Raw genomic sequence first — 121,594 nt, 5'->3', positions numbered from 1 at the left:
AGGACCAGCAATGCTATTAAGCCACTATTGTTTTTTTATATATATTTTAAAATTATTTTTTAAAAAATTTAAATTTTTAAAATTTTTTATTTAAAATTAATATTTTTTATATTTTTAAATATTTTAATGTATTGATATCAAAAATAATTTTTAAAAAATAAAAAAATATATATTATTTTAATATATTTTTAAATAAAAAATATTTTAAAAAACAACCACAACTACTTTTTTATTTTTTTATTTTAAAAGATATGATTTGGTCAAAGAAACTATTTTTCTACGTAAATTGACAAGTATAAGTCATTTTTTATTTATTCCCATAGTATTTATGTTTAGCTAGTATGTTTATTTTTCAAATGTCAACACGGTTTTACTTGTAAATTGATTAGTGTAATTAATTATCGTTTAAATTGCTAATGCTATGATTACTTAGTGTACATGGGTCGGATCCTTCCCTAATTCGGATGCTAATCATTCCCTCGATGCACGTAATCTCATTCCTATCAATGCTAATTATGTTTTCTTTTTTCAAGATAAGACAAAGAAAAAAGAAAAAGAAACGGTAATTCTTGAATCTACCCTTTTTCCAACATTCCTACGATATTCTTTAAATCGTTTTTTACACTAAAAACTAGCTTTGGTTTTCATTTAGACAAAAATATATTTCAATATCTAATTTTACTATTTATTAGCGTGGGGTTATTGTTGTTTGTGATGTGTTTTTAATAGTGTTTTTTATTTGAAATATGAGAAAATTTAAATTTTATTTTATTTATTTATTTTTAATATAATCATTAAAAAACTTCTATTTATATAAAAAAATTTGAAAAATATTCTGAAAAATAAAAACTATAACGAAACCAAATACTCACTTAAAACACATTTAATCTAATTTGAGTCAGGTTTAATTATGATGTTTTTTATTGTTATTAATGGTTAAGATATGTTTGGCGTTGTGGTTAGATCGCCATTTTATTTATAAAAAAAAATCACTTTAAATTAATTATTTTATTTTTATTAATAATGTTTGATAACTTCATCTTAATTATTTTAATGTTAAGGCATGTTTAATAATCATGTTTTTTTATTGTTAGAAATGGTTAAAGCATGTTGGTTGGATCACCACTTCATTTTTTTTTAAAAAATACTTTAAATTAATTATTTTTGTTGTTTTAATATTTTTTTAATATATTAATATTAAAAATAAATTTTAAAAAATAAAAAAAAATATCTTTTAATATTTTGTTTTAGAAAAAACACTTTAAAACAAAATATGTATCTCCTTTCCAAAGATGCAACAGTAAACGATTGCCAAAGAGGGCAAAGAAAACTGCCGGGTTAGGTTTGGAGAGATTACAGTTAGAAGCGCGTGAGCACGGTGTGTAATGAAACAGTGGGCGTAGGTAGGTATGATGACGTATGCTTGCCGTACAAGGGATGCATCTAATCCATCCATCCATCCATCTAATCTTAAACTGTGGAAACATACGTGTATTTGCCCCAAGTACTGTTTGCAACACCAAAAAGGCCTTGTTTTTTATATATATTTTTATTTATTTATTTATTTAAAAAATTAAATACAGTGATTTATTCCATACCCTAATGATGTGCCATGCTCCCCACCCTCTCCTCTTTGCCGTCTCATTGTGTCTTTGGATGGATCGACAAAAGCCATCTCAAAGCTGTGGTTGCCACAGATATGCATGGGACGTTATTGACTTCTTGTGTCCTATTTCAAGATATTATTGAGTTAGTTTATTTCTGTCCTTTAAAAAATTTTAATTTTATTTTATTTTTTTATTAATTTTAAATTAATATATTTTTAGTATTTTTAAATTATTTTTGAAGTATTGATGTAAAAAATAATTTTTTAAAAAATAAAAAAACAACATTGATATATATTTTTGACACAAAAAGTTATTTAAAAAGCAACCACAACCATACTACCAAACAAGCTTAAAGATTAATAGAACGTTTAAAAAGTTCTTATCTGAAATTTATTTAAAAAAGTTTATTTGATTTTTAAAAATATTAAAATAATTATTTTTAATGTTTTTTTATGGTTTTGGTACGTTTACACTGAGAATAAAAAAAATATTTTAATATATTTTTTTAAAAATATCATAAACCACAATACTAAATATACTTTAATTAATGTTATTAAATTGCATCTAGTTTCGTAAGTTAATTTACTAATTTGCATCCATCCGATGACTCAAGTACCTGGGTTTCAAATTACACTAAATAATAATTAATTTAATGTGATTAGATTGATTTAATGATCAACTCATGACCAAGTGAGACCAGGCACAAAGCATGAGGAAAAAAAGGCACCAACTATTCATGAAAAATCATACATGACACCCAAAATAACTTTGTTCAAGCTTTTGCTTATTTATTTCACTGTTTCACTCGTGACTTTTTCGTTAAACGAAATTCTTGCTATGCATCTTTAGGTTTTCTTTTATATATATATATCGACCTAATTAACTCTGGGGTATTAATTTGAATTTTAATTCCTTAAAAAATTTATTCTTTTTTTTTAATGGAAGAGAGTTCAAGAACTCCATATCTTAACTCATAATGGTTTAGCTACAATTCACTAAGATGTCAGATATTTTGCTAGACATTTGTGTTTTTCTAAAATTAATACAACTATAAATGATGTTCTACATGTCAATGTTATTAAACTCAATTTAGGTATTTTTATGAATTTATTGTGAAATCTAGTATGGGTTGAATTCTTAAAAAAAAGGTCACGAGAATGGATTAGTAACAAATTGTGTATATATATATATATATATATATATATATATTTTAATATCAACAATGGAAAATTTGTTGTTTAAAAAACAATAAATTATCTAAAGAATTTGCAACGAATTCTTCTGATGTGATAATATAAATCTTATGTTTATCCATGGTATCTTGGCTTGTTTTCATCACAAGAACTATAATTGTATTTTTTTTTTATTGTATTTTAACTTATTTGCATTAATGAAAGTTTAGCTGAGTTTTAAATTGTATTACAAATTTTATTTTTGTTCCATTTATTATTACTAATAAAGTAGTTTTAGATATTAATGTATGTTGTTTATATAGCTATTTATATATGTTCTACTACTTTCAAAATATCCATAAATAATTAATAATAAAAAAATAATAAACCAAAATAGAAAAAAAAAACATATAAATTAATAAAAAGATCTATATATACTTGTAAAAACAGCTCAAGTAATATAAAAACCCCCCGAAAACCAGTTTGAGTTGCCATTTTTTATTACACACCAGAAGCATTAAAGTGTTAGTCTTGAATTCAAACACACACACACACACACTTGTAAAAAATAATATTTATTTCCAATAACATCCATGCAAGATATAAATGAGATTAATCGTGTCTGAAAAATAATAATCAAGCCAGCGATTTGAATGGTTCCTGAGACCTGCATGCATGCATGCACATGAAGAAGCCTCGAGAGTGAGAAGACAGACCTAGACTCCTGTCCTCCGGCAAAGACACATTAATTTCCAATATTTCAGCAACTAGAGGATCGATGCGTTTGCTCGCATTTATGACATGCAATAATAATCTGGGAAATACGAAGGTCAGAACCTGTTCCAGAAGAGGATGTACTAACCTCCAAATCCAGGAGTTGTAATTTCTTATAATATCTTTCATAAATGCTAAAATCAACATTTGTCTTTATAGAAATAAAACGATACTTAATTTTATCCAGAGATTTTCCCAAATTATTCGCCAATGAATCCCAGTCATCCAGGGGGCTTCCATAAACCAAAGCTTGTGTTTTTGTAAAGAGTCTCGATGAAATTAATCTTATTCTTCGTTTGGTAATATAATTTTAGAAAGGTTTCTTGTTAATTTAGGCTATTAATTAGCATTTTAACGTTCTGGATAAGAATTAGACTTGTTTATTTTTTAGTTTCAAAAGTATTTTTTAAAAAATTAATATGTTTTTAGTGTTTTTAAATAATTTTAATGTGCTGATATCAAAAATAATTTTTAAAAAATAAAAAAAATATCATTAATATATATTTTAATACAAAAAATTATTTAAAAAATAAATATAACCACACTGCCAAATATACATGACCAAACATATAATTAATCATATAATTTAACGATATAAACAAGGTTACATAACAATTAATTACGCCATATAAAGTTGTGCCGGGCAATTCGAAGTCAAGAACATTGTTGCTTGCCCCAGTTGAACCAGCTCAACGGATTGAACAATTTTCAAACATGCCTTAAAAGATGAAAATTGAATTATTATATTTCATACAACACTTACACTTCAATTAGAGCAATATGAACGGTGAATTTTCAGGTAGGAGTGTTTATAAATTAATCACGTGCATGAATCCCAAAGCTAGCTGGCATCAATTAAATATCTGGGGGGTTCTTTCAACATTAATTAATTAAATGAGAAAGCGGTAGAAATTTTTTAAAAAATATATATTAAAATAAATATTTTTTTAGTTTTTAAAATTTATCTTTTAATATCAACATATTAAAACAATTTAAAAATATAAAAATTAATAATGTTAAAACTAAAAAATATTAAAATTTTTAAAAGCATGACTTAACAACACGCGTTTGGGAACATGGCTGAAACTGAATTCCCTCAAATTTTAATTTTTTTTGCTAAAAATTATATTTTTATGTTTTAATATTGTTTTGATATGCTGATCTTAAAAATAATTTTTAAGAATTAAAAATATTATTTTTAAAAAAATATATATATTTTTAACTAGAATAGTTAGCACAATCATAAGCTGTTGGCCGCGTAGCCAGGAGGAACACGGTATTGTTGCTTGTTTGGCTGTTCATGATAGGCTGTTCAGGCTACTTATTGGCAAAGTGGAGCTGGTTTGCTCTACATCTGATGCAGTGATCGAATGGATTGGTCAAATGATTTGTTGCAGACTGCATAGGTTTATGCCTGCTCGAGTCGTCCAAGGTTCAGTTTGCTTTCAAATTTGTAAGCTTTAGTTGTTGAAAACAGGAATAGATTGTTTTTTTTTTTTTGGGCTTGCCATATACTTTGTTAGGGGTGTGAGTTTAAATTAAAATGTAAAAAACGATATATATTATTTTGATATTTTTTTAAAATATAAACGATAATTTTAGTGAAAACATTGTGTTGGTTAAGATAAACAATAAATACACTAATATAAAAAAATGCTTTTAGAAAAAAAAATTCAAAACAATTTTATTTTCAAGATTAATAATAATGTCAAAAAACTTCTATACCTCTATATATATAAAATAGATACAATTATATACATGATAAAATCATACTTAAAACACATTTAAAAAACTTTGATAATAAAACACCTATCTCAGTTGAATTTTCATAAACAAATTATTATTGTCATTATTAGCATTATTATTTTCGAATGTTTTTGAATGTTTAATATGTTTGGTTAAGAATGTTTTTGAAATTGAGGTTATAAAATAATTTAAAAATATTTATATTAATATTGATGGTTTTAAATTTAAATATTGTAGAATTAATTACTTCTATTACATCATGAAATAAATAATATAATTCTATTACGTATAAAATTCATCCGATAAAAATTACAGTTTTCATAATTTTTTGAGCGTGTAATAAAACTAGATAAAATATTATCAGGTATAAAATTAATATTACAATGCAAGTAAATTTAATTCACTCTATACTAGTTTTTCAAGAAAAAAAATATTGTTCCCATCATAGTACGAAAAAATGTAATTCAATTTAAACTAGTTTTTTTATAAAAAAAAAAACTATTAAAAAAATTAACAATAAAAAAAAAAATTCATATAATTGCACTGTTCACATAGTGCAATTATAGTTAGCTGTTAAAAAATAACAGATAAAAAAAAAAAGTTGATGTAATTGCACTGCTGAACAATGCAATTATAGTGCACAATATACCAATCACATGAATAGAAACGAAAAGCATGAATTCACTGCTTTCTGAAAATCAAGTTTCTGCTGCAAATAAATACTGGGACCCGCATTTTTTATCTTTTGACAATTCGCAACCAAACGGTTAATTAGTGCATTTTTTAGAAAACATAAACGCTAACGCGTAGACAAACGGACTCTTAGTCTTGAATTCAAAAACACACACTTGTAAAAAATAATATTTATTTCCAATAACATCCATGCAAGATATAAATGAGATTAATCGTGTCTGAAAAATAGATATAAATGAGATAATTAGTGCATTTTTTAGAAAACATAAACGCTAACGCGTAGATAAACGGACTCTTAGTCTTGAATTCAAAAACACACACTTGTAAAAAATAATATTTATTTCCAATAACATCCATGCAAGATATAAATGAATCATATGCACAATAGTTAAAAAATAAATTATTAATATTTAAATAAAAATTTTATAATAATATTTAAAAATCATATTAAAATTGACCATTAACTGGATCTACTAATTTTTTTGGAGTGTAAATAAAAAAAAAGGGAAGTGAAAAACAAATGGAGGGTAATTGTATGCTTAGTAGTAGGGTGAGCTCCCTTTTCTTTTTCTTTTTTTTATGAATGGAAATGCTCATTTGTATTAAAAAAATAAAGCAATATGAAGCAAGCCTACTAAATTGTACAAATGGTCAAGACTTGGTCTAAAATACGAAGATATAAAGTTCTATATTCAACTTGTATGGATCGATAGTTTATAAATTCATAATTATTATTATTTGATAGCGTTATCATTTAAATAATATGTGCCACTTTTAATTTTTCTTTTGACCCATTAGACGTCTTTCCTTTTAATTAATTAATTAATTAATTAATTATATATATATATATATATATATATATATATATATATATATATATATATATATATATATATATTGGCGTGAAGTAGCTGTCCCTTCCCTTGGCATCCAACGAGGGAGACGTAAGCTTCAAGCATACAAGTATATTTCTAGCGAGATAAATAGAGTGATTGAAAGTATTGTAATGGTAATGGTAATGATTATTTTTAAAAATATTTTTTAATTTTTAAATATATTAAAATATTTTTTTTTATTTTTTAAAAATTATTTCTATGTAAAAATAATTTAAAAAAAATATTAAATTTAAATAAAAAATAAAATAAATTTAAATTTAAATTTTTTTAAAATTAAAAAATAAACAGGGAAGGATTGCCGTACGAAACCCGATCGAGGCCCTAAACTTTCTCCGAGATTTGCTTAGCTAATTGAATGTCATCCCTTTAACCTTGGAGCGTGCTTTCCACGTCACTTAAATTTGCGTAACTAATTATCACCTAATAAAATCCAACACCAGAGACAGCAAACAACATTCCATCCATCTCGCTTACCGGTTTGGTCAAGAATCCATCTAGATGGTTTCCTTTGTGATTACCGGCTATTCCAGTCACTTAACACTGAAGAACAAAGATGTCACGCAATCCCACCTGCTCCGAGCATCTCGATGATGAAATTTAAAAAAATATATTAAAATAATATAATTTTTATATTAATACATTAAAATAATTTAAAAATAAATTAATTAAAAAAAAATAAACTTCTAAAAATTTTCAAAAATAATTTTGCACCACAAAAACAAATGATATTTTACTAAATTATCATATCAACTCGAGTTAAATAATAAATAAAAAATAAAATATATTATTTTAGATAAAAAAAATTAAAAGAATTCCTCGAAAGATACTTGGTTTCATCTAATTTAAGTTAATCCAATTATAAATTGTTAAATTTTAAATTTAACTTGGATTAATATTTAAAATGCTTTTAAAAAATGACAAAAATCAATTTTAAATTAATAAAGTTATTTAATATTTATTAAATTAAATCAAGTTTAATAAGAGTTTGGATTGATTAAGTAAGTTCAGCTGAGGCATATGTGATAGACACAACCCACAATATCAAAATTATTTCTTGTTCGATTACGATAAATATTATTTAACATAATTCAAATTCAATGTAAACCTATCCGTATTTAACAAAATATATAATTTTTCTTTTCGATCTTATTTAAAAAGAATGTTTATACTAAATAATCTATCCAATTTTATTTATTTTTTATTTCGAGAAGCTCAACACACCCTACCAGATACCAGATAGTATATGTTTATCTAAAACTCAATGGCATATTTGATATAAAATCTAACATAAATTGCATGTAAATTTATTTTTTGATTGTTAGAGTTTTTATCCTACTAAATTTTGTTATAAGTTGCATTTTGAAAAATTAAATAAACAAAATTAAAATAATTTTACTTTAATTTAAATTTTATGGTATTGTTTGAAATTGTGATAATAGTTATTTTTTTAAATGCTTTATACTTAAAAATATATTAAAATAATATTTTTTTTATTTTTAAAACCAGCACTGGAAAAATATGAAATTATATTAAAAAATTAAAATTATTTTAAAATTACTTTCTGGATAAAAAAATAATAATCACACTCCAAGTTAACGCAAGGGTAGAGGCTCAGATTTAAATAATAAAAATAAATAAACTGGACCTTTGATTACCTTCGCTCCTGTCAGCACCACTCGCGGGAAAAGGAACTCCTAAGACACGCGTCATCCTATCGTAGCTTGAACCACAAGTCGACCCTAGCCAAGAGCACGCGCCATGGACGTACCGAATGAATAACGTCCATGTGGAACGGCCAGGAGGGTGGGGACAACTGATAATTTTTTTGACTTCCCTGACAGCCGCCGGCTCGGTGGGTGTTTGTGAGCGTGTTAATGTTTAGGTTTTAAAATATTTTTTATTTATAAATATATTAAAATTTTATTTTTTTTATTTTTTTAATATCATGTATTGTAATAATTTAAAAATATTAAACAATTTAAATAAAAATAAAAAATTGAATTTTAACCTATATGTTTGAGGGAGCCGCACTCACATACAGGTTCAGAGAACCTGTTTATTTTTATATTTTAAAAGTAATTTTGCAAAATTTTATTTTTTTATATGTTAATATTAAAAATGAATTTTAAAAAATAAAAAATAAAGCAACGTAATCAAACGTAATCAATGCAAGCTGCTTATGATCCCACACCTTAAACACACATGGGGTCCACAACCAAAGAAAAATTCGTGGGCTTTGTGCATGGGGCCCAGTTTTATAAGAGGTTGGGTCCAGCAGAGATAGAGAGAGAAGAGACTGTCCATTAGGGCCGACGTGCCCTATGGTCCCCTGCCTAGTAGCTTGGCTCTCTTTTGTTAGCAATTTATTTTTTTCTTTTTGAGTAGGGGACCGATGGTTCTGCCGTCGGACAAACGGCAAATAAGCAAAGGCACACTCCATCTAAAAGAGGAGATAGGCTCGAGTAATTTCTTAGGAGATGTTTGGTTGTCTTTTCTTCAAAGTTTTTTGAGGTGATCCATGGACTTGCATGCTTCCTCGTCCATTTGGTATCGATGTGGTCTTTTTTTCTTTTTTTTTTTTAATTATTGAGAAAAAACTGTTTAATTTAATCAAATAGTTTTTACCTTTTGCGTTTCAAATTTTTATTTCATGAAATCTAAAATAACTTATTTTATTATTATTATTTATTTTGCATGTAAGGATTCATCCTGTGATAATTTTAACTAAATATATACCTTTTTAAAATATACTCCTCATAAATTTTGTAATATTTTTTAAAATTATTATCGCAAAAACTATCTCTATTCATTGTATTCTAACACTTGTTTCTCCTAATTAATTAGCAAAAGTGAACTATAGAATTTTTTGGATCATGGTATGTCAAAACTAAATCATTCTTGATTATGTTAATGGATCATTCTCATTGGTATTCAGATTTATTCATTTCAATAAATTTCTTTCTCGAATTTCTCTTTGAATGTGAAATATAGATAGTTATCACTATAGACAAGTCCAAGAAGGTGTTATGAGTTGTTACTAGGATCATGAGAATTGAGGCCGGAGTGATAAAAACCATATTCAATTTTTATTTTTATTCGTTAGCAGTAAATATTTCTGAGCTAATTTGTATATTGATCTAAAATAAGTTATCTTTTAAATATTTTCAAGTGTGCAACTCTCCAATTAATGTAGCGCATTTAAGACAATAAACTATCCATTTATCCTACTCTTTTGAGCTCCAAAAATGGAGGGGAAAAAAATACATCGGCACTAGGCTCACCTCTTGATGTCAATACTAGAGACGAGTAAAAGAGCTGACAAAGAAATTTAATCGAGAAAAATCAAGTAAATATAACTGAAAAAATTAAATTAATTATAATATTTTAAAAAATATTTGGTTTGGTTTTGGTTTTATAAGTCTGAAATTAAAAAACTTCAACCAAACCGAATCAGTTTAGTTAAACTAAACCGAATAAAAAAAACCAAATCAAAATCAAGCTCGTCAAAAAGTCCAAAAAAAAAAATATAGTTTTTAATTTTTAATATAAAATAACCAAGCTGAACAAAACTGAATCAAAACTGGTCTATTGGGTTTTGATTTTAATTATAAAATAATTGAATTGAAACCGGTTGATTGGAACCGATTTCAATTTTATTTTAAACATTTTACCAAAATTTTAATTTAATTGTTTATATAAATAAAAACAAAACCACACCAAAAATAATCATTCATAGTCAATACAGTATTTAACCTGGGATACCATAAAAGGACTTGATTAAGGTGACGACATTAATTAAGGCAACTCTCTCAAACCTCGTTTGTTGGTGTGATTTTGTCATTTAAAAGAACTCACTGTAAAGGTAAAATTGATGGTGATTTTGCTCACTGCCTCGTATCCCTCGAAACTGATTAATTGTGCATGCCCTCGTATTCCCATTCTATCTTCTGGGTTGAAACTGATTAAATTTATTTTTAAAATCATTACATTAAAATAATTTAAAAATAAAAAAATAATTTTAAATAAAAAATATTAAAATTCTAAGGAATTTTAGCTAAAATGCTATCCCAAACACATTTCATCCTGTAAAAAAAGTTTAGGAGAATTAGATGATGAGGAGGACTTTTACGGTGCCATTATAATGGCCAGATCGATGCATCACATATTACATTGTAAAATAATAAATAAATAAATAAAAATCAAGGAAATAATTTTTGTAATGAAAAATAAAATTATCAAAATTATATCAGCTATTCTAAAACAGTGTACAAAAACGTACCTAAATTAAAGAGGGTGCTATAGTAGAGCACAGGAGGTTGAGACACAAGAGCTGGGGGCATGAAATCTGCCCCTATGACTTTTGATGTTTAAAGCTAAATTTCCATATTTTTTTGTTATTTAATGATATTATTTCCAATCGTAATATTTTAATATTTTTCATATATGAAATAGATCAATTTTAATAATTAAAAGAAAGACTAATGAATATCTTTCCAATAAATGAGTGTATAAAAATAGTTTTCTTCAATCATAAGCAAATACATTTCCACCTCGTGAGCTGCCGACTCATGGGTAGAATATATATAATTTTGAAGTGCACGTGGCACGAAACCAGGCTTCAAATTTCTGTCCTCGGAGAATAGTCAGTGCTGGAAGTCAAAAGCTCTCTCCTCAAACTTTTTTTATTTTGTCTATCGCTGTTTATAACCACGCGGGTTAATTTTCAATTCCCTCTTTTTGGTTTTAAAAAAGAAAACCATTCACTTGCCCATGCCGCCAGTTCCAAAACTGGAGGTGACAAACACTCGTCCCTACCACCCAATTTTACCACTTTGCATCATATAACCTTTTTTTTTTTTTTTTTACTGTGGATATTTAGCCCAGTTTATATATTTTTTGACTAATTTTTTGAGATTATAAAATTAATAATCATATAAGCCTTTAATAATCATAAAATTTGTGACACTCAAACTTATGATTTTTAGAAAACAAATCCAGGATTTGACCAGCTAAATTATACTCATGACATCATATAACTTATTAAACCCTCCTTGGTTGATTTAACGCATAACTCGGGAGAAAAACTAGATAGGTTTAATCGATTCTATATTTTTTTAAAAAAGAATAAATAAATGTAATTTTGATTTTTTAATAAAAAATCTATTAAATATTTTAACTGGATTGATTGGATCAAATTGAATTCCTTGTTTTTTTTAAAAATAATATTTTTTTCTTTATTTTTGAGGTTAGTCCAAAACATGTAGATGACATCTTCCAATCAAATTTATCTTTTATTTTTTTTTTAATATAAAGATTCCCAATTCCAGTTTTACATTTTTAGAATAACTTGAAGAATAGAAAATGAGTCTATTAGATATATATTAGATGTGGTTTAGTTTAATAGGTTGTTCTAAAAAATTTAAGAATTTGATTTGGATTGGATTTTTAATTAAATTATATAAAACATTTGATTTTAAATTAATTTAATTAACTCGGTTCAATAAGAATGAAATTAATAAAAAATAATAGTATTTTAATAATAATAATTAATCTAAATTAATATAATAACCAGCGCATAGATCCAATAATCCAATAGTGCATGCCTCTTTCCAAGTCAATCAGGATGTGATAGCTATAATAAAGAGTGTACCCCCACACACACACACTAGAGAGAGAACTTTCCTATCGCTAATCAGGATATCCGAACAGTGCGCGAATGGTTATACAGTTGACACGTGTTCGACTCCTAACCTAAAATACTTAAATAATAAAGTAATAAATGAAAAAAAAAATCCAGTAAGTTTCGTGGGGTATCCGATACGGTGTTGTTCAGCGTGCAATTTGCTGCAGCTGTCACCATCGATCAATCACAGCCACCGATATGATATACATGATCATCTTCCTTTTGGACGGTTGGCAAGGCCCACACGTTTTACACGAGCCGATAACGAGCAACATCCACGGTATCCCAATTTCACACACTTTTGGATGCACTACCTAGTAAATTAAGCTATCTTAATATCAACACCAAATTTTGAAAAGAGAAGATTGATGATTAAAAAGAGAGTAGTTGCATTTAGTAGGTTGATTTCTTGGTTAATATAATAATGTGATAGGGTAATTAGGTAGTTTTAGCATATTTTTTTATAGTTAATATTTTTTTGATGGACTAATTCTCACAGGGTGAAATATAAAATATATTTTGATTATGGGTGGAGAAGAAAAAGTTGTTCGTGTGAGATTTGTTTGTGTCTTGTTTTTTATTTTATTTTATTAATATAGGTATTTAAGTCAGATTACGTTTACCTCGATTAATCTCATGGGTTCTGAAATTAATAACCATGTAAATCTCTAATGGCTCTAAAATTTGTGCGATTCGAACTGGTAATCTTCAAGAAACAAATTTAGAGGCAAACCTGTTGAACTATACCCCTTAAAATTTTGTATTTTATCTTTTTTTTTTTTATTATTAATGTGAGTGTCCTGATCAACCCGCATATACATTATCTAATTCTACAGGCCTTAAAATTAACAACTATATAAATGTCCAGTAATTATTATATTAGCAATAACGTTACTTTGGTTTCTTATCTTTAATTTTTAAGGCGGCAGCTCCATATAGTACAACAAATGCTTGCTTAAGACATTAGGTGATTTAATATTGTTTTCCTGATGCAATTGCAATCATACACAAAAAGATTGGAGCTATTCCACGTGATTGAAAATGGTCTACCCCTTTTTTGCTACAATGAAAAGAAAAGAATAACAAAGTAGCCTCCTCTACGGCAGCTAGTATTAATAAAATAAGTAATAAAAAGAAGAAAAATCAACGAGCAAGAGAAAATCCAAATATAAAACTCAATCATCCGCTATACTCTCATCCTGGCTAGGAAATCCGCACAGGAGTTAGCTTCTCTTAGCGCGTGATGAGGAGTGGCCTCTCACTTCCTAGCTAAAAGTTATCTGATATCAATTAAATAACTGTTCCAATATGATAGTGCTGAGTATTATCATCAAGATGTAAAGTTTTCAAAGAGCAAGATGTAAAGTTTTCAAAGAGTATGAGTTATAAAGGATTTTTTTTGAAAAGCGTGTTTGGCAGTGTGATAGCGGTTGATTTTCAAATAATTTTTGTGCCGAAATATATACCAATGATGTTTTTTTTATTTTTTAAAAATCATTTTTGATATCAGTACATCAAAACGATCTAAAAGTACAAACCGCACTCAATTTTAACAAAAAAAAAATTGAAATTTTTGGGAACGCCGGTTGAACCGCGTTCCCAAATAGCCCCGAAGCCTCGAGTTCAAGCAACTAGCAAACAATGCTTTAGAGCCATAATTAAGTTCTTGAAGCGTGTTAGAGCCATAACCAGAAGCCCGCCATCTAGGGTTTATAATAAGGGTGAGAAAAAAACAAAAAAACCGATTAAATCAAGAAAACAAAAAAAAAATAACTGAAAAAACCAAACGGTAAAAAAACCCGATTAAAATTTTGAAAAAACCGACCAGTTCGGCTTGGTTTTATAAGTCTAAAACCAAACCGAAAGAAACCAGAGTCAAACTGAAAAAAACCAGAGCCAAACCGAAAAACCAAGTCAAGCTGGTTCGAACCGGTTTTTGCCCTAAAAAATCAAACCGAAACCGGTCGGTTTGAATCAGTTTCGGTTTTTTTAAAAAAATAATTTTAATTTGGTTATTTTTTTTTATAAAAATCAAACCGAACTGAAAATAATCACCCCTAATTTCTAAAAGAGTTTTCTTTTACATCTAATTTCACAACATTCATGCTCGAACATTGCCATGTAATTAAAAGAATTTCCTTACACATGGTATTTTTATTCTTTCTAGCGGATTGATGGTCAGATATAAGATGGTTAATTTGAAGCATTTATGCTCGTATACCTCTTTTAATATTAATTATTTATTATATATATATATATGATACTTGTTTTAATTTCAATCTCTAACTATGTTTTAAAGAGATTAACATGGACGATTTTTTAAAATATGATTAAAAAATTTAATCTTCATAAATAAAAACTGATTCAAGTTATTTCAATGGATAAATATAAACAAAAACTTAAAAATATTGCAAACTTGAAAAATATCCTAGGGTAAATTTTTCTATAACACCTATATTGATTAAAAAAAAAATGCATTACTTTAATTTGCAAGTAAATATATATATTTTTTAACTTCAAGAGGTGGAGCTCAACTGATTAGTTTCTACGTTTGCTTTATAAGAATTACTAATTTGAGTCTCATAAAGTTCAAGACCACTGGAGATTTATATAATTATTAATTTTAGAATTTATAGGATTAATCAAACTACACACAAACTGACCTAGACATTTATATTAATAATAATAATAATAAAAAGTAGACATACCTTTTTTCTTCGTTCCATCAACTTAATTTTCAAAACCCTCTATTAGATTATCTACCATGTCACTTTCACAAACTTTGATTAAGATCTTGATCACTTAAAGAAACAATAAAGGAGTTGAATCACAACCCCATGGCCTTATTTTAATGCTAAAAAGATTTGGCTTGCTAGACTGTCCAAGATCATAGACTCCAAACACAAGATCATTCCAAGGTTTCGATAAAGCTTGCGAGGGATAACATTCCCAATAATCGAGGAAGAAAAACCTAATAAAAAAATAGCTAGCTAGGTCGCCTTGTGATGCCCTACATCTATTCTCATCTCATATAGCGTGTTCTTTAAATATTTTTTTGTTTTAAAATATTTTAAAATAATATTACTAAGTTGTTTTCATGAGCGTGTTCTTAGTTTCATAGGGAGTTGTTCTATAATTTTCTTTATTTTTCTTCTTGTTTTGTTCTATCATTTTCTAATTAGATTTAAGACTTTTATTTAATCAAAGTTTTAACTTACCAATCACATATAACATCAACAACAACAACAACAAAAAATGTTAATAAATTTTTAAAATCACAAATTATAGGATGCTGGTTGATTTCCCTGTACACATGTCACATGTTATGAATTATTAAGTTTAATTGGCATGGATATGCTTATTGTATGATTTTTATTTAAGAATAAGCTTAGACGAGTCAAACAAATTATTGATAAAAACATACTCGTAAATCTTTTTCTAATTATTGGATTGCATTGAGGAATGGATTTTATAAGTGTGTTTTTATTTTAGACTTTTATTTAATTCAAGTTTTATCTTACTATTAAAAAAAAAAAAAAAACCTTGGTTTATGTAGACAGCGATTAAAATGCGGCTGGGATTCGAGGTTGTGGAGTGGGGCAGGATTCTTTTTGGAAGAGTGAAGACTTAAGAGAAAAGGTGTAAGGTAGAAGAGAAGGACTGTCAATGAAGAAGACGTGAAGCATTTCTGGATTCCAATTTGATCTGCGTTTGGAGTCCCTAAATGGACATTTCCACTGCTCTTCTGAAAATGAAAGCACCCACTGCAGCAATGGATGTCATTTGCGTTTTTTTACACTTTTGTTTAACATTGCGGTAAATTTTGTTTTTGAGTGCGTTTTGAATGTGTGTTTCATCTTTTAAAAACTAATTTAGTGTTTTTTTAATAGTTTTAATATCCACTTGTCAAAATTTAAAAAATTATTTTAATATATTTTTAAATATTTTTTTTAAAAAACACCCATACTATAATATTCAGTGCCGGATTGTTTGTACAAATAAATAGTGTCATAAAATATTCACAATTGCAGGGTGCAAAATTGGGGTAAAGGTGCATCTTTCTCAAAATCACTTGTTATTGACGAATATTTCGTTTGCCTGTACTTGCTGCGAGCAGGAGTATTTAACAAAATACATTAAGTGTGTTTGGTATAGTATTGTAGTTGTAGTTTTAAAAGAGTTATTTTATAAAAAATAATTTTAGTTGAGGTTGGTTTGAAAAAATATATATTTGGTTAAAACTGTGATTGAAATTAAGATCGAACAAAAAGTAATTTAATGTGTTTGGTTAAAAAAATGTTTTTCGAATTAAGGTTATAAAATAATTAAAAATATATATATATATATATATATATATATATATTAATATTAATGATTTTAAATTTAAATATTGTAGATTTAACTACTGTTATTATATCATGAAATAAATTAATATTGATATCAAATATTTTTTTATTATTCCATTAAACTATGTGCAATGTCATCACATACGAAATCTATCCAACAAGCACTATATTTTTCATGGTTTCTTAAGCGCGCAACAACAAAAACTGAATTTTTTAAATTTATGTAGTGTTATTAAATAATAAAGATTGTGATATCTTTATTATTGGAATTGCGATCAAATTCCACAAATGCTACGTCATCATGCGATATCTTTCTAATTTATGCAATGTTATTAAATAATATTAAACGCTAGTTTTTCAAGTAAAACACAAATTTTTTTAAAAAAATTTACAATTTCATTACCTACAAAAGTCATTCGACAAGAACTACAGTTTCCATGTGCAATAAAATTAGGTAAAATATTATTAAGAATAAAATTGAGATTACAGTACGAGTAAATTTAATTCACTTTAAACTAATTTTAAAAAAAAATTATTCACGATTAGTTGCACAGGTTTTTCAGGGGGGGAAGACTAAACTTTTCTCACTAGTTTTTCACAAAAAAAAAAACTATTCACTTTAGTGAACAGTGCGACAGCGGAGCATAGCTCCACTGTTCCTTAAAAATACCCACGAGAAGCAGCAAATCTCCAATCTTGTGGCTGAGCAACGAAAATACTTTTTTTTGCTTTACCAAACACTGATATGTGTGGCTTGTGGTGAATCTACAACCACATTACCAAACAACTACTAAGAGTTCGAGGATATTTTTATAATACAATTAAATTTGGATAAGAAGATAAATCTTTAAATCCTTTAACTTTGATCTTTATCTAGTACGAGCTTCAAATTAAACCATGTAAGAGTTGATTCAATGTAAATTGATTTATTTAATAGGTTTAAATAAAACTTAGATGACCCTTTTTTATTTTAAAAAACTAATGTTGAATAATAAAATCACGAAAAAAATTATAAGATATTTTCATTGTTTTTTATTTATTAAACGTTGAATAATAAATTTTAAAAAAATTATAAATTTAATTTGAAAGATAAAATTAAATACTACAAAAAACACGACAAAAAAAAAATTAAATGTAAAAAAACTGAATTAAAAAATATTATATAGACAAATTAGAATTTTACTGTATATTAAAATGTGAAATACCCACATAGATCCTTGACCAAAGTTAAATAATTTTTTTGGGTAGCAAAATCATTTTATTATGTATAAACATGGTAAACAAAAAAATAAAACACCTAAATAATTATCAAATGAAAAATTTATTAATCGTGGGGAGCCAGCAAGTTAATTTCATTTCATTCACTGATCAGATATTAATCATGGGGAGCCAAGATTGACCAAACAGAAGATGGCCTTTTCAACCCTTCAAGAAGAATAGACAAACACTAGCAGTCACCAACTTTTTTTTCCCCAAGTTACCTAATTCTTTTTGTTTTTTGTTTTAATTTGATAAAGAAAGGTGTTGATTTTTACATGTTCCGGCATTAATTTAATTTTAAATTACTCTTTTAAAATCTAAAAAACTCTTCTAAATACTGTTTCAAAATTTAAAATTAAAAAATAACAACACAAATCTACCTAGGTTATATTTATCCACGCAATTCAAACATGACATCGCCGTGTAGACAAACAAACACCTAATCACATAAATCTCCTTTTCAATTTAAACTTAAGAGGTAATAATTATAGATTATATTTGTCTAGGCAGTTGAAACACGGCATTAGCATACATACAAACGGATAATTAGTCATCCAAATCATTTTGAAGGCTAGTTTCTTGATTTTAATGGGAATCGATGTCAAAAGAACTCAAGAAATATTTCCAATTCATGGACATGGAAGTGTCTAATTCCGTTACGCGTGACAAATGTTGCAAAAATGCCCCACCAAGGATGTGATTGGCTTATCCATGATATGATGAAGCATACATGTGTAACTTGTTAAAGACTTGTGATTTGTACGAGCTTGATCTATACCTTTCAGAGGAGCCCTTGTCGGGAGAGAAAGATAGTGCAAAATGAAGGAGAAAAATGGTATCAAGTTAGGACAATTATAGAGGGGGGAATTTGGCTAAAAGTGACTCCCAAAAGAAATGCTTAAAAGATGTACTAGCACTAGATAGTGATTCATTAGTGTTTGTTCATCGAGTTTTCTCTCCAATGAACACCTCAACAACAAGATGCTCTTATCCTTGAACATGTGAAAAGATTTGAGACTGAATAATAATAATAATGCATCATGCATTTGAAGGGTTTTCCTTAGCTTTTTGAAAGGATGAGGAATGTGCTAAAGCTTGGATGAGCTTGTTTCATGATGGCGGTGGCATTGAAGATTTTAGTCGCATTGAAGATTCTGTTTGTTTTTGCTTTTCAAATGTATTTTTAAAAAAATTTCAAGGTTTTTTGTTTTTTTTCCAACGTCAGATTTTTTTTTTTGTGTTTTCAGATTGTTTTGATGTGCTGATTTAAAAAATAATTTTAAAATATAAAAACAAAAAATATTATTTTAATGCATTTTTATCAAAGAACTATCTCAACTCAATAGCTTAAATTATTAGATGAAATTCCAAGATACGATATATATTATTTTCTAACACATCGTTTCAAGTGAAAGTTTTTTAGGCTTGAAACTTGTATACTGACCATTCTACTTTGTAATTAATTTTTATCACATAAATGAATGTGAGATTCAAACTCATAATCGATTAACTATCAAGGCTCTGATACTATATTAAAGAATCCATCTCAACTCAATAGTTTAAGTTATTAGATAAGAGGTCTTAATAAATAATTTATATTATTTTTTAATATTTTTAAATAAAAAACACTTTAAAAAACTAGATTCGAAAAATCCGCTCAACAGCTTTTTCGCACTTCATGTTTCCCTCCCCTCAGATTAGGCTTTCTTCATGGACCACAAGAGCACTTCTCAGACACTACTCCTTCATGGACCACAATCCCACTTGACCTCCTTACTCTCACTGTTACAATCATGAGATTTTATTCTACCAATATGCCTTGCTTAGTTAAACTTTTTTCAATTGTTTTGGAGGGTAACCTCAATTTTATCTCCAACTTTTTACTCAATTCTCAATTTCATTCTAAAAAAAAAAATTAAGGAATTATCAATTGGGTCATTATATCCATATTGGGTAAATATTCTCCATTTGATCTGCATATTATACAAAAAAAAAAAAAAAAAAAAATTAAATTCGAAGAAAATTTGCCAAAAAATAGTATTGAACAGACATTATAAGAAAGGACCAATTAAGAAGTGTTTAAAACCCAATTGATAATAATATATTTGATTTTTGAGATGAAAACGAGAATTAAGTGATATTCGAATTAATTTAAAGTATCATATCATTATTTTCAGCAAAAAAAGTAAGGCAAGACTTGAACTCTATAATTCTCATCTCTCTTACTTTGCAAGGGCAGGCAGAACAAGCACGTCTTCCTATTTATGATGTTAATGGGTTCATGCCCATAGTTAGTCACCTTCTTCGTCTTTTTTGCATGTCTCCAAAGTCACAGGGGCCTTGCTCATGGCGCGTGGCCAGTCTCTTAACAATCCCCATCTTTTATACACTGTTACGAGCTTTGAACAACGATCCAAACAGGTAAAGGAACCCTTTGCCCCACCAGCCATTGTAGGTGACATGATAGATGAGGAAAAGGGGATCAAAGGACATATAATTTTGGCTTGGTTTTTGATGATAATATGTTTTCCCAGTCTCTCTCTGTGATGTCATCCCATTTGCTCACCGAGAGAGAGAGAGAGAGAGAAGGAAAAGGGACTGAGCACACAGACAAATACTACAGCTGAGACCACATTTCCTATTACATGATGTTGATTGCACACACACACAATTGCGAGAAAGAAAAGGGTGTCATAAGCATAGTAGAAAGGTTGTTGACAAGTTTTGTGGAAATTGTTTTAGCAATGATAGATAGCACTCGAAGGGATTTTTCCATTTCGAGGGAAAAGTGTAGGAGATGGAGAAACTGAGGACAGATAACTTAGTCTGCTAGGCAGTGAAACCGTATGAACAATGTGATTGTTGGGTGGTGTGCTCGTTATGCAGAAAGATTTATGACTCGTGAGTGAGAAAAATCCTTTCACAAATGTGTGAAATAATACACAGCAATGAAAACACATTGACATTGATCATTGCTTGGGGATTTTTCATGTGTTGATCTCTGACTGTATCAGAACATGACAAGGGAGACATGTTTGATTTAGACACAATGGTTTGGTTGCTGGATATTCAATACTATTTAGAATCTAACATGTGATTTGAAATAGATCAACCTTTTATTTTTTGTTTTGAGGGGGATGTATTATCCACTATACAATAATTAACATATTTGAAAATAATATCAATCCAACGAAATAATCCCGATTAGGTATTAGGCTCGATTCTCGTTTTTAGAACTCGAAACAAACATTAAAGTATTAAAAACCTAATTTTAATGCGGTCAACCATATAGTTGAGCACATTTTCAAATGTATTCTTGCATCTATAGTAATCTTTCATCTTTTAAATATTTCAATTTCCCTGTAAATAATAGTAAATAAAAATCATGGAAATATGTCAACACAACATTAATTTTATATTTTTTGGTTAATTTTCTTAAATTTTGATAAAAGCTTTGCATGACTATCGATTTTCATTCACAGGAAGCTTGTGGACGTTATTTTGACCGAGTAGAAACTGGTGTTGGTGATTTAAAAACCAAATCAAGGATGATTTATCTTTTTGTTTAAATTTATCTTTCTTTTGAGGTGAAATTGTTGATTGTTGCTTCAAGTTAATTCAAGGGTCTTGGTGTAGGGTGGGGCTAGGAGAGTGGTTGAAAATTGTGAGAAGGTCAATTCTAAATTACCAGCTGGTGAGTTTGAAATATGAGCTTTCTTGAAAATGAACATGGAGAAGGCAACACAGAGAATGTGGAAATTGGATGCCAAGGAAACTACAACCCTATAGCATATAGCACTTAACACGGGGAACATTAGGTGAATGAAAACAACTCATCACTCAAGATGTTTCATGAAAATCTTTTGCTTTTCATTTTTTTTTTCCCATCACATTTTGCATCTGTTTCCTTTCTTCTCCCTCCCCTCTCAAAAACATGGCTAGCTAGTAAGACTTGGCAAATCCTGCTCTTTAAATGGGTTGTTCATTGCTTGTTCTTTCTAGAGCTGAGTAAATGGGTTCAATGGATCTCGTGGGAAAGAAAAGGGAAATAAAAAAACTTGGTACTTTGACATTAAAATTGATGATGAAGAACAATCATCCAAGTAATCATATCATCCATTGTCATCTAGCATATGTAATGGCCAACAAGATCACTTCACGAATCTTTAAGTCTCAAATATGTTTTATAAGTTCATGTGGAAACTTTACAAAATCTCATGGTGTGGTAGAGATAGTAGAAGGGTGCCAACTTTCAATCGGCCATCCTTCCGACAACCAATTGATGTAAGATTGAGCTTCCATACTTGAAACCCTTAATTTTTAATCCATGTTGAGCTTCCAATACGAATTTGACAAGAAATCCCATCACCAAAATACACACACACACTCACACTAATGGTGGTAGAAGGGAGGCATTTCGTTACCAAATTGAAAGGTACAAATATTATTTTAACCTATCAACCACAGTAAAAATAGTATCCCAGATGAAAATTACATTCTTAATCTGTTAGTCTAAATCTTATGTTTTCTTAATCGCATTCTTGGGCTTAATCTTGGAGATGGAGGGCATGCCTCCTTGCACATCAACCCTCAAGATCAATGCTCGAAATGAGACCATGGCACCTAGGCCACACCTTCTACAACTAGAGCCACATAATGAAATGATTAGATAGCTCTTTAATTTGAATCGACTATATAACTAGAAATTTGAAAGGTCTTCTCCATTTGTTACATTGAAGGGTCAAATCCAGCAAGCTAGAGTCCACATCCGGTAGCCCCATTTAGGTCTAACCTACTGTTCTCTAAGGTTGTGTTAGTTGATGTTTAAAGGTAGATAGAGACAACCCAGAAATTAATACCAGAGCCCAGGATGTTGGGTTCCTTAACCAAGAAGCTGATTAGCCAACCTCAAACGTCCAAGATTCTTGGTTAAGGATCTTGATCATTTGATTAGCCCAAGATTCTCATAAAATCTTGGGCTAATCCCATTTGATTAGACCAAATAGGCAAATAGCGAGTGCACAATTCTCTTAATCATTTGATTAGCCCGAGATTCTCATAAAACCCCGACCAAAAGGAGTGAATAAAGGCAACCTAAGCTGAAAGGCCCAGTTCAGATGCCTACCTTCGAGTTCGAAAATTCCTGACACGTCAAAAACCCTGATAAGCCCACAGGTTTTAGGGGTTGTTTGGCTAACTTTGGATCGGCTTTTTGTTTTTGTATTTTAAAATTAGTTTTTTCTTTACTTCAAATTAATTTATTTTTCCTTTTATTATATCATTTTAGCATGTTAATATTAAAAATAAATTTTAATAAATAAAAAAATATGTTTTCAATACATTTACAAATAAAAACAATCCGATTGGTTAAAACAAAAGGGGATTGGAGGGTACCATTTTGTAATTGACCAATGGATTTACAAGCACATATAAATCACAAATACAGATTTAGTCAAATTGATTAAGAGAACAACTACAATAGCACAACAAGAATTGAATAGCTCGCGGAACTCAATAAAACTGAGTTCGCAGTGAAGCTGCCATAAAACCTCCGAATTTTACTTGTGTCGAGCAGGCAGCTCTCCGTGGCTGTACAGCCCAACATATAAGTTGATTCATCGTCTTGGATAAGAAAGAAAAATCATGCAGTCCCGATGACTCGGACATGGAATGGGGGGCCGCGACAGAATATTGGCTCCTCAGGTGAATTGGTTTTAGCTCGAGCTCTGAGGAGGTCATTAGCATCTTCTATCAGAGCAGCAGCTATTAGAGTGTACTCCCCAGGTACAAGAAAATACAAGGAGAAGGAATGCTTGGATTCTTGGAGGGGAGGAACCTCTATGGTTATTCCATTCAGAACACCTACCAAAAAAACAAGCACAGTCACTGATCGCATCTGTCATGGTGGTAGCAATATGCAGAACTAGTTCTCTACCTATGGGAGGCCAAGGCACAGATCTTGCTGATTAACAAAATAATCGAGGGAGGCGGCTAGAAATGAAAAGATTGAATATTTTTTGAGCGAAACTTACTGATGCGACATGAATATTTCACTATAGTGAGTAGTGGGTAATAATAATCAAAGAAAGTAAATGCAAAATAACATCCCTCAACACAATAAAGTCTTACCAGACCACAAGACAGTTGCCTTGGTACCCTCGACGCAATTCTCTCCAGCTACGTCCCTGCATGTAATATTAAGACTCATCCTGATCATTTCCTTGGTGTTATTGCGAACCAAAACTTCCATAGGAGTCATGTCATGTGCCAAAACAGAACCTTTGGGCCTAGAGTCACCAGATTCTTGCGAGAGATTGTCTCTAACAAGCCTGAAGCCAAATGTCAAGGGATCTGGTAGCAGTACATCCATAGCAGATGTCTTGAGTGCTGCCTGTATGGCATCCTTGATATTTAATTCTCCAGAGCTGGTCCGGCCTGATTGCCACCGAACCTTTATTCTGGATATCAGGTTATTAATGGAAGCTTTTAGTTCAGCCTTGGCACTCTTTTCTGAGAAGCTTGAATTTCTGCTGCCAGCAGCCCCATCAGGCTTAAAATCCTTCATGAAAAAAGAACCATCAAGGATAGGTAATTTAAAATGTTCCAGTGGTATTAATACCCTAGCAGAGAAATCCCTATCGATTCTTGTTTTTGGATAACCATATTCAGTAGCATCTTGACCAGCAGAAAGCTTGTCCTCTGTGCTATCCAGCTGGACAGAGACACTGATTTCGAACACCAAATCAGTTGGATTAGACAATTCTAGTTCCAGAAATCGCAGTCCCCAACTTCCTCTGAAAGGATCAATCTTCACCAGTCCATCCATCTTTGTTTCAGAACCAATAGCTTCTTTACTAGCACTATTCTCTAGATAAATTGGTTTTGGAAGATTTTCACCAACATGGGCAGGAATTTCCATTGACAGCAAACGAGCCTTTACAAAAGACAAACCTTGCAAAACGCATATGTTCAAGGGAACAACCAGGCGTCTACCAGGAGGCACAGCAGATCCTTCTGGAGGATCTTCACAATCTGTTAATGGCCCTGAAGATCAGAAAGAAAAGGGCAAGCAAAGAAAAAATAATTTATTCGCTTAAATTCTGTCATAACATTCAGAATACTATTTCTAGGGGAACAAGGAGATAAAAATAGCTTTAAACTAACAGCAGAACAAATCTACAAAATAATAAATAACAACGCTCTATTCAGTCAATTCTCAACAATAGACATGTATAAAGTGCAGAAGATTCTAAATGCTGTGAAAGCTGGGGGGGGGGTGTTTGGTTTCAAGAAGTAACTAAAATCTCATTCATATATATATAAAAGATTAACAGCAATTTGAAAAGGGCCGGACTCTTAACTCAAGTGGTACTGACTACAAATGAGCTAAAACTCAGTTAGATAACAATTCTTTTCTGCGTTTAAATAATTTACAAACAGAAGAGGAATAGGCTTGAGACACCTGACCTCACATTTCCTTGAATCCTCCAAAAACAAACTAACAAAGTAAAAGCATATACTTAACCTATTGCAAGCCCGCACTATGGTTTTATGGTAGAATAAATCTTTGAATTGGAGGACTAGCCGGATTATTTCACCCAAAATTATATGGCTAGAGCAAGGAGAAGATAAACAACAAAAAGTTTCTGTCAGCCAATAGCTTTCCCTTTTGGCTTAGAGTCTGGAGAATTAAATATCAAATTTGAAGGGGGGTAAATGTACAGAATGAAAATTACCTGCATAATGAATCAACAGTGACGGGCTACTACTGTCCTTTAACTGCCTTCCCGTGCTTCCAGAAGCATTATCAAGGTCCACTAACCCAAGCTTCCAGGCTTTCAAGGTCACAGGCAGGATCACCTCAGCACCAGGTTTTAAAGGAAGAACGGATTTTAAAGTTTCATATGATATTGAGAGAACAGAATCTTGGTGTTTTCCTGAGAGTGAAATATGTGCCTGTTCAACTGGAACAGTGCCTGCATTAGCCAGACTAATATAGATTTCACGTATCTCGCCTTCATATAAAACTATTGCACCATTACCCCCAACAACATGTGAAACCAGTGAAGGCAGTGGTGGTACAACAGAAATATTTGGGACAGATACATTTTTCAACTTTGGAGAACCACAGCATCTGAAAGGGTCAGAAAGCACAAGTCCTTGCGCTGCACCATGGAGCAGATTATCTACATCCCTGAAGAGGTGTTCAGTAATAACACCAAAACAGTGAACAATGCACCCTGGAATTGTCACTAGCCCCACTGAAGTTGGGATTCCTGATAAGGTGATCACCTTTGATGAATTAGGAGGGAGATCTACACTGATGGGAAAAGGATCAAAATTTCCTGAATGCACTGACAAGTAGATACTATCAACCATTAAATTAAAGCCACATGGGTTTGCCAACTCCACTAAAATCTGGACTGGTTCCCCAACAATCCAAATCAGCTCCTGCTTGCTGCTATCATTTGGTTCCCCTTTGCTGAATGGTGTATAAATAAAAGGCCCTGAAGGAGCAGATCCAACCCACCAATCTTCTATTCCTGGATTGCGTTTTACAATGTCCATTTGAGAGGTATGTAGAGGAAAAGAATACAACCTAGAAGAAATAGACAAATTAATTGGATGATGATTGCCGACTTCAGAAACTGATATGAAAAGAAAATGAGACTCCATAAGCAGCTTTCTTGTTGACAGATTCAGTAAATACAGGACCATCTGCTATAAGTTCTTATACACATATTCTTTGAACACCCAAACAACAATAGACAAAAAATAAATTAAAATGAAAGGACCCACGACACATTTACTACTAAGGTGATAGGTAAAAGATGATAGAAAGCGAGCTAAGATTCCACGGATGAAGCAAAATACCTTACAAAAGGTAAGGCAGGATCACTGCATCGAATCCCAGAAGGCAGCATCTCCGATGAATTAGCAAGTGCACGAGCAAGGCCATTCTGTCCAGCAGGTGTGATTAGAGGGTAATATGATCTTAGAAGCCGAGCAGCAGCGCTCCATGCAGCAAGAGGATCTCCTGCACGAACAGCAGATAGCAGTATCTCCCTCAGCACAACCATTTGAAGCGTGCTCCATTGAGACTCAAATAAAGAAACTACAGACTGGTGATGCATTTTCCCGCTATCAGCTTGACCCGATCCAACCTCCTATCAAAAAGAAGATAATTCATGAAAGGTGAGAATTTTAAAGGACGCAAGTAACACTATAAACTCATTTCTTTCACCCATTGTTTGGTTTACATGACAAGTTTAACCCTCTCCCTTTTCTTTTCTTTTCTTCATCTCTTCTTTCCTCTTTTTTGGCAGGATTTGATCCTGATTCTCTTGAGACAACCAAATGAATTAACTAGCTAAGCATCAGTTGACACTAATCAAGTTACACGAGGACTTTATGTACTTATCATGCGGCCTTTTTCTTTCTGTAAATTGAGAGCTGCATTTTCTAAACATAGATAGATAGATTTGTTCAGGGAAATAATGTAGTTAACCCAGAGGAATCCACAATAGATAACTCCACACTAAAGCCAGCCAACAGTACAAGCATCCCAGCAACCATTACATGCATGGTTTCAAATTTCCACCTGGCTTGTATACTCACATTGATATGAGAATTATTGGAGATGGAAGCTCTGCTCTGAACACGATATGCTTTGGTGGTCATTGCCAAAACTTGCAAAGCACTAATAGCAGCCAATTTGCTGTCTTGTTGCAGATAAAGCTGAGCAACCTGCCTAGTAAAAAAGGCAGCTTTCCTCTGGTAACCAAGAGTACCAAATAAACGAGCTATTTCAACATATAGTATGAGTCTATCAGTAGCATCAATCAAAGATTTTGCACCATCTGCAGCACTAGTCAGCAAATCCACTACATCCTTAGCCAGCTCTCTTCTGCAAAAACAAGGACCGTTACTTTGAAAATTGCTTTCAAGAAACAGAAGCCTTGGCATCTTAATTTAAACAGCTCTCTTCTGTGTGTATCTTCTTACGTGTAAAAAAAAAAAGTTGAGAGAAACATTTACCTGCAAAGATATCTTGCCAATTTCAAATCAGCTTCAAGTTCAAAGCTTAAAGGTGAAACCCTGCATTCAAAATATTAAAATAAATTTTGCACTTAATAAGATTAATTAAAATGTGAAAATAAATCACCTGAAGATCTCTAGGCGGTCTATGCAAGAGCATGACCTCCTAATATATGTAAAAATATAAACCAAGTGCAATTATTAGGGAAACAGGCCTGGAAATTATATTTTACACTGTGATTCATAGAACAAGAGTAGAGAGATTGCAAATATATATAATCTAATGAGAAAATTTGCAATTTCACTTCCAAGCATAAGCATACAAAAAAAAATTTGAATTTTTAAGCACTATTTCACATTGATTCAAGAAAAAGATGTTTAAAAAGATAATCGATCAACAAGAAATTACCTCTGAGCATTCTCTGGTATAAATGACTTCTTGTAATGCAATATCACACTGTTGTACCGATACCTAACTTCATCCTCTAGAGATGGGTCTTTCAGGCCTAGCCGGTCTATCTGATAACAAGTAAAAAAGGGAGGTAAGTCATTGCATAACTGCAGGGTATGCCAAAGATGTAGACATTAACAGGACCCATCATTCAAGAGGAAAAAAACAAAGCCTTAAACCAATCAGCTTTCGCGGAAACTTCACTACAGAACAGGGAACAGCCTAACTACTCATAGACCAACAAAATGATGTGTTTGAAATGAATGTCATTTTATCATTTAATTCAAAAGGCGCACATACCAGTAAGGCACAAACACTACCCTCCAATGCCCCAGCATACCAGAAATAATCTGCAGTCAATCTGGATAATTCCAATGCAGTAGAATAATGAGCATTGGCATCAACAGGAGATCCTGCCAATAAACAATAATCCCCTATAGTCTTTTGTGCACGACCAAGTCTTCTCTTTTTAGCCTTGATCACCTGTAATTTTTACAAAACTCAAAATTATCAACCTACAGGGTACAAAATACTTGGCATCACATTACAAAATAAAAACTTTCAGAATAAAATTTCCAGATTCAAAATCCTTAGGACACCTAAAAATAAACCTCCTCTGAGCTTAAACTAGCTTGAGAATCCAAAGGTGTCTTGAGTATAGTTCCAGCAGATTCCGCTTGAAATACATACTTCTCAAATTCCATCAACAATGAAGCCGCAATCTCTTGCATCATCGTCTGCAAATGCATCTCCTGCGTTTGACGATCTGCTGGCGGAAACAATCTCAAATTCTCTCCCTTTTTACCGCCATCCTCTAACTGTAACAAAACCATGAGAATCAAATCACTGATCAGCCAAATAAGAGAGACAATTGCTTGGCATTTACATCAAAAACCACTTCAGATTCATTGAAATCAAAACCTAGGTTCATTTCGAAAGCAGGTCCGCAAGCAAACTTGAATCCCAATCCCAACTCCCACTCCACTCCAAAAGTTTCATAGATTAGTTTCATTCCTCATTTCTCACGGAATCCTCACCTCCTAGTTTAGCAAACTAAATCACATGTAAATCTAAAACACCTAATATCCACGTAAATCTCTATAATACGTAATCCAACAGAAACAACACATGAAAAGAGAAATTCAAAAAACCATTCCTTAGCATTTAGCTCAATCATAATCATAGTCATTGTCATTGTCATTGTCATAAAATTAAAAAAAAAAAAAAACAATATAATTACAAATCCGATCCGATTCCAATTAAGAAGTAAAAAATTTACTAAAATACAGCGAAGCAACAAACTAACCTGAGAATCACAAGGAAAAAAACCGAAACAGCGAGTAACACGCGCAGAAGCATAACCTTTACAGACGCCATCGAACTCTTCAATAACTGAATCAAGATCAGGCGATAACGGACAATGACAAACACCAATAACAGCCAAGATCTTACGATTTGACTGGAAATCTTCCCATGGACTAGGCGGTGCACCGCCGAGGACGAATTTGAACCGGAGGGAACCGGTTTCCCAAGGTTGATTGGTGAATGGTGATTTTTGTTCTTCAGTGTAGAAGGAGGAGATGGAGGAGAGTGGGATCGTGTGATGGTGGAGGAACATGGAGTAATAGTCGCGTAGGGTTTGGTGAGGGATTTTGCCGATTGGGATGATGGCGATTCGGATCATGGCGGAGGTTTCTACGCTTACGTCTGGTTCCATGATGGGATCAGACGGTGATTGAAGGTGGAGGTGTAGGGAGTTACAGTAGGGAGTGGAGTGTAAGACTGAGTCACTGACAACGTTAGAAACTGGAGAGAGTGGTGGAGTGGTGAAACGTTTCGACTTTCGGTGGTTGTGTTAGAGGGAGGGAGACGAGAGGGTGTGTTTGGCTATAGGGGGGTGGGAATAACTTTGTTGGGAAGAGAGGTGAGTCCTTCTAGTTGTAAAATAGTTTAATTGAGTCCTACTTCTTTTTGGAAGGTTACAAGAGCAAGAACAAACGGTACAAGTCTGTGCATTGAGGTTGTGAAAATATTAGATGAGGGGTCGCGTTGCCCTGTGGGTCCGTGCTATTTTTTCCATATAATATTTAGCTGCTGTAAGTATGTTTTTTTTATAAAAAAAACTTTAATAACCCGGGTTAGCAGCTAAATAAACTAGTTTTATATAAATTAAATAGAAAAAAAAAAAGATGATTGTTGAATCCAGATAAAATGGACCGAAAACCCTCCAAAATGAGCTTAAAAGATACCTTAAGATAGGCTCACTCAGGTTTTGTGGCCCAAGCCTAATGTACAGCAGTGACCCAAATAAAGTGGGCTCAAATACAGTAGCCCAAGCCCAATTCCCTGTAGGGCATGCAGGGTATTCGCCCAAAATGAGCACACATTCAGCCTTGTTGGGCGTGCACCCCGGCATCTCCATGCGCTCAAGAGCACGCCCCAAGCCCAATATGTTTAGGTTCAAGTAACGTGTATGGATCTATTTTTCACCTCCAATAAGCTTGAGTCTAACATTTAAAAAATATATATTTTTAATTTGCAGAAATAAAATTTATTTGTATATATATAAAAAAAAAAAAACATGGATGAGTAGAATAGTATCTTCAAAAATTAAATACAAATATATTTTTTTAAAAAAAAACTTAAATTAAAAAAAGACATGCAAAATGAGTGATCTAAATCATAAGACCAAGATAAACCGATAAAAAGAAATTGAAGATGGTCACAAAAACCATTTTTTTAAAATAATAATTTAGAATGATAAAATAAAATAAAATGAGGCAAAAAAAGACGTTGAACCATACTGACTTTTCAAAACAGTAACAAGGAAGAGAAAATAATTGCACTTCCAAAGATATAGTGAAAGGGCAAGTTTGTCAGCATCAGCATATTCATCCAACCAAGTGACATCCCACACACCATTTAAATGACACAACATCACTCATTTACTAGGGCACAATAAGCACACTCCAACATTGTTTTTGAATAAAAACTCAATTATCCAACATAAAATAACTAAACACTCTTTATGCCCCTAAAAATGATAAAACAATCTCATGTTAAAAGGATAAAGATATCTCTAGACACATGCCTTTTTTTTTTGGTTTTTTTAAGAGCAAATACATATTTCCACTGTACTATAACAGATAAAAAAACAAACAAATCCTTGTTCAAAAGTTCTAATTTTTTTTATATTGAAAGCAAATGAATATTTTGACTGTTTATTTTTTAAAAAAGATGAACATATGTATTTAATAATCAATGAACCATTAAAAAGGGATAAAATTACCCCTAATATGAAGACTTTTAATTTTTAAACTAAAAAAAATAATTTATCATAGCAATAGACAATAATTTATATCTAATGCTATAGTGAAAAGCTCATGCCCTGTATTTTCGTGGTTAATGAGAAAATTCAGAGTATATCCTTCTTGGGAGGCCACTCTTTATTTTTCTAAAGCACACTTCTTGACCCTAATTTACTTTTCGCCCACGTAAAACTTAAAAGCTCATAGTTGTAAAAAAGTGTTTTTCTTACTGTCTGTGTTTAAAAAATATTTAATTTTTTTTATTTATTTTAAATTAATATATTTTTATATGATATGCTATGTTAAAAATAATTTTTTAAAATAAAAAAAAATATTATTTTAATATATTTTCAAATAAAAAATAACATAACTATATTAAAAAATACCTGTAATTTTGATGGCTCCTAATATTTGCACCACTGTAGATAGGTATTACACGAGAAATGACCTAAAAATGGATTTGAATTATCAAAATACTAAATCAACTCGTGTTAACTTGTAAATAATTAAATATCATTTTATTTTTTAAAAAATAATACAGTTGATTTCGAATTTAGTTAAATTTAGAGGGTGTCTGATAACGAGATTGCATCTGCATTTTAAACAAAACGTAGATATAACCCGTCTGATAAAGAAAAAAATTAACTTACTATTCATGGATCCCACACTGTTTTTGCGTTCAAAACATAGGGAAAAGAAAAGTAGACGAATGTTGCTTCCTGCACACTTCATGCTAATTAATTAGCAAGAACAGTGGATCCATCAGGTTCTCCTATTTGCTCAAAAAAGAAACGAAAGACCACTCTTGTAAACATTTTTTATTATGGTTAAAAGGAACATTGTAGCATGCTACATTGTTCCGGTCGGACTGATTCTAGCCGAACCGGTTCCAAGCTCAAAATACATTGAACCAAGTCCGACTCAGTAAAATAAAAAATAAAAATTATGTTTTATTTTTTATTTTTTATTTTTTAATTGTGTTTTATTCAAAAAACCAGTGTTTAACATTATTAACACTATATAAATTAGACAGAGATCGTTTGATGACGTAACATTTGTAGAATTTAATTGCAATCCTAATTTTTTTCCTAATTATATTTTACCTGATGTTATTGCGTGCTTAAGAAACAAAAAAAAAAACTATAGTCCTTGTCCGATGTATTTCATACGTGGTGGAATTGTAGATAATTTAATAAAATAATAAATAAATATTTTATATAAAATATTATTTATTTCATAATGTAATAACAATAGTTAAATCTATATTATTTAAATTAAAAACCATCAATATTAATAATTATTTTTTAAAATTATTTTATAATCTCAATTTCAAAAGCATTATTAATCAAACACATTAAACTACTTTTTGCTCAACTTTAATTTTAACCACAGTTTTTAACCAAAACATATATTTTTTCAAACCAACCTCAACTAAAAATACTTTTTATAAAATAACTTTTTTAAAACCACAACCACAATAACAACTACGATATCAAACACACCCTTACTAAATTACTAAAATCTAATACATTCATCAAGTATTAGTGAATTAATATCTGTTTTATTCCATTTAAATCTTGACAGGTTTGATATTCCAAGTTATAATTTTCTAAAAAGTTAAATCAGATTTAATAATTATACCCTTACACAATAACTTGGCAGAGATTTGAATCTCGTCGGGAAAGAACTTCGAATATAATTAGCATTATTTCTTTCACAAAGCTATATAGGGTGTGTTTGGTATTGTGGTAGCTGTTGTGGTTATGGTTTGAAAAAAGTTGTTTTATAAAAAGTACTTTTAGTTGAGGTTGGTTTGAAAAAATAAGTATTTGGTTAAAACTATGGTTGAAATTGAGGTTAAAGAAAAAGTAGTTTAATGTGTTTGGTTAAAAAAATGCTTTTCAAATTGAGATTATAAAATAATTAAAAAATATATATATTAAAATAAAAATAAAAACTGAATTTTTTTTAACTGGCCGGGCCTAGGAATAACATAATTGGAATTGCAATCAAATTTCACAAATGCTACGTCATCATGCGATATCCTTCTAATTTATGTAGTGTTATTAAATAATATTAAGTACTAGTTTTTCGAGTAAAACACAATTTTTTTTACAAAAAAATCAACAATTTCATTACATACAAAATTCATTCGACAATAACTACAGTTATCATGATTTATCCTGCGTGCAATAAAATTAAGTAAAATATTATCATGAATAAAATTGAGATTATAGTACGAACAAATTTAATTTACCTTAAACTAATTTTTAAAAAAACAAAAAAAAAATATTGTTCACGTTCACGTGAACAATACGAGTGCAATTAATTAACTGTATTAGTTTTTCAAAAAAAAAACTTTGTGCACTGGTTTTAAAAAAAAAACTGTTCATGTGAACAGTGCGCAGTGGAGTATGGCTTCACTGTTCAATGAACAGTGGAGCATTGAACAGTGAAGCTATGCTCCACTGTTGAGATCATCACGAGAAGCAGCATTTTGCTGCTTCTCCAAAACTGTGGTGCAACCTAGGCTCCGTTTGTTTGCAGGAAAGTGGTTTTCTTTTGGAAAGTGAATTCCGGGAAAGTATTTTCCGATGTTTGGTAGTGTTATGGAAAATGAACTGGAAAACACTTTCCAGTGTTTGGTTGTGTTATAGAAAATGAACTGGAAAATAATTTATTAATGAATTAATTTTTTTTTTCAAGTTTATCTAATATATATAAAATATTTAATCACTTACAATAAAAAAAAATCTAAAAAGTATAATGATGAATTTTTTTTATTATATCCTATATTCATACATAGCTTATTTTATAAAATATAACTATATATATATATATATATATATATATATTATAGAGAAATAAGCTTGTGAAATATTTTTGACGTAAAACCTATTAATATATTTTTTTTCAATTTTAAAAGCTTAAAATAAGTTTTTTTTTTTCATATGAAGAAAGCCAAATTAGTTTATGGTAAGAGTTATATATTTGGGTTTTTTTTTTTGTATAAAGAATTTTTTAAAAGATAAATAAATACAAAAATATTTTTATGGATTTTTTGGATAAATATTTTTTTTGTACGGGTAAAGGCAATTATCTCTTTAATATCCCTTTAATATATATCAAATAAACATCAAGATATAAATATAAATATCTAACATCAAACATAGTCATGCATAAATATTAAGTTTCGATGTCATATACATACATATTAGTTCAAATTACAAACATAAACATGCTAGACTGAATTAAACAAGTAAACATACTCGTTAAATAACAAACATAGTCTGAACCCAAATTTTAAATATAGTCAAACCATATTAGCAAGCATGCCTGTAGCAGTATTGGTTCACAAAATTTTGAACCCAAATTTTCCTCAAATTAGCATTTTTTACAATAAATGCTTTTGCCAACATCTCATTTTGGACCAAATGATCAAATGCATCCCCAAGAAAGTATCAAACCACAAATTATCATTAGCAAACTGTTTATTGGTAATCCACCAAACATTTGCAAAATAGATAAGCTAAATGAATTGAATGTTAAGCTTGCCAATTATGGCAACTGTTCTGAAAAGAAATGACTAGCAATGTTCATTGTATATGATAGCCTGCTTTATTGGTAAAAAATATCATCTGCTCTGTGAGAAGCAATCTTCAATAACTGGAAAATGGGGGGACCAAAAGTGTGAAATGATTAAGACACGGCTCTGTGAGAAGCAATCTTCAATAACTGGAAAATAGGGGGACCAAAAGTGTGAAATGATTAAGACCCGGTGGACTGCTTCAAGTATGCAATGAGATCAGCGCGCTCCTGCGGCTTCTTCAATCCAGGGAAAACCATCTTTGTTCCAGGGATGTACTGCATAAACAAATGTCATTTGGGTCAGCAGTGAAGATTAAAAAAAAAACAAGTATAACAGGCACACATGCAAGTGTACATGCACACGAGTTCTTCCACAGTATCTCAGAAAGTAAGATGATTCATACCAAAAGTCTATCTTATCACATTGAAATGAAATGTGAAAATTCGTTTCACGCCAAACACTTAAATTGTGAACCTTGTTAGAATTAATATCATCGATGATGGAGTTGCTTTCCTTGATTGTTAGACCTCTTTCACAGTAAAGCCTGAACATTATTTTCTACTTGCTCAATGTATTGCATGTCCTTCCTAATTACTAGATTTCACATAATGTCCTGTATGTTACTCTTTGGGGACCTGAAGTTGCCAGAAACTTAATAGAAAGTGACTAAGCTCAACTATCATGATGGAAACATCACAAACATCAATATATAAACGGTACATACTTAACCAGTACAAGATGAACTGCAAATGCAACAAAAATATCAAGTCATATGCTCTACAGTTGATTGGTACCTTCTTGGGGTTGAGCAAGTAATCATACAAAGTGTTCTCCTCCCACGTAACAGTCTTGTTCTTATTAGTAGCAGAGTACGAGTACCCAGTAGTTGTTCCTGACTGCCTTCCAAAGAGGCCATTCAGATTGGGTCCTGAAAAATTCCAAAAACCAAAGCAAATTAAAACATTGAACATGATAACAAATCAGAAATTTATTTTTACACAATCTAAGAAGCAATTAATTATCTAACATGTTCGCTCAATAAAATACCAGATCCCAAATCCCACTAATCATCCTAATCTAAAATGTAAATTCCATCCAGACCACTCGATTAAGAAAACAGATTAAACCCATAAATATTCTCTCTTTGCTTACTAAACCCAGCTTCCACCTCTCGCAAAAATCACAGTTTTCTTACCAAAACCTTAAACCCATAATAAATTTTTATTTGCATACTGAAATCCATTTCCAAACCCAGCTTCCAGTTCTAAAAAAAATCTCAATTTTTCTTGCAAAAACCTTAAACCCATCAAGAATGGAGAAAAAACTCCACGGTGATCAGATCTTCTAAACAATACACAACAAGATTAACTGTAATAAAAAGAAAGAGAAGGAGAGAAGGATAAGGGGGTGATAAAATTACCTTGCTTGTGACCGGCACCTTTGTCGACGGTATGACAATTCTTCTTGCTTCTTACAGATCCAGGGATCTGATTTCTTATAGATCAATTCTTCTTGCTTCTGTTGTGGATGTGTTTTTTGTAAAGATGGAAAGTGTTTTCCTTTTGACAAGGAAAGGAAAACACTTTCCTGCGGTACAAGAGAGTTTTTTCCTTTGACCGGAAAAAACTTTCCTTTGACCAACTTTCCGAGTAATTGCCAAACGTTGGAAAATAAGGAAAGTCGATTCCTAGAATCTGGTTTCCTTGAAACAAACAAGGCACTAGTAAATTGATGGGTTCCACCAGTAAAAATCATCTTTTTTTCTGTTACCAAACACTGAAATATATGGTTACGGGTGAACCTCACCCGCAACGACAAAACCAAACACCTACATAGACAGCTGTTTGGAAAAGGTAAGGATACAATAGTGAAAGCATCTTCTCTTTTTTTTTAACGTTCCCCCCCTCCGAATTATTGAAATAGTGATGTACAAAAAGCAAATACAATCTGGATATTTATAATATAAAAAAACATAATGAAATAATTAGCATTATTGAAATAGTTGTCGTTACAACTACGCTGGAAACATAAAAAAGTTGGAGGATCATGCGAGGAAAACAAAGACAAGTTCTCGTTACAGCCCCGTTTAGCGAAACACTTTAAAAAACATCCTCACAGCCCTGCCCCAAGCCACAAACATAACGGCAGACTTCTCTGCATCTTTACGACAACAACAAAATTTCCTGGACGACTCAAGATAGTGAAACTTCAAACTCAACTTGGGTGAGTGCGGAACGTGCCTGAATAGCCCTGCGGCATTTTCTCGATCAAGATAAGGTGACGTCCACAACCACTTACGTATTTGAAAGTATGATTGTTGTTGCTTTTCAAAGTGTTTTTCATTTATAAAAACATGTCAATAATATTTTTTTATTTTTTAAAAATTATTTTTGAGATCAATACATTAAAATAATATGAAAACATTAAAAACATATTAATTTTAAAAAAATTAAATTTTTTAAAAAGCATTTTCTCACTACAATGCCAAACACCCTAGTCTGAGTACTCGCCGTGGTGCTTGTTAGCCATCGTGGGGGGGCGCTTAGCCTGAACCAAGGGGCCATACGGTACACTTAACAAGGGAGCCACTCTACCAGAGCGTGTTATGTTAAGCCCTAAATTCAAGAGTTTTCTTTTATGATTTTTTCATGAAGATTCAGAGATCTTTCTTCTTTCAATCTGGAAGAAGGGATTGACGAGGTGTGCAGCAGGGAAAACGGTGAGCGATGGGGGTTGGTTGGAACCAGCTCGGCTACTTGACTTCTTGTTGTTTCATCAAATGAGTGAAATAAAGAAAATGATGTAAACATGATAAATGGATGGCTTCTCCGCTTCAAATGCTAAAACAGAGGATCATGCTTTGATCCGTTGGCAGATTCATGTATTGAATACTTGAATCTGGGATTCAAGCTTCAATTGGTGACCTAGACAATCTTGTTTGGAGGGGTAAACATGATAAACGGATGGCTTCTCCGCTTCAAATGCTAAAACAGAGGATCATGCTTGATCCGTTGTCAGATTCATTTCTTGAATACTTGAATCCGGGATGCAAGCTTCAATGGGTGACCCAGATAATCTGGTTTGGATGGGTAAACATGATAAATGGATGGCTTCTCCACTTCAAATGCTAAAACAAAGGATCATGCTTTGATCCGCTGGCAGACATTGGCAGACATCATGCTTTGATCCATTGGCAGATTCATGTCTTGAATACTTAAATCCAGGATTCAAGCTTCAATGGGTGACCCAGATAATCTGGTTTGGATGGGTAAACATGATAAATGGATGGCTTCTCCGCTTCAAATGCTAAAACAGAGGATCATGCTTGATCAGTTGGCAGATTCATGTCTTGAATACCTGAATCCGGGATTCAAGCTTCAATGGGTGACCCAGATAATCTGGTTTGGATGGGTAAACATGATAAATGGATGGCTTCTCCGCTTCAAATGCTAAAACAGAGGATCATGCTTTAATCCGTTGGCAGACATCATGCCTTGATCCATTGGCAGATTCATGTCTTTAATACTTGAATCCGGGATTCAAGCTTCAATGGGTGACCTAGATAATCTAGTTTGGATGGGTAAACATGATAAATGGATGGCTTCTCCGCTTCAAATGCTAAAACAGAGGATCATGCTTGATCAGTTGGCAAATTCATGTCTTGAATACTTGAATTCGGGATTCAAGCTTCAATGGGTGACCCAGAATTCTGGTTTGGATGGGTAAACATGATAAATGGATAGCTTCTCCGCTTCAAATGCTAAAACAGAGGATCATGCTTTGATCCGTTGGCAGACATTAGCAGACATCATGCTTTGATCCATTGGCAGATTCATGTCTTTAATACTTGAATCCAAGATTCAAGCTTCAATGGGTGACCCAGATAATCTGGTTTGGATGGGTAAACATGATAAATGGATGGCTTCTCCGCTTCAAATGCTAAAACAAAGGATCATGCTTGATCAGTTGGCAGATTCATGTCTTGAATACTTGAATCCGGGATTCAAGCTTTAATGGGTGACCCAGACAGTCTGGTTTGGATGGGTAAACATGATAAATGAATAGCTTCTCCGCTTCAAATGCTAAAACAGAGGATCATGCTTAATCCATTGACAGATTCATGTCTTGAATACTTGAATCTGGGATTTAAGCTTCAATGGGTGACTCAGATAATCTGATTTGGATGGGTACACATGATAAATGAATGGCTTCTGGGATTTAAGCTTCAATGGGTGACTCAGTAAATGAATGGCTTCTAGGCTTCAAATGCTAAAACAGAGGATCATGCTTGATCCATTGGATCTTAAAGAATCGTTATTGATTAACGAGACTAAAAACCAACCCGAAATACAATTTAAGCTGGTAAACACAAGGATTTAACACACTAAAAAGATTTCATTTTTATTTAAGCTGGCAAACACAAGGATTTAACACACTGAAAAGATTTTCAAGTACAGTATGAACAGGGATTTCAATAAGATATCCCCTAAATACAAAGGCCATCACAGGTCATCTTGACAGACACCGGTTACAAAATTAAACATGATAAAACTAAACCATCATTAACATAAGAGGAGCTAACTGTAACCTTAAATACCCCGAAAGACCTTCGAGATTCTAAATTCTAGCAATTAACTCACACATACTGATAATTAAACTATACACGGAGAAACAGCGAGCGAGCGCACCCAATAAGACTAAGCATTTTAAGGTCAAGCAATTCGATTTCTCCCCTTGAAAAAATATGGGACAATCGAATGCAAAACATCAAAAAAAAAAACCCCATCCACATCATAATCTTCAGTCTTCAAATCCCATCTGCCAAAGCAGCGGCAGCAGCTACATAACCCACCGAAAGAAACCTTGATGAAACTACAAACTAAGGCCTAAAAGTCTCATTAGCTCACTGCTTGCATCAACAGCGACAGGGTTATCTGTCTTCTTCGTGAAAAAGCCAGGCAGAGGAAGAGAACTGGGTGGCGGGGATGTAATAAAAGCCGATCCGGCATAAAAACCATTAACTATGTGCATCGACTCAGTGAGTTGGACCTGAGTCGGAACCAGAACGGCATCAGGACCCAGCATGTCTGTTGAGACGAAACCCAGGTCCTCACTTTTCACAGCCTCTGTGTTATGACTCCCTCTTGGAGTCTCATCCTTCTTTCCGGGCTCGATTAAATCTTCTTTGCCTCGTTTGAGAATCTTGACTTGTCCCATAACAAGGTTGCTGTTGTCGTTCTTGGGTACAGCGGCGCGTGGAGGTGGGGGTGAGTTGGGACTCCGTTTTCGGCGGTTGGGCTGTGCCCGGTTTGGGCGGGGATTGTTGGGGTTAGGGTTCCTCGTGAACCTCGTCCGTTGTGGTTGTGGTTGTGATTGTAAGGGATTTTTCAGGCAATCTTGAGGATTCACAACAAGAACTCCCATGTTATTTTTCAAGAAACAGACCGAGAAGACAAGATTTCTTGGCAACAAAATAAAGGAAAACTTTAGAGATAGAGGAAGGGAGGAAACCCTACGTTGGAGTTGACGTGGGGAAAGAGGAGTGGAGAGGGTTGGTTTTATAAGGGAAGGGGAAAGGAGGATGAGACCGTGGATTTGAGGATGAGGGGGCAGTTTCTTATGCCAGTCTCACTAGGGATACGTGAGATACACGGAGCGGATTTTGTTTTTTTTTTTTTACTAGTGTTATTTGACTTTATATTTCAGTTATGTTTTTAGATTTTTTTTAATTTTTATTTTTAAATAGTTTTGATATGTTTATATAAAAAAATAAAATATTATTTTAAAATTTTTTTACATTTTAAAAAATAATTTCTATTGTATTTTCAATCTAGCACTAAAAAATATTTTATTAAGAGAATTACTAGCGTGTACTTGAAGAAAAATCTTATGCTATTATAGTTTTGATGGAAGAACAAATTAATTTAATAATATCCCTTGTTGTAGAAAAAAAAATTATACTGCCTTGAAAGACATCACACGACATGAAACTAACATCTATCTTTAATTTTTTTTCCTAAATTTATTATTCATTAGTCAGCAGCTACTTTTCATCGTTCATTCTAGTATAGGAAAAGGTCTAATTTTTCCTTAACGTTGCATTTCTTACTTATTATTTTTTAATGCCATCCTCAAGTCACGATAACTTTCTTTTATGCAAGTGATATTTATCATTTTACCCTTAAAACACGGGAGGGCTGTGAGTGAAAAATTGAATTTAGACAAAATTTTAATTTTTTTATTGTTTTGATAAAAAAAATTAAAAATAAAAATAATATATTATTTTAATATATTTTTAAATAAAAATAAAAATAAAGAACATCATCTACCCCCACCGCCTAACAAACCTTTATTTTAACAACGTGATTTAAGGAGCGTGTTGGGGGTAGCTGGGAGAGGGAATACCCGCCAGTGCTTCGGTAGCGAGAGGCTCTGTATCTGACGTGGGTTCGATGCCACCGGTGCCATAACTATCGTCTATCTTAAATTTCAGCCCTTGTGGTTTCTCTTAACTACGATACTGCCACGAACCACTCCAACCGTTTTCTTGCTGTCATGCCATTGCTGGGCCAGAAGTGTTTTAGAGCTTTTTTTGGCATTGTGGCAGGTTATTTTTTAAATAATTTTTTATATTAAAATATATGTTTATGATATTTATTTATTTTTTAAAAATTATTTTTAATATTAATATATTAAAATAATTTGAAATACTAAAAATATATTAATTAAAAAAAAAATCAAATTTTTTTAAAAATACTTTATTATTTATTTAATGTTAAATTATTAACTTGTTATAGCAACAAATCCAAATTCGAAACTATAAAAAAACATCAAGTTCCTCTTCTCTACTGTGAACGGAAAAAAATCCGTCCAACCAAAATTAAAGAAAAAATATTCTCTGTACGGCCGAAATCATTTTCGAATGTAAAGGAAAAGGAAAAGGAAAAGCACGCCAGATGTCAACTTTATGTGTCATGCAAGCATACATAAAGATATGCTCGGTGCGTTTAAAAGTGTGACAATTTATGCTTTTAAATATTTTTTATAGTTTAAATATAATTTAAAATAAAAAAAATATTTTAAAACATGTAAAATTCTTGTGTACACGCAATGTTTTGTAGTCGGATTTGTTTAGAGATTTTTTTTTTGTTTTTATATTTTAAAAAATATTTTAAAAAAAATTTAAATTTTATTTATTTTTTTATTAACTTTAAATTGATATATTTTTAGTGTTTTCTAATTATTTTAATATGCTGATATCAAAAATAATTTTAAAAAAATAAAAAAATATTATTAACATGTATTTTAACACGAAAAATTATTTAAAAAAATCACAACCATACTGTCAAACAAGTTCGATCAGCATAAAATGTTTTTCTTGTGTTAAGAGATTAAAAGATAACTAATATCTTTTTTTTTTTAATGCATGTGAGTAATTTAAGCAATTTTTTTTATTCCAATGAATTCCCAAATATGAAAAAAATCTTTCCCTCCCTCCCTTTATTATTATTTTTTATGTTAATATAGAATATTTATATTAGTTTACGTATACCTCAATTAATTCATACAAACTTTAAAATTAACAACTAAATAATTTAAGTACTTATTAATAGTAACAATTACATAGCTCCAACCTATACTTGAATTTAAAACTAACAAACTAATTGATGCCTACTCCATTATCATACAGATCAAAACTTAAAATTAAATAAAATCAAAGCTATTTACTATTTTCAAAGAAAGAAATTGATCTATTTCTTATCACGAGTTGCTTATCACGAGAACCATGCGAACAATCAAAATTTCGACACGGTTTGGATCTTTGAAACACGCTTTTCACTGGGAAGTTCGTGAGGAAAGTTCCCTGGTCAATGAATCATTCTGCGATGGATTTGAAAAAAAAAAATGGTTATTCAATTAGTTTACATGTGAAAGATTCGACGATTTTTATTAAAATAAGATTTTTAAAAAATATTTACATGTCCAGGGTTTGGATGAGGTTTTCTCAGTCAACAAAACTTATTAAAAATATGATCAGGACAAATCAGATTTAGCCTGTGTTTTTTTAGAGCAATCCAAATGATGAAGATTAGCTAGAATTAATTTTTTAAAAATTAATTTTATATTTTTGAATTATTATAATGTGGTCATGTCAAAAATAAAATTTAAAAAATAAAAATAAAATTATTTTAATATATTTTTAAATAAAAAATAATTGCTATCTACTTTTCAAATATTTTTAATATGTGTTTGAGATGTTATAATTTGAATGGTTGTGATTTAACAAAATAGATTAAAAATATATATATATTATAGTTTTTTTTACAATTAAATTTTTTTAAAAATAGTAAAATCTATGTAAAATTATGGTATATTTTAATAAAATAAATATTTTTAAATCTATAATTAAAACAAAATACGGAACCACCCAGGTAAATGAAGCCTAGACAACTTACCAATGAAGTTAGCGAAGAAGCAGTTAATAAGAGCAGATCACAAAATGCAAATGATCTTGGATACTTTTTGTAATTTGCACACATATCGATGGGCATTTTTGTAACATCGAAGAGCATTGGATCCTCGATGAAGAGAGGACAGCTGGACCCAGGAATTATTATACGTGTTTCTTATTAAATGGAATGACGTAGACGTTGGAAAAGACGCGCGTGACTGATTGAGACAACCGACCTTTGCTTCGGCGGTCCGACTGGACCGCTCTGGGTTATTATAGACATTTGAACCGGCAGAGCTTTTTGTGTGGAGGAAGCGTTTCATTTTTATTTTGATAAAGAGATTTGATGGAGACAAGAGAGCTTCCTGGATGGACAGATGGCACATGTAAAGGATGTGTCGAAGAGGACGAGAAATTATTTTAGTGGTCGTGATTGAGTAGTGTTTTATGAGAAAAAAGTGAAAAAATAGTTTAGATGTAAAAAATATAAAATAAATTTACCTCCTTAACATAAATATAATTTTAGAATAAATTTGTATATTTTAAAAAATAAACATCTCTTTTATCATTGTCATCTTCATCTTTATTCTCTTAAAATAGTAATAACCAAATATTACCATAAATATATACATTTCTTGATAATCTTACATGAATTCTAAAATATTAAGCTTTTCTATTCATGTCAAAAACAATTATCTTTCCAGTCATCTTGTTAACAAAAAAAAGAAGTTTTCATGTATATCTCTTTACATAATACTATTTACTTAATAATATTTTTTATAATTTATATTTTGTATTATTATTTTAAATTTCATCTATCAACATTAAATTTATTAAAAATTTTGTTTTGTATTTTTTTTTTAACTTTTTACGAGACTATCATCGTCTTAATATTTAGATTGCAAGTTTGACATACAAACTCGGTTGATTTGAGAATTTTTTTAATCATTTTTTTTTTATCTTGGTTTCACTATTTAATATTAAATTAATCAATAATTATACTCTGTAATTTGTCTTCTATATTTCATGATCAACCGAGTTAGCTTGAGTCATTTTTATCCTGTTTTTAATCGATTTTTTTCATTTCGCCTCTTACCACTAAATTGATTAAAAGTTAATTTTTATAATTTTTTATAAAAAAAATTTCTGCTAAATTATTATGATTTGATATCTCAACTTATAGGTTGAGCAGTTTAGCCTAGGTTGAACTAAGATATTTTTTTAGATCATTTATTAAATTGATTTTATTTTCAATTTCATTCTTCAACATTTGTTTTATTAATTACTAGACTTTAGATTTTATTTTTTATTTTTTATAGGGTTTTCATAATTTAATAACATGGCATACGAATTGACAGATTAATATCAGTTGACCCGAATCAATCCAGCATGATATTGTCTTGATTTTTATAAAAAAATCTCATCTTCAAAATTTATTTTAAATCAAACTAAATTTTTTCTGATTATTTGAATTATTTTTAAACCCATTAAATTAACATGATTACATTGGTTAAATCCCCATACAAATTATTTTTTTACTAAAACAATATTAACAATAATTAAATATTTTTTTAATTTTAAGAGAAATTATCGAATTTGCAGCGCGTGGCAGTTATATAGTAATTCAACTTCTCTGGGAACGAAAACCAGAACTGTATAATTATTTTTTAAACAGTTCTTTTATAATTATTTTTTTTTACTTGTTTCTCATTGCATACATTGAAAATCATCACAGATGATATTGAAATTTATCGAGAATTGATTGCAAAGATTCCAATCGAGTAAAATTTGAAGTCCTATTCTTCACATTCACGTGTAGTTGGATTATTTTATTTATATCAGGGTTCTTTTTTTAAGTTTAGCATTTTAATGGTATAATAACCCAATTTATAATTTTCTCAACAGCATGATATATTTTTTTAAAATATCTTATCAAAACCAAATCCGTTTCTATATTTTAAATATACATTCACAAGTTAAAGATGTATTTATAAAAAAATTATTTTTCACAGTATTTTTCAGTAACAATAACAATAATACAAACTCACTTTCAGGCTTTTAAAAACACAAACATGACTCTAAAACGTGATGTTTAAGCGGTTAAGATATAAATTTATTATTTAAAAATTATCAATTTAATTTTTACAAATCTCAGAGTTATTGAAGGTTTATATGGTTGTTGATTTCATGGTTCATAAAATTAATCAATATACACACAAGCTGGTCCAAATACCCATATTAATAAAAAAAACACAAACACAACCATTAAAAAAAAAAAACAGAAGTTAAAACAAATATATGCCTCGATATTAATATATTGTTTAATATATACATTAAGTTATGTTTTAATAATGACTTGGATAGGTCCAAGTGTTCGAGGACACTTTGGACTTTCCACTCGTTGTTGATCTCTATGAATCTTTTAGCTTATCGTCTCGTTATTCTTTCCATTTTCGAAGTCAAACATCTCATGCTCCGAATCACAGTAAATATAAAAATAAAATATCGAAACAAAAGGCTGAGAAATTTATTTGAAGAGGAGAGAAATAAAAGAGCAGCATGGTACGAGGTCCAGCCATGGCTTACCATCTTTCCTGGGCCTAATCACAGCTTATCCATTCCATTTCCAAAGAAGCACAGGCTTAGGTCCTGGACTGGGCTCGTCCTTAATTACACTCCGGTCTCACGAGCCCTGGGCCTAGTCTCTGAGCTGGGCTATAATTTATTGCCATGCCAGCCCATGAAGAAACCAGGGAAGAAAAACCCCCCCTCCAATATAAAATATATATTTTGAAACAATTTTTTTTTTTTAAATACCTTTAAATTATGAAAATAAACAGCTCTCTAAAGAATTCGAGGGGAAAAGATTTCCGCATCGGTTTGGTTTTTATTAATTTTAAAAACTAAACCTTTTTTTTTATATTTTTTAATTGAAATTATCCAACAAATTTAAAATTCGAGTGGATTTCTATGGGTAATTCAGTCCATTTGCTCACCGCCGGCAATAGACCCACCTTCATAGTGAATTAAATAATTAAATTAGTATGATGTTTGCCAACCACATGAGATTTTAAAAAAATGAATGATGAAAGTCTTTGAAGCATAATTGCTTTTAGCATTTGGAACGTCGAGAGTTCTATCTTTTCAGGTGCTGCACGTGTAGACATGGCTGTTAACTTTTTTTTTTTTTTTTTTCATTAGTGTAGGTGTTTAGATTAGCTTGAATATATTCTGACTAATCTCACGGGTTCTAAAATTAATGGTTATATAAACTTTAAATAACCATTATATGAGCAATCTTAGGGTTCAAATTTGAAATTATAGAGGAAACAAACCTAGTTTTTATTACTAGACTACTTTTTAAATGATTTCGTTAACTCGTAATTTAATTATCCACATGATTAATATTTTTATTTAATTTAAATTCTCAAATCCCTGAATTGATTTTGGCATTGCCAAAATCTCACTAACCCCGTAATTATTGCCACCTTGATTATATTGTATGAAATAACTTGAATAATCATTCATTCATGTGTGCACTTGAGACCACTTATCTACCCTTTGTTCATGTGTTTTAAAAGATTTTTTTTAAAATAATTTTTAAAATATTTTTAAATTATTTTAATATATTAATATTAAAAATTAATTTTAAAAAATAAAATAAAATAAAATAAATATTTTAAAAAACAACTACTACTCTAGTATGAAACATATCTTAAAATATGCTTGAGAACATGGTATAAACCGCGTTACCTTAAGTTTTAAATTTTGTTTTTTGGTTTAAAATAATTTTTTTATGTTTTTAAATTGTTTTTAAAATATTAATGTTCAAAATAATTTTTTAAAAATATAAAAAATAATTTATTTTAATATATTTTTAAATTAATTTTTTTTTAAAACCGCTACTCTAATTCTAAAGACACTTTTTTTTTTGGTAACCCGGGGTGTCCGGGTCAGCTTGCGCGCACCACAACTAATTCCTGGACTCACTGAACATCCTACAAGCCTAGTGAACATGTAAGGCACTGCGGGAGTGACAGACGTACATAAATAAGACTTGAATCCTAGTATGAAAAAAGAAAACAAGTCCCTCCCATGCATTCTAATGACACTCTTAATCTGTCTATTCATCGCTGCAAAGTACTTTGATTGATGCAGTGATAAATTCATCAACGTGGACAGTTGAGGCTACAAGATTCATCAACGAAACATATTTATTTGACATGTAAGGTATTTCTAAAAGAAGATTCATTTATTAAAATTGACATTTTTTTATTCCATGCATGTTAATTGAAGGATTTTTTTATTTTAGTAAAATGTTAAAGTATACTATAAATTATATATCAATTAAAATTGAATTATTTTTTAGAAGATGGGAGTTGTTGCTTGCATGTTGTATTGTGTGTGCTCTTGTCAAATTAAAATAAGAGAGGCACCGTGGGCGTAGGTGCGTTGCTAATAAATAAGGATTAAAAAGGATCATGTAATCTGTCTTCTTATAAATGTCAATTATCGCATGTAAAAACCCTTGATCCAATACTTTGTTCTTAAAAATTCTTGATTTTTTAAAATTTTTAAATAATATATTTTTAGTATTTTTTTATCATTTTAATATACTAATATTAAAAATAAAAAACTATTATTTTTAAATAAAAAAAAACTATTATGCTCCCGAAAAAACTCTCCATGGTGGTTCTAGCTATCAGTCTTTCTTCGATGATGACACAAATTATGAACCTACTCCGGCATCAGTGTTAGGAGTGTTAGCCCTAACATCTTGGTATAATTTATTTCTTCCCTTTGCATAGGGAAGTTTATTTTCCATCTACATGTTTTGCCAAAAAAGAAAACAAAATATTGATTAAAAGTGATTTTGTTTGTTTTTGTATTTTAAAAAGTGTTTTTGAACAAAATTATTTTTTTTTTTTTTTTTCTTTACTTTAAATTTATTTATTTTTAATATTTTTAGATCATTTTAACGTGTTAATATCAAAAAAAAAAAAAAAAAATAAAAAATATATATTATTTTGATATATTTTTGAGTAAAAAATATTTTAAAAAACACAACCACAACCATACTCCTAAACAAGTAAAGTCACTTTAACCCAAAGAACCGGCTAATAGTTAAAGATTTACCCTTTAATTTTTAAAATTTAAATATCAGAATTGATATTTAAAAGAATTTATTAATAAACGCTTCTAGACACATCATATGAATACATAATATACCCTTTTAATATTATCCGAAAATAAAATTAGTCTTGATTAAAACTTAATCTGATTTATTAATAAAACAAGTTCAATTATATAAAAACTCAAGCTCCAAGAGTTAATTATTATTATTATCAATAACGTATAACCATGCTGAATTAGACAGTATCAGACATAATAATTCAGCTAAATTCGAATCATTTTCAAGATCTAGATGTGGATCCTCAGATTAAAGAACAAGGACCCATGGAAATTAGAATCAATTTTGTTCAAATAAAATATGAAAAACAATTAGAATTAAAATAGAAATGGAACCCTGAAGGAGGACTTATCCGATGGGTATGATCTGTCTCGACTGACTATTTTGAAGCAGACCATTTACCTAACACGTGACAAGTTTTTTTTTTTTTTAAATTACTTCATTGTTGGATAGTCTAATAATTATTGATTTCGTGTTGCTGTAATATAATTATGAAAATGACAAGCTCAGACTACTTTTAGGTCAATGCCGGTTTTTTCTACGATTCCATTCTTGCAGCGGTCGGTGACAGAAAGCTAATGTGGAGATGCTCACAGCACCGTTTTTGAATAATAATTAATACATCGTATCTGGTATTGATGAAAAAGAAAGATGTGAAATGAAAAAGGAGAGGAAAAAAAAAAATTGTTTGAAAATATATTAAAATAATTATTTATTTATTTTTTAAAAAATATTTTTAATATTAATATATATAAAAATAATATTTGATTTGACTGAAATACTTTTAATTTTTTACTAACTTGATCAGTGTTTTTAATAACTGTTTTCATATATAAAGTTAATTATTACCTTTCCTCTTTTAATTAAATTTCCTTGAGTTTTTTTTTATTAACTTAATGAGTACAATAGACTTTGTACTTTCAATTTATTTTCCATGTACATGGTTAATTATTACCTTTTCCGATTTTTACTAACTTACTTTCCCAATTTTTATTTGTTTAATGATTACAATAATGATTTTAATATATATTACCCTGTTGAATTTTTATTAAATTAATGACCATGATAGCGATTTTAGCACCTATTTTAATTTAATTCATTTTCACACATAAAGTTAATTAATTATTACATTTTCTGATTTTTTTTAACTTTCCTTAAAGTTTTATTAACTTAATGACCATAATAGAAGTTTTAATAATTCATTAAATTCCTTCTCCATATATAAATACCTTTTTCCAATTTCTATGAACTTAATGGTCACAGAATTTTTAATATCTATTTCCATTTTGAATTTTTATCAACTCGATAAATCAGACGAGGTGAAATCCAGCCAGGCTCATTTGCTTTTGCCAGGCATGTTGTGTCTATTGGTTCAGAGGAAAGTTGACAGAGGTCAAGTTTTTTTTTTTTTTTTTTTTTTTTAAATTTAATGCAAAATTAATATTAACAATAATATATTTTAAAAATATCCACGTCTTTATTTTTCTATAATAAAAACCCTGCAAAATAACTATGTTTACCAAAATCCCCACAGTTCAAAGGGTGTAGAATATACACGAATTCTTTATTTTTAACTTTTTATGCATTATTTGTACGATGATATGTTTTGAATTATTAGAACTAATAATTGTGATGTCTTTTTGAATTATTAACATTGTTAAAATTATGCTAGTTATTGACATGTCTATTTAGTAATATAATTTGTATTGTTTTAATATTTATTTTTATTTAAGTTTGATTTGATAAAAACTCAATAATTTTTATTGAAATATTTCTAGAATTGTTTTCCTCAAAATTCAAATGAAAAGATTTTGATTGAAAATTTTTTTCTTAACAAATATATATATATATATATATATATATATATTCAATAAGTCTATTTATATCCTGTTTAAAATACCTATATTTTATGTTATTTTAAATAAATACAAGGGTTATTGTAATAAAAAAATAATTTCTAAATTTTTAAAAAATCAAGATTGCCAATTTAATTTGTTTTCACAAGTATCATAAACAATATAATTATATAATTTAGTATTTTATTACTTATAACCTCTCGAAAAAAAAACTCTGCTTGATTAATTTATGTGTTTTTTTCGTCTTCAAAATATCGTTGTTAGGTTTTCTTCCCTTGCTGAAAATGTGTTTGCATCATTTTTCTTACAAATCTATTAGAATTCGAAACGAGGAGACGATAACGTTGGAGTCTTGGAGACGATACCACTTGGAAAGCTAAAAAAATATTACACAAATCTATACAGAAATGCGAGAAAACGAAAGGCCAAACGACTGAAAACGAAATCAAAGCGAGAAGTTATTATAATCGAAGTCTTATGATGATTAATATCGCATTTGCAGATGTTAAAAAATTTATTATTTTTATTAAATTTTTTAATATTTTAAATTATTTTATACGCTAAACTTAAAAATTATTTTTTAAAAAATAAAAAATACTTCAAAAAATCACAAAGACGCTAAGTTATGCCAACAGATTTCAAGTTGACGTTTTCTTCAATTCAAATCAAATCAAATTGGAAAAAATAAAAATTGAACAAGACACCTAATCCAATCAAAGCCTACTTGCTAGGCCATTGCAAAAATATTTCCAATCAAATCCTGTTTCTATTTTTGACAAATTAAAATGGGTGTCCATCATTGAATACGAGATTGATTTTTACAAAAAAAAAAAAAAAAAGAAAAGAAAAGAAAAGAGAGAGAAAAAAAAAAAAAAGAAACTTCAACCGACAAAAATCACCCCTTTCAAGTTGCTATAAGACCATTTCAAGATCTTATAAGGTCTGGTCTAATCCAACAAATTAATTTGATAATATGTTAAATTAAGATTTAATTCAAGTTGGTCCATCATTAAATTATTGATAATCATTTCAATTTATTTTTAAAATTTTTTAAATTAACCTTAGTTAATTCATTTTACATACAATACAAACATTAAATTAAATTGATATAAAATCAGATCTTATAACCATACTATTTAAAAGAATCTAAAATATCAAAATAATAAAAAAGATATTTTAATTTTCATTAGCAAATTCTAATGAGTGTTTGCTTACGTGATATAAAATATTTTTTATTTAAAAATTTAAAAATTAAATTTTTTATTTTTGCATATTAACATCAAAATCATAAAAAATTATTTAAAAAAATCAGCTAAACACAAATTTAAGTATACCCAAACATAATTTCAAATAAAAACAAACGGTGCCGCTGATTCAGGGCAAATGGGTTTTAACACGAGAAACTCCAAAATCTAAAAAACAAAATGGAATTTACCTGTCTTCCATGCTAGGAAGTAACTGGGCTCTTGCAGGCAACAGCTTTTTGCCGTAAACAATTTTGTTATTTACTATTTCCCCCCCACGACTGCCCACATGATTGTGGTGTCGTGGCCCCCACTTAATGACTTGAAAACATAAATAGCTTTTTTCTGCCTCCTTTTTGTGCCCTTTTCTCTCCCTTTCAAACATGGAGTAACAGTTTTAAAAGAAAATAAAAAAAGAATTAAAAAATATTCAGGAAAAGGAAAGGCAAGTTCAAGAACCACGAGAAGATCCAAACCGAAGTTTTAACAATATACACTCCCTTCCCATGTTGTTCCACCACTTGTAACTCCTCTTTGTGTTAGCTTGTCTTTTTTGAACCTAGCGGGCTAAGGAACAGAAGTCCTAAGATATCTCTGTCTTCATGTGTTCTTTGCACTTAGAAACAAACAAACAATGAAGCTTCTTCATCTTGTTCTTGTTCCTCAAACAGTTCCCATTTGGTTTTTTCATTTGTGTCTAGTAGTAGTTCATGCCATACAAGAAGACCCACCTGTCCCTTCACCATCTCCCTCTCCCATTTCTTCTATTTCAACTTCAATGGCTGCCTTCTCTCCAGGTACTTGAAAGGGCCCTTTTTGTTTTTTCAAAAGAAATGATTTTGTGGTGGTTCAAGTTCTTTCAAAGATTCAAACTTTCCGTTTCAAATTTTTAAAAAAGGACTGCAAAATCTAGTGCATTCATGACTTCACACTACACGTAACAAAGAGTTTAGCTCTTTGGCATGATCCCATCTCTCTGCACATTGTTGATAAAGTCTCAAGATTTAGTTTTTATGGTTCTTTCCTTTTTGTAAAAGCTTGATAAGCTAAAAAGTCTGCTTCTTTGTATAATTTGACCAGGGGTTGAATCGGAAATGGGAATCAAAGACCACCACCAGCGTGATGACCTCCACAGGAAAATAATCTTGTTGCTCATTGTTGCTTGTTGCATTCTTGTTATCATCCTTCTTTCTTTGTTTTCTTGTTTCATTTACTATAAGAAGTCCTCACAAAAGAAAAAAGCTACTCGGTGTTCAGGTACTTCGGTTTCTTTTTACCAACACCCCATCTCTAGTTTACCTCAACATTTATGGTTGTTGTTGTGCTTTATGTTAATAATTCTTTGGTTTGTTTTGCTTTGATGTGAAGATGTGGAGAAAGGGCTTTCATTGGCACCATTTTTGGGCAAATTCAGTTCCTTGAAAATGGTTAGTAATAGGGGATCTGTTTCATTAATTGAGTATAAGATACTAGAGAAAGGAACAAACAATTTTGGCGATGATAAATTGTTGGGAAAGGGAGGATTTGGACATGTATATAAGGCTGTAATGGAAGATGACTCAAGTGCTGCAGTCAAGAAACTAGACTGCGCAACTGATGATGCACAGAGAGAATTTGAGGTATCATCAATTTTCTGGTAGAATTGATTGCATCATTTTCTTTTTTTAGCTTTGCTTTTTCTTGATGGCGATTTATTATTCATTGGAATTGCAGAATGAGGTGGATTTGTTAAGCAAATTTCACCATCCAAATATAATTTCTATTGTGGGTTTTAGTGTTCATGAGGAGATGGGGTTCATTATTTATGAGTTAATGCCAAATGGGTGCCTTGAAGATCTACTGCATGGTAAAATATCTGTCTCATTTTTTTACTAGGGTTTACTGTGTCATGGTAGATGAGTTTTGGGATTTTGAAATAGACAAGTGTTAATATATTTCTCTCTTTTTTTTCCTGGATTTTCCTTGATTCTTTAGGACCTTCTCGTGGATCTTCACTAAATTGGCATTTAAGGTTGAAAATTGCTCTTGATACAGCAAGGTGAGATTTTATCTTTTCTGTAGATTTTTAAATTTCTTTTGCTTGTTTGCTTTTGATTCTCTGAGTATTTATTTATTTCAACTTGTTGACTATAGAGGATTAGAATATCTGCATGAATTCTGCAAGCCAGCAGTGATCCATAGAGATCTGAAATCATCGAATATTCTTTTGGACGCCAACTTCAATGCCAAGGTAAAAATGTACAAGATTTTTGAGTTTTTGTTAAATTAATTCAACTTTCAATTATTTCAATATCTCTCTCTCTCTCTCTCTCTCAACTTGTGTTTGAATTCAGCTGTCAGATTTTGGTCTTGCTGTAGCTGATAGCTCTCATAACAAGAAAAAGCTCAAGCTTTCAGGCACTGTGGGTTATGTAGCCCCAGAGTATATGTTAGATGGTATGCTAACTGAACTGGTTATATTTTGACATCAGTAGTTTTGACTCGTTACCTAGACAATGGAGTTGAGTTGAGAAGCCACTTTTTTTTTTTTTATAAGAACTAGTTTAGTGCAGGTGAATTGAGGGAGTAGACTGATGCATTTTGCATGAATTCATGAGCTTAGAAGTAATGAAAAGCATCTCTAAATTATGCATTTCCTATCGAAGAATTTTTTGGTCAAAGTGTAAAATACTACTGTGTGTTTTGGCTTTCGCAATCTATAACACTTGAATATTCCGTGGCCAGCCCTTTATTTCAGAGATGATGTGGCTAAGAGTATCACACACTCAAGGTTCAACAACCAAATAATTCTTTTAAGGATGCCATTAACAGAGTAAATCACATGACAATCAATGAAAAAAATGTCAGCGAAATTCAAATGACTGAAATCACATCGTGTTTGCTTTGCATTTTGCCATTTTCTCTTCCCATATCAACATTTACTTTTTGAAATATTGTAGGTGAATTGACGGATAAGAGTGATGTCTATGCTTTTGGAGTTGTGCTTCTAGAGCTTCTATTAGGAAGAAGGCCTGTAGAAAAACTGACACCAGCTCATTGCCGATCTATAGTAACATGGGTATGTTAGCTCCATATCCAAAAAATTAATGTCTTTTGAGAGGCAATAAATCAAGATTTCGATAACTATATTTAATGCTCTAGCTATTTTAAATGCAGGCCATGCCTCAGCTCACTAACAGAGCTGTGCTTCCAACCATTGTGGATCCTGTGATCAGAGATTCAGTAGATGAGAAGTACTTGTTCCAGGTTTGTGAACCATAAAAACGATAGTTTACTTCTCCAATTGAATTTGTACAGTCTAGAAGTTTGAGGTGAACCCCAAGTTGACTGTTGACCATTGACCAATGCAAACCAATCCTGAAGAAGATTTTTTCCTTAAAATAATAAATCTGGATTGGTTGGTAGTTGTGAGTGCTCACAACAAAAATTTTTTTTGCCTTTGGTGAGGTTTAGTCAGACGTTATATCGATCTATTCTGCCCTAAATGTTATCATCAGCAAGTTAGGAGAGAAAGGGATTGTTGAACTAAGAAACTTGTCGGTGAGTGCATTTGCCTTGAGTTAGGCGATGCTTAGGTGATTTTAGGGTTGATGTGGAGTTGGTATTTGTGAATTTGCTTGAGTTGGCTAAATGGATAACAATGTCTGCAGGTTGCAGCAGTAGCCGTGTTGTGTATTCAACCAGAGCCAAGTTACCGCCCTCTCATAACAGATGTTGTGCACTCTCTCGTCCCATTAGTTCCTCTCGAGCTTGGAGGGACACTAAGAGTTCCACAGCCTACAACTCCCAGAGGTCAACGATAAGGCGCATCAGAGAAACTGTTTTTGGATGGTGCTGCCTCTGCTTAAGTTTTGTTTTAGATGAATCATCGATCCACTGTGCTTTCTAAGTTTCTTATGTGCATATTTTGATGTATCATTAGATAATTCATATCTTTGGTTATTTCGGTCAAGAAAGGTTGATATAGATGGATTTGAAGAGCATCGGGATCTTCACCACATTTGTAAATTGAAGCAAAGTTTATAGAATCAGTAAAATAGCACTCCCAAAATTCATTTCTGCGCATCGATCTCATTGTCAATCTCCTGGCCATGCACATAATCAGTCTTTTTTACAGCAACTTCATAGAATCTGTAAAATAACATTTTCTATATCCTGGAGTTTTATTGATCTTTTGAGTGTCAAGGCCTCAGCAGAGAGCTCTGCTCTGTGTGCTGCAATTCTTTTCTGTCCTTACCTAATAAAGGTGGAAACGATCGCCAAAAGGAGAAAGTCTTGAGAAGAGAAGAAACTGTTACCATGACCAGTGAAAATATAGCTTAGCCCCAGCTGACTCACTCAAAACTCGGTTTGCATGGATTTGTTTCAGTCAAATACCAGTGAACATTATTACAAAATTTCCGTAAAATAATATCAACTCAGTAAAACAGTGGAGTGATAAAATTTTTTGCTTCTTGGTTCTAATGCCCGTTCATCATTTCTTTCAACTGACATTGTGGTATGAGTCAATAATTGCATCAGCAAGGTATTCACATTTGGCCAAAGACAGTCCAGCCAAGGATATTCTTCCATCCTTCGTCATATAAACATGCCACTTGTTGGTCATATTATCGCTCTGATCGGGCAAAAAAGAGAAACACAAAAGATCAGAAGTTAGGGAAACAATGCTGCATGGTACACAGCAGAGAAGTTTAATATTTGAATAGCTTAAGCAATTGCAGCAGTGTGAAGAAGAGAATGGCAGCAAATGTTTTATGATAACCACCGATTTAATGATGACAAATGGAGAAATCTGAGGTTCATAGGGGAGAAATGAGAGAGAACAAATTCACTCGTGAATATAAAATAAGTAGAAATGTAGAAAAACATGAAGATGATGAAAGTTTTTTTAATGATTCTACCAGAAGAAGCACACGATATTCAAGAACTTGATAAAGATTTGAGGAACAATTACCTGAGCTTTGTTCAAGCCAGTGAAGGAAAACATGCCAATCTGCTTCAGTATAAAAGACCAATCTTTCCCACTCTTGTCTTTTGCAGAGAGACTGTCAAATAGCTTCTGTCTCACATTTTTTATCCTCCCAGCCATCATTTCCATCTCTGCCTTCCATTCATTGAAGAGAGCTGGATCCCCAACAACATTAGCAACAATTCTTGCTCCATGAACAGGAGGATTTGAGTACATTGGTCGGGCAATCCTTTTCAGTTGGCTCTTAACCCTGAAAATTAAGGTAAGGAAAAAAACATGATTTAAACAGGTAATTTAATGTGAGAGCTATCAAATTGGTGGTTTAGCAACTTGTTCGCAGGACACCTTTCACAGCACCAGCCTGACCTCAATAACAACAAAATTGACAAAAGGAGACCCGATAATAAGAAGCAAACAGCTTAAATATATGTCCTCACGTAGTAGATTCAACAGACAAGGGCATGGCATCTCATTCATTTTTCTTTGGAAAGAAAAGGAAACCAGCAGTATAAAATAGCATGTATTATGTAGTAAATCGGTTTATCAAACCTTGCTGCTGCGTCAGCTGATGAGCAGACAACATTAATCGCCCCAATTCTTTCGGCATACAAACCCAAATTTTTGCTGTATGACTGAGCAACCAGAAGCTCCATACCACGTGCAGCAAACAACCTCACTGATGATGCATCTGCATCAAGGCTTCCACTAGCAAATCCCTAGTAGTACATTGAAAATTGTAAATTAAATATCATTCCCCAAACAGTATTCTAAATTCTTGAGAATTTTTTACATGATACTACAGCAACAAACTACAATAAATACTCTACAGTTCACAAAGGCACCATCTTTGGTTCAGCAGGAAAAACAATTGATAGTGCAAATGTTATTCAGATCAGATCTAAACCATTGTATACCTGGTAGGCAACATCAAAAAATGGAATATGATTCTTTTCTTGAATGACATCAGCAATTTTCTCCCATTGTTCAGGGGTTGGATCAATACCAGTTGGGTTGTGAGCACAGCCATGTAGCAACACAAATGATCCCTCAGGGGCTGCCTGTGATGAAAAAATAGCATGAGTTAGAGCAATGATTCAGTCTGAAACCGAGGTTATAATGAAAGACCACCTCTCTCTCTCTCTGAATTGTCATACCAAGCACCAATAGTGTAATATTCAATCATGTGCCTGAACACTGACCAACCCTAGAGGGAGGGAGGGAGGGAGGGAGTGTGCGTATGACAGGTAGGATAGTATACTAGTGCAAATTGTAGTGAATAGCACAAAAGAGGAGCTGAAAGATTTAACAGCATGGTGTGTTTAGCTTGGGCATTGATTCTAATGATTCAAAACAATTCGGTGGGAATTTTCGAGTACAGCATTACTACTCTAGACCTAACCTTTATGTCCGATATCATCCCCTCAAAATCCAAGCCAACTGTTTTGGGATCATAGTATCGGTACTCTGACCATGGAACTCTTGCATCATTGAAAATATTCTTGTGATTACCTGCAAAACAAGTTTGTTGGCCATTAAAATTGATATTAATTAGATGAATCGTACAAAAAGCACAAGGAAGTGACATATCAAACCCCAAGTAGGAGACGATATCAGAACTTGTGCTCCGGGAAAATATCGCTCAATGAGAGCTGCAGCTAATCGAAGAGAACCGGTGCCTGAGAGACCTTGAACAGTTGCAACCTGGAAATTTTATACAAATCGATATCTAGTTTATTATCAACGCATTATTATGTGCCAGTAATATCTTTGAGGCAAGGATAAAAAATTAAACTCCTCTCAGAAGAGAAAAAAAGCTTATGTCCTCAACATACTCTTTGTTGCTCTATCACTGGGTTGTCTGCTCCGAATAGTAACTCTGCAGTCACCTTATTGAATGCAGCCAAACCTTCGATTGGGAGATACTACATAAAAATGATCTATGTCAGGTCAGTTGAAGAAAATATGGAGATTAAAAACTCTGGCCACTCTTACAATTGAATATATTAAGATACCTCTTTGTTTTCTCCCCTCTCCAGCATAAGATTCTCAGCCTTGAAAATGAAAATCAATTCCAGATTTGCCATATCATTGCTGCTGCTTATAAGTAAAAAGGTCCAAAGCTAGACTGCCATTAAAGAAATATATACCAAGTAAGACTGATAAAGTGCACTAACCTTCTTAACAACATCAAGCACATAAGGCTGTAACTCTTCAGTTCGGTAGGCCCCAACTCCAAGGTTGAGCTTCTTTACATCTATGTCTGCTCTAAAAGCTTCAGAAACACCAAGGATAGGATCAGGGGGGGCCATAGTAATACCCTCGAAACGAGATACATTCACTGCAACAGTCATAGATATCCGGCCAAATGACTGCAAATCAGAAACAGCAAACCCACATCTCAAAACTAAAACATATCAAGCTCGAATCCACCCAAATATGCATGTTAAGTTCAAATCAAGTCATATCAAAATCTTCAAAAGAAAAGAAGCATGCACTGCTAAAAAAACCCATGATTTCAACAAATATGTGATTAAACAACAAAGCCTCCATCTTTTCCACTTCTAAACTAACATAGCTGCTGCTTCAGCAAAAATCACGAATCCTCCACCAATTACAGAACATAGGATCAAGCAAACAAGAATTCAATAAAAAAACCAAACACCCAACAATACAAGAATTAGCGTTCCTACCTTTTTCTTGATAGAGGGATTGCCTTTCTCCTTGTTAAACAATGTACTCACACTACCACTTCCAAGCCTCGTCTTTCCCTGTCCAAAACCACAATTAAAATTCCTGATCCACACCATAAAAATCCGTTTGGCTGCCAAGAAAATAACAAAATACAAACTTTTGAATTTTAACGTCTACTTTCATAGTCTATTTTATTTGATTTGCCACATTTTCCCTATAACCAAACAGAAAACTAAGAAAACTGATGTCCCAGCAGAGAAAAACAGTAGAAAGTGGCGATTAAAGTGGGAAATATAGCTACCTTGAGAGTTTCTTGCACAGAAAGTGAAGCTGAAGGAGTAGCAGAAGCTAAAGAAATCATTGTTGAAGCCATCTGAATAACAAAAATCACACTGCTCAATGGTGAGATTTCTAAGGAATGATTTTGATAAAATCAAACAGCCACTTGTGCGATGTCCAAGTATTTAAGTGATTGGATATGACAGAACTGTAAATGGCGCTTAAAATATAGATGGGTTTACTAAACAAAATGAAACCTTGAAAAACCGTTGGCTTATAGATACCGGAGCTGTTCTGTGGTAATGTTCGTAATCAAGTAGTAGTATTGTGTCGAAGATTTGAGTGCATGCTTTGATATGTAATGATGGCGTACATTTAAGGGTAAATTAATCCAAGGATATATATAAACTCCGACTGAGTATACCGACTCTAAGATCCAATCAATTCAAGATCTCAATTAATTAATTCGGGTTAAAATAAATAAAACTGACATGATCTAATTAGATCAAAACTCGGATCGATTAAACTTAAAAACAGAGTTAATTTTGTTATAAATAATTTATTATTAAAATAATATCATTTTAATATTTTTGATCCTCATTTCAGTTAGAGAATATTTAAAAATATAATAACAAGTATGATATAAGTTATTTTTTAAAAAAATTTATTTAAAAATATATTAAAATAATAATTATTTTTATTTTTTAAAAATTATTTTTGATATGACCATATCAAAATATATAAAAAATAATTTTAAATAAAAACATTTAAATTTTATCCCCACTGTTTGGAATACAATACAAAACAAGGGTTTAGTTTTCACATCTCAATTAAATTTTAGAGATAATATCCATATATCCGAACGTAATATTCGACCGACCAATGGTCAAGGATTTGAGTGCATGCTCTGATATATTAACTTAGGCCCTCCAATATATTCATTTTTTTTTGTCAAAGCAACATCATTTAATTAAGTTTTTTTTGTTCTCGACCTATAAGTTTTTCATCCTAATCAAGTCCTTTCAATTTAATTATTTAAAAAAACATTTTTTTGGGATCCACCTGTGATCGAGCACTTTATCCATATAGAATCCCCAGTAGAGTTTTAAATCTACGGTGGAAGCAGGTGTTGGACATCCACCAGTGCTGAAATATGATCATTTTATTTGGTCTTAATGTTAGGCCAAAAGAAAATAATCTCTTATTTTTAATGTGTTTAATAGTATAGTAATGATTACTTTTTAAATCATTTTTTATGTTAAAATATATATTAATGATATTTTTTTATTTTTTAAAAATTATTTTTGATATCAGTACATTAAAACGATTTAAAAAATACAAATCATATTAAATTTTAATAAATAAATTTTTTTTTTTTAAATTTTTAAAACATGATTTCAACCACATTTCAAAACGCTATTTCATGAAAACGCTATTTCATGAAAGATTATTTTCTTGTGACCTAACATTAAGACCAAATAAAATGATAAAAATAGGAGAAACGAACTTAAACGCGACCCTACCACAGGAGAGATACGGTAGCAATTATAGATTGTTGAAAAAAAGTTGTGGTTAATCTTTCTGCCCTCGTGACTGGTGGGGAGCTCGTTTACTTCAGAAAGCCATTTGTCAGCAGATTAGTGGCTGGGGTTTACTAAATGGACCTTATTAGGCCCATGGGCCCACTCAATTAATGTTTGGACACTGACGAATGTACTACCCTCTGGTCTCTTTCCACATGTTCAGCGGCTTCAGTTAATCTTACAGTACACCAACGAACCGGCTAGCCGATCATACTTACTTCAATAAACATATAAGAGGGGCAATTGCGGTTCAAGTTATTGTTTTTTAAAATACATATTAAAATAATATTTTTTATTTTTAAAAAATTATTTTTATTTTTAAAAAATTATTTTTATCATTAATACATCTAAAAATACAAAAAAATATATAGTAATTTAAAACAAAAATATAAAAAAAATTCTAATTTTTTTTTAAAATACTTTTAAAACACAAAAACAAACATAAATATATAACGTCTTATCCGTAATGTCAGGCTAGTAAAATAAATGGCAAGAACACACCATCACATAAACGAAGAACATAAAACGACAGGAATCCTGGGTTTAATCCTGAGCAAAACCCATTCCTTAACAAGACTCGGCACTATATGGAGATGAATCTTGCCATCTAAAAATAGAGTAAGATGAAAAAAGAACCCTCAATTTGGAGATGGGCAAAATGATCATTAACAAGACTCAGCACTATGTGCAATCCCTCAAATACAATGAGAAGATTTTAAATTCATGATCATGAAAAAAAGAAGCTATATCATACTTGAATTATCTTCAAGACTCCATTATTAAGGGGATTGCGTTTATAGAAGATTGATCACTTACTATGATCGGAATCAGAAAATTGTAAAAGAGATTTTGTTTAAAAATCAAATGAAATGAAAAGACCATGATTTTAGAAATGAAAATCAAGCTGGAAGTAAGACATGAAAACATTTTATGAAAGAAATCAAGCTGAAAAAATCAACAAAAGATTCTATTTTAAGCATGTAAACATTGAATAAAAACATAAAATTAATTTCAAATCGATCTAATAAAACAGCTATTAATTAGACTAACTACTGCATCCAACCAATTAAACAAAGCCAAGCCACTCAAACTAGCTTCTACCATAGTTGGTACGCAGAAGAAAACTACTATAACTTAGATAATAAATCTTAGAAAACAGCAATGACAAAGCACCCTAATGATAACCAGATCATAAAAAACAGCAAATCAAACACAATCAAAATGCATACCAGAAACTTGCGGGTTTCATCAAATTGAGAATTAATCAAAAGTCAAAACTTCAAACATAGCAAGATTTCTCAAGTGGGACTCTCATGAGTTCCTTACAAAGCAATATCAACTACAATTCTCTCCTCAATGACTTCTCCAACTAATTAAAACCCAAAAAACTCTAATAAAAATCCAATATTCCAAGTACCCAAAACACCTCAGAATCCAAGCTTAGTCCTTCTCCAGTGCCTGCGCTTGGCGTTGTACCTAAAGAAAACACAAAAAACCCCACATTCAATAACTTCAAAACCTTCTTACTTTGTTTCATTTCCTTTTCTTTTCTTCAAAACAAACAGCCAAAGAAAAAAAAAAGCACCTGATAGTGTTGTCTGTTCTCATGCGAATCCAATGAGGGATAGGCCGGTTTTGCCTCATCTTCTTTGCTAGCTTCTTCTTGATCCTAAATGTCTTGTGTGACGGCTACACAAATAGAAACATCACATGTCAATAATCAACAAAAGAGTTTCGATTCAATCAAGACAGGAAGAGGGTTACCATTTTTGCTTGCTTCTGATCTGCTTCTGCTGCTGCTTGGTCTTGTCAGCGAAAACACTGACAGGAGAAACCCTAGAACTTAGAAGTCTTGATATTAGGGTTTTTTATACATGGATTTATTGACGGTTGTGGGTTACCCAGTGGTGAAGGATAGACATTTTTTAAGCGTTTGGGCCTTGGATGTTTAAGTGGGTGCCAAAAGTCTGATAATTGGGCCGAGCCCATTCATTGTTTAGAAAAATGGCATAGGCAATATATATATATGAAAACAACACTGAACACACTTTGTTTCATAGCAATTTTGATAAAAAATGAAAAAGAAAAGAAAATTTTCGGAGAATTAATAATATTCGGTTCCAATTAAAGCTCTAATTATATTTTTGGTATTTTTCATTAATTTATTTTTTAAAAATAAGAAAAAACCATCTCAAATTTTGAATTGGAAAATAACATCAAAGATATAAATATCCAAGTAAAACAATATAAACACATAAATTTAAACATACAATTTAATTAGCAACCATATTAAAAGAAAAAAATAGAAAAATAAATAAAAAATTTAACAAATTGGATGAAATATAATGCTATCAGTTTTTAGTTTTATACTCAACGTTATAACCAAAAAAATAAAAAAAAAATTAAAATCAAACTAGAAACCTAAAAAATCTACTCAAATTCGGTTTGAAAAAATCAAATTAAAAAAAAAAAAACAAAATGAAATAAAATTGAAATCTTAGATGTTATTGAAACTTTTAAAAGACAAAGCACCAAAGAAAAGGAATAACATTTTTTTGTCTATAAAATGAAAAAGGTAAGAACAATGGTTGTTTTTCTAAGCTTTGTGCCAAACAGAGACACCTGTTCTTTTAAAAAAGAACTTTGATATTTTATTTTTTAAAAAAGTTTAACAAGCAACACATCACCTGTTTTGATAAATCATATATCATTTATTAGAGTATTTTTGATCATCTTTGCAAATTAAAAATTTAGGGTCTAATTTTTTTTTTAAAAAAAACTTATTTTAGACTTGTTTTCACCTTAGAACACATAAAAAACATTATATAAACCTCAATAAAAACATTTTTAACCCTAAATCAATTTATAAATCTAAATTAAACGTAATCAAAATAAAATTCATGGGTCCCATTTATTATTTTAACATGTTTAAAGGAAAAAACAACATTTATTGAACTAACTTCTTAACACCAAATTTGTTATTTTAATGTTTGAACTATGATTGGTTAAATGTTCACTGTTTTCTTTTATTATTTTCAGCAACTTTCTCTCTCCCACCACATCAATATGTAGGGATTGAAACGTGATAAAAACAAAACTTTGGACTAAAACACAAAAATCCTAAACAATAAGAGCTAAATGTATACTTTGAAACTTAGGGATGGAATTGAAGTTTTCAAAGCCTTGTGATAAAACAACTCTATTTTTTTTTTTTAAAAAAAAATTTCCATCCTTTTTCAATCTTCCGTTCAACAATAACCTAAAATACTATTTTGTGATATAGATCTTTAGTTTAGCGTCATGTAATATTCTATGATATGTAGGATTGGCAGGAGCAGGAGCATGGTTCTTTAGTTTAATGTTAAAATATTCTGTGACATGCGGGGTAAGCAGGAGCATGCAAATTAAAATAGATCCCAACACATAAACCAGCATATCTTACCAGGATTAAATTCAAAAAATAAAGTTTAGTAACTAAAACACAAACAAAAAATAAATTCAAGGATCAAATAAATTTCATCAGAACTCTTTTTTTCCCAGATACAATCGTGTTTAGACAGTTTTTTTGATGAAAAAAAAAAAAAATCTTTTCATATAAAAAACACATTATTATAAAAAATAATTTGACCCAGTATACTTTCCATATAAATTAAGTAAAAAATTGCCTATGAGCATTCACCAAACTTTTTTTTATATAAAATTTTAAACTTGGATAAATACTATTTATTGATTGAGATAGAAACCTACATTATAGCTGCAACATTTTGGTGTATTTGACATTGTATTTTGGAAATGTTTTTTAAAAAAATTAAAAAAAAATTTCATTTTAAATTAATATTTTTTTATATTTTTATATTATGCTAATATCAAAAATAAAAAAATATTATTTTAATATATTTTAAAAATAAAAAATATTTTAAAAAACAATCACCATCAATACAACGAGCATGAATTTTAACAAAAGATAAACTCCCATCACAGAATATTTTTTCCCATAAAAACACATAATTCGGACAAGCCAACCATAATTTATCTCATGATTCGTATTGATTTTTCTGTTTTGAACTGAAACTAAATCGTAGCATTGCCTACACAGGCATGCTTAAATGCTCATCTTCTCTTCCTGTCCTTCATCGTCATCATCAAATCACTAGATAATTTTATCTTGTACAAAGAGAAATTCAGACCGAGTCTTCTGATCAGCGAACAAACGGAACGAGGAAGTACTCAGCATAGAATAACTGTAATAACATAGGAATAACCAATGAATCGGTTAAACATGTTTCATGTAATTAAGATAGAAATTCTATATGATTTGACTTGCCTTCCAGATGAACATGTAGAAGGAAGTTATGGAATCTTTGCTGGTGAGATCGACCGATCGTGCTCGAAGCCACAGAACGAAAGCTAGAGTACAATGGCCTAATATCTGAATCAAAACCAGTTTTAGCAAGCAAAAAAGATTGTAGAAGACTAGATAAACAGGAATGTTTGCTTGCAGGGATCATATTATATGATACATACTGTGATGAACTTGCTTGGTAGGATTGTAGACGAAGCTCCTACAACCACAGCAGCTCCATATGCTATTAGCAGCATGTTAACACAGAGCCAGAAGACCTGGAAAGATGAGCAAAATATGTGAGAACTTATCCTTCTACTCCATCTTGCAGGAAGCAAACAAAGCATAGAAATGTTACAATATTAAGTGATTATTAGTTTGCTTACTCTTTCTTGCCCTAAGCTGACACTGAAGGATTGAATGCCATAATCTCGGTCGCCATCAACGTCAGGTATATCCTATTGAGATGCTAGAAAGACATTAATTAGGAATCATCATGATTATAGGTTCATTTCTTGAACATCTTTAGGCATCTACAGTAGCCACATGGCCTCAATTATGGCTGAGCCGGCTCAATTCAGGCTGCAAATCGGATTTAACTTTGATGTTTACGTACTTTGGTACTGTTGTATTTAAAATAAAGTACTAATTAATTGCCTTACAAGGTCCATTATGGCTGTGGATTTACCTTGAATAGGGCAATGACAGCAGAAAAGAAGCACATGAAAGCAGTTGCAAACACCAATGATCTCGTCACAACTGTTGTTTTGCCAAGAACAAATTTCTGCAAAGTACGATCGATTTGGTCGAGTCAATCAGGGAAACAAGAAGAAATCCTGAGTGATAGACTTGTCATACAAAACAATAGACTTTCAAATCTTGATCATAGACTGAGGTATCCGTGGCTCAGTGATCTACAAGCTCAAGAATTTCTGTTTACCTGCATGTGTACATAGAAAGCGAGTTGAACGACAATAGCCCTCACGATCATGATGCAAGTTGCAGCAAGAAATGCTTGCTTCTTCCATCTGAGAAAAGGAAGCTACAAAGAAACAGAGATTTTCAGCATGTCATGCTATAATCCTTCCAAGTCTTCCAGATCATCTAGATAGTAGCAGAAGATTACAAAACTGTTGATATGTAAGGTGCGTAAGGAACTTACTTCTATAGAATACACACTCCCGAGCACACAACTTATGAGTAGGGCAGAAAGTAGTAGTGGGGATTGAAACATGATTCCCATCGCAAAACTCTGATAAATGAAATCAAACAATCAACATAGGAGGCAAATTAATCAGCAGACTGACATGCAAATCCTTCATTCTTCTCTGCTGCTGTGTCTTAACAAGTAATCCTACTTACTGCCAACAAAGATGCCGAAACAATTGCGATACCAGTTCCCATTGAGAAATCGCCAGAAGCAAGTGGGAGATAAGGTTTGTTTACCTGAGAACATAAAAGCAGTAAGAAATGAAGCCAAGAACACAGCATTGGCAGGCAGCGAGGGAAACGTTAATTGAAACAACTGTACCTCATCAAGAAGAAACCCATGCCGTAACCAAAATTAATTCATATACCATGCATTTAGTAGAAGATAAATTGCTGCAGAGATCATACAAACCGATAATTTAAGCCATGTGAATACATACCTTGTCTATTTCAACATCAAATAATTGATTCAACCCCACCACGTAAATGTTCATCAACACCGATGGCACCAATGCCTGGGTTGTCAAAAGAATTCTTTAGTAATGGAGCTAAAATCCCATCAGAGGCAATTATTGGTCTTCTTGTCCGAAACTTACCTTCAGCAACCCCATAAAAAATGTGGGAGACAGTTCAGATATTGTTTCTACTGGTAGAAGAGAAACTGATGTTATCCCTATAAGCTGCAACAAAAAAAGGAAGAGAAAAAAGAAAAGAAAAGAGAAAACTTAAATTAGCCCAGGTTTACCGACTTCTTTCTATCAGAAACATTGATTTTATGTCAAGAAAGTGTAAAAACATGAGACTCACAGTGCCAATCACAGTATGAGGACGAGAAAACTGATAGAACGAATGTAACAGGTGGAATACAGTGTCCTTAAAACTCGAGGAAACATTGTCGTTCTCAGGGTTTGTCGAAATTCTATCCTGTAAAGTGACAAGAACACTGTGCTCTCTGTATCCTATGCAAGTTCTGCCAGGCACAGTTTTTGTGCTGGCTGAAGATGACAATCTTGAGGGAAAAACAATGGTTTTCTTGCATTGGCTTCTCTTCGGTGCACAATGTGCTTGGTTCACCGGCACTGTAACTGGGGTGACACTACCTGAAAATCTTTGATGAAAGACTGTTGAAAATATTGAATTGAAATAATTTCTTAACAGTTGAAGCAAGATCATTGGGATTTAGGAAGATTACAAGTGATTCTAACTGGAAACTTCAACTTGTTGAAAACAAAGGAACAAATCCATATCTCCTTTTCTTTCTTGATTTTTTACATGGGCAACACTAACCTCGACGTCAAACGAATTAAAAGGACTTATTTACTAGTTTTTACAAGTGAATTCCACATAGATTCAACTATATATACTGTGTCCATTGAATTTTTTTTCCAAACTCGTAAATTTATATTATGTGCACATATAATTTTGGTTTTTTTTTAAAACATTATATGATTCGATTGATAAGAACATTGAAAAAATATTTTTTAAAACAATGTCTCTAATAAATCTAAACAAATATACTCAGTAAGCAGGATCATATGGTATTTCTCAACGAGTAACTTTGCAAAGAAAAACCTCTATAAGAGTACCTTCGGTTACCACTTCTCTGTGCTTCCAAAAACGTTACATTTCTCACCAACCCATCTGCCAAAGGCCAAGAAAGTTCTTACACAGTCGAAACATTTGATCAGAAATTCATGAAGAAATTTGACACATACCTTGATGATGATGATGATGATGATGATTTGCTGTGGCACCAAAGCATGAAAATGCACACAAACTCACCATTGCACGCTCTATCTTTTTTTCCCTGTCAAATGAACACGAAAATCAAGTGACCTAGTTGACAGGCCACTCACTATATATACTGCGACGTTTTGCAAAAGCCTCCGTTGAATTCTTGAATTCTGCTTCGGCCAATCAAGCCCTGTATTTATGACTGTTGTGCTGTGTAGACGACAAACAACAGTAGAAAAAATTAGCTTTGATATTAAAGGAAATTTAGGGGGACATTAACATCCATTTCCTTTTTTCTCTCATCGTTTCCTTTTTCTGATTTATCAAACAAATTTACAGTCCAATTTATTCATGCAGTAAAGACAAGTTCATGCATGTCACTTGGCCGTACGAATTAGATGCGTGTTGTGTCTATCTGCATGATACTTCCATGTGTCCTAGGATCGTGTCTGGTTAGTGTTATGGTTAGAACAGAAATGTAATTAATTAAAAAGATAATGATGAGAAGATAAAAATAATATATTTTTAAATATTTTTCGAGTGAGTTTCTACCGTTTCAGAGCAAGGAAAAAGGAGTTACGAGTACTCTGTATCCTCTCTGTTTCCATCTTGTACAATTAGTAGTATTATCATCTCATAGGAACATGAACAGCATTTTCATGTTTTTCTATTTTTTTTTAAAAAAAAACATTAGCATGTTTCTTCACAATTTTAATACAACCTTGTAGTAAAAATATTTCAATAATGTTTTTGATGATGTTAATAGATGGAATGACTAGAGGGTATGTGTTTGTTTAAAAATATATTAAAATAATATATTTTTATTTTTAAAATTTATTTTTGATATTCATATAAAAGATTCAAAAATATATATAACAAATTAATTTAAAATAATTTCTTTTTTAATTTACTAAAACTCCAATTCAAGCACAGCACAAACAGGGCCTTTCCGTGCTTTCTGCATCCATCACCCATAACCCTAAGGATGCTATGTGAAACTGGAAGGGGGAGTGGGGGACGGTGGTGGTTGCCCAACGAATCTTGAGATGGGCCCAAACAGGGCCTTATTAATGGATCTTACTGACCAAATCCAGAGCCCAAACTAAGCTTGAGATGGGCCAGTCACAAAATGTTAAAACATGCTACAGGCTCCCTGAGCTTGTCTGGCCCAACATAGAATTACTATTTTCTGTTGAGCCCAATTTCTATCTTTTATACCACAGCCCACTTTATGTCTCTTCCTAAAAATGTGCACTAAAAAACCCCAAAAACAATTTTCTTTTATCCAAGCATTTCCTTATTGGGTCGAGAAGTGGGCTATGTCTGAGGCCTTCGAACACTATAATTGGTCCAGTAACTTTTGAATTGGGCCGTGCCTATTTTTAAATAGATCAGACTCGGGGGCTATGATATTCAGATTTTCCCACCTTACCAGCAATCCCAAGCATGATACTGCGAGGGGGTTTAATGGCTGTTAAAATTAGGGCAAGGAGATTCCAACCTTAAGCTCGAGTTATAAGTTAACTTTAATAAAAATATATATTTTAATTTTTTTAAGTTAAAATAATACTATTTTAAGATTTTTTTTTTCAATAGCGATTTAGAACGAGTCAATCAATCTGGTCATGGCAACCTGCCAAGCGTCATTGGACCAAATTTAATAATAATATGTGATTTATAACATGCTTTAAGTTGTTTTTATTATCTTTAAATTGGACATGGCAATGAAAAATCATTTTCTTCGTGGAATCTTTCATCTGGAAACTTCGTCCGAGAAATCATGAATTTCATGGAAGTTGCGAACTCACTGGCATATCCCAAATACAAGAAAAAAAAAAAAAGAATAATGTATCCATTAAATAAATATATATTAACAAGTCACGCCATGGAATGTGAAGAATTGATTTTGAAAGCATTATCTACCTCGTCAGACGACGCGGATTTGAAAGAAAAATAACATTAATTTCTACTGAAAAAACTTTCTTCGCACATGGCCTGAAAATGACTCTTGCAATTGTCTGCCTGATAGCTTTGCAGCACTTATAAATTTAATAAAGGTTAATTAATGTTTAAGCTTACCAGGCATGTGTGCGACTAATTCCCTATGCCATTAATGGATCATTACATCATTGATTTAACAAGGCATTATAATTTTCAATAAACCATACTTGAAGTCGCGTAAAGCAAGGATAAAGACTATGGTTCCCATTCCTAAGATTATAGATTTATAGCGTGTTTGGAACGCGGCGCAAACCGTGTTCTTTTAAAATTTTAATTTTTTATTTAAAATTAATATTTTTTTATATTTTTAGATCGTTTTGATGTGTTAATGCTAAAAATTATTTTTAAAAATAAAAAAAATGTTATTGTGATATATTTCTAAATAAAAAATATTATGAATCGTAACTGCTACTATATTTCCAAACACATTCTTAGATGTAGAGAAATCTAGAACTTTTTTTATATATATTTTTATAAAATTTGTATAATAGTTTGGATAATAAAAAAAACATATCAACTATTTATATAAAAATTATAAAAACCGACCCGTATAAGAAACATAAACTAAATTAAAAACAAATAATTAAAATAAAAATACATAGAAAAATAAATTTCAGGAGATCCAACGATGCAGTAATCAAATAAATAATATCTTATAGAAAAATAGCATTAGAAATCTCATGGTAAAATTTAAGCTTGGTTTAATAATTATCGCATCTTCCATTATCACTATTTTAAATTAAGTTATCTGTTTAGACATCATTTAAACCCTTTTTTATTTACCAATTTAATCCATAAAATCCCAAAGATAATTGTTTCACATCACAAAACAAACACATCATATAAAATCTTCATACAAATACGTACGATCTAGCAGCTAATCTTAATTTTCATGATCAATCAATCAATCATTTCATATTCTAATTTTAGTAAGATTTGTTTATATAAATTAATTAATTTTGGAAATCTCTTCTTCCTGTGAATCCTACCGGGTAATATTCTCTTCCTCTTGTTATTTATTATTTATTATTATTATTAATTCAGGATGCTTCAAGCCAATCTAAAACGCGAGACAGAGCAGTGATCATGCACAATTATTTTTTTTGTTTTTAATTAATATGGGTGTCCAGGCCAGCTTGCGTGTACCACGACTAATCCCACGACCCACTAAACATCCTGCAAGCCCAGTAAGCAGGTAAGACACCGCGGGGGTGACAGACATATCACACAAGAATGACCCAATAGAAACAGGAAGGAAACAAACTCTCCAACTCCCATCCTACTGGAACTCGAACTGAAGTTCGAAGGAAGGATAGTTGCCCAAACAATCACTGAGCCAACAACATGTTGGTGATCATGTACAATTATTGGAAATGGAGGTGGACGCATCCTCTTCATGGCATGCTAATGATGAGCTTGTGGTGGTGTTGGCTGCCATTGCCAGCTAAATTCAAAGGAACAGGCTGTGCAAATCCCATGAACTGCGCGGGAAACACCATTTCTATCACATCCCTTGAATCAACATCACTCCCTTTCTTGTTTAGCCACAAAAACGCGTCAAGACTAACAATAAAATCTTGTTTGGGTGGTTGATTAACTTCTTTTCCTTGACTAATTCCCTCAAGAACTTGGAAAATGAAAGGGAATAACAGGATGATAGATGTCCCACTCGTTTATCTGCAACTAAATTTGTTTTTTCTGTAAGTTTTGCGTGTTTTTAAGATTAAAAATTAATCCCGGGTCCAAGGTGGATCTTTGAACAGAACTAAACCCATAATTAGTGCATCATCTCCAAAGATTGTGTTTGGGATCTTAGGTTGGTGGTGTTCTTCTTTTTTATTGCTCCAAGTCTTTTTCTACCACAATTCTTCAAATAATTTTTAGTGGCTAATAAAGTTGTGGATCATTTGTATTTAAAGTATTGTTAAATATTAAAAAAATATAATAAATTTTTCCTTCGAACATATTAATTAAAACCATAAAAAAAACACATAAAACCCACCAATTTCATGATTTTTTTTTTAAATAATTTTTTTTAAAAAAAATTAACACAATATATACCCAACAAGCACTACATTTTAACGATATGCTGAGATTTATAAGTTGGTCCCACTTTAAAATCATGATCTAACAACTCATGAGAAATCTTGCAGTTTTTTCTTATGAGCATGCAAGAACATAATATTTTTCTTTGAGCATAATATTTTTCTCGTGAATATATCGATTTGGTGTGGATATATATAGCATACTTAATTAAGGCTTGACGTATAAATGTCGAGCCAAGAAAACCTTCATTAACATAAAATTATTTTTAATTGAATTGTTATTTTTATTTGATATCTTGCTTTACGTGAAGAATAACAATGGGAATTAATTTGGCAATTATATATATATATATATATATATATATATATATATATATATTGCTGAAAGCTACGGCCAGCAATATTGGATTAGTGGTGTTATAATACATGTTACATGAAAATGAATAAAATAAAACAAGACAAAATATATCACATCATATGTAAAATCTTAGTTGAGAAGAAGCATAGAAAACAAGATGAAGCAGATGCTTTGTGATCATGGTTTGATGATAATTAAGGAGAAAACCCATTTATCCTTTTATATATATATATATATATATATATGAACACCATGTCCTTATCCCAAACACAATTCTCAGAAGTTCCCTTGTCTGTTCGATGAATTGTGTGTAAGTACGCATGTGATCTTCCACAGAAGGCAAGAAAAAATAGGCAGCAATGACATCGACGGGACCTGTAATGGCCAAGAAAACCATGGGAGGTTTTAAACACAAAAAATGGGGATTCATATTTAGGTCTCAGCTGCTGCCATCATCAGCCATGCTGTGCTCTGGGTCCCATAACCCTAACGCGTTAATTTTGTGGGGTCTGACATCTTAGCTCATATCTTTCTTGTTCCTGACCTCTGTTTGATGCAAGTCTTTGATTTAGCTGTAACCCAAGATTGATTGAGACAACTTCTAATCTTTAAGTCTAATCCCATCCCATCCCTGCATCCTGCATGCTTCTGGTTTTTCGACGACCTTTTTTAATGTTAAAAAAAACTCGAAAAAGGTCTAACGGTAATTATTATAATTGTTGATTAACCTAAGATTAGTGTGTGAAAAAAGGTGCTAATTGTACAAGCGGATGTCAAAGTTTTTGCCCTTAGAACACGTTTTAGAGTTTACTGTCTCGTTCTCTCCATTTCAATATCTATCCACAACTTAGCATAGTGTGAAATAATTTTTTAACTTCAAGATTTCCATGTCTTGTCTTTGTTAATATTTGCTGCGCCACCGTTTGAATTAAAATGATTCTTTTTCACATGACATCTTGGAGTTATAAGTTTAAATTTTATTATTTTTATTTTAATTAAAAAAAATTAAACAACATGTATAAATTTAAAATTTAAAATTTTTTTATTTAAAAAGGTGTAATGAAAGCAATATAAAAACTATTAATGTAACTTCATTTAATAACTCAAATGTTTGAGTTAAAACAGTTTTTTTGACAGTTTCAAAACATAAAAGATAAAAAAAAATAAAAAATATATGACATGTTTTTTATTTTAAAAATATAAAAATTTACTTTAAAATTATTGTACGGATATATTTATCTTATATTTTTGTCTTTATCTTTTTTTATTAAATACATTTCTTTATCTTTTATATTAATTTGTTTTTTCTTTGTCTTGATAATACACGCTAATCAAACACAACCTAAAAATCATTTTAAAAAATCCATGTCAACTTTATGAATAGTAACCTCACTAAATATTGTTTTTAAAGATAGTTTTTAAGAATAATTTAGTTTCTTGGTATTGATGAAATTAAAATACTGTTAACCGTGGGAAAATCTATGTATTAGATCATCTATAACCGGGCATTCGACAGTAGCAAGAGCAGCGAAAACTCCACCTGATCTATACGCTAGGGCAAAAGTCTTCTGCAATAAATTATTTGCATACAAGAGATCCTGGTCCCATGTCGCCCAGACACCACAACCCTGAAGTTATGAACACCTAGTTACCACTGCAAGGTGCCACACCACTCTGCCATGAAAGTCAGGAGAAATTAAATAAGTTCAACGATGAAGATATGAATGCTTGCTTGTAATACCATGGCAAGTACCGCGCTCATGGAAACAGCTCCTGACACAGAAGCAAACAGTCAAGAATGGCGACTGCAGACAGAGATTGGGACTGCTTCTATATTATAATGAACACAGAGCATAACTAAATATAATATAACGCAAGGGTGTTTCGAACAGTTTTAAACACTGCTGAAGCACTCACAGACCACATTGTGGACCATTTTGTTTTGTTTTTTCACTTTCTTCTCTTAATTTGTTCTTTCGATGGTGTTCTTCAGCTGCAAAATTAGCACCTGTTTGCATTAATTTTGTCCCAAATCCATGTACACTGTTTGTCTTCTGTGCCCTCTGTGGCACATGCTAATGTTCCCGGATAACAAATACCGCCGGTTGAAACTTGGAAGGGCTGTGTCCTCCACCGCAGAACAATCACCCTACACACTTATAGCTTACTGATTTAGTTTAGAATCCTTCTCTCTTTTGTGTGAAAAGTATTTTATTTAATCTTTTTAGCTTCTCTGAGTGCATGTTGATTCGATTATATAGTGAATAAGATTTGATCAAATGATTTGGGTTTTTAGGGCAATCATTATGGTCTAAGAATCTTTAATAGTTGTGTCTCAACTTAGGATTGACCCAATTATGTCTGTACCAAATTCTTGCCTGAACCCTCTTAACCTGTGGACCGTTTACTGTGTGTGTGAAAAAGATCTGTGCATCTTACTACAACACAGTAATAAACTCCCATTTTCTGGTGATCAAGAGATGGGTAAATTTGTGGTCCCAAAATCCGTAGTGGTGAGCAGATTAATCTAATTTTCCACAATATCTGTAAAAACCAACTAAATAGATGCTTTTCAAACGTGTTGAATAATTTCTTCTGGATTTTTTCTTAAAAACATTTGATTGTAGTTCCATTTTGGGTTTTAAGAACCAACCATAATAACGAACTTAAAAAAAAAAAAACAAACCACATCCAGCCAAGAAAAACCCCATTGTAATTATGAATTAGAGTTTCATTAAATCAAAACCCATTAACTCAAATATAAGACCGAACCAATTGGTTTGGTTTTTTTATTCGGTTCAATTGAGATTTTTATTCAAACCAGACCATTTAAACCGGTATTCAACCTCGTTTTATATATATGTGTGAACTCTAGGTTAAAAAAAGTTTTAATTTTCATGGTCACGGAGCAAGAGGAGAGATCTGGTGGAGTCATCATCTGTGCTAGGCTAACATAACACTCACATGCATGAAGTGACAAAGCATATCGACAAAGACTATGACCTTGGATTTTCTGGAAGGGAGAGGAGATCGCCATGGCAACAGTTGAATATTCTGATTTTTTTTTTGTTCTTTTTCTCACGAAACAAAAGTTGTAGTGCTAACCAGTCATGTGAATTGAATTTGGACGTCAGTTTGAAACATCAGTTCACCAAAATATATATTCAATTATCCTTCATCACTTGTTGCAACCAGCAAAGATAAAGAAAAAGAATAGAAAGACCTAAACCCACAAATGTGGACCCACTTCCCTAAATTGGTTGCCAGACCAGCTTTCCCTATATCTTTCAGGCAAACCCACCTACAAAAACCCCTCTCCCCCACCCTTTCCTTGGCATCACAATCTTGCTTTCCAACGCCCCTCTTTCTCTCAGGCATTTTCACAAACACTTTCTTAAAGAAACGTTTTCTTTTTAACTAATATGGCCAGACCGCAACAGCGATATCGAGGGGTTCGACAAAGGCATTGGGGATCATGGGTGTCTGAGATTCGCCACCCTCTATTGTAAGAACACAACAACAACGTGACCCATTAACGTTTCGGATAATACACTCTTGAGTTCTAACGAAACGTTTCGCTTCTTTTATTTTATTTTGTGCAGGAAGACTAGAATTTGGCTAGGCACATTTGAAACTGCAGAGGATGCAGCAAGAGCCTATGATGAAGCTGCAAGGCTTATGTGTGGACCAAGGGCAAGGACCAACTTCCCTTATAACCCAAATGCATCGCAGTCAGCTTCGTCGAAACTTCTTTCAGCAACTTTGACAGCAAAGTTGCATAGGTGCTATATGGCCTCATTGCAAGTGACTAAACAAGCATCACTTCAAGAACAAAAACAACAGCAACAAAAGGCACCAACTTCACTTGTCAACACCCCCGCCAATAGCATTGTCATTAAGAGTGAGGAACTTGATGCTTTGCTGCCAGATAAAAGTCCATTGCAAGTTCAAGAGGCAGAGGCAAACTGGGTGTACAAGAAAGTTCAAGTTGACAACAACCAGCAGTTCATCAAGCCTCTTGAAGATCACCACATTGAGCAAATGATTGAAGAATTGCTTGATTATGGGTCTATTGAGTTATGTTCTGGGGTGGCAACTCAGTAACCTGCAAGCCCAAGGGGCCACGCCACAAACACCCTGATTAATCTAGTCGTCCTCTGCCAAAGAATGGCATTGACTAGCTAATTTTAACCAATTTTTATAGCTTCTTCAAGTGTTTAGTCTTTTACACCCTCTAAGCTCCTTAGAAGTGTCCCCCTAGGGACTCCATTTGATGATGCTTAATTAGTAGTAGTGTACAGTAGATCATGCCATAATGTTTGATGCTGTCGTATGCATTATGTCTTCGGTGGAAGATTTGTAGGAATCTTGCTGCTGCTTCTTGAAGGATTCCAAATCTTCATTTATAATGCAAATGGAACAATTTTAGAAACAAGGACTCCTCTCTCTGATCTTCCAGGCTTCTTGCATTCAATTGCTATGTCACTTTTATTGGGGTTCGAATAAAAAGCAGCCTCTGAAACTTGGAAGCACAATATGACATTTCGGCATATGTATGCTGTATTCAATTTGCAGTATTTTCAAAGAACCTGGAAATTCGTACCGTTACCGTTCAGTTAGAAAGAATAGCGATCTTGTGAAAGGTCGCCCACATGGTCAGTTTTCACTTGCTTATTTAGTGTGACATTTTGTTGGGAATATCCATTACATTAGTAGAAAATTATTCATGTGGACCAAAATCTATCAGTCTGATTCGATGTTTGGTGCAGTAAACCCTAATCTTACTAATTATTAGGGCAATAGATCCGAATAATGTGTTTGGTTTGGTCTAATTTGTCGGGATTCCAAGAGGATAAACTACACTAGCTGGGGTTAATAATACAAGTTGCTCACCAGAATGGCAGCACAAACCTGACCTCAATGATACTGTAGGTATCCTGAATGGGTGGCTAAATTTGTCAAAATGAACACTGTAGTGTTGAAAGGAACTTGTTTGGAAAAGAGGATCTCGAAAAGAAACAATTTTTTTTTAGTGGAAAAGGAGGGCCTGCAGGGCACTTTCCTTGAAAGTTAAGGTGAAAGAACTAGATGTGAGAGGCATTGCATGTTGTGCAACTTTTGAGTTACAAAACTGTGTTGTACTATTAGTCACTTGGTAAAAATGCATAAATTATTTCATCTTGCAAGATTTTATTCAACAGAACAAAACTGAAGTCACTGGTAGAGTCTCTGCAAAGCAAGGTAACGAAGCAATTTAGTTTACAATGAAGGTTGAAACACAGAGACTGAGTTTCTTTACTGTCAGAAAGATGTGAGACCAACTTTCAATGGAGGTTGAAAAAATTGAAATCTTTTTGAATTGTGAGGTTTAAAGGCTCTTTTGCTCAGGCTTATAAGACAGGATTCCAGTTGGGATTGCTGCATCATCTCCTGAAGAAAATTGTGACACTGAATGTGATTGAGTGGGTGTTTTAATTATTTTGTTCAGGCCCATCTTTCTCTCCTTTTCTATATCATGCCACACACAAAAACAAAATCTACAAAAGTGGTACAAAATATTTGTAGAGCCATATCTTTCACTCATGCCATGCTTGCTAGTGTTCTAAAATGAGGTTTCAGTTCCCTGAATTAAGAGGTTAATTAACATTGGATGGTAAACAAATGGGGTGATTAGAAACATTTGATTAACCATGTGTGCTTGCTCAATTTCTTTCTATAATGGAGTGATTATTGATGTAACCACTCCTTTTGCCTGTCTTTGCCATTTCCAATTTAACCTCCAGTTATAGTGGTTTTCCTCATAAAGGAATGCTTTTTACAGCACTTAAGTTGAGAGCGATATGAGATTTACCAGCACTTGACTTGAAAGTGATATGAAGATTTTCATTTCTGGGCATGGATCTCTTTTAGATGAAAAAAAAAGTGGCTAGGTGAAACACATGCCTAACAATGGTTAGCTTTTTTTGGCCACCCTAACTATTTCTGCAGAGCAATGGTTAGCTTTTTTTTGCAACTGGAGCTTCATAAATGGCCTTTTAGGGATTATCCCATTTTTCCAACTTCAAAGAAATGGTTAATCCATTCGTCTAATATGAAAACATATTTTTTTAATTAAAAAGTACTAATTTTTAAAAAGTAGCTATACCACATTACCAAATATCCGAAGAAACATGTAGTTTTTCTAATCAAAGTTGATTAATAATTTATATTATTATTGTTATCTCTTCAAGAGTACAGATTCTTGCATCAATATAGAAGTTTAGTTTGATTCTCTCTTTAAGTAGTGTGTGTGTTTAACTTGTAATTGAACAGTTAGGATCATAAATTCTACTACATCCAGATTATAAAATATATCTGCTTTTGGGTGCTGGTGTCCGGTCTTTGTCATTGAAAACTTCATGATTGTTTACCTGTTTGGAAATTGATTTTGCTCCCCGCAACCATAAAAAATTAAAGTTGTTTAGTCTCATTATTTTGTTTTCTAACTTTTGATTCAGCAAAGGTGATTAAATCATGGCATGTTAGTGAGTTTACCATCATTAAAAGTTTGAACTTTGTGACCTTAAAGGGACACTTGATATTTCACCTGACCAACCATTTTCCTTTTTGTCAAGAAACAAAAATGCAAGATAACCAAACACAAGAACAAGAGTGGCCAATTAGATCTTAACAGACAGTGGATTTTAAAGGAAATTTCATTAAAGCTTTCAAATTTACTAGTGAGATAAGTGAATTGATCTTTGATTGATAATGAATCTGGCATGTTTTAGCTCTTTATATATAAAATAATTATCATTGTTTCTGGTGATATGTCATTCAGACCATGCATGCTCTTCAAGACAAGAACCTTTGACTAAAAAAGCTTGGTAAATGACTCACTAATAATTGACAGAAAATTACCAGATTTAGTTCCATGATGTTTACTCTTGAACGCTCATCTTTTGCCACAAATATTTTTTTTTCCAGGTTTTCTGTTGTGCATCAAATGAAAGCAGCGCGGCTGTCCATGAAAACTAGAAACCCTAGATTTTGGTGACATTATCTGTAAATTTCTGCATACTTCACAGCCAAGTTAGTGGTTTTAAGATGCATAATCTAAAGGTGCTGGCCAAATCAGTGGTCAAGTGATCACAGGGTAAAACGAGGGCTCAAGGGTCATATCAGGTCAAACAATTACTGTAACCTCAAGAAACTCAAAGATTTTTTTGGAAGAAAATGTGGATCTGAGTTTGCCAACTCTAGGTGGTGAAGCATTATCATTCAATCTAAGCACGAACATTATCACATCCTTTGTAAAGGGGTCATATATTGCTTGAATTGCAGAGACCTCAGTGAAAAAGAGGGAGATAAACTTATGGGACATGGGAGTCAAAGGTGGGATCTTTCTGATCATAAAAGTAGTCAAAACCAATCATGGTGTATACAAACAGAATCTCATGTGGAAATGCTGGAGAACAGACAATGATATGGCCTTAATTCTTCTTTTTTTTTTCCCACAAAACCAAAGGGTACTACTATATACCTATATGTTGCTCTCTTGTCTTTGCAACTAGGTGTTTTTATCATTTCTTTTAGATGCCTTGGATCAAGCGAGTCATGCGAAACTCCAAAAGGCAAAAAACTTTGTTTGTGAGTGAAAGAAAAGAAAAAGTTTGGTGACCTACTCCCTGAAAAGCCAAAATACTTTCAATTACACAGCTCTTTAATTAGTTGAGTGGATGCGTGTAGAAAAGACCTCAACAGGACTATTTCTATCACATTAGGTTCATGGCACTGCTACATGGCATGTCTCATACTTCCAAATTCTCCTCCTCCCCCATCCCTCCACAGGGATCAACATGTGCATGTTAACATCCACATGGTCCTAAAAGACAAACGAGGAATGGGACACATGTGTGCCTGTAAAATGCACATGAACACATCCTCATTCATGGCTTCTTTCCTTGCCGATCAAGTGTAGCAGTCCCATCTTAATCAGAGACATAAATTATGCAGCTACAGATCTTGAATCCTCACAACAACGTGGAGCTTACCAGTTTATCTTTGCTGAGATGGGTAGGCCAGTGATGTTTGATATAATGTATATAGATGAAATGTATCTGTACTAAAGCAAAAAACATTAACAGGGGACGCCTGAAGTGAAACTATATTAACTTTTATCTGTTTCTTTAATAATTCTTCTCCTACCAAATATGTTTTTGTTGCTTTATATACCATCTTTGTTTTATTTTAAAAACATTAACCTTGCACAATTCTATAAAAAAAAAATAGTGCATAACAGGTTAAGTTTGTTTGGAAGTTTAATAAGATTGTTTTTTAAAGTATTTTTTTAGTTGAAAATATATTAGAATATTACTTTTTTTATATTTTAAATCAGCATATTAAAATGATTTAAAAATATATAAAAAATAAAATTTAAATAAAATTCAAAGATATTAGTGAACCTCATTTTATGGCAAGTTCGATTATCATTTTGTGTCAAGAGTCCTAAAAGATTTATGTTAGTGAATTCAAGATAAGCAGGGCTCGTATGAGTATTTTACGGAGGAAAAGTGGAAGCCTGGGAAGGCTTATGAATCCTCTACTAGCAGACCTTGATTTGAGATTTGTGGTAATATTTATATGGGCCTCATAGATTCAGGGCCCGTAGCTACACTCCATGGACATAGCTCAGACAGCGGGCCTAAGCCATTCAAGTTACTTCGGTCCTCACAACGGAACACATTAAAGACCGTGGTAATTGGGTTGGGCCTAGCCCAGAGCCCAATTGAGAGAGGAAACATCGGCTAGGCCTTGCAGCCACTGACCATGCTTGGGCTCTAAAATCCATTTAGCATGCTGGGAACAGATTTCTTAATCACAAGCGTAAACTAAAAAAAGCTTTTAAGCCCACGACTGATGGATAATAATAGACTGGACTCTTTTTTTTTTTTTTTTTAATTTGACATGAACATGTATTCCTGGATCGACTTCTTTGAAAGTAAATTTCTTTTTCAAAAATCTTAAAAAATGCATCTTTTATGATAATTTGATGACTTTAGATGGATTAAGGGCTGATGTCAAAAAATTCAAAATAAAACATAAACTCTTAAACCCATTTAAAATTAGTATATTAGATTTAATTCAAGATTTCACTAAGTAAAAAATCCAAGTTTTTTTTTATATTAAAATGATATCATTTTAAGGTTTTTTTTTTAAATTAAAACTTGAATTAAATTGAATTAACCCATCCAATTTATAATTTGGTACGTTTTTTGGAATTCTTAAACTTCACTTTTTTATTTTAATATTTAACTTCTACTTTCATACACCTAAATTAAATATATAATCCACACTTACTAGGGAAAGCGTTAGGTGACCATTCAAAGTCCAAAGTATTGCATGTGCCTTGAATTGATAGCGTGTTTTGTAGTATGGTAACGGTTGTTTTTCAAATAATTTTTTGTGTTGAAAATACATGTCAATTATGTTTTTTTTATTTTTAAAAAATTATTTTTGATATTAGTATATCAAAAGAATTCAAAAAATACAAACCGCAATTAATTTTAGTAAAAAAAAAAATTCAAAATTGATGGGACGTGCTCTGAGACGGCATCGTATAATTGAGAATATGAGTAAAGCTTGAGAAGCTACTTCCACTATTCTTCACGTGCCATAACAATGGAAAACAGGGGTTTGTCCTGTCCATGCTCGTGTTTGAAAGCTGGAAAAGCAGGGGAGGACTAGAAGATAGTTTTAGTGCAGAAGTAGTTAATTGTTTTTTTAAAATATTTTTTAAAAATATTTTATAATTTTTTATTTAATTTTTTTAAAAATTATTTTTAATATTAGCACAACAAATAAATCTAAAAATATATAATTTTTTAAAAAATAAAATTTACACTATATTTCTAAACGGGATCTAAAATCTTGTTAGATACACGTGCTAAACTCTCTATCCTAAAATTTTTAAACCTACTTCAGGGCAGTTATGCAACCTAACTTTGACAACTTTAGATGGATTCCAGGCTTGAATTCACGAGAAATTGGAACCTCCCATTTTAGGTGGTAAGCCTACGGCTTAATTGCTTGAAAAGAGTGCTTAACAACTCTAATTTGCTCCACCAAAAGATGGATCAAGAGGGAAAATTATTTGGGAATGCGATGTAAATCGTATTTTTTAAAAAAATTATTTTTTATTTTTTTAAAATTTAATACGATTTATATGTTTTGGATCGTTTTGATGTGTTGATGTCAAAAATAATTTTTTTAAAAAATAAAAAAAAATATTATTAACATATATCTTAACACAAAAAATTATTTAAAAACCACTATCATACTTTTAAATTAAGGAGGCAAGCAATGGTGTGATCTACTTGTATAATTATTAGGGTTTTGTTTTGTAGTGTGGTTGGCAAATGGCAAGTAAAGTGTTTGGACAGAACTAGGTGTGGCTTTTCTTTCAATATTAATGGATGTTTTCACACATGGTGGGCTCCTTTGTTTTTGTCTTGGACCTGAGAGAATGAAATTACCTAACCATGTTCATATTGCTTTGCAATTCGCAATCCATTTTCAAACGAGAACGATGGGATAAAAAAAAACCTGTTGTGTTTTTTAAAAGTTTTTTTTCGAAGTTTTTTTTTTTGAAGAGAAATAATATATAGTTAACAGCTTATTGTAAAAATAACAACAGTTTGAAGCTATAACTCATTTGAGAGTATGATTGTAGTTATTTTTTAAAATATTTTTTATTTAAAAATATATTAAAATAATATTTTTTATGATAATATATATATATAATATATATATATATATTTTTTTTTTTTTTTCCCTTCTTCTTCTCTTTTAGAGTGAACATAGATTTGAATGATAGGACAAACAAATCCATGTCCTTTGGTTCTGGAAGTGGACACATCATGATGGTGCAATAAGTCGTAGATTGATTTATTTTAAAATTTAAAACTTAAAATAGCTTTTAAATTTAAATAAATATTAGTTTTATGACAGCTTGAGATTGAGACTATTATTTATTTATTTATTTATTTTATAAAAAATACCTTTTAAGAATAAATAGATATTATCTGTATTGCTCATAAAGATAATATTTATTTATATTTATTTTTAAAATATAATATTTCAAGTAATATCTATTTAAAATTAAAATATTATATTTTAAAAATAAATAAATATTATCTTTGTTGTAGTTGTGATAAAGATAATATTTATTTATTTTTAAAATTTTAAATTTTAAATATTTAAAAAAAAGTCTCTACTGCAGTTTTTAAAAGAGAGACATATAATTTTAACGTCGCAGATAATATATATAACTTTTTAACCAATGCTTTTTTTTCAAATAAATTCTCAATTGTGTTATTTCTAAAATAAAAAACTTAAGCTTCTTTTTAAAAAAAAAAAACTTTTTTTTCCTGTTAAAAGGTATAATTTTCAGACCTGATCCGGTTTAAGGCCCAGATTAGCCGGGTCAATTATTTAAAAAAAAAATTAAAACAATATTGTTTTAGTAAAAAAAAATCAACGAGTTGTAACTGAGTTTTTGATCCGAATCTTTGCTAGATCAATCGGTCGCTGGTCACACTGAATTTTTTTTTTTTATTTTTTTTTTAATTTAGCTTGGTTAAATTCCAAGTCAATCAGGTCTTGTCGACCCATCCGGCCGAAAACAGATTTTAAAATTATGGTTAAAGGTATGTGATTGGATTCAGTGAGTCTTCAATCATGAAAACAAGTCAACTGATTTTTATTCTCTAGTAGAAATTTATTTTGACTAGTACTTTTCTTCTACCATAAAAGACACGGTGCTTCATAGGCACGGCCATGCACGTTTTAATTTCATAGGCATGGCCGATTCTTGAATTTTGAGCAACTGTTTTTTCTTGAAAACTAAGCTTATTAGTTGAATTAGACCTGTTTATTTTTATATTTTAAAATTATATTTTTTTTTAAAATAAAAATTATTTATTTTTCACTTTCAAATTAATTATTTTTTTATGTTATTCAATTATTTTAATATTTTTCGAAGTAAAAAACATTTTAAAAAATAATTATAATTACACTATCAAACAAATCTTTAATAATAAAAAAAAATTTTTGAAAAGCAAATGATGTGAAATTATATTTGAACTTGAGTAAAAATAAATAAATAAAATTTTAGGACATCTCTAATATATGTTTTCAAAACAATTTTAATTGAAAGATATTTTATTTTTAACTTGTGAGATTTAGATGCCGTTAATAACCTTACGATTAACCCAGGACTTGGATTATCAATCTACCTTCAAATAATCGTCCTCTAATTTGCGTTCAAGAGGAATTACTTTAAATTAATATTAAAAGCCACAGCCATGGTTAGATTACATTTCATCTAGAGAAAAAAGAAAGAAAAAAAAAGAAAAAAAAGAGGAGTTATGCCAAACTATAAAACGACTTGAATCTTGGCGTATTTGATTAATATTCAGTCAGCAATACTGACCGAAGAAGTTCAACGGTCCAAACAGGGACAGAATATGCTCCTCGTTGCGATTTCCGAAGAGTTGATGGTTATTACAAAAACAAGTTGCAACAAAACATGGATCTATAATGTGATCAAAAGAATGTTCAAGAGAGATTCCTCTGAAAAAAAATAACGACTTGGTCCAAGTTGTTCTTCTTCTATCCTCCATGAACAATTTCTTTGACCTTTTGACTTTTATGATATTATTATTAATCAGAGACGGCTTAAGATGAATGAGGGTTTTAGGCAAGATTATGAATAGGATGTTTTAAAATATTTAAAAAATATTTTATTTTTTATTTTTTATGTGTGTCTGACAAGTGGGGTTTTGGTCAATTTTCATTTTATATTTAGAGTCTGTAGGATAATTTTAATTTCATAAAACATAACTAATAAATATACTTAATTATTTTTAAAGTATTTTATTAAATAAAGGTTCTGAATCTCAAGTGAACTTTAACCTATGACGGAATCTAATACAAGTATTACTTCTATGCTTTTGCCTAGGTGCCTACTTGCTTTCCATGTCGATGAGAATTGAAAACTACAAATGGGTAAATAACAAATAATGTGCTGATAAATTTATAGATCCATTTTCACATCAATATTCAGGTTATTATGTATTGTTAAAAATCACCCTAGCTTTTCTATGTTTTCTTTGATTATATCATCAAATAACGGGGGAAAATAATATTATTTTATTTTTTTTCTTTTAAGAAAAAGATAATATTTCAATTGAAATGAGACTTGGTTTATAGACTAGATTTGTGATAAATTCAAATTTAATGGCTCAAAAAATTTCTAAAAAACATCATATTCAATATACTGATGATCCATGAACTACCCCATGGGCTTGTCACGACCATGCTCAATCTTCTTGTTTAATAGGCTCGAGCAATTTACTCCAAATTTAACACTCTCTTAAGGATTTTTTTAGGACTCCATATGTAAGCTTCTCGGTATTTTATATTAATCAAATGCATATTATTTTGAGCAAAATACAACTTAAAATATCACAAAAAATAATATTTAATTCATTTTAGCTCATCCTCTCCCAAAAAAAAAAAATTGTTGACTATAAATATATCATGAAATCCTTTCAAGCTCGAGGTGACAACCTCTTTATTCTTAACCCTTTTATATATATATATATATATATATATCAAATGATATTTATCTAAAATATTATTATTCTTGCCCTTTTTACAAAGTTATTGATTCATGCACATTTGAAAATATTCACATCCATCAAAAAAAGTTTGTTACAAATATCAACTACTAATTACCTATACTTTTCATATCAAACCCCTAGATATCTTGACCAAAAAAATAAACTTAAACTAAAAAATTCATCAATTATTCAATACATCAATTTTTTTTTTCAAAGCATTTAAAATTTTGGGATTCATAAGCTTAGAGTCAACAAGTCATCAAATTGATATATCGGTGGGGCTAAGTTGTATAACAGTGGTTCATGAACTTCTAGCATCCATTTTTACCTAAAATGTAACACTATTGAACAAATAAGAATGTGTTTTCGGTGATTATTCCATTCGGACCGCCGAAGTGGATGGTTCAAAAGGGTTAGTATCGACAATCACGACTGTTCTTGGCACCAACACCTTGAGCAAATCAAGAAAGATCTGCCTTTGCCCAGTCTCCATCAAAACTCATTCAACCTCACTCATCCAATGCTCCATCCGACCGCATAAATGGATAGAAGCAAGTGCACATGTTATTAACGAGTGACTGGCAACGAAAACTTGTTGTCCTGTCGAGTACTGTTCATAAATTTTCTCAAAACGAATCATCCAATCTCTTTTTTTTTTTTGATCTGAGGAAATCCACTTCCTGAAAAATGTATTTTGTGGGCAGGTGAGTGAGTAAAACCTGGTTGTCTCAGACTCTTACAAGAGATGCACGTCCTGACTCGAACTCGAGACCTGCTGTGCAGATCTCAAACTCTTTAATCATCCAATCTGCTAAACCCTACCTTACATTTCCAGAACCACAGCTGGAAGATTTAAAGCAGACCAAGCTCTTAGGAGCTTAGGAGACACAATGTTAGGGGTGATCAAGCTAAGGGAAATGGCCTGGCTGGTGTTGCCGGACCATATATGATTGGTAGGGATGGCAGCAACAGTTCTGGGGCCTGGTTTTTTGTTACTTTCTAAGGCATGATGTTCCCATCCTTAAATTCTTTGTCCCCCATTAATTGGATCTGTGGTACAGACCGTAACTGATCCACAGGATGTGACCATTTGCTTGACAGCTTTATTAGATAGTTTATTACAACAAGGAGTACATTGTAGCATGAACTGCTTTGTGTGAGGGCTTGGACGGTTAAAATCCATGTCCAAGAAAATCACTCAGCATAATAAGGGAATGCTATTTATTTTCTTCACTATTAAAACTCAAAAATTAAGTTATTACATTATAATTAAAATCCTCGTTCACAATTGATTGTTATCTTGAAACATGTTAGAGAATAATATAAATCATATCTTGTAACCTTTCTTAATAGTTTAAGCTATTAAGTTGAGATGGTTTTTTAACATAGTATCAGAACCTTAATGACCAAGCAATCACAAGTTCGAAATCTCATTATCCCTATTTTATTTGATAAAAAAAAAAAATATATAAGGTAATGTTGGTTTATACAAGTTTCAAGCCTAAAGAGCTTTCACTTGAAGTAAGTGTGTTAGAAAATAATATAAATCATATCTTGAAATCCCACCTATTATATCTTGAAATCCCATCTATTAGCTTAAACTATTAAATTGAGATGATTCTTTAACAAAACAGAAAATGTAAAAACAATGAAAGTTAAGAAAATATGTTTTTTTGTTATTTTTACTTTGAAAATACAGAAATTAACCTCAAACATGTTTTTGTTTTTTGGTGCATAAATATGTTCTAAAAATATATTTATTCTATGCTTTTGTCTCTATTTCTATAACCACACGTTTTTTTTTTTTTTTTCTATTTCTTCAGTACTATCTACCATCTAAAATACTATTCAAAAAACAACCCTAGTTTACGTGCCAATGTTTTTTTCTTCGATCAGATCCAGAACATGAACTTGGACATGCAGTTGAGAATTGTCCACTAATGAACTGGATGCACATGAACTTTTGGGGACATATCCCCCGGAAAGCAGAAAAGCTGTCTCCATTTCAATGTCTAGAATCTTGAAAACCAGCAAGAAGAAGGAGGAGAACGAGCTAATTGTGCATTTGGAACCAATACACTCAAGTAAAGAAAACTAATTAAGTAGGATTTGTGAGCAGTTCTCTCACGGTAGGGTTAGCTCAGCCACTTTGGAATGGATTTACACCAGCAAACCTTCCTAATTCAACAGGATGGTTCGAGCCACCAACTCATTTGACGGGGCAACCATCTTTACACAAAGCATTTGGTGGCGAGTAACTTGCATGAAATCAAGGTCATGAAATGATGATCCAGTTAAAAATTCTTATTAATTATAATTCTAGGCTAAACCATCAACTATTACTAGCACAAATCTCCTTTTTTTAATGAAGAAAACCTGTGCCAGGGATCAATAAGACACCAGAATCCTCAGGTTGTATGTGAATTCTGGGTCATAATTGTTAAATTCAGAATCGTCAAATGGGTTAATTCAGAAAATTCATGATTTAGAATATAACTTTTATGGTTAATAAAAAAAAAAGATATTGATTTTATTAAATTTAATTTAGTTGATTTGATTGGTTTTTTTAGTAATTTAATTAATCAGATTAAACTCAATTTAAACATGGTCAAATCAATAATATATTTATATTGATCCTCTGACCAATTATCCTTTATCATTTTCTTGGTCTGTCCTCGTGGATGATCAGAATCATGAAAGGACTCATCATTTGCTGAAGAATTCAGGTGAATGCTAATGGTGGTTGTGCTTGAAGTAACGTAAAGGATACTCCCATTACTAAACATGTTATATTATCGTTTGTTTATTTTTATATTTTAAAAATATATAATATTTTTTATTTTAAATTAATATATTTTTTATATTTTCATATCATTTTAATGTATCAATATAAAAATATATTTTAAAAAATATAAAAATATTATTTTTCTAAATAAAAAAAAAATATTATTACACTCTCAAATACAGCCCGATAAAAATACTAACCAGCCAACAGCTAAATTACCCTCCCCTGCCCTAAGCTCTGATAAATCATAATAGTTAATTGTATAATTAATCTGATAATTTTCAATAAATAAAAAGGAACATTTGTATTATTAGGTTACAACGTTATAGTTTCAACTAGCTGTTGTTAGTTCGTATCCAGTTGTTCTTGTCTCCCACGTTAAGATACAATGGCTCTCCTTTACACTTTTCGGTTCACACTGCTTTGTTAGCTTTAATTTAAGGGTAAATATCAGATGAGATGAAATCTTGATTGAGTTATCATATAGTTTTATTTTCTCATATAATTCTATTCTACAACAAAAGAATCACATTAAAAAAAAAAAAAAAAGCTCAAGAATTCATGAACCCTCTTATATTTATACAAGTTTTTTTTTTTAATTAATATGAGTATTTGGACTAACTTACACGGACCTCCACTAATTTCCATAGTTTCTGAAGTTAATGACCATGTAAGTCTCTAGTAGTATAACAATCACGAGGCTTTAACCTAAAATCACGAGAAAAACAAACTTTTTAGTCTCAAAACTTTTATCACTTAACCATCTACTAGATGATTGTATATCTATACAAGATAATGGATTTAATTGTTAATTTTATATTAATTTTTATATATAAAAAATGATGTTATTTTGTAATAAGCTTGATGTTTTTTATTAAAATTTTGTGTACTTTTTAAAACTTTTAGGACTCGTATTTGTGTTTTAGAGTTGAGTTATATATAATTTGACATTAATTAGTTTTCTTCATTTAATTGGTGTACCAACTCCTTTTTTTTTTTTTTCTCTTAGCTCTTACCATTTATGAAAATACTATACCACCTAGCATTAAATAAGATGAATTTAATTTGAATTATATGGGACCATAAGTGTGTCGTCAAAAAATTTAGTGTAAGATTAAATGAAGATGAATATAATTTTTGGTGTATGAAAATACTATACCACCTAGCATTAAACACAAAAGAAACTTCTCTTTAGCTAATAAGTTGCCTTTATAAAAATCATCCCGCCAAGCAACAAAATTGACTTTAACCTCCAATCAATTTTATAATAGTAATTTTTTCAATATAATTATTTTCACAACCCCATTATGATACACACTTAATGATAAACATTGACTCCTTCTGCCCATTTTTAACATGCATGTAAAGCTAATAACATCTTGTTTTAATAAATTTGAATTCAGTTATAGTATTTAATTTGAATTTATATTAAATTAAATTCATTTTATTTTATATATTATTCTTATTACCTTTTTCTTATTTCTTCAAATATTTCTCATGAAAATAAATGAGTATTTTGGAAAAAATTAATTTTAATATTATTTTTTTTCTGAAATTGTAAATTAGAGGGGTTATTTTTTTTTCTTATAATTTTTAGAGATTAAATTTCATTTAAAATTCAATTCTTTGACATCCAAAATAATTTTAAATATGAGATTTCATTAAAAAATATAAATTCAATTCAATTCCAAGAATAACAAAAATGTAATTAAATTCTTTAAATTTATATGTAATCATATGATAACTACAAAGTGAAAGATGCATGTAATCTTATCTGTATTTGGAAAAGCATGAAAAATAATTTGTACCTACCAAATTACCCTCCCATTTCCTTATTGCCTTCCCCTTTGAAAAAGAAAGTCTTCCCTCTAAATTGTGAATTAATTTAAGTCTATTTACATGTTTTTGGTCAAATTTATTGTCCCTCTTGTCATATAAATCCCTCTATCTTCTTATTATCCCTTCATATTTTCAAAATCCTTGAAAGCCTCAAAATTGTGAAGAGACTTGCACACAAATCCCAAGCTCATGAAAACACAAATGTCCCACCACCATTCCTCCTCCTCCTTACCTGCTTGCTTCCGCCCTTCCACCGCCACCGACATCGACATCCACCACCATCCTCCGCCAACACCACCACCTATCTCAGGCAACGCCAACCTTACCAACTGTCTCTACCAAACTGACCTTGGCCTCTTCTCTCTTACTTGGTCAAGTTCCTTGTTAGGCCATTCTCTTCACCTCCGCCTCCACCCCATTGACGACAACGCCAGCTACTGCTCTCCTGTTTCTCTCTCTAACCCTCTTTCTGTCTCTACCATATCTTTCCATCTCAATATCAAACCCTTCCTTTTCTGGAAAAGACATGGATCCAAGAAACTCCATCTTATTAACCAGGAGCCTGATACTCCAACCCCAAGGATCCAGATCTTTTGGGACCTCTCTAGAGCAAGATTTGGGTCAGGACCTGAGCCCCAATCCCGGTTCTACATAGCCGTGGTGGTTGAGCGAGAAATGGTACTTGTTGTCGGTGATTTGACCGAAGAAGCTTTTGCAAAGACTAAAGCTTTGAAGCAAGAGAGACCCCAAGTTCTTGTTTTGAGAAGAGAACATGTGTTCGGCAACAGAGTTTACACTACGAGAGCAAGATTTGGGGGCAGAAACAGAGTGATATCGATAGATTGTAGTGTGAATAATGATGCAAGATTGTGTTTTAGTGTTGATAACAAAAGGGTTTTGCAGATAAAGAGATTGAAGTGGAAATTTAGAGGAAATGAGAGGATTGAAGTTGATGGGGTCCCTATACAAGTCTCATGGGATGTTTATAATTGGCTTTTTGATGACATAAACAATGACCATGCGGTGTTTATGTTCAGGTTTGAAAGCAATTTAGACCCCAAAGATGAAGAGGCGGTGGTACGGAAACAAGAACAAAGTGAAGCTTGTGGTGGTGGTCCTCATCAACAACAAGAAATCAACGAGAAAAATCACAACAATAATGTTGTTTTCTGGCAGCAAAACTCATCGTGTAGTAATACCAGTCATGGGATGAGTCCAATAGAGTGGAGAAAGATGAGAAAGAGCTTGGTGAGGACAGCAGCAAGGAGTTCATCTTCTTCATCAATTTCAATGTCATCAGCATCTTCTGGTTGCAGCTCTTCAGTAATGGAATGGGCTAGCAGTACTGAAGAAAGTGAACTTTGTGGTGGTCCTATTGGATTCTCTCTGTTGGTTTATGCTTGGAGGAAGTGAAAGATTCGCTGATGATTACTGGATCCATTTCTCTTCTGTTTTTCGTAATTGTAGTTGAATTTCTGTTTGTGACTAACCCCATTATTTGTTGATGAACATATTAGCAAATACACAATGAATTAATTAGTTCAAAATATCATACATACAGATAGATCTAACATTAATCTCTGCTTTGTTTCTGCATTCACACAAGATTCAACTTCTTGTGCTCTTTAATCTGCGTTCGGACAACTATTATTGTAATTGGCCTCGGTTGGGTTTGGTTTTCAAGTGTTTGATACAATTAAAGATTCAATTTTTCTTGTATAATCTTTGTATTGTTGAAGCCTTAATTGAAAAGGAAATCGTCTCTCTAGATGGCTATCTAGTACTATTGGATTTTTTTGTCTGGTCTGCCCTGTTTGGTTTTGATTGGAACAGTAGGTGTGATGAAATTTCCTAGATTTCAACCACATTTAGAACAAGACAAGATGCATGTGAAGAGGTTCCTTTTTCTTTTTTTGTGTTCTTTCCCCTCTCTTGGAACCTGTAAATTAGCACTGACCCATACAGCCGATCTCTACCTCAATTCTTGGTGACCATTTATTGTTATTCAACATTGACTGGCCGATGGATCGACCCGGTTTTTGAAAGTTTAGAAGGGCTAACTAAAAAATTTATGGGCACTACTTTATTTTTATTAAAAATAATTTATTCAAAGTTAAATTTGTTGTGAACCAAATTATACGTTTAAGTTATTCTTATTAATAACTGTGAAAAAATCATTGAAATAGCTCGAAATTTATCTTATTTGGAAGCGGAAATTATTAAGAAATTAAATGAATCTTTCTCTTGTATGTATACCAACAAAGGCATGTGGCATTTTGAACAGCGAAGGCACTGTTCAATGCTGGAGAAGATAGAGCTGCTCTGTAGTCTCTAAGGATTTGAAGAAAGCTGGGTGTCCTCAACTGGCAACCACATGTATATTGTTCCTTAACGCGCATTTAGAAATATCATGTTGATTGTTGACTCGTGGAATAAAAAGAATAGAGTCTTACAAGCTTTAACCTGCTGTCTGATGGACACCATCATCATGTCCGAGCAGTCTATAGCTTCTGTTTGACATTAAAGAGCCTAAAGTTGAGTTCATGCTTTCTGTTTTTCTCCATGGCGAGTCTCTGAACTCCCTTTACCGGCCCTTTGCATTCTAGTTGCTGTAGGGGAAGATTAGCAAATGGGGGACTCAAGTATAGGCCAAGGTTGTGCTTAGCAGTGAAAAAAGGACACGTAAAACATAGTTATAAGAATCGACCCGGTGATTAAATTGGATCACGGGTCATATGGTTTCACGCAAATTAACTCAAGTTTTTTTTTTTTTTAAAAGAAAAAATAGATGCTCTCATTAACCAAAATTAGGCCTCGAATAAGTGGGTTACTGGGTTGATTCGTTGGATTTGAGTATTATAACGTGAAAGCTACATTTTTTTTTATTAACATGAGTGTCTGAACCAGCTTGCGTGTACCTCGATTAATCCCACATATCCTAAAGTTAACGACCATGTAAGTCTCCAATAGCTTAAAGTGTATAAAACTCTAAACTAATAACTTCTAAAAAACAAATTTAAAATCTGACCAGTTGAGCTCAGGGTTAAAAGCCTTATTTATTTTTTTTTTTTTTTGGTAACCCTGAGTGTCCGGGTCAGTTTACGCGCACTAATCCCAGGCCTACTGAACATCCTGCAAACCCAGTAGGCAGGTAAAGCACCGCGGGGGTAACAGGCTGCTACTCTTGAGGATCGAACCCAGGACCTTCGCAAAAAAAGCCTTGTTGACCAATGAGCTATCAAGTGAAAAGCATTTTCTTGATGAACAATTTGCCACTTTAGGCAGAAATGCAAGTGTATCTTCTAATGTTGCACAGTATTGGGATGGAATTGACAAAATGGATTGGTTTGGAATGAAATTGAAAATTAGATAATGCATTAAAATTAATGGCCAAACCCCATAATTGTCTCTCTTCCCCTTTTTTCATTCAAAATTAACTCAATTGTTTTTCAAAATCTTGCGTCAAAGGCACTACATTGAATTTTGATTTACAAGTTTCGAAGTTTAGACTTCAACAGGAGGTATTAGGCTGAGCCTTGAAGAGTATAAATCAAAAAACCATGTGGCATACAGATTCAAAACTTTTAAATTCAATTAATCATAGGAAGAAACAGGAAATTAAGATGCCTTGCATCTGGTCAAAACGTATTGAAGTGGTGCAAACGCACTGCCTCCATTTATACACAAGTCAATCTTGTTAAAGTTACCATGAAGAGAACGATTTGTGCGTCCAGCAGGCAAGTGCTTTAGATAATCTTCTACTCGTCCGAAAGCATGGACTTTGAATCGTGGAACGAGTAAAAGGCAGGCATTATGCACCTTGCTAATAATTTTCTTGATAGATTCTGGGTTTTCCAAGTCCATACTCTGTATATTTGGATAGGAATTATTGTAGAGCTGATAAACATGACTTCGACGCTTTAGCTTCCGTGTATTATTGCGTTCTAAACATGAATCGAGTAAATTTTAATTTTTTTTATATTTTTAAATTGTTTTGATATGTTGATATTAAAAATAATTTTTAAAAAATTATAAAAATATATATTATTTTAATATATTTTTAATTACCATCATATTTGTCAACTATGTACTAAATTATGGTTGATGGCTGCATAGAAAGGGTCGCTCTTTTTCTATTAAAGCAGGGTTTATTTGCATGATCTTGACAAAGTATAAGCTTGAGGATTAAACTATGTGACATATTCTTCACCAAATTAATATTTTATAAATGGGAGCTTTATCGCAAGATAAATATGTCTATAGTGTGCCAAAATGCAAGTGGCTTGGAGCTAGCTAGCAGGCCCTTCCATGAATGTAAAACAATGTTTCAATAAATGACCATTGTGGGCATAAAAAGCTAAGCATGGGGCATGGTGGCTGCAAGTGAGCAATCAGGAAGATACACGTGGAGTTCAAGGAAGAAAGACTCGATCAACTCCATGGTTTTCTGAGCTTGACATCCTTGATATTGTAGTAATTTGCCAGACGCAAATCACATGCTGGTCCCATAATGAGTCCAAATTAGGGGATGCTTATAAAATGAAGTTGTTGATTAGCTTTTGAATTGTGTTGATGGGTCAAGTTTAGATTTTATCAACAATAGGTTTGTGAATTTCAAGATATTTTTATGATTTCAAGATATTTTCATGACGATAACTTTCTTAAATTTAATTTTTAGAAAAAAGTATTCTTTTAAATACATTAATTTAATATAAAACATGTATTTTGAAAGCTATTTAAAAATAAAATCTAGTTTTAATTAGCATTGTAAAATAAAAAACAGATATTAAGAAAAAAGAATGATAAGCTAGTTTTTTTTTTTTTTTTTTTTTTTGTAATTAGCGTAGGATAAAGGGAACCTTTCTTGCTGGCTGTGATGTGTGGTGGTCAAGAGGCTGTTGCTGCCATGGACGATTTGGATAAGAACATATAAATCTAGTTTTTTTTTTTTTTTTTTCCTGAAAATTCGAGGAAAGGAGGTGTGGTCAAAAGGATTTTCTTACTAGTCTCTTTCAGTTTTAGCAACTTGAAATGAAATCCTAATCTCCCATGTATCCGGAGGCAGGGGCAATAGTTTACCTTTTCCAGTATAATTTTCATACTTTTAGACCTAGAATTAATCTGAAAAGAGTTTTGTGTTACTAGATTATTGTGTTAATTTGTTGGTTATGGTGTTCTTTTCATAGGTCAGGTCATGAATCTTACACTTTCCTTATCAAGTTCACAATCCCAAGTTTTCTGGATCAACCTGCTAAATCGGACAAAAAAAATATAAAATTAGGTCCTAATATTTAATTTCACCCAGAGTAAAACATTTTATCGGTTTGGTCACTCACATTTCATATGTTAAGAAATTAGGTCCTTGTATCCATGATTGCTAACTTTTCATGGAATCTCAGGGCTCTGCTATATCTCAGAACATGAACATATGAATACAAGACAAAAACAGCTAACAAAACATTGACATAAGGACTTGATTGAGAGATGTATGAAACATCAAGGACTCCTTCGATGATGTTTTGTTCCAGGATGAAATAGGTTAGAACAGAATCGCAAACAAACCACAGGTCCATAGATTTATTTAGTTTTGATTCTGGGAACCATAAACAAACTATAAGCATGTTATATTACATATTTTACTGGATTCAGGAAATGTTCACAAGCTGAAGTTGCCCTCTACTCTCAACTTAGCCTCGGGACCTATTCCTTTCTCTTACTACTGCCAAAAAAAAAACAATGAGGCTTAGCACAACAAGACTGCTCCTCTCGGGTAAATATTCTGAGTATCATTGTTTAACAATGCGGCGCATTGTGGATTGCACTGTTGTAAAAGCAATATTTTTTATGTGTGTTTGGCATTGTAGCTGTGGCTGTGGCTGTGTTTATAAAAAAACGTTATTTATATATGTTTGGTTACATAATAAACACAGTTTAAAGTTTGTGGGACCCATTATAATTTGCATTCAAACTGCAAGATTAGATGAAGAGACTTCAAGCTGCTTCGTTGCAAAATATGTTACAACACAATAACCAGAGGCGCCTAGGATAACTGACTCTTTCCCTTCTCCTTCTCTTCTCTTTCTTCTTCTTATGCACTTCCTTATCTTCACCGTTCTACATCATGAAAAGTGGAGAGTGAATTAATTCACTCTCTACTGTTCACGTTGAAGAACAATGAAAAGCAACTCCCTCGCCACTACCCTCTGCCAGTAGACATCTCTGTCACGTAGGGCAGCCTGCTCTTCCCCTTCTTCTTCTCTTTCTCCTTCTCCTTTTGCAACATTTAGTTGCTCTCCAATGTTCATGTGAATAGTGGAGAGCAGCTCCATTGTTCATGGATTGAACTGGTCCAGCCTAAATCTAAATGTATTTAACCGGATTTGACCTAGTAAAATAAATAAAAAATCCAAAAATATTTTTTGAATATTGTGTTTTATTTCAAAAAAAACTAATATGTAACATGATTCAATAACACTACATAATTACATTCAAAAGAGATCGTATGATGACGTAGCATTATAGAATTTGATCGTAATCCTAATTTTATTCCTAATGATATTTTACCTGATGTTATTACACGCTCAAGAAACCATGAAACTGTAGTCATTTTCGGATAGATTTTGTACGTGATGAAATTGCACATAGTTTAATAAAATAATAAAAAAATATTTTATATGAAATATTATTTATTTCATGATATAATAGCAATAGTTAAATTTACAATATTTCAATTAAAAACTATCAATATTAATATATGTCTTTTTTAGTTATTTTATAATCTTAATTTAAAAAGTATTTTTAACTAAATACATTAAACTATTTTTTATTTAATCTCAATTTTAACCAAACATATATTTGTCCAACCTCAATTAAAAATATTTTTTATAAAATAATTTTTTTTAAAATCACAATCATAACAATTTCGGTAAAATCTAATAAAGATGTGGTTGCCGATGAAACGCAGATTACACCGTTGTCAAACAGGCACATATGTCTCTCTTGATGCTTCCTATTGCTGTAGCACTGTCGGTATTGATGGTTTTTTAAACACACCAAAACCATCCACAGTTTGAAGAATATGATTAGGAACTAGAGCCCACCTTCAATATCCCACCTGATGAGGCAGGGGGGCTTTTTCCTTCCTTGATTCCCATGGATATCATGGCTTCCAACCATTTGATTGGTGTCCTTTGCACGATGAATCAATATTCCACTGTACTTGTCTCCTTGTACAAAAGAATTATCATGGATTGTCCCGAAATCAACCCTAATATTCTTCCGGAGAAAAAAAGTTAAAGCCTGGTACTGTTACTATGATTATCCTGATCAATAGCTTTTTCCCTTTCAAACAACAGGTGTTTGACTGGTAGTGCTGAGCTCTTTGTGCTTGCGTGCAAGATCATCTTCTTTAAACTGGTGGACTTGTGCTCTGTTTTAGGAACCTTTTTGAAACTTGGTCTTGAATCTTTTTGTAATTCTTTCGATGCAGTAATCTTTTTTATCAACGCTCTAGAGCTTTCAAAAGTGATTGAAGTTAGTTTGAACTTGATTCTTGATTATTTTGATCTGAAATATGCATTTTGCCAGGTTCACTTCATCTACTTACATGGTATAATTCTTTACTCTCATATCACCTTGATTTGATGTCCATGGAAGCCATCTAAAATCAGATTTTCACTGGAATTTTTTTTTAATTGGGAGAAGATCTAGTTCTGCCAAAACTTTCATTAATGTTGAACCATGAAGCATGTCTCTTCTATGATTTTGCATATCAGGGCACGAAAGATAGCTGTATCTGTGCGATTAATCACAAAATACTCTGGTTCTTCGATGCGGGAGAAAAGCAAGATAAATGAGATCGGTTGCTTGAATCTACCAAGTCCCATTAATGAGGCACAAAGAACTGAACTTGGCTAATGGAGCAAGATGCACTGAGATTCTCTGTAAACCGTACAGGGCCTGCGAGCCCAAGTGCTGTGGCCATGGCCTAAACTGGGAGCTAAAGTTGATTGTTCAAGTTCATTGTTTAAGGTGGTCCTGAATTGGGACCGAAGACGCACATCAAGCGATCTTACAAAATACATACTTCTAGCATTGATCCATTACAGTAGACTTTTAAAAACATATTCGTTAGTTAGACTGCTGTCACTATTATCTCAGGACCGCAACTCTTTTTTTTTTTTTAGTGAATATCCGGCCAGTTTACTCCCACCACGACTAATCCCACGGCTCACTGAACATTCTACAAATCTAATAAGCATATACAGCACCACAAAAATAACAAACATACACGGTAAAATTTAAACTCGAATATAAAAAAAAGCGAATACAAAAAAAAAAAGTCTCTTCACTAAAACCTCAATTGGAGGACCGCAACTCTTTAATTTGACCTTGCAAAAGCAGATTGCTTTCTCGGAGAACCGTTAGAAGATCATTATAATCCCAGGGCCACATCTCTCTGACCTAACAAAAGTAGATTGCTTTCTTGGGGAACCTCAAGTAGGTTCTTAATGCGGGCCTGTCCATGATGACGTAGCAACACGACCCACCGACATCGACATCACTTACTAGATGACAAAGGACATTGAACTTTCATCATTCACAGAGCGCATGAACAATTTCAGAGACCAGGCATCTTTGCTTATGGACCAGAATGCATTTTACAGGAAATCAAATCATATGACTTCCCATTCATTAAAAACAGCAATCATCTTTACAGAAAACAGAAACTCTGCAACAACTTTGAAGCAGATGTTTCAGAAACCACAAAAACCAGGTAACATGGGGCAGAATACAAGCTTTGCATTTGCCCATCTGATAGTTGATTTTTTTTTTTTAAGTCTAAGACCCTAAAATGTTTCAAAACGTAATGTATTCATTAAGCCTTCAAGCTCCATGACGAGGACGTAGAATCATCATGAACAAAAGATCTTGAAGTTAGAGGAATAAAACGTCTCTGTCTACCACTTCTGCTTCCAGCAGTTGAAGGGCAAGGTGTGAATGAAGGGGAAGTTACCGGATTAGAAGAAGATATGAACCTAGTCGAACGGCTTCTCAATTTCTTCTTCTCTTGTACAATATCATCGGATCTAACTTGGCGGATTTTTGTTTGATTCAACTCAGCTGGAAGAACACAGTTGCAAAGAAAACCTGAAAGTTTTTCAGAAGCAACACCAACGTTAAATTCATGCCTGATTTGCCGGATAAGGAAAGGTAAGGTTGATAATAATCTAAATTGCATATGGCTTCTGAAGGCACGCGTTGGGATGATGCAAACCAATAGAATTAGATAATGTTGCAACCTTAACTGCTGGCTATCCATGTTTCTTTGTAAACCACTAAAATACCTCTGCGGGAATCATCTATTGAAAATCTTCATGCCATGAAAATATCAAAATTCTCGTAAAGAAATTTTTAAAAGCGAAATAATAACTAGTTTTGATATCCTCCAATAAAAAATGGTGAAAAAGACTTCATGTTGGAGTGGCTAAATAGAAACCTGAGCTGAATTGTGACTCGGATAAGACCAACATCATGGCTAACTCAAAGATCTGGCATTTTCAGGGTGAGAATGACTAGAAAAGGAATTATAAAAATGACTAGAAAAGGAATTATAAACAAAGACAGACTCGAAATAGAACACTTCATGGCTTGCAATTCTTTTACTATAAATTCACTAATGATAAAATCGGAAACATACCCTTAACCAGGTTATAAAACTAGATGTGTGGATATGCAAAAACCAGAAAAAAGATGGTGGAATTCATGATAATGTGCAAATTGCGGTTGCATGAGCACCACTCTTTTTTCCTGTCTTTGTAAGCATAAAACAATCTGAAAGCAGAAACAAGTCCGATAGCATAAACCAGTTTGAAGGGGCCTCTTACCTATACGAGCAAGACGATTAACCCATCGTGGAATTTTTTTCCCAGTCAACTTGAGACACACATCATTACAGAAGTGATTGCAGTTCTTAGTGATAAGATGGTAAGCATTCCCAGGAAACTCCTGAGCTAATTTCTCCATGAACACCCGAACTTCTTTAGGACCCAAATCAGTTCTTCCAATCAATATTGATTTTCTAAACATAAATCCCGGGCATTGCTTCGGCTCAACCTCAAAAATCCCCGTTGTCGGATGATCATGTGCTCCAAAACCATATTCAACACCGTGAACTACATTATCACAGCGAAAAACAAAAGATTCAATTTAGTTCACGTCACAACTAATTAAAAAACACTCTTAATTGTCAATGGCTGGCCCAAATTCATTTTTTTCCTCCCACCAAATCTCAACAAACCAGACTAAGTTTTACTTATTTGACTAACATGAGATCACTGTAAAATAAACAAATCAATAAACTTTCCTTTCAAGCCTCTATGATTTCATTTTCTATAGTTAACGGAGTAGATTTCACCACATCAAAAGAACAAAAAAAAAAAAAACCACTTTCCTCACTCCCCGGATAAATAAATACAGAAAACAAGAAAAACAAAAGATTTATCATGAATTAATCCCATAAATTACATTGCTTTCCTATCTTTTTCCATTCATTTCATTTTCTCAGCAACCAAACTACTCTAAAACATAAACACGCTTTTCCTTAGATCTAAACAGTGAAAAAAAAAAACTTTGAAGAAACAAAACAAACCCCTTCATTTTTCTTATAAAAAACATCGTTAAAATCGAAAAACAAAAGAACCCAGAAAAAAGTGAGCATAAAAAAGATCAGAACTTTATAAGCGATCACTAACCTTGTACACCGGAATGGTAGATACCAAGACCAACCCAGTAAGCGTAACCATTAATCGTCGTCAAATCATAAACATTTAAGTAAACTGGAACCGTCCCAGTTTTCTTTTTCTTGTTCAACATCACCATTCTACGCAGCATTTCTTTCTTTTTCTTTAAGCAAAAGAAAAGAAAGAAATGGTGATGGTGATGGTGATGGTGGTTATAGCAAGCAAAGAGGAGCCCAGTATTTTAAGGGATCGAGGAAATTCGAGGAATTTCAGGGGTTGAATTGGGAACCGAAGTATTTATTTATTTATAAATAAAAATATGTGGTGAGAGCAGACAGAGGGGAGAATTTTGTACTTTGGGTTGCACCGGCGGCCATAGAAGAGCCCGCAAGCCTTCCTTATCCTTCTGCTTTTGGTTTTTATATGCTCAGACAGGATAAACGGTGAATTATATTGACCCTGAAAGTTTATTAATTATCCAAACTGCCATTGGGTTCACTTTCCTTCACTGCTGCTTTCTTTTGGTTGCTGGGAATTGGGATGGAGTGGAAATGTACTTGGGATAGATTTAGGTATTGCTTTGGAGTAAATTATAAATATAGTCCTTGCAGTTTAATAAAAATGAGTAATTATTCCTTGTACTTTATATGATGTATTTAATTTTTTTTTAATAATCTTAGTAATTTAACTTGGTTTTTTATTTTATGGTATTGTTATATTTGATAGATAAATTAATTTTGATAAATAAATTTACTAGTTGAGATGTTAATGAGCTTTTTGAGATAAAATTAGATAGGTGGTTTGTGTTTTGTAATGAGCAAGGTTGATTTTTTTTTTTTTAACTTTAAAAAACAATATTCAAATACTATTAACTTTAAAAATGATATAAAATCCTCGAGTCAATTCAAGTTAGAATGGCAAATTCACGTTCTATAACATGAGGCTGGATTGTCCTTATAAAAAAGAGAAAAAACAAAATAAGCTTAATATTCAATAAATTCAATATTAGAAAATGAAATTTAAAATAAAAATCGGTGTAAAAATAGATAAAAAAGAAAGACTAATGTCAATTTGGATTAACATTTCATACTTATAATCCGCATCATGAGATTGGGTTCACTGCACCAAAAAATTTACGAAATTTGATTCTCAATTAATCTAATATCAAGGATGAAATTGAAAAAAAAAAACTAAATTAAAAAAAAAATAAGGATCAAATTTAATATAAAAAAATAAAATAAAATAACAAGAGAATGAAATTGAAAAGCAATTTTAATCAGATAAGTGATATAAAAAATAAATAGAATTCAAAAAAATAAAAATCAAATTTGATATACATATAAAATAAGATTGAATGTTAAGAAATGAAAATTTAAAAAAAAATTCAAAATAAATAAAAAGCAATCAAAAAAATAAATACTATAATCGGTTTTTTAAAAAAATATTTAACATTTTTAAAATATCAAATCGCCCTTAATTTACTTGTTTATTATCAAACACCCAGGATCAAATGATAAAAAAAAAAAAAAAAAAAAAAACTCCGACATAATTGAGATGCTTTAATCATTAAACATATTTTATATGAGATTTTCTTATGGTATCCCACCAAATTTATTTTTATTTATTTAACTGAAGAATAAATGAAGAATCGCCTCATCTTCCCTTTCTTCCTCTCTTTTCTTTTTCATGGCTAATTATTTCAAATTCAATACTTTTTACTGTTAGATTTGATGTTTTTCACGATGTTCTGTTTAGTTTATCCGACACCTTCCTTGGTTGAAGGTTCATGTTTTTTTTTCTCCCACGGATCCTTTAATGGGTCTTTATTCACTTATATTGCTAAGTAATTAATTTCACATCTCCTGTTAATGAAAATATCAGGTGGAAGATAGAGGTAGCAGAGCAACTTATCTATCAATGATACTAAAAAGTATTTAAAAATATGAAAACAGTTGTTTTTAAATTGTATTTATTCAGAATTGTCTTAAAATATTATATTTTTTATTTTTTTTAAATTATTTTTTAATTCAGCGTATCAAAACAATAAAAAAATTAAATAAATTTTAATTTTAATTTTACTCAACACCTATTTGAAACATAATGCCAAACAATAGCTTAATATAACATGTAAATCTGTTTCAATCCCTATATTTATATTAAGAGAATCTTCATGTATTTTGATTGATTTTAGATCAAGTAAAGTTTGTATAAAAGAAAAAATATTTCATGTATTTATCACTCACTTATTTCACTTGATAGGCATCACCATGTTCAATGGATTCACCAAAATTATTATACATTCATTTGGCTTTTTTATGGGATGAATGCATTTCTAATCACACAATCAATGAATTTATTGTTTTTCCTCCGTTTCAAATCATTCTTTGACATTTCATGGTTGGTTTTAAACACAAAAGCAACCACATAAACTAAGGGTAAAGAAAGTAAAAAATCTAATTTTTATTTTTATTTTTTAAAATTATTTTAATTAGTTGATATTAATTTTTTAAAAAATAAAAAAATTATTTTAATATATTTATAAGTAAAAAATATTTTTAAAAACAATCACTACCATACTTTTAAATATCTTTTATAAAAACATAATTATAAAATTCTATGTGATTTACTTTTTACAATATTCAGGATATTAAGAAAGAGGATCGACACATGTTTATTCTGTTTTTTTCTATTTTTTAAAAAATATTATATGTTAATTAAATGAACGGATGAATTTTATGTTTTGTCGGGGTAAGTTCCTAACAATGTCAATATCTTAATCCATTCTCCAAATTAATCAAGTTTTAGGTCCATCCTTTGAGCGGTACGAGTTTTATAGCTAGTTATCAGTTTTAGAAAGGTATTAAATATTTAGGTTTTATTTTTTTTTTGTTTCAAAAATAATTTTTAGTTTTTCTATTATTTTAATATCTTAATATTAAAAATAATTTTTTAAAAATAAAAAAAAAACAACTAAAATAGCCTCGTAATCGTGCTCCATACGTGGAAAGTCGGGATTCTAAAACTCTCTGGATTTTTAAAATCGGGATTCTAAAATTCCTCGTGGATTTTTCAAGGAGTAATTTATAAAGTAAAAGACGAATGGAAGAATCTAAAGAGGTCGACATTGGTTCCACCGGCAGTCAACAGTCGCCGCGCCACCAGCATCTCCACGGGCCTTTGTCCTCTGCTTCTGTATTAAAATAACAAGACAGTCCAGCCTCCATACCGTTTCCATCTTCAAATCTACTTTCTTATTTGGACATGGAATTTTTGAGATATCACAGAACTGCCATTTCTCATTTCGGTAATTTAAAATAAATGGGCACCAAACGAAGGATAATTTATACACTAATTCGTAGGTTTGCTCACGTGGAGTTTGGCTGGTGTCTCGTTGTGAAAATAACATATATAAAAAGAAAAAAAAAATAAAAATAAATATATTTATGAGATAATTTAAATTTAATTTATATTCTTTTTATAATACGAATGACACGAGATACACTTCTTCATCTAATTTTTTTTTTTCTTGAGGACAGTAATAAAACAATACCATAATGTCCACACAAATTTTTAGGGTTGAATAAAAAAACTAAAAAAAATTAATAAAAAAACCGAAACCATGAAAAAAAACCGATTAAAATTTTGAAAAACCTAACTAGTTCGGTTTTATAAGCTTGAAACTGAAAAAAAACCAAACTAAACCGAACTCAAACAAAAAAAAACCGAGTCAAACTACTTTAAACCAATTTTTATCCTAAACCAAATTGAACATAATCGGCTAGTTTAAACCGGTTTTGATTTTTTTAATTTCAATTTAGTTTTTTTAATAAAAACCAAATAAAAAATGATCATCCCTACAAATTTTACCTTTCATTGGCACTAAATTAAATTAGTTGTAACCGTCAACTTTAGTTATTTCTCTATGCTTGGAAAATGCTCACGCTTTAATTTTTTTGAATTTATTTAATTTTTTTGCATCTAATTTCAGAGTCTATTTGGATGTCTATAAAGAGATATATTTGACAATGAATTTAAATTTCAAAATTTATTTTTCACAAGCAGTTTGTAATAAAAGCTAAGAATACAAGGCTGGAATAAAACACAACGTCAAAGTTGTGTGTTTAAAAATGCATATAATATAGTTTAGAATAAATATTTTCAAATAAAAAAAAATGATTCAACATTTAGAAATAACTTTTTAATTAATGCAAAAAAATTATTATAAATCAAATACATACTCATCATATTGCTTTAAATCCAACCCGAGTCGTGTCAATCTAAAATCTTACCCACCTAGGGGCTGTTTGGTAGACAATTTCAATTTTTTTTTTTGCTAAAATTGAGTTCGGTTTGTACTTTCTGGATCGTTTTGATGTGCTGATATCAAAAATGATTTGGCATACTTTTCGGCACGAAAAACTATTTGAAAAGGTGGTTTGATTTGTTTTTTAAAATATTTTTTGTGTTAAAATATATCAAAATAATATATTTTTTTATTTTTTAAAAATTATTTTTAAGATCATAACATCAAAATGATATAAAAAATTAATTTTTTAACAAAAAAATTAAATTTTGATGGAACGTTATTTTACACTACATTCTCAAACATTCTTTTAATCAATTCTAGTAAAAAAAAAACTCATGTAACTAAATCAAAAAATTAAAATAATATGGTTAATCCGGAGGTTAAAACTTAACCATCAATCTCTTAATTTATTTTCTTTTAATATATATTTTTTTAAAATATCATTTTAATTGAAAATTAAAAAATAAAATCAAACAAAGATTTAAGCTTCTAGAATCATAAAATCAAGTTTTAAGACTATACAAATAATTACTCTCTAAAAAATATCATGCTGGTCATGATCTCGGCATTGAAGAGATTGTCCGCAGAGTAATTGAAGACCTTATATATATATATATATATATATATATATATATATATATATATATATATATAGTGATCATTTTAAGATATAGTTTTAAAATCCTAAAAAAGTTAAAAGAAATGATGAAAACCAGAGGACCATCATGATTTTGTAACCAGTCTGGAGACAACCATTAATTATTTCAGCCTTGGAGGCAGAGGCAGAGCATATTGTCAAAATGAGTTGAGGTCCACATCATGAAAACTTATCATGAATCAATTGTACGCGGTGTTTATTTTTTCTTTTAAATTATTTGTTTTTAAATTATATTTTAATATTTTTACATTGTTTTAATATATTAAAATTTAAAATAAAATAGATATTATTTTAATATATTTTTAAATAAAAAAAACATTTTTTTTTAACTCACTGCAGCTCTGCTGTACTATGTTCACACAACGTCGATATGCATGTTGTAAAGATACCGCGTGGTGCTGTTATACCCATGAAAAATCCACCTCTACCTAAAAACTAATGTTTTAATATATATATATATATATATATATATATATATATATAAAGTTACTTGAATAGATTTATTATATCATTTAAATTAAAAAATTAAAAAACAATGTTCTAACTTGCATAATCCTTTAATTTGTTTGGTTTTAAAAAAAAAACAATCACGGCTGGGTATAAGGATATGATGATTTAAAAGTATATTTGGAAATATGATTATGGTTCATTTTAAAAATAATTTTCATACTAAAATATATTAAAATAATATATTTTTTTATTTTTTTTTAAAATTATTTTTGAAATTAATGCAATCAAAATGATCTAAAATATATAAAATAATTATTTTTTAGTAAAAAAAATTAAATTTTTATGGAATATTGTTTGGACTGTGTTCCCGAACCGTGGTTATGAGGGATAAATAATTAAAAATTTGAAAAACTATCTATATTTACAATACATGTAACAACAATAAAAAACAACTTGCCTAGGATACGTATATTGTATTTGTTTTAAAACCTTGCTAGTAAAAAAAAAGAGAAAAATACAACCAAATATATTTAAAAATTCTTATAGTTTCTAAATTCAACACAGCCTGATAGATATATAATTTCAAAAATTATAGTTATTGCTTATTATTTACAAGCCCTATCAGTTTTATGTCGTGAAAGTCTTGCATACGCTTTGTCTATAGGCTTGAGTCCATGGCCCTATATATATATAATTTTATTATTATAGATATATAATAAATTGCAAACATCAGGTCTGAGTTGGGCCTGCAGATGGTTAGACCTAATTGTGGGCCTAATATGGGCTTGTTTCACGGGATGGACTTGCGAAATAAGGCAACAACTCATGCCACCCATCAACAACAAAGTCCAGCCCATCCCGTGAAAGTAGAAACTAGAAACCTTCCAAGTTCCAGGCACTAGTAATAATAACTACTTTTGGTACGAGGTAACTTTTTGCCTGACCACATAGAACAAAAAATAAAATTAATTAATTAATTAATAGTTTCTGTTTTTTCATTGTGTTTTAATTGCGTTTCAAATTTTAGTAGTCTTTGCTTTTGTCCAATCTCAAAGAAAAAAAATGTATGGTTATATATATAATATATATATATATATATCAAATCTTGATTTTGTAAGAGCTAAGATAAATTTATTTTAATTTATTTTGCATGGAAAATTCATCTCACTATAATTTTAATAAAATATTAAAAAAAAAACCAAAATAAAAAATGATTTTCTCAAATCTATTTTTTTAAATCATTTTTATAAGAAGTACTACAATACTAAACATATCCAAAATTTTATAATCTAAAGGAAAATATGATATCATAAATTTTCAGTTCACTCCATCTAAAACCCAAAAAAAAAAAGAGAGAGAGAATACATTAGGTAAATCTTGGTATTATTTAAAAGTTTGGTAATGATTGTTTTTTTTTAAATAAAAAATACCATAAAATATGATTTCAACAGCTAAAACAAATAAAACTTTCAAAAAATTCTTCAATTATAAAAGAAATCTAGATAAATTATCTATTAGTTTTCTAAATCTAACCTAATAATTGACCAGATCTAAAGTAGAGATCATGAGTTTTAACTGAGTTAGTGGATCAACCTTAATTTTATTATTATTTTTTTTTTATAAATCAAAATAACTTTATTTTTGTTAAAAAAATAAATAGCAAATAAGTTGCAATTAAATTTTGACTAGGTCACTTGATCATTTTTTTTTATTTTTTTTATTTTCTCTTAAACCCAATCTAGTTCTAGATTTGGGTCAAACGGACGACTTATAGTGCTAAACAGAGTTTTTAAACTATTTCTTCTCCATTGCATCTATGAGATATCAATAAATTCTCAGTCAGATGAATTATAACCGAAATGCAGCCAATCCCAAACAAAGCCTTAATTAGTCTTTAGCAAATGTAATTATTTTCTAATTACCTAAAACATATAATTTCTCTTTTCTTGTAAAAACTTTATACTTTACCGTGTGATAGAAATGATTTATATATTTTAGTCTATCATATAAGTTTTACATGGTGAAAAAAAAAGGAATTTTGATAATTTTGTACATAAAAATAAGACTATTTAAAATTGTTGTTAAACAAAATTGACGAATCATATTGAGAATTCATGAATACACTGGGATTTAATCAAAATAATAAATAATTGAGGGTCCTAATAAAAAAGCCCACACCTTAAGTCTTAAACCCCCCCCCCACCCGAAATAATAATAAAAAAATCTCCCTTGCTAACACTCCAATGGCTCGCTTGATTCGAACTGCAACAAGAACCCTTTTCTCTTCCTTTTCTTCTTCTACTTCATCACTTCTCCAAACAAGAAATGCCATCACATCTTCATTTCTCTTCCAATCCCCCAGACCTTACTCAGCTGACAACAAAATTACTAAATCGCCATTCGAAGCTAACATTCTCAGAATCATCGATAAGGAAATCGATTACCAGTCTGAATATGCCCCTCCATACCAGGTCCTTTCAGTATTTAAATCTCTCTGTTGTTTTAAATTTTTACTATTTTCTGATGAATATCTTCTGGGTTCATGTTTGGTTGCCGAGAAAATGAACAAGAAGTTAACATGACAAGACTAGAATTGAGTTGTTAAATTGTTGCTTTTCTGGCTCTTTAAGTTTAATAAAAAAAATGGGTTCATAATAGTTTTTTATTTACCAGTGTAATTTTTTTAGAAGATTTTTTTTTGCGTTCACGTATGGAAGTAATGAGCTTTAGCTGTGTAATTCATTTAGAAGATTTTTGTTTTGGCGTTCAGGCATGAAAGTACTGAGCTTTACTGTGTAATTCATTTAGAAGATTGATTTATGGAGTGAAATTGTTATATTACGACTGAATTAATATATTTTTTTATCCCTGGTAAAAAATTAAAAATGGGTTCATAATAGGTCTTTATTTACTTGTGTAATTTATTTAGAAGATTTTTTTTTGGGTGCATTTAAGCATGAAAGTAAAAATCTCTACTTATGTAATTTATTTAGGAGATTAATTTATGAAGTGAAATTGTTATATCAGTAGCGAGTTAATTATTTCTTTATCCCCAGTTAAAAAAAAGGGTCTCTTGATAGTTTGTTCTTAATGTGTCTGATCTTTACTTGAAGAGTTTAAATTTCTCACATTGAAGCTTTAGCTTTGTACTTGTGTAATTTATGCGATTGACTTGTTGTGTTAATAGTAACTGGTTTTGTTATTTGGATTATGTAGCCGGAGACGAGATTTCATTCATTTACAGTGGAAGATCGATCAGGAGAGCAGTGGATGATAATGAGGGGTAAATATGATGATATTGAAGATGTTAAACTTGAAGTTACAATGTTTGACGGATATGTAACTGTTCCAAAACTCGGAGATGATGCCTCAGGCGAAGATGTGCGTCTTCACATTAGTTTTATTGTTGATGTTTCCAAAGGGGATGGTGGTGAAAATTTGGAGTTTCTATGCTCAGCGTGGCCTGATCGTTTGGAGATTCAGAAAGTTTACTTGCTCAGGGGTGAGAAGATGCCGGGAAGGCCTTATATGGGGCCTGATTTCAGGTGTGGACCTTTCTTTTCTTTTCTTTTGATGATTGTGGTGCTTGTGTTTGTTTTGCAATTAGTTTTTGCTTGGTTGGTTAACTTAGGTTTGGACTAAATGTTTTGTTTTTAGGAAGTTGAATAAAGAGCTTCAGAAGAGGCTTCGCGAGTACTTGGAGGCAAGGGGGGTAAATGATGAACTTTCTTTCTTCTTGCATGATTATATGCTGAATAAGGATAGGATTGAACTTATACAATGGCTTGGAAAGGTCAAATCTTTTGTAGAAAAATAGAAGGGTGTTTTTTTATGGTGCCCTTTATGAGACAGCTTTGTTTATTTTTATTTTTTTCTATTATTTCACGAGATCACTGTTATTCAGTATGTAGCTCACGGAAATGAAATTCTTGGATTCCTGACTAATGACTCTCTAAGGGTATTCTGATGGTAAGCTACTCGCGATTGATTCATACAGATAGAAAGTTGCAGGAAATACTTTATTTTATTTTTCCTGAGCCACATTGCATTTCTCTCTCTTTTGTGGTCTTGCCAGTACAAGTATGGAAACATGAACTTCTGAACTCTACTTACAGAAAATATCTACATAACAGAAGACATTATGGGCAGTGTGATTTTATTTTAATTTTCTTTTGAAACATTAGCTATATCAGATTGCTATATTCGTGGCCACTTACCTTACACATTGAATTGCTAAAATAGCAGCAAAGGCATTCTACTGGTCCAGGCTGTAATTTCATTTGTTCTTGCTATTCTAATGTGGAAACTCATATGTTTAAGAAATTAACTATAAACTATTCAAAGAAACTCTTGAAGTGAAACCATTGTGCTTGAAACTGCATATTCAAATAAGGGTTCTCCTTTAGTTATTCAAAATTGGATAACAAATTTTTGTCCAGAAACGGGTAAAGGCATAGCAATACCTTTTTTAGGAGCCATTGTTGAATATGGATAGGGCCATTTCTTGGTGCAATGCTCTTGAAACCCTGAGTTGTAGGCTTGGGTCTTGAAAGCAGCCGCTCTATCTCCAAAATTCTGATCGCAAGGATGGTAAAAAGTTCACTCATATGGGAACCTACTTCAGTGGGACTTGGGGTGTGGACTATTTATAGTTGAGCATGGAAATATGGAAATATTATCGGCCATGAGCATAACTGAGGGTAGCTCAAACCCAGTAAATGAGTGTTGAATTTTCATTATGAGCTGGTGAGCTTGGAATCAACTGCTTGATTATAGAGATTCATAACTGGGAACTATCATCTTAGAGACTCTCTATGTGCAAAATCTCTCACTCATTATGGACTTGACTAATGAGTTATACCAACCAACTTGAAAATTGAACCAAGGTACTCAAAAGGTTCAGGGATGAAGGAAATAAAACTCAGTGAATCAAAGGATTCATTAGGGAGGATTATTGCAACATTTATGCCTTCATGATGACTTGGGGGTTGCACGTTGAAAGATGGGACTTTTAGAGAGGAGGGATAAGTACGGGAACTAGAGATAACAGTTTAAGTTGCAGTCTTAGTTCTTTTTAGGATCTAAATTATGATTTCTTTGCATCATTTTTATTCATCTTAGATGCATATTGAGCAAAAGATTTACAGTTTGTAGTGACATGTTTCATCCTATATTGGCTAAAATCACATAAATAGATTGCTAACCATTGTTCTTGACATCTTGCGGTTAGAATCAACGAGACTCTCTTGTTTTCTGTATAACCTTATTTGACTTGAGTCACAGCTATATCAATATTTCTATTGCTTGGCTGAACAATGAGTTTGATTCAATTCCCAAATGGCACACTTCCTATCTCTGCTCCTTTTGTATCTTGTGCTCTAATCCATTTCTTCCAATGACACTAGCATCGTTGCTTTTGGCATCCAGTCCTAGTATATTTTCAAGGAATCGTCCCACTCCAACCTTTGAAGTGCCCATAAGAGAAACACAGACGAGGTTTGCTTTCAGTAGAACTGTTTGATTGGTTTAGCAACGCAATTGATGTTGGCCTTGTTAAGCCTAACATAGCAGGTTGTGATGGGACAAAAGGTATATTTGTGTTTGTGTAGCACTTGGCATATTGTGGTAAATTATTGTACATCAACATGCTCAAACATTAAAACAATTACAGAATTGCATGCTTGTGTAATTAGATTGGATCAATATGTGACATCATTTGATTTTATTATCAAGTCGGTGTGTTTAGGTGTTGAATGATGTAAGATACTGATATTGCCTTTTGTCAGGTTTATTTCGGTGATATCTAGTAATTAACTGGCAGGCTTCCATAACATCATGCCGGCCATCTTTTCTTCTCTTGATAATTTTCTAACAGGACACTGTTATGCTTTCGTGTTGAAACAAACAGCCAACATGGGTTGTCATGTTACGGTTCTGTGGCAGAATCAGGTCAAATGAATTTGAATTTGATATAAAGCTGAAAACAATAAGCAATGTTGAGATGGTGATGATGTGGGTTTATATGAACAGTAACCCCTGTCTTGCTCTTAATGGAATAATGTGCTATGACTGTGCTCAAGTTAAGGGCAGGGTCTGGTTGTGGTTTTTTAGAATCTTTATTAATCAAATGCAAGGCTTAGTAATTTCCGAGGAATGAAAACCTGCCCAGATCAACACCAGCTATATTGGGCGAACAGTCCATGCACCGTCTTCCTGGCCAGACATTTTGGTCTGACGAGGTATGGCTAGTTCTTTTAGGGTTTAGAGGGGAGGTTCTTGCCAGTTGCTCAACTTCTTGGTGAAAAAAGGGTCAGGAGAAAGAAGGACGAGTATCCATTCCATGATCCCTTGTTGCATGCACCTGATTTTGGTATAGTTTCTGACTTCTTATAGAGATGCTGATCTAAACTTAATGTAATGAATTGAAACTGAGAAGGGCATGGCTGCTAAACAGATGACTTTATTTTAGGAGAAAACCTTGAAAAAAAAAAAAAAAAAAAAACCCTTCATTGCAGGAGACCAGCCTGGTTCAACTTGTTAAGCCCTTAAAAGAGGGCATGCACTATTCGACGAAGAAAACTGTGTTAAATGTGATGCAATGTAAGCTGACTATACACTGTTTTAACACAGAATCAAATCTTCCCTAGATTTAACGATCAGTTTGCGAAAGAGACACCTTACACGTTACTTGGTAAAGGACAAACACAGAGTCTGTTTAGGGTTCTTAGATAATGGAGAAAGTCTCAATCAAAAATTGTAAATGACAAGGCAACAGCTTCTCCTCCACTAGTAAATGCACATAAATACAATTTATCCTTTGCTTTTCTATAATGCCTAATTTGATATTATTTCCTGTTAACAACATCAGATCTTTCACTGTATGAAGATTTTTGTGTTTACTTTCTGTTCGAGGCAAGGTGAATCCGTGATAACTGATAATGTAGGAAAAAAACCCTTCACACGGCTGCAATAGTCTCATGTTCGGGCTTGCGGGTCTTGTCAGAGAAAAGCACATCTTAAGAAGAGAGACAATACCTCGAGCTTACAAGCTCCAAACCCTCGACTTCTAGCCAATATGAAATATTCGCATCGAGGCTCCGAGTTGAGGGGCGAGTCGAGAGCAGATAGCTCATGCTTACACAGACAACGTCAAAGCTTACACAGACAACGTCATTAATGATGTTAGCTCGAATTCGGTACATGATTGACCCCTTAAAAAGTATTATCTCACGTTGAGCTCATAGTCTCAAAGTAAATTTGTCATGAAAAGACATCAAAAAGAAAGAAAATCTGCTACTAGAAACTTGTAAATGTCTATTCTCTCCACTCCTAGCCACTGTAAAATATTAATATCATCATTAACTATATTGTTATTGTCATGTGAAAGTGTTTTTAATGTATTCAATCATCTAAGAGGCAGCAACAACATTTGATCATACTGAGATTGAATGGGACTTGATATGACATTTGATATGATGATTTCATTAATTAGTACTGATATTATTTGGTGTGTACGTGGGATGTTCTTGCTCCATTAACTAGATTTATGACGATCCACGACAATTTAAAAGGATAGTCTTGTTTAATCTTCTACTCTCATCAAACCATGCTCGAATATAATTAGAAAATTTTCAATTTCAAGTAACCAGAAATCGCTACAAGTGAGTAATCCTAGATTAAGAACACCGCATGATTCACGATCAGTAATCATAAAATACTCTTAATTGGCATTAAGATCTTGACCCAGCGGTTGAAGGGATTTGTTTTCTTTCTCTGCATCTTGGGTTCAAACCTCACCGTGCATGTCTATCACTCTCGTGGTACCTTACATGCTTACTGGGTTTGCAGGATGTTCAGTGAGCCATGAAATTAGTCGTAGTGCGCGCAAGCTGGCCCGGACACCCACGCAAATAATAATAAAAAAAATACTCTTAATTGACCGTATCATCTTAGAAACTTTATACACAAATTATACTGTACGTTACTAGTTAGGATTGAGGGAGATGCTCAACCTAGAGATTTCGTATAAATTTTTATGTCTCGTAGCTCAATTAATCTCATATTTTATTAAAAAAATACACCGTGCTTTCATATGATTGATGCAGCATAACTTGAACTATTGCAATCAAGGAAGGAAAGAGAATAAAAACACAATCATTTAGCATTTCTATAGCCAAAATTCACATAAATACGAGTCCAAGAAGGTTTCTGAAGATAGATTAAAGTGTAGAAAGGGGAAGAAAACACATTTTAGAGCTTGAGGGACAAGTCAAGCTTGTGAATACGATCATCTTGATTAGTCTTCAAATGACCATTGCCAATCCACCTATCAATTCCAGGGTCTGCCGGAGAACCTATAGGACTAGTCCTCTCTAAGTTGAACCTACCGACACTGGCACGCGATGGTGTTGTTGCATTCGTATAAAAATTCTCCATTGATAATTTACCTATACCTGGTTGTTGATCAATATGGGGCCTAGACCAGCTGCCATGTCCATACACGTTTCCAAAACCAGTAGATGATGATAGGTGAGAAGGCTTATGGATCATTGAGTGTACTTGAATTCCAAGAGATCTACCATGGAGAGGGAGAGAAGCCATGCTTGAATGGTGATGGTGGTGGAAGCAAGGATGTCCATAAGCTGCCATTGAAGCTTCTAATTGACTCCTTATTAATCTTTGCCCTCTTTTCGCTAGAGTCCTCTCTCTTTTATGGGCATTTTGGTGTCCTCCAAGTGCTTGTGAACTATAGAATTTTCTTTGACAATAGTTACATGAGAAAACCCTTTGCTCCCCGTCAGTACCCTGAGGAGTTTCTGGTGAAGTCTCAGATGAATCCATGCTCCTGAAGTTGTCAATAAGGTTGAGCTCTCGATTGAACCACTGATTTGAATCACTCGTAGTTAGCTCTAGATCTGACTGGAGAGTTGGCCGAGCCTCTTCCTTTTGATCATATTCTTCTTCTAGGAGTTCTTGCTCGTTCTCTTCTGAGTTCTGCAGTGGAGGAGCCTGTGGTGCTGTCATGCTTGACTCTCTCCGAACCAGTGATTCCATAGGAAAGGCTCCCTCTCGAGCCTCTACTCTCCTCGCTAGTAGAATACGGAAACCTTTGTTGATTGCAAAAAAGGGACACAATCTATTCTGACAGGAAGTTAACTGCTACATATGTGCTATGTATGGAAGGATATAGTGTTTCCTACATAGATTTTGAACGATATAGAATATAAGAGATGAGTAGGTTTTGCTTGTTGTCACACACTCGAAGCTAGAATTTGCCTTTCATTGGAGCTCCACCATGGATCTATATATCCATTTGTCTGTCCATTACAGGAGGCTACTGTAAATGGAGGATCCCTACACATCAAGCTGACCACATGCTCAATAATGCCCACCTATCCTGTTGCAAAAGGCACAAATTTATGAGAAACTTACTATGCACAAACAATAAAATGTTTGGAGCTCAGCTACAATGTCGAGTGATTTGCCTGAATCATGGGGAGACCAACTGGGCTTCTAGTCTATGCATCATAGAACCCTCTCGTGTACTTTTAAGTCCTCCAACTTAGGGTACTACATTACATTATTGTGGTTAGTTAAAGAGGGTTTTTTTTTCTATTTATTTTGGGACATTCATTTTCCATGCATTGATTTTTTGTCAAATTTATTAAACTAGGCCACCCTCATGATTTGATTTAAATTCATGATTATGTATTGGATAAATTATTCGAATTTAGTTTGAGATAATTTAAAATGATTTTGTTTTAAGACTTTAAAAAATTAAAATAATATTATTTTAGTTTTTTTAATTAAATCTAGTTTAGTACGAATTGATTGAATCTCGATTAATTTACAAGGTCATCTAAGTCAATTTTCATTCAGTTTATTTAAATTGTAGTTTAAATAAGATTTTAGATTTAATGAATTTTAGATTGATTTGTGGAGTAGTTTAATAACACGAGTTTTTATAGTCTTATATTCACATTGTGATATTGTTCATTTTTTTTGGGTATAGTTTTGGAGTTGAAATTAGAGGCACCAATTCTTAGATTCTTAGCTGAATGACCTAATATTTTTACTTGTAGCAGGCATTGATCAATCAAATTGCAAGTTTAGTCAAATGAAAGGGTCAAGTCATGTTACGTACTAATCAAACATTGGTGTCACAGCAGAACAAGAATAATCTGAATTTCTTCGATCCTTCTTTTAAAATGCTTGTTGTCTGAAAAATATAATAATTAAAATAATGATTTTTTGAGTGTTAATAGACAGATATTAAATTATAAGAAAATCACTCAGTAAATCATTATAAATATCAAATAAAAAATTATCTAAAAACAAATTATTTTCAACCCAAACACAATTTAAAAAAAAATGCTTTAAGAAGAATATCCAATCTTCATTACCAAATGATGCTTCAACTACTTAAGTTTTTTTTTTTTTTTTTCATTATTATTCTTCACCTCCCTTTAAATTGCAGAGTAACCCCACCGTCATAAGAGAGTGGGCTTTCAATTACTATTGTTATTGTTATTTTGTTTTAACTTTTAAACTTTTCTTATATTAGTATTATAAATACCGCAAACTTCTTATTGTTGGCATTAAAAAAGCCATTTCAATCAAAACTAATATAATAATAAGAATTTTTTTCACATATTTTTTAAAAAAATCTAAACTCAAAATATAATAACATAAAGAATAAACCTACCTATCACTCCATCTAAACCTTAATGATGTAAGCTTATACGTTTTGATCACCAATTTTACCGTACAACGTGTTTATTTTAAAATACTATATTAGTTTATTGACTCGCACTACATTGCACTTTAAATATAAAACATTAATGTGAAAATATATGTCGAGATCACATAAAACTATTTGATATTATTATTAAAGTTAACTTAGAAGATTAACTTTGAAATCTTTCAAGTTAACTTTTTACCTAACTTAAATTTAAAATTAACTCGTATGAAAAATTGTCTTAACATGATCCAATCAACTTCATAAAAGCAACCTATATGATCGGCAAAAAGTATTGTTTGACTCTAATCTTTTTTAAGATGATGTCTTTATACTTTTAAAAAAACTAAAAAAAACAACATATTTGATTAATCTGGGCTTTGTAGCTTAGCTCGCAATCCGCATTATAGACTCTACTAGGTTTAACAAATATTTTTAAATTATTTTTTTACTTAATGATATGATAATAAAAATAGACGCTCATAAAATTAAACACCAATAAAATATAAGAATATTTATTTGAGATTGCGATAACCTTGTAAAAAACAAACCAAAACAAATTATGAAAACCAATATAAAATCAACCAAATTTCTTGATATGATCCAATTAACCTGGCCGATCTTAAAAGTAAATCGAAATAAGTTATGAAAATCAATTCAAAATTAATATATTATTAATGGATAAATTTTTTTTTAAAAAAAAAAGCATAAGAGGTTCAATTGAAAAAAAAAAGAGGGATAGAATTAAAAAAAAAAAAAAAAAAGGGGGGGGGGGGGAGGTGAACAAGGAAGGAGTTGGGTTGACCCTAGTAGGGTAGGGTGATTTATTCTAAAAGGAAAAAAACAAGAAAATATAATGTAGGTTTCGTATAATAAGCCATGAGTGGTGGGGCATGGGAGAATGGCCGACAAGGAAATTGGGCAGCTGAGGTGGAGCCATATATGCATAGGCAGGCTCAAATGAAGCCGATAGTGGCATCTTATGTAAATGGTATTATTATTGGTTTTGACATGAACAAGTCCTTAAGAAAATCAATCCTTGAGATGAGCATCATCTTTGCCTTTGTACTTTATATAATTACTATCCAAAGCATATGTCATTTTAGCCAGCTTCCTTGGAGCCCCACCTCAGCGGGGTGTTTTTGTCATCTTTCTCTCCTCGGCTCGCCCATGAGAAACACTCCATCTCTTGATTCTTTTCTATGAACAATTTGCTTGTCAAATCAGTTTGAATCAAATCTCCTCGAGATCTCTTGTCTTTGTCTGTCCAAAATTAATCCCAAGCTCTTCAAAACCCTAATCAAACAACATGAAATTTCTATTAATGCTAGGTACATATAATCCAGCTTTCAAGTACATCTTGTGCTTTTTTTTAAGTGTTTTTTTTTAACGCTGCTTGTTGCCCGTGAAAAAATTAAATTAATTTTTTTTTTTGATGTATTTTTTAAATTTTTTTAATTAAAAAATATTTTTATAAAAACACTCCATATCAAATTATTGAATTACACATTTCAAAATAAATAAATGATATTACCGGTTTGATTCAAGACTCATGTCACGAGTTGGGTTCGTTAGCTAAAATTAATAAAAAAAGATATGGTTTTGTTTTTAAAATACTATTTTATATTTTTAAAAAATTTAAACTGGGTTTTAATTAGATTGTGAATTAACTTGCTGGGTCATACAGATTTGACTAGATTAACCCTTCACTAACCGAGTTAATTATGGCCAAATTGATTTAATAACATCGAGTTTGGCTTGGAATAGCCCAATAAGATTAGCATAAGATTCAAACTTATTTTTTTATTAAATTAGGTGTTCGGGTCAGCTTGCGTGAATCTCGATTAATCCTATGAGTTTTAAAGTTAACGATTATGTAAACTTCTAGTGACCATCAAATTAGAAACCACAAAGCTCGAACCTGAGACTATAAAAAGAACAAATCTTTTGATCTCAAGTTTTTATCACTGGACCATTTATTAGATAATTTCATAAAGTTCAAGCTTGATATAGGATATGATGGGGGGTTTTCATTCAAAATATTTGTTTTTGAAAAACTTATAAATTTCTAATTTTATGTACCACAAAGCATAGATCACAATCTTCACTAGTTCAATATTGAAACGACCCAGTACCATTTTCAAGCAATAAAGATATGCCACTGCCTCGTTGTCTATTTTCTTAAATCTAGCTTATTAAAAAAAAAAAAAAAAAAGATTTTTCAATGATATAATGATACGAAAGTGCACTTTACAATTGACGTTTCTATAATTATTGTTTTCTTCCCCAGTTTTCAAACTTGTGAAGTAATTCATGGAAAACAGTATTAGGTCACAAAAAAAATGTGCATGAATGTCAAGTGGGAGTGCCCATGCATCCAATTGATAGTTAGGAATATCTCGTAATCATCCAACTAATATAAACTCTTAAATAATTCAATACCGATATTGTAAAACCCGAAATAAATATATTTGTATTATTAAAATAAATATGCTTTAAATATTTATATTATTAATTTATTTTTTATTGAATAATAAAAAATAATCGTAAAACTAGACTGGTGATACTCATTCTCATCCCTGACTTTTTTTAAAAAAGTTACGTTGTAGTCCAACATGTATTATAATATTGTTTCAGCTATATTACTTTAGATGATGTGATTGAAGAGTATTTGAATGGGCCCTAAAATCGGTGTGGGCTGACATTTGAAAGGCAAGACCGATATGAGAATCTCAGGTGGGTCTGGGCCCATTAAATCCTCGATATATATATTATATATATATATATATATTAAATGATCGTATTTGAATCAGAGATGGACAATGAAGGTCCTAATTATTCATAGAAAAAGGAAGACGAAGGTCCTAGTTCATGCTTCTTGCTGGGGACAGCACT

General features: G+C 31.5%; 12 protein-coding genes across 12 annotated transcripts; 4 read left to right on the top strand and 8 right to left on the bottom strand.

The window, feature by feature from the left end:
* Positions 1-23,468: 23,468 nt before the first annotated feature.
* Positions 23,469-30,602, bottom strand: LOC118051093 (trafficking protein particle complex II-specific subunit 120 homolog). The gene is made up of 10 exons (XM_073406276.1): positions 29,973-30,602; positions 29,278-29,484; positions 28,967-29,149; positions 28,625-28,734; positions 28,216-28,275; positions 27,796-28,084; positions 27,052-27,344; positions 25,914-26,776; positions 24,307-25,221; positions 23,469-24,039 (listed from the first exon to the last, which is right to left on the bottom strand). The coding sequence occupies exons 1-10, from the start codon at positions 30,381-30,383 to the stop codon at positions 23,819-23,821; spliced, it is 3,552 nt and encodes a 1,183-aa protein (XP_073262377.1). The 5' UTR covers positions 30,384-30,602; the 3' UTR covers positions 23,469-23,818.
* A 4,831-nt stretch (positions 30,603-35,433) lies between these two features.
* Positions 35,434-37,723, bottom strand: LOC118051288 (cytochrome c). Its single transcript, XM_073406376.1, has 4 exons — positions 37,680-37,723; positions 36,984-37,030; positions 36,358-36,491; positions 35,434-35,838 (listed from the first exon to the last, which is right to left on the bottom strand). The coding sequence occupies exons 1-4, from the start codon at positions 37,721-37,723 to the stop codon at positions 35,743-35,745; spliced, it is 321 nt and encodes a 106-aa protein (XP_073262477.1). The 3' UTR covers positions 35,434-35,742.
* A 2,215-nt stretch (positions 37,724-39,938) lies between these two features.
* On the bottom strand, positions 39,939-41,100 carry LOC118051094 (uncharacterized). The gene has a single exon (XM_035061635.2). The coding sequence runs from the start codon at positions 40,985-40,987 to the stop codon at positions 40,436-40,438; it is 552 nt and encodes a 183-aa protein (XP_034917526.1). The 5' UTR covers positions 40,988-41,100; the 3' UTR covers positions 39,939-40,435.
* Positions 41,101-52,709: 11,609 nt separating this feature from the next.
* Positions 52,710-56,371, top strand: LOC118051096 (probable receptor-like protein kinase At1g80640). The gene is made up of 10 exons (XM_035061640.2): positions 52,710-53,103; positions 53,387-53,563; positions 53,675-53,925; positions 54,020-54,152; positions 54,281-54,344; positions 54,440-54,536; positions 54,640-54,742; positions 55,246-55,364; positions 55,463-55,552; positions 55,957-56,371. Exons 1-10 carry the CDS (start codon positions 52,941-52,943, stop codon positions 56,107-56,109), a joined length of 1,350 nt encoding a protein of 449 aa, XP_034917531.1. The 5' UTR covers positions 52,710-52,940; the 3' UTR covers positions 56,110-56,371.
* Positions 56,372-56,613: 242 nt separating this feature from the next.
* Positions 56,614-60,656, bottom strand: LOC118051095 (aspartate aminotransferase, chloroplastic). Its single transcript, XM_035061636.2, has 12 exons — positions 60,503-60,656; positions 60,268-60,339; positions 59,966-60,043; positions 59,450-59,644; positions 59,288-59,326; positions 59,108-59,197; positions 58,868-58,976; positions 58,675-58,784; positions 58,190-58,333; positions 57,825-57,991; positions 57,261-57,525; positions 56,614-56,921 (listed from the first exon to the last, which is right to left on the bottom strand). Exons 2-12 carry the CDS (start codon positions 60,337-60,339, stop codon positions 56,790-56,792), a joined length of 1,401 nt encoding a protein of 466 aa, XP_034917527.1. The 5' UTR covers positions 60,503-60,656; the 3' UTR covers positions 56,614-56,789.
* Positions 60,657-63,050: 2,394 nt separating this feature from the next.
* On the bottom strand, positions 63,051-63,741 carry LOC118051097 (large ribosomal subunit protein eL39). Its single transcript, XM_035061641.2, has 3 exons — positions 63,593-63,741; positions 63,414-63,517; positions 63,051-63,304 (listed from the first exon to the last, which is right to left on the bottom strand). Exons 1-3 carry the CDS (start codon positions 63,593-63,595, stop codon positions 63,256-63,258), a joined length of 156 nt encoding a protein of 51 aa, XP_034917532.1. The 5' UTR covers positions 63,596-63,741; the 3' UTR covers positions 63,051-63,255.
* Positions 63,742-65,807: 2,066 nt separating this feature from the next.
* On the bottom strand, positions 65,808-69,164 carry LOC118051289 (homogentisate phytyltransferase 1, chloroplastic). The gene is made up of 13 exons (XM_073406375.1): positions 69,095-69,164; positions 68,966-69,020; positions 68,187-68,487; positions 67,976-68,059; positions 67,820-67,894; positions 67,533-67,616; positions 67,333-67,422; positions 67,111-67,212; positions 66,859-66,954; positions 66,557-66,628; positions 66,353-66,448; positions 66,153-66,257; positions 65,808-66,069 (listed from the first exon to the last, which is right to left on the bottom strand). Exons 1-13 carry the CDS (start codon positions 69,162-69,164, stop codon positions 66,028-66,030), a joined length of 1,272 nt encoding a protein of 423 aa, XP_073262476.1. The 3' UTR covers positions 65,808-66,027.
* Positions 69,165-76,685: 7,521 nt separating this feature from the next.
* LOC118051099 (protein PPLZ02) lies at positions 76,686-77,952 on the top strand. Its single transcript, XM_035061642.2, has 2 exons — positions 76,686-77,022; positions 77,120-77,952. Exons 1-2 carry the CDS (start codon positions 76,940-76,942, stop codon positions 77,619-77,621), a joined length of 585 nt encoding a protein of 194 aa, XP_034917533.1. The 5' UTR covers positions 76,686-76,939; the 3' UTR covers positions 77,622-77,952.
* A 13,939-nt stretch (positions 77,953-91,891) lies between these two features.
* On the top strand, positions 91,892-93,573 carry LOC118051100 (uncharacterized). The gene has a single exon (XM_035061643.2). It carries the CDS (start codon positions 91,995-91,997, stop codon positions 93,216-93,218), a length of 1,224 nt encoding a protein of 407 aa, XP_034917534.1. The 5' UTR covers positions 91,892-91,994; the 3' UTR covers positions 93,219-93,573.
* Positions 93,574-100,459: 6,886 nt separating this feature from the next.
* LOC118051101 (deSI-like protein At4g17486) lies at positions 100,460-102,954 on the bottom strand. Its single transcript, XM_035061644.2, has 3 exons — positions 102,560-102,954; positions 101,693-101,980; positions 100,460-100,955 (listed from the first exon to the last, which is right to left on the bottom strand). The coding sequence occupies exons 1-3, from the start codon at positions 102,696-102,698 to the stop codon at positions 100,684-100,686; spliced, it is 699 nt and encodes a 232-aa protein (XP_034917535.1). The 5' UTR covers positions 102,699-102,954; the 3' UTR covers positions 100,460-100,683.
* A 7,210-nt stretch (positions 102,955-110,164) lies between these two features.
* Positions 110,165-113,693, top strand: LOC118051102 (uncharacterized protein At2g39795, mitochondrial). Its single transcript, XM_035061646.1, has 3 exons — positions 110,165-110,432; positions 111,178-111,506; positions 111,619-113,693. The coding sequence occupies exons 1-3, from the start codon at positions 110,205-110,207 to the stop codon at positions 111,776-111,778; spliced, it is 717 nt and encodes a 238-aa protein (XP_034917537.1). The 5' UTR covers positions 110,165-110,204; the 3' UTR covers positions 111,779-113,693.
* A 2,401-nt stretch (positions 113,694-116,094) lies between these two features.
* LOC118051103 (zinc finger protein 1) lies at positions 116,095-117,478 on the bottom strand. Its single transcript, XM_035061647.2, has one exon. The coding sequence runs from the start codon at positions 117,013-117,015 to the stop codon at positions 116,212-116,214; it is 804 nt and encodes a 267-aa protein (XP_034917538.1). The 5' UTR covers positions 117,016-117,478; the 3' UTR covers positions 116,095-116,211.
* Positions 117,479-121,594: the final 4,116 nt, after the last annotated feature.

This window comes from Populus alba, chromosome 18, assembly GCF_005239225.2.
Source record: "Populus alba chromosome 18, ASM523922v2, whole genome shotgun sequence".
NCBI classification, from domain to species: Eukaryota; Viridiplantae; Streptophyta; class Magnoliopsida; order Malpighiales; family Salicaceae; genus Populus; species Populus alba.
The sequence above is the reverse complement of the archived record's forward strand: the minus strand, read 5'-3'. Positions and strand labels throughout refer to the sequence as shown.

Bases quoted from the DNA above. Each gene is read 5' to 3' on its own strand.
- LOC118051093 (XM_073406276.1), bottom strand. From the start codon at position 30,383: ATGGAACCAGACGTAAGCGTAGAAACCTCCGCCATGATCCGAATCGCC. The intron at 28,735-28,966 runs GTATGTGCGCCT...ACTTGTTATCAG, and splicing joins GTAGTGTTTGTGCCTTACTG to ATAGACCGGCTAGGCCTGAA. The intron at 25,222-25,913 runs GTAATTTTCATT...TCTGATCTTCAG, and splicing joins ACTGTTGATTCATTATGCAG to GGCCATTAACAGATTGTGAA.
- LOC118051288 (XM_073406376.1), bottom strand. From the start codon at position 37,723: ATGCAGAGAAGTCTGCCGTTATGTTTGTGGCTTGGGGCAGGGCT. The intron at 36,492-36,983 runs GTAATTTTATCA...GGAATTTTTCAG, and splicing joins AGGTGCCGGTCACAAGCAAG to GACCCAATCTGAATGGCCTC. The intron at 35,839-36,357 runs GTACCAATCAAC...TTGTTTATGCAG, and splicing joins ACTTGCTCAACCCCAAGAAG to TACATCCCTGGAACAAAGAT.
- LOC118051094 (XM_035061635.2), bottom strand. From the start codon at position 40,987: ATGGGAGTTCTTGTTGTGAATCCTCAAGATTGCCTGAAAAATCCCTTA.
- LOC118051096 (XM_035061640.2), top strand. From the start codon at position 52,941: ATGAAGCTTCTTCATCTTGTTCTTGTTCCTCAAACAGTTCCCATTTGG. The intron at 53,104-53,386 runs GTACTTGAAAGG...TAATTTGACCAG, and splicing joins AATGGCTGCCTTCTCTCCAG to GGGTTGAATCGGAAATGGGA. The intron at 53,926-54,019 runs GTATCATCAATT...TTGGAATTGCAG, and splicing joins ATGCACAGAGAGAATTTGAG to AATGAGGTGGATTTGTTAAG.
- LOC118051095 (XM_035061636.2), bottom strand. From the start codon at position 60,339: ATGGCTTCAACAATGATTTCTTTAGCTTCTGCTACTCCTTCAGCTTCA. The intron at 58,785-58,867 runs GTTTGATATGTC...CTTGTTTTGCAG, and splicing joins GATATCGTCTCCTACTTGGG to GTAATCACAAGAATATTTTC. The intron at 56,922-57,260 runs GTAATTGTTCCT...TTGCCCGATCAG, and splicing joins CTGGCTTGAACAAAGCTCAG to AGCGATAATATGACCAACAA.
- LOC118051097 (XM_035061641.2), bottom strand. The intron at 63,305-63,413 runs GTGCTTTTTTTT...TGTTTTCTTTAG, and splicing joins AGAACAGACAACACTATCAG to GTACAACGCCAAGCGCAGGC.
- LOC118051289 (XM_073406375.1), bottom strand. From the start codon at position 69,164: ATGGTGAGTTTGTGTGCATTTTCATGCTTTGGTGCCACAGCAAATCAT. The intron at 67,423-67,532 runs GTAAGTAGGATT...TTCATTTATCAG, and splicing joins TTTCGGCATCTTTGTTGGCA to AGTTTTGCGATGGGAATCAT. The intron at 66,449-66,556 runs GTAAGCAAACTA...TCATCTTTCCAG, and splicing joins TCAGCTTAGGGCAAGAAAGA to GTCTTCTGGCTCTGTGTTAA.
- LOC118051099 (XM_035061642.2), top strand. From the start codon at position 76,940: ATGGCCAGACCGCAACAGCGATATCGAGGGGTTCGACAAAGGCATTGG. The intron at 77,023-77,119 runs GTAAGAACACAA...TATTTTGTGCAG, and splicing joins GAGATTCGCCACCCTCTATT to GAAGACTAGAATTTGGCTAG.
- LOC118051100 (XM_035061643.2), top strand. From the start codon at position 91,995: ATGAAAACACAAATGTCCCACCACCATTCCTCCTCCTCCTTACCTGCT.
- LOC118051101 (XM_035061644.2), bottom strand. From the start codon at position 102,698: ATGCTGCGTAGAATGGTGATGTTGAACAAGAAAAAGAAAACTGGGACG. The intron at 101,981-102,559 runs GTTAGTGATCGC...GTGATAATGTAG, and splicing joins CTACCATTCCGGTGTACAAG to TTCACGGTGTTGAATATGGT. The intron at 100,956-101,692 runs GTAAGAGGCCCC...AAAAACTTTCAG, and splicing joins TAATCGTCTTGCTCGTATAG to GTTTTCTTTGCAACTGTGTT.
- LOC118051102 (XM_035061646.1), top strand. From the start codon at position 110,205: ATGGCTCGCTTGATTCGAACTGCAACAAGAACCCTTTTCTCTTCCTTT. The intron at 110,433-111,177 runs GTCCTTTCAGTA...TGGATTATGTAG, and splicing joins AATATGCCCCTCCATACCAG to CCGGAGACGAGATTTCATTC. The intron at 111,507-111,618 runs GTGTGGACCTTT...TTTTGTTTTTAG, and splicing joins TATATGGGGCCTGATTTCAG to GAAGTTGAATAAAGAGCTTC.
- LOC118051103 (XM_035061647.2), bottom strand. From the start codon at position 117,015: ATGGAATCACTGGTTCGGAGAGAGTCAAGCATGACAGCACCACAGGCT.